We start from the raw sequence: 144179 nt of genomic DNA on the forward strand, positions 1-144179 counted from the left end.
CTTCTCTGAACCGTACCACTAATTCAGAGAGAAGCTTAAGAAGAAATTCTGGGGAACTAGTGGCAAGTTGCCAGGGCCTCACCAGAAGCTGAGCAGGTGCTGGTGCCATGGTTGTACAGCCTTGAGAATAGTGAGCCAAATAAGTCTCTTTTTGAATTACCCAGTCTCAGGTATTTTTTATGGTAATGAAAAACAGACTAATATAGACACCTTGAAAATTAGAGATCATGAAAGGTCAAAGTAAGAGAATATGAGCATTATCTCCCAAATCTGAAGTATACAAAAATATGTAAAGCCTATAATTTAAATTGCATACTTAGCCAAGAGAAAAATTGATAAAAATGATAAATATTTCATCCTATTTTGCAGTTATAAATAGAAATTTGACACAATATGAATGAAAAGTGGATCATCTACATAAGACAATTTTTATTGTAATTTTAAATTAGAAATTATTATGCTTACTTCATCTAACAATTTTACTGAAATGTTAATCAGATAAGAAGGACAAATTATAATTACCTAATATTGCCATAGTAACTTACATACAAATACTGTTATTCACCAAAAGCCAAAAAAGTAACCAGTCTTGCAAGTTTCGATGGATCCTACAACTGAAACCAGTACCGTGTTATATCATTGTATTGTTTACATTTAAAATAAAATGTTAAGACAACAACAAAAATTAAGTAGGGACTATAACTGCTGTGCAGAGGAGATTTCATACAGCAGGCATGAGACTGCCATCTTTAGAAAGCCTGCTTGCCTGGCTGGCCTCTGGTTGGCATTTGGGAACTTGGAATTGGGAGAGTCCCCAATATTCCCTAACTGAGATGAGTGGTTCACTGTGTCCTAAATTGTTTGCATAAACAATGCAGTTGTCTCCGAACAGCTGCTTTCCTTCTGGGAGTCTGGAAGTTGAGTACATTTGCGAGAGAGATTGCCTATGTGACTAGCCTCCATTAAAAACTTGAGCCCTGAGCCTCTAACAAGACTCTGGTAGTGACAGACAACACTGCACATGTGTTGTCAAATCTTGAGGCTGAAGGAATGAAGTACATTCTGGTAACCCCACAGGAGAAGATCCCTGGAAACCTGTGCCTGATTTCCTCCAGATTTTACCACATACACCTTTTCCCTTTGCTAATTTTGCTTTGTATCCTTTCATTGTAATAAAGAGCTGATATGTAATAAATCTATATATAATAAAAACATATGCATATAATAAAATGTATAAATAATAAAATCTCTAAGCACAAATCAAAAGATTCCCTTTACTTCTGAAGAGACTAAAATTTCACAGAAAATACCAATTCACAAAAATAAAAATAATAGAAATTGAGAAATATTAATTTTCTTCTGAAGAAAACACAGTATTTATTAGCCTGTGAGGATTATTAACGTGATTAGAGTTTAGGTTATATAGAACTCCATAAGGACCTAACATCATAGGCCCATGTGGACTGCTCCAGCCCTTTGCCAGTGCAATAAACTGTTTATTAAACAGCCACTACAACCACTAACATCTTCTATCCTCCTCTGTACTCACTACGTTAATTGAAAAGCAGCCTTTGTAATAAATCAAAAACCCGAGTATGACTATTTGGTAAGCCCTGTGAGTGATAAATACGATTACTACTTTCATAATTATATTTTCATAATTATTTTTATATTTCTAGTAATTATGTAATAATTACTGTTTATATCAAGTATAAACTGTCTTCAAATCCTTGAAATCATTATCAAAATATACTATGAAACAGGAGTTGCACACTCAAATACTTACAGAGGCAAAGTAGTTAACCTGAGTAAGTGAAGTAACTAGAGAGTCACAGTAGGAAATTGGATAGCATATGGCCCGTATGAAGGGGCAACCTCTGCACAGCAGGCTAAATAGTGATAAGGGCTCAGCTGGTAGCAGATTTGATTCTTTAAGAAAAGCCTGAAATCTAGATTTCTGCATGTCCCCTAAATTTCACATGTTGACTCACTTTATGGAGGCAAATTTTGCTTTCTTGTGTTGATTTACACTAATTAGGGGGAAAAAAAATCTAAGGTGGGAAAAAAATTTTTTGAAAAAAACAGTTTTACCTTAAACAAATTCACTATTTTCACAAATATTTACCATAAATGCATAAAGGAAAGCTGTATCTTGTAATAATTCTTTTAAAGTATCAATCTTTTTTCTTTTTCTTTATATATATATATATAATATACTATAAAACAGGAGTTACAAACTCAAATACTTACAGAGGCAAAGTAGGTAACCTGAGTAAGTGAAGTACCTTACTCTACTACATTTCTGTTTTAAGCAGACTGAGGAAAACAAATTGCATGTATCTCTAATTATTTCCTAAAGAAATTTTAGTATAATGGAATTGAAGGGTAAAGGGCATATGCATTTTTTAAATGTGGTACTTCACCACCAAATTTTCTATTTGAAAGTCATCAACAACTTAAACTTTCAGCAGCAGTATAAGTATGCTGCTCCTCATTCTCACAAACTCTGTGTATAGAAAACAGTATTTCAATTCCTCGTTTCTCTTAAATTCCTTGTCTTACCAGGAACATTAAATGTTTTTGCCTATATGCATAGATCACTTGTAGATCTGGAAAAAAGTTCTTTGCCCAATTGTAAATTAGTGTCCTTTTCTTGTTGATTTGGAAGAATTCTCTGTAAAATCAAGACTTTTTCATCTGATATGTATATGTGGTAAATATTTTGCACATATGTTGTCTTTTATTTTGTTAATCTTTTTCTTATATAGAGGGTGTTTTAATTTTTATTTTGCCAAATCAACCTTCAGAACGCTTGAAATTTGTTAAGAGTGGGTCTTACGTATCTCACTACAGACACACACACACACACTATGTAACGATGTGAGGTGACGAATATGTTCGTTAGCTCGATAGTGGTAATTATTTCACAATGTATGTGTATATCAAAGCTCATTACTTATATCCAATTGTATATGTCAGTTATAACTGTAAAGCTGGTGAGGGGTAATGACTTCCTTTCATTGATCTGCCACATTACCTGCTGCAGGTCAGAGGTTTGAAGCAGGGCAGTGCCCCACCATGTGTCCTGCAGAGCCAAAATGGAAGCAATGTTTAAACAATACATAATCGTGTTTGGGGGGTCAGAGGGGTAGCAGGTTCTCTAAGGAAAAGCCTGGCCTCTGGAACATTCTAGGAGGACAGCACACAGGATCCACATGCACATGCCTCTCTCCCTGGGTGATCTCATCCCCTCAATGGCATCTAGTCCATCCATATGCCAACAATGTCTAAAGCCACACCTCCAGCCCGGACTCCTCTTCTGTGCAGCATTGGCCCACCTAAGAGCTACACTCCAAGGCATCCCCAGTGAAGGTGTCCCGAATGCCTCCTTCTCTCACCAGCCTGTTCTCATTTATGTCTTTGTTGTCTCAGTAAATGGCACCATTACCATTATCCAACATTTGCTTGAGTCCATAAACATAGGACTTACCATTTATACTTCTGTTTGTATTTTTCACCCGGTTTAAACACATCTCCAAGTCTTGTTCATTTCACTTTCTTTGTTTTCATTTTTATTTTTTTGGAGACAGAGTCTTGCTCCATTGCCCGAGCTGCCAGGCTGGAGTGCAGTGGCACAATCCTGAATCACTGCAACTTCCGCCTCCCAGGTTCAAGCGATTCTCCTGCCTTAGCCTCCTGAGTAGCTGTGATTACAAGTACATGCCACCACACCAGGTTAATTTTTGTATTTTTAGTAAAGAAGGGATTTCACCATGTTGGTCAGGCTAGTCTTGAACTCCTGACCTCAGGTGATCTACCTGCCTCGGCCTCCCAAAGTGCTGGGATTATAGGTATGAGCCACTGTGCCCTGCCCATTTCAGTTTCAAAATATAACTTGAATCTCTCATTTCTTCACCTTTATGGCTAATCATGGAAGTGAGGTTTTTTTATGACTTGTTGATGAGAGTTGAGCAATAAGACTTTTATCACTGGGCAGTGGCCCCTTGGCAAAGATTCAAGGGCCTGTGGATAGGAAGAAACTGATGTGGTAAAAAGGAAAAGACTGAGTTTGTCATGGCAGAAATTACGCAAATAAATGAACCTGATGAAGAAGAAATGTGAATCAATATCAAACCAAGAATGGTTATTTAAGCTTTCTGCTTTCAACAGGAGTTTTTTTGTTTCATTATCACTGCATTATTTTCAACTCTGTTACCTCCAGAAAACAGAGCCATTCATTTTTGTTAATTTTTTTTCTGTTTGTTTGAAATTATTTTTTCCTACAGTCTGTAGAGATTGTATGCCCTCTTTTTTCGTGGTTTAAGGAAGTCAGGAAAAAAAAAATATGTGCTCCCCTGAACACTCATCTAAGGCAGAGAATCTCACCGAAGTAGAGAAAAGCTCGCGCTCGCTGAAAAACAATGGCTCAGTGAGAGCAGCTGAAGTTGCGTCTGGTCGTTGTCTGCTGGGCTCTCTGTTAGCTGCTGACCAAATCCTGTTTTAGTGTAGAGATTGTTTTTCTAGCTACGATCCTTTCTTAAGTGTGCTTAATCTGCTGTAAAAAGGTGTTCATCTCTGCTGCAAGTGTTACTGTAACTGTTTTAAAAGTGCACTGCCTTTACCTTGGCAAACTTTGCGCCAATCAGTATCTATTCCAATGCCATTTCTGCACACATACATTAATGCTCCGACATTTAGAGGGGTTGGAATTGGGAATGACTTTGTTGGTGACTTATTATTAACTATTGTATGGTACTTATATATTTTTGTATTCCACTGTCCCCACCTCTCACCCTCCAAAAACTGATTAGATCTGTCTTACAATAACAAAAACATTTACAATAAGGCCAATACAATAAGAGATAAAATCAATACTCACAAAAAGAGGACAAAGTATTAATTACCACTACAGTTGGATTTGACATTATTTGTATGATTGAGCTTCAAATACGTCTGTAAGCTGCATAAATATGAACCAAGCTCACACAGTTTCACCCATGGTGCTGATCTGGGAGAACACATTCCTACATGGACATCTGCTCCCTTTTCCCAACTGCCCAATCCATCAAGAAATGGCCAAAGTTTGGTTTAAGTCGATTGTAATACAGTATTTACCCCTTACTTGAGATTTTACATTCTGCAACTTCAGTTACACATGGTCAATCAAGGTTCAAAAATATGAAATGGAAAATTTTAGAAATAAATAAGGTATGTGTTTTAAATTGCATGCCTTTCTGGTAGCATGATGAAATATACTGTCCTGCTCTGTCCCACCTGGGATATGAATCATTCCTTTGTTCAACATATTTATTCTGTATACTCTATCTGCCCATGAGTCACTGAGCAGCCATCTCAGCTTTCAGATCAACAGATCCCAAAAAGGAGGGTGAATACAGTATAATGATATGTTTTGGGAGAAAGACCACATTCACGTAACTTTTATTTTAGAACAGTGTTATGATTGTTCTACTTTATTCTTAATTATTATAATTAATCTGTTAACCATAATTTTAATTTATAACAATTTACCTAATTTATAAATTAAAATTTATCATAGGTAAGTATGTTTAAGAAAAAAACATAGTATATATAGGATTTGGTACTAGCCACGATTTCAGGAATCCACTGCAGTCTTAGAATACATCCCTCATGGATAAATCGGGAGTCGTATGTAGCAAAATACAATCAAATAATACAAAAATGTCTAACTGCATGACTAAAGAAAATATACACATGACATTAGAAAAGATAAAAGGATCAGTAGTCATCATAGCAGCTTCAAATTTATAATATAGGGTAAACACACAATATCCATGTAAAGTCGACATGTTACATCAGAACTTGGGTTTCTGTGGCTCTCAGTAGCAAATTGTATGTTCATGCTGGAACTGCTCTATGATTCGAAGTGAAATCAATTTTTATGAATTCAGATGACACCTATAGACTTTACTGAAGGCAGCCTGATGAAAAGCAGTGGTGGAGGGCCCTAGTTGCATACTGCAGCTCCCAAACCAGACAACCACAAGATGCCCACAGCTTGTAAGAAGTACAGGAACGACCATAACCACCAAGACAGCACCGTCGGCTACTGGCATGAGGAGAGAGCGGCAACGGTCAGCAACCACTTGTAATAGTTGTAACTGCTAGTCTGACTATTCCTTTGCAATGGCTTATAAATTTTTGCATTTGTAATTTATTTAATGAGTATTCTACTAGCTACCTACTATGTACAAGGTAGTATGGTAAGTAATAGGATACATTGGTGATTAAGCCAGGTACTCATTATCCTTATGAGCTTACAGTGTGAAGGAGAAAGACTTTAAGTCAGAATTATACAAATACTTATCCTATTGTATTAAATTACTATTATACTATGAAGGATGCCATGCAGTGAATTATAATGTGATCAAACCAAGACTGGAGGGGTGGAAGAGAATCAGAAAAATGCGTCTTTTTCTGTCTGCCACTAGACTCACAGCTCTGCTACCTGCACCCGGGACACCTCTATCCTCCACTCCTATAGTGTATCTCTTTGAATCTGTCTTGGGGACAGAGCTAAGTGGATTCTAGAAGAACGTCTAGGACCTGTTAGGCCAACTCCAAGATACTTTGTTATACCCAGAACCAAAGAAGTAAAAACAAAGACTCTTACAGCCAAAATCAAATCAGTCAAATTTTAGACTCTTTCTTCCCTTCTCTCAAGTAGCACTCAAGTCCCTCAGAAAAGGATAAAGGGGAAAGTGTGTGAATAACAATGATGAGTCATCTGTTCCAGCAATGTCCAGTCCTCTGGGCCATTGGTCTAGCCATGACAGATCCTCTAGGAGTTGTAAGCATAGAAACAAGATTCAGGAGAACAAAGGAGATACAGGTGTCTGGGTGTGTCTTTCAAATGTTTTGGGGGAAAATCTGGAGGAATGAATTTTTGGCCGAAGAACAGTAAAGATTATCTGCTCCTTGCCAAAGTCTCTAATTAATAAATTCTTTTCATAAGGCAAAGAATAAAAGTTTCAGACATCCAAGAGACAGAGGGATTTTCAACAGTTTGAATTTATATCCAAAACAACATTACATACCAATCACGTTTCTTGCAATCAATATTTTTTTCCCCAACAATCTGCTAGTGAGTTGGCTTTCTTTAATTTACAGGTCCAGCAGAATAGAGGCCACCCCACTATCTTCTACCCTGTCCCCACAACCACATGGAGGGACAGATAAATAGATATACCCACAGAGGCAGACCCTCTCAACATGACTTGGCCTCTGCTTCTCTCCCTTGGGATGCCTGCCTCCCTTTTATACCTAAGATGATTGACAGGGATATCATCCAATCAGCATTTTTCCTTTCTGATTTGGACCACTGAGGAAGATTGTTTTCTTTCTCTAATAGAGATATTACAAAGTTGCAAGCAAGAAAAATTATGTTGGCAGAGAAATTTCTATCCTGGCAGTTTTAAAAAATGATAGAAGAACTTCTGGAAATATATTATACTGGTATTCTTTTTTCTTGGACTAGAGCAGCCTAAGGCTTGAGTGCCATGTCTTTCAGATAAAGATTTAGCAAGTCCACAGGTTCAGATGGGAAGACTGAAGGAGACCCCACCTTTGCAAGGGTATTGGGGTTGGTTTATGCTCTTCTGTAGCACTCGCTAATGGAGCACCTGGAGTCTTCTCTCATGTTGTCCAAGATTCCAGTCTCCCCAGCATCAGTTAAGCAGTCTTTGCTTTTTACTGAATAAACAACTATGTCTGGAGATATTTTGATTTCCTCAAACACTCAATTTTTATTTATTTTATTATTTTTTTTTTGAGACAGAGTCTTGCTTTGTTGCCTAGGCTGGAGTGCAATGCTGTGATCTCAGCTCATTGCAACCTCCGCCTCCCGGGTTCAAGCGATTCTCCTGCCTCAGCCTCTCAAGTAGCTGGGAGTGCAGGTGCCCGCCACCACGCCTAGGTAATTTTTGTATTTTCAGTAGAGATGGGGTTTCGCCATTTTGGCCAGGCTGGTCTCAAACTCCTGATCTCAGGTGATTTACCCACCTTGGCCTCCCAAAGTGCTGGGATTACAGGCGTGAGCCACCGCACCCAGCTAACAACTCAATGTTTAAAAAGCCACAGGGTTGGCTCAACTATTTTGTGAGTTGATTTCAGAAATATAACTTTTATTTCTTAGATTTTGAACAGATATAGAAAAGAGGGAGTAAATGACATTATAATGGTGTTTGATCAAGGAAATACATTCCATTTTGACAGTCTTGGAGGACCTAGAGAAGATCAAGAAATTCTGTTATTCAAAAATGTGAGATATTTTAATGACTTCATAAAATCCAGAGTGATATTTTGCAACTAGCGTGTGCCCTTGATTAGACTGAATTCAAAGAAGTAAATTTTCATGAAAATTCTCCAGATGAGACACTGCATTGTCACATTAGTTGTAAATTATGTATTTTTTTCCTGTTACTACAACCTGTGCCTCTTACGCAAAAGAAAAAAATAAACTATGAGATGGTCCTTCTGTTGTTTGCCTGCCTAGCACCTCATCGTCTTTCTCACGTTTCAGGATGTTGAGTAGCATCGTTGGATTCCATGTGTTGGCAACCTATCACATTGGCTCAACACTGAATTTGGAAGAACCATGTTGCCTAAATTCTATAATATATAGTTATATATATATTGTATATATATTGTATATAACTATATATAATATATAGTTATATATATAGTATATATTGTATATAACTATATATAATATATAGTTATATATAGTATATATTGTATATAACTATATATAATATATAGTTATATATATATAATATGTATAATATTATGTAACACCTAGTTCTTGTTGGTTAGAGTTACATAGTGGGTTAAACAATATAGTGTCTGAAACTCTTTTATAAATACTCCAGAAAAAAGGGGGAAAGGTAGATAGAACAAAATAGGCAAAATTTGGTAATTGTTGGAGCTAGGTAGTGGGATCATGGAAGTTTATTTTGGTGTTCTACATTTAGGTACATTTGCATACTTTTACAAGTTCAAAATATAATGAAGTAGTATTTTTCCAAATTATTGAGGTATGGTTGACAATGTCAAAAGAAAATAGTACCTTTATAACCAGAAATAATGTGTAAAATAGTTTGGAAAAGGAGAGCATGAAGTCAGAAAAATCAGTTAGATGCTGTGGCTGAACCCCTCTTAACCTCAATAGAGAAGGCACCAGGTTCAAGAGGCCAGGGACCCAGAGCCAGAGAACAAGACATGGCATACGGATAGCTTACTAACAGGGAGGTCCAGTAGTGGCAGGCTAGGCAGAACTGCAACTGCTTGCAAAAAGCATGCATTTTATATAGCATCTTCACTCGCTCTCTTCCCCTAACAACTTCCACCTAGCAACCTTCATCTAACCCAAAACAGAGGGCCTCCATCCCCTGTATGGCCTGTGTTCCTATAGGATTAGACAGGAGCTCAGATATTCCTCATAGGTAAGGAATGAATCTCCTGGTTGGCCACGCATGGAACTCTGAACACATTCAGGTGTGTCTGCCACACAGCTGGGCATTGGAACATGAGGTAATAGAGGTGAGAAAACAATTTCAAAGAATGAGCAAAAAGCAATATGAGACATTTTGGAGACCAAGTTGATATGACATTATGAATGGAAAGCTAGGAAAAGGAAAATATCAAAGATGATACCATGTTAAGCCTAAGCGGCTGGGTAAACAAAGCCATTAATAAAAGTAGATAGATGAGTGTTTAGGAATGTAGCAATTGTGGTTTCACATCTTTTCTCAACCCCACAAGCTCACTGAAAGGAATCAATCTAACTGATCCATGAAAGCAAAAGGGGGTGGAGAGGAGTGCTCTATTAGGAAAGCAGAAATGTGGCATCTGACTGCCATTCTGAGCTTTCTGCAGAAGTAGAATGCACAGGGCAAAGACTAGGGACCTGCCTGCACGCACAGCCTTGTGTCAGGGAACAGCCACAGGATGCTGAGTCAGCAGCCATGGGAGGACTTCCGAGAGGGGTCAGGGCCCACGAGCACCAGCGCAGCCCAGCAGTCACATCCTGGCAACTCGTGTTCAGCAACGACATGGAATTGCCAGAAGAGCGTGGTAAACATTGTGACAACCAGGGACTAAGTCACCCCACTTTTTGAGACCCAGAAGCTCGGACTGAACCTATGGAAGAAAGGGAGAGGACCTCCCATAATGGCTGAGATGAGGTTTCCCACCAGACCAGATAGGTGGGGCTCAGAGTATATTTAATCTGATTTAAAGAAATAAGTGTGATGTAGAAAGTCAGTGCTCACCAAATATTTCATGTGGTCCCCCTCCACTTCCCAGACCTTCTTGCAGTTAGATTAGAGCCATGTCAGCAGTTCTGGGGAATGGACTGTGAATGGATGTGACATGTGCTCCTCGACGGCTCTCTTCCCAGGACAACAGCTTTGGGGGTTATATGCTCCAGGTAGAGTTGCTGCAACAGAGGAGGGCCACCTGGCCCAAATCAAACGTCATAAGGCTGAGGAATAAGCCTTTCTTGTTTTAGGTCACTGAGATAATGGGGTTTTACAGTTGCACCAGTTAGCATTAATTATCCTGAGTAGTACAGAAATAAATAAGATATATTGTGTTCCCGAGTTAGTAAAATGCATCCATTCTCCAATCAGGGCAGTGTCACATAAAAGAATAAGCTGTTTTGAAGGAAGATACAGACTCCAGTTATGAAAATTGGGAAACGTATGTCTGGAGTTTAAAAGAAATAAAGAATAATAAATCATATACATAGACGATATCATTGAAATCATGTCCATGTAAAAATAGAAGACAAGAGAAGAAAATAGAAGGAAAGGCAAACACATGACTTCCAAATTAACCTCAGGCACAGAAATCCAACTGGGAAAGAGCACAGAGGTGGGAAATGCTTTTATGTGCTGATGTGTGTCCCTGAAAGACCAAGGAGAGCTACCCTTCTGAGCCCCTCCATGCAGGGCTGTTATGTAAAAATGGAATAAAATTTTTGTATGTTAAGCCCCTGAAATTCATTTGTTACCGCACCTTACCCTCGCCTACCACTAACCTACACAGTTGCTGCTACTGCATCTTTTGGCTGCAGCAATATAATACCCGAGCTTCTATCCAGGAATCAAGAAAAGACCACCAAAATTACCAGATGTAGAGCCACACTGTGCCTGCTAGATCATCGCAAGCAAAATGGATGCGTCACCTGCTTCTGACTCTCCCACTTAATTCAGTTCCAAACTCAGGCCATACATCTGTGCATCTCATTGGGTGAATTTTATAAACGTCTGTAATGGCAGCTGAAAGGGCATCTAGGAAATGTGGTTTTTAGCTTCAGCAACCCAAGGGTTGGGACAGATTAGGGATGTGCTGGGGTTTTCTAGGGAGACTATGCAATTGATTCGGGACTGTTCTACTCTCACATGATTCTCCATGATCATGTAGAAACAATGGGAAACCCAGAGAAGTGGTCTCCCAGCATATTTCCCTTCCAGTAGTGATGGCTATGAAACTCACTGTTTATATTAACCATCCAGTCCCTTTTTAAACATCCCTGTCATGGTACCAATCAGATCGTTTTTGTCTGAATATTCAGTGGCCTGCAATTCCTACTATCATGAGATTATGTGTGATATAGAAGATTTCTGAAAAGTAGCATTATCAGCATCCTTACTAAATTCATCGGTCAATCTTAATATCTCCAGAAGGCACACCTAGCATGAGGCTTCTCATGTACCATTTAATATTACTCACCAGTTTTGAAGAGTTCTACTTCCCTTTCTTATAGAAAAAGCCAAAATTTTCCAATTGACCTTGATAAAGATCACCTCATGCCGCAGTGTTCGGAAAAATACTTATTAAGCACCCACTATAGGTGTTAGGAGCACAGCAGTGAGCAGACAACAACCTGGTTTATATGGCCCTTACCTTCTGGAGCCTTTCTATCATAAAAGGTTTGCTACTTTTGACAACGCAAATGTTTGTGGCTAAGAAAGATATCTGAAAAATCATAATATTTTATTTCATAATCCAAGGTAGCTTTACTGAAAAGTGACACTTGAGAGGAGGTGCACAGCAGGTATGAAGTTGGGTGTGGGAAGGTGGAGGAGGTGGTCTCTTGAGAAGTTTTGCTAAGACTCCATAGCAGACATTGTTGGTTCCCACTCATATCCCCTTGGCATATTCAAAAGATCACTTGCAGATGTTGCTCATAAATACTAAAAGATTCCTGTGTCTCTGCCTGGGGTCTTCTCTGGCTGTACTTCCTGACAGAGAACCAACCCTAAAAGTGTACCCTTGTTAAAGGATAATTTTCTCCCAAAAGGTAAAATGATGACTTTCATACAAAAATAAAATGAATGAGTATTTACAAATTTATTTAACTCATTGCTTGATGAGGGGACTATTAACATGTTACAACTGGCCCAAAGGAGAACTCAAAATGGCACACATATATCTAGAATGAGAGTCCTGACATGAATTTATAAATAAATGCTATCTTGGTCTATTTTCTGTGGCTGTAACAGAATACTTGATACTGGCTAATTTGTAGAGAAAAGGAATTTATTTCTTACAGTTCTGGAAGCTGTGAAATTCAAGATTGGGCAGTTGCATCTGACAAGGGCCACATGCTGTGTCATAACATGGTGGGATCACATGTGAGAGTGTTGAGCAGGTACTTGCAAAAGAGAAAGAAAACACAAGGGGTGATCTCTCTTTGTAATAACCCCACTCTTGCAGTAACTAATTCTGTCTCATGATAGTGAGAACTCACCTCCGAAGCACTGCATTAATCTCTTCTTGACAGTTGATCCCTCATGACCTAAATGCCTCTTAAAGTCCCCCCCCCCAATCCCTCAATGCCATTACATTGGGGACCAAGCCTCAAAATGAGTTTTGGTAGAGACAAACCATAGCAGGTACAAAACTGGTCACTATCCACTGGATAACAGTCAGTCGTATTCACTGCATTCCTATGGGCAAAAATCATTTACATTGCTATCTATTTTCTACAACTTAAAGAGTTGTAAAATAATTCAATGACGATGAAAGGTGGAGCTCACCTGGATAGATGAGCTAGGTGAGACCTCCATTAATCTTTTGGTGCCCATTTCAAACTCATTCACAATTTCTCCTGATGTTCTCAACCAATGAAGAATAGAATTTGGTGGCTATATAGCACAGCTTCCTTGTCCCTTAATGAGATGATTCTGAGATGTGTTCCACACAACTTCTCAGAGCGTCCTCAGTGGGATTGAGCCCCATCAGCTCTAGCAGTAAATTCAACAACAAAATTCTTTGGCTTTCCTCCCTCCCAGCTCACTTGCCCATTCCCTCGGAGTACTTCCTGGCATAACCTTTCACATAAACTTAGACAAAATCCTTGGCTCATGGTCTGATCTGGAAGGAGCCCAAACTAATATAGATTCCCAGTTCATGAACTTAAGACACTGCCCACAGATTGAAAGAGGTTTTTATCTTCAGAACCTACTCTCAGCATATAGGAAATGAGAAGTTCCATGATAGGTTCCACCCATTCCTCCCCTCTCCACGTCCTCCATCACCACCACCACCACCACCTCCCAGAAGGTTGCCCCAGCTGATCAGCATCATTTCCTAATGAAGAACATTTAAAAAACAGTTAACTCAAGGGAATACTAAGCTTGTCTGTGTATGCTGGCATCCTGGGAACTCTGAGGTCAGTGTGCAGACTTGCAGAGCTCACAGGCGTTCCAATAATAACTAGTTAACTAGTTTGTTTGGACATCTGCTGCTTCAGCTGCTACTTTACCCACTTCCACCAACATGTCCAGCCTGGGAGTGGAAGGTCATAATATCCATCCACAGACCCAAGATGAGGAAGCTGTACATTAACATTTAGAAGTGTGTTTCCTAGGCCACAGCTCTGACAAGGAAAAGTGGCAAATTGTATTCTGAAAAAAAAAAGTCTAAACCCCCTTTATTTTTTCAATCGTGTTGACTACAAGGGATGGATTGGCAAGATATGAGCCATGTTGCTGCCACTCTCAGACCCAGTTGGTTTCTCTGCACCCTTTCATCTCTGAATTCTATGTTAGATATTAAATAATGGTCCTTAACGAGAAAAAAAAATCCCATGCAAATAAGCAACAGAGTGCTGAGAAACCCGCAGAGAGAGAGGTCAATTTTGTAAATAGAATCAATATCATCTCTATATCCACCCAACCTAAAGGAAGCAAAAACAGATAGACAGGCCATTTCTGTACCTCATTTGAGGAAAAAAAAATGAATGTGGCTCAAAAGATAATGGCTACTTTGCTTATGTCCCAAGAATGAAAACAATATACTTAAGTATTTTTAGGAATGGAAGATATTCCAAAGTTATTTAAAATTTCTTTTCTGCCTTTCTGAGTACATGATGCTTGAGTTATTTACTTTTTGTGGAATTGGGAGTAAGACATAATTAGGATGTACTGGAAGGTATATAAAGTGCATCTGACATTCAAAAAACAGGATTTTATAGCAAGACAATAACCTTCCAAGCCAGGCAATTATCACTATAAAGGACTATATAAATTGCTTTATTTTCCCCTTTAGAACATTAAGGGCTAGGCTTGAAAGAAGTGAAAGCTTGTCTATTCTAGTGTCAGGGAATCCTGTGAAAGAAGGATTAAGAGAGGGATGGAAGGAGAGAAAGAGCAAAGACTACGTTAGGTAAGTGAAGCTAACTGCAAGAGCCGAGCCAAAGGGGGATCTTGCCCCTCACTCTCTCGTATCCCATTTAGGACCTGGAAAGTGGTCACCTACCAAGGAATCCCTGCTCCAAGTAGGCACAGCCAAATACACTTAGTGAACTGTGTGCATGATGCCAACAACCACTAGAAATTGGATTGACCCAACATTCAATGTGAAGTAGGAAACGTTAGTCTTCCCCGCCACTCAATTGCTTTAGATTTGAGAGCCATACTGATCAAAACTCTGTCATATCTTGATTCTGTGACCTTAGGCAGGCCGCTTCACTTCTTTGGGTCTCTGTTTCCTAGTCTGTTACATGCAATGATTCCAAGAGGTTTTTAAAAGGGACCACTGTGAAAGGGAATTGGGAGTGAGGGGAAGAAAGAGATCAGCAGATGGAGCCCCATGCGCTCCTTCACTACTGCAGCCAGAGGAGCTCCCTTTTTGTCAATTGTATATACATTCATGTATCACTTTATGATCAGGTTACAATCTGAAAAATACATCATTAGGTAATCTGTTCTGCAAACATCACAGAATGTACTTACATAAACCTAGATGGTATTGCCTGTTACACTCCCAAGCTATATGGAATAGCCGATTGCTCCTAGGTACAAACCTGTACAGCATGTTACTATGTGTGACCATAACACAATAGTATTTGTGTATCTAAACATAGAAAAGGTACAGTAAAATTACAGTATTATAATCTTATGGGACTACTATTGTTTCTGTGGTTTTTCATTGACCAAAAGTGTATTATATGACATATAACTATTGGGTTTCACTTTAAATTTTTATTTAAAGAATATTTCGAGGTTTTAAAAATAATGGCTAGAAACCACTGGATTAGATGACCTTCAAAGTCTTCTCCAGGTTTCATTTCCCCCAGTCCAGACTCCTTTGCAGCATCTCCCCCATTCCTCAATCTCTCAGTGTCTTTCCGTTGTCCTCTGGCAGCTCAGAAGCTCTTGGAATGAACATTTACCACAACTAGCATTCCATCTGCAAGCATCTGCTATGGTCTGAATGTCTGTGTCACCCTCAAAATTTATACATTGAAATCCTAACCCCCAATGTGATGATATTAGGAAGTGAGGCCTTTGGAAGGTGATTAGGTCATGAGGGGAGAGCTGTCCTGAGTGAGATTAGTGCCTTTATAACATAGAGGCAGAGAGATCCCTCACCCCTTCCACCAACTGAGGACACAGGGAGAGGGCCCCGTCTATGAAGTGGTCTCTCACCAGACACCAAATCGGCTTGCACCTTTATTCTTGGACTTCCCAGCCCCCAGAACTGTGAGAAATAAATTTCAATTGACAGTTTATAAGCTACCCGATTTATGGTATTTTGTTACTACAGCCTGAACTCACTGAAATAGCACCACCAGTATCACTGGTATTACCTCCAGGCCCAGCAACAAAGGGGCAATGTCTGTGATGACTGGGGACTTCGAACCCTGCTTCAGCACTATGGTCATGCCAATCCTTTCCTGTTGTTAAAACAGGAAAACCACCTGATTGGGATTATCTGCACTGGCTTCAATATCGATGGTGATGACTGTGAGCCCTGGAGCTGCATTACAAAGAGAATGGACACTTCTCTCTACAAGAGAGGTTGTCTTCTCTTTCCCCCTTCTGGCCTCACCCTGCCTTCCAACTTCCCCCGCCCAGAAAACAAACAGACAAAAAAAAAAAAAACACACAAACAAGCAACAAAAAAAAACCACCTTTAGTCTTATTCTAGAGGTGCATATAACTGTGTTTTGAATATCAGCCTTGGCATTCACATTCCGGAAGAACTCTGACCCTTTCTTGATTCTTCTCCAGACCCTTGGCCACAAAATATACTCACCTTCATAGGAGCCTTCTTTCGTCAGCCTTTAGTAACTAAGGCAGTAAGTGATCTATTATAATGCTAAAGAATTAATGAAGCTTTGTACTGAAGGAGGTGGAATAATTTGAATTTCCCAGGAAGTTTTCAAACTGCATTTCCCACAGCCTCAAATATTCTGATACAGCTCTCATACCCCCATTGCCAATCCACAGGGATGCAAGCAGGTTGTGCATTTTAAAAAAGAGGTTCTAAATGAGTGAGACAATGTTTACCTCCAGCAAGAACCACTAGTTTACAGTTTGATGTACATTGCCAGGAAAGATTTGCATTTTTAATGCAAATCACTGAAACCAAAAAAAAGGAATAACTCTAGACTTCTGGAACAAGGCTAAAAAGAGATTTTTGCAGTGGGCCACCAAGATGTCCTTGTATAAGCAGGGCCTCCTTCTCACATGGCTCTCGGTGTCGGAGGTGCCCTGGCCTGGGTTGAACCTGTGTCATTGTTGTGAAGATGTAAGGGCTATCAGTTAAGTGTCTAAATAGCATAACTTCATGGACTCAGATTCTGGCTGATGTGGATGACCTATCTTAGGTTTCTGCCTATGTCCCTAAGTCCTCAATCCCTGTTAAAAGGCAAGTTCTTAGTAAATAACGAAAATGTATGAGCCTTAGTGGGTTAAACATGAGTGCTGGAGTCATCAAGTCAGTAGGATCAAGCACTAGATTCAGAAGCTGTGGATTGTCCAAAAATCATATGGTTTCTTGGGGTTGGGGGAGGGTTATGAAACAAAGATAGAGCGTGACCCCCATTTTGCACTATGTAGCTGATGCCTATGTGTCGAAAGGATGTGTGTGATAAGGACAGGGAGGGGATGGGAGCAGAGGTGGAGGATGTGAGGGTGGGGAGGTTATATGGAGGGTATGTGTGGAGTGTGAAAAGGAGCATGAAGCATGTGGGAATGGTGTGCTCACACATACACATATGTGTGCATGCACATGTAGTCCTGGACACTACAGTAGGTGCCTGGACTTCCAGAACCTAAAAGTTTGGTGTTGACAGCAAAAAGGAACTAGAGTGCTCTCTCTCCTTGGCTCACACTGCCTCAAAATAAAACTTGATGATGTTTAGGAGCAAGGACTTTGGACTGAGACATGGTTTTCAGTCTTAATCCAACACTCACTAGCTGGGGAATCTTGGCCACATTATTTAGCCTCATAATATCACTTCCTTATCTGTAAAATAAAGATATTTTGTGGCATCCCTAAAGGGCTAAGCACAGTGTAACACAAAGATGGTCCATAAATAATAACTTTTAAAAATTCTAGCCCATTTCTCAAAACTGATTCCAAAAAGAAATTGCCCCATGGCAACGAAATAACCTCCCACAAAGTAACTTTTGAAATTCATTTATATTCTATGCCTTCTTCGTTTTTAACAGGTTATTTGGCAGGTGGGGGAGGGGATGTGGATAGAGTTCACAAACATTCTCGATTACCTGGTCCTCCTGGGACTAAGAACAGAGTGAAAACATGAAATCCCCAGGGTGATGCTCCTCAGTGGTTTCAACCAATGCAACCTTTCCAAGCATTCTCCCTTGTAAGCAAATAAATTGACAGGAGCTGGCCACTTTCATGTGCCTTTTCCCACCCTCTGACAATGGTGCTGGAAGGTGGAGAGTTGACCACTCCCTGCAGGACACGCAGCAAGAGACCTGGACGGTGAGCTCATCGCAGTTTGCCTTGTGGCACGGGGGACATGTTTGAGCCTGGAAGTTTCCATACTTCTTTTGTTCTTAACATCAAAATCAATCTCTGTTTTCAGCATTGTGGGGTTTGATTGCAACCATTGGAGATTTAGCAAATAACAACTTCGGAATTATAAAGCGAACATACAGTGTAAATATGAGGTCTATGTTACTCTATAAATTATCTGGAGTGCTTTTTAGAACAATTAAAAAGTAATTCTGAAACATTAGTCATAGTCACCCAATGACTTCTTCTCATACTACCAGAAAGTTCCTGCTATAAAGTCGGAGACCACCACTAATTAATTGTATAAGAATATTACAAAGTTGATTATGGTCCTAAAAATAAAAGTAATATACAGGTCTCATTTTTGCTCTTTTTTTCTTCTCTGTATAGCCTCTAGAGCTTTTTCCTGCCAATGCTCTTCCATCTATGGAGTTACTGTTACATGAACAGTGTTGGAATTCTCACCGTTTCTAACTACTGGCTTCTCCATAGGAATAGACACCACTCTCTATGCAATAACTGACTACCGCAAGAGGACCTCAGGCTTTATTTGGAAGCTTCTTGTGGTTATCATAGCTGACGCCACCAATGCCCTCTAGTATATTCATGGGCAGAGGAAACACAATTGTAGAATTCTTCTCGGTGGCTACCGTGCTCAAGGTCTGCAGGTAGCGCAGCTGGAGAGCTATGGGAGACTCAGCCAGCACCATGCAGGCTGACTTCAGGGATTTGGAAGCATTCATTTCTCCTTCAGCTGCAAGGACCTGAAATGACAGAAATAAAATCGTTCAGAAATAAAAGTTTACACTGTAACTAGTTCTTTCTTTTTCTGGGTCTGTATTGATACCCCTCTCCCCAGCCCCCATGTTGCCACATGTGTTTCATCTACTTCTTTGGCGAGGATAAGTTTCACTTCCTAACATAATTAGAGAAATTCAAGGAGGTTGCAGGAAGCAAGGAGGGATATTGTACAAATCATAGGTCCCTAGATTTTATCATCAAACAAAAATAAAAGTACTCTCTTGAATACAAATGAATACTTGGCATCTACCCTAATAATGCCTGGAAGCACTTTGGAGCCTCACTACTTGCTGCATTCATTTCCAGAGAAGTCTGAAATTTAAGGCCTCTAACTGATGTTTTTATCATTTTTACTTATCTTAGATGTTTTTAAGTTCATTCTGTTGCCACTTTGGTGTCATTCTTACAAACCGAGAATTGTTTCTAGTTCTCTTGGCTCTTGATTACAAGCAGCAATAAGTGCCAGCCTTGTAACACTGGCAATCTCTTAAGTACATCACTCTATAGCTCTCAGACTGTCCAAGAGTGATTCAGCTGCCTCATCTGTGGCCATCTGCCTGTGTGCAAAAGTGATCTCTCTTCTATCATTGCCGAGTCCCTTCCTGGAAGCTGCTGGAGCTTAGCAGATAAACCAGATATGAGTCAAAGAAACACCTTCATCAGCTAATAAGTAAGTTTCCAAAGAGGATAAACAAAGGCTTGGGACCCCAGTAGGTTTCTGATACTTCAGGAAAGTTATCCACACAGGCATGAAAGTCAGAATCTCAACAGATTTCAAGGACATTCAGAGCCAGGGTGCACTTACATTTTGTAATTCTTACCTGGATTGTATTTAATTGCCCCCTTTTATTCCAGCAACATTTAATATACAAGAACAACAATGCGCAAAAGACAGGCTCCATGTTGGCTACATCTAAGTCACCAGCTTTATGAAAATATAGGTTTCTTAGCCCACTCAAGACTGCCTCAAGCCTGGGTTTGAAGTAAGGCTTGGAAATTGGTATTTTGTTTTGTTTTGTTAAATTCTCCCCAGGGAACACTGATATGCGGCTAGAGTTGGGACCTACTTGGCTAAGTTGCTCAGTACGTTACTGAGCATCCTCTTAACCCAAGACCTGCTACCAAACTTACTCAAGGTACAGTAAGCTGCTGGTTACCTTTTAATTCAGGGAAAATTCTCAGTAAAACTGTGAAAAGAAACCCCTTTCTCATGCAAATAATTGACAGACCCAATCTTCTGTTCAAGTCCTATTCTTGTTGGCCCCAACACTAGGCAGTTCTCCCTCCATGTGTGAACTGCACAGCCCTTACCTTGGCTCTGGCTTCCCGGGTGGCCTCAGCCTCGGCTGCCATGGATCTCTGCAACTGCACGGGAATCCGAACATCTTTGATTTCCACTCGGGCCACCCGGATCCCCCACAGTTCGGTGGCATCATCAAGTAAAGTCTGTTTCCAAATTAAAAGGAAAGACTAATAAGAAAGACAGGTGATATGATGTATGTTTCTGATATGTTTTATACTTTCAAGATACATTTTTTTTTCTTTTTCTTTTGCATTTACAGCATTTGGAGTGAGACAATTTAGGAAGAGAATAAGAGTTAATATTCTTATTGATCATTTTTTGGAATTTAAAGTGAATCTCTTTAAGAATTCAGGAATTAAATCTGGCAGACCTTTTAGTGGGTGTCTATCAGCAGGATCTACCCCAAAACCAATCCCAAGGAGGTATATGAGATCCATCTAGATTTGAGCAAATATCCCAAATTTGCTTGTACCTGGTATCAAGCAGGCAGCAATGAACGGGTTTCTCAGACAGACCTGGATTTTGCATTGGCTCTGCCATTTGCAGTTGTGAATCATAGGCACAGTTTCTTAACTTATCTGGCTCTCAGTTTTCTTACCTATAAAAGGTTTTCTTTCAGGACTGTTATTAGATATGGAGACAATACATATAAGATATCTCTCAGTACCCAGCAATGACTCAATGCATATTATTGGGTCCTTTTTGAGATATTATTTATCTCGCTCTGTTTAACTTCTGCTCTATGGCCAGCTTTAAAGAAGCAAGGCATATTTTTCAAGGCAGAAGTAGCCTAAAGTCAAAGATACTCTTGTCTTTCGTAAAAGCTTAAAACCATTGAAGATATCTTGCTGGTCATCCTGGAGAAGATGAGTGTTTTGAGAAATGGTAGGATCAAAAGGATAGCTCCCCTAAAGGGGTGGGGGCAGTGATCCCTCCCTTGCCTTTCTGTGATCCCTGCAGGATATGACACCTGAGATACTGAGACCTCACAAGAAGTCAGTGACCTGGCTGTGGATGGGATACCTTTGAGTTGTTAAATTCGTGGGGCACATATACACAATATGGAGAATTATCATGCAGAACTCCTACTGCCTTATAAAAGCTTGGGACCTTTCCTCTACCTTAGGGACTAGAGGAGAGGCCAAGAAGAACCAAAGCTGAATTTCTTTATATAATTGACTTACAGAAAGGAAGCTCAGAATCCAAATGTAATTCATGTAAGAAAATACAGAAGTATTCTTGTCCATAAACTCGTGTGTGTGAGAGATGAGATCGATAGCTGTTACATCTTTATTGATATCATAATTATCATGATTATTAATGTTATTAGTGATATTGGTGGCATGGTGTAAGAATTTCTAGAGATGATAGGTCTATACTGTCTCAATTGAATTTAACTTTCACACTTTATTTAAATATATAGGCTACCTGAGAAATGGCTGCACTTCTGGAGTAATCTAACCTAAAAATAAATCTGATCTCTAACTTCTTCAAAAAAGACTATACTTGTAAGATGTTAATTCATAAGTTTGAATTCCAAAGAAAATGGATAAGGGGCACATTTTCAGCAACTGCCTTCTTGCACTCAGGTATTTAAATATATTTCTTGCGGTAACAGGTAAGTGAAATCACAACTGAAGCTCACCTCTAGAGCAGTTGTCTGTGTGTGAGTGTGTGCAAGCATGCATGTGGTGGGGGATGCTTTGAACTGCTGATATTTAATAATCACTGATAATTAAAATTAACAAGTTAAAGATACAGGCTATTAGTTCATGGTGTCTTTACCTGGATGCTATGGGCGATCTCTTCTCGTCCAGCTAAGATCTGGGACAAGGTCTGTGTCCCTAAGACATTTCTCAGAGTGGTTTGAGCCAGCAGAAATGTTGCTTGATGGACATCGTTGACATTAGCCACTGCTGAGACAGCACTATAGATTCTGTAATAGACAACTCCATCTACCTGAGTAGTTACGGAGTCTCTGGTGAGGATCTGTGAAGTAAGAACAGGGCAAAATCACTTGTTTATGACTTTCACCACTACTGACAAAGTGACAGCCAGCCCAAGAGCCATCCTCCACAGAAGGAGAGCAGTAACGACAACTCATGCTACAGTCACCTAAAACCTGTCCTGGCTTGGATAGAATATCTTCCCAGCTGATACGCAATTCCTCTAGAGATGTCATCATACCTACCCCTGTGACTTCATCTTTAAGAAGCTTTTACATCCTATAGGCAGAAACCCTTGACTTGACATGCTAAGAACAGGCCCTTCCATTTTAAATGTTAACAGTACAGCCCTTGTGTCATTCTATTATCTTCAGTCTTCTAAGCAGAAGTAGAACACTTGTTTCCCTGATACCTGTACTCTTTTTTTGTTTTCAGTTTTTATCAGACTTGAAGCAGTGATTCTTAGAAAACATAGATGGCACCAGAGACCATGTAAAGAAAAATCGATTTAGCTCTATGGAGAGGCTCAGCATCAATCATTCTGAATAATGTGACAGGATGTTTTGGAGCAAATGAGAGATTTCTGGGTATACTATGGAAGCAGAACCTAGAACTGTCCATTACAGAGCCAGAAAAGTCCCTGCTATAGGTCACTAAGCATCCCAACCTCTCCTGACTGCAGCTGAATTCTTTTTTTTTTGTTTTTTTTGTTTTTTTTGAGACGGAGTTTGGCTCCGTCACCCAGGCTGGACTGCAGTGGCGCAATCTCTGCTCACTGCAACCTCCGTCTCCGAGGTGCAAGTGACTCCGCCTCAGTCTCCTGAGTAGCTGGGATTACAGGTGCATGCCACCATGCCCAGCTAATTTTTGTATTTTTAGTAGAGACGAGGTTTCGCCATGTTGGCCAGGCTGGTCTTGAACTCCTGACCTTAAGTAATCCTCCTGCCTCAGCCTCTCAAAGTGCTAGGATTACAAGCGTGAGCCACCATGTCTGACCTGGGGCTGAATTCAAAAGTAAGTATTCTGCAGTTCCTAAGTGACATGAAGACATCATGTTTGAGTCCTGGTTGAGTTTCCTGAACCAGACAGAAGAAAATTAACATATATTTATAAATGTTGATTTTCGTCTTCTTATCACCATTGCCCTCCCATATCGTAGGTCCTGAATTTCTCTTCCTCTAACCTGAACCACTTTGGTTATGAGAGGGTGATATGATAATTAGTAACTCTGTTCCTCTTCCCTATTGCTGAGTTACTATTTTGGTTATTTACTTGTAGTACTTCAAGAATTAAAAGACTTATGTGGGCTGGGTGTAGTGGCTCAGGCCTTTTATCCCTGCACTTTGGGAGGCCGAAGCAGGCAAATTACCTGAGTTCGAGAGGAGTTTGAGAGACCAGTCTGGCCAACATGGTGAAACGCTGTCTCCACTAAAAATACAAAAATTAGCTGGGCGTCGTGACAGGCACCTGTAATCCCAGCTACTTGGGAGGCTGAGGCAGGAGAATCCCTTGAACCCGGGAGGTAGAGGTTGCAATGAGCCGAGATTGCACCACTGCACTCCAGCCTGGGTGACAAGAGTGAAACTCTGTCTCAAAAAAAAAAAAAAAAAAAAAAGACTTAACACGAAATACAAACACAAGTGGGCCCTGTACAGCCTCTCCTCTGTCCTTATGCCTGCCCCCTCTATTGCATCCAAACACAGAAATAATTTAAAGTCAGAAGCAAATGTGACTCGTGGATATTACGAAAAATTCTGAGAAGGCGATAGAGAGGGTGGTATCAAAACCAGCCACTGCCCTCCATCTGCCCTCTGTCAGATTCAATTCAGCTCCTTCATACAGTGACTGTCTGTCTCTTCCAAGCCTCTGTTCTGTCATTCTCCATCCCAGCTTCCCTGCTAACTAGATCTCTGCTGTCAGGCTTTCTCACACCAGGCCATTCTAAGTCTTCTAGCAATTCAGCCCTTGCTCTTGGCTTCATTCTCATTTGGCAAAACACATTCTTTGTAGTTTTGGGAGCCACCAAGGAAGGGCAATTCAAGCAGGTCTCTGGGGGTACTCAGCTCATCTTCCCTCCTATAGTTTAAAAGTGAACTATAAAATTGTAATTGTCCTTATAATAGAGAAAATACAAGTTTAATTTCGAGTGACATATCCTTAATCAGTACTACCTCTTGTGGAGGAATGTTGCAAGTAACTGTTCGGAGGTCGACTTTGACAAACACATCTATGCATGGCAGAACCAGGATCAAACCTATGAGAGAAAAAATCAGTTTAAAATGTTGCTCTATTGAAAATAACTACAAGTAATCTCATAGCAGCATAGTGCATCATTTACATGGGGCGATACATGTTTCTCAGATGATCCTCAATATGCACACATGAAACTGAGGAAAATGATTTCATCCTCTAAGTCAGTGACTAAAGAAAAGTAATTGCCTGCGAAGTGAAGTCTTTTGGTAAGAAGCTAAAGATCCCTGACATTTAATTTTTGGTTTTTATTTTTAAAACAATCTACTTCTATCCAAGTGTTTAATTGGACATTAATTAAAAATAATATTCTGACCAATTGTGAAAAGCACCTTTGGGACAAGTGCAAAATTTGAACACAGAATGCATATTAAAAGATGTTAAGGCTGGGCGCGGTGGCTCACGCCTGTAATCCCAGCACTTTGGGAGGCCGAGGCAGGCAGATCACCTGAGGTCAGGAGTTCAAGACCAGCCTGGCCAACATGGTGAAGCCCCATCTCTACTAAAAAAAAAAAAAAAAAAAAAAAAAAAAAAAATTATCTGGGCATGGTCACGCATGCCTGTAATCCCAGCTACTCGGGAGGCTGAAGCAGGAGAATTGCTTGAACCCAGGAGGCGAAGGTTGCAGTGAGCCAAGATCGTGCCACTGCACTCCAGCCTGGGCAACAAAAGCAAAACTCTGTCAAAAAAAAAAAAAAATTAAGGTGTTCTTGTTCATTGTACTGGTTGTGATAATGGCATGCGTCTTAGTCTGGTCAGGCTGCTGTAACAAAATACCATAAACTGGGTGGCTTATAAACAACAGAAGTTTATTTCATATAGTTCTGCAGCCTGGGAAGTCCAAGATCAAGATGCTCATAGATGCAGTGTCTTGTGAGGTCCCATTTCCAGATTTATAGATGGTCATGTGGTGTCCTGGGAGGGACATGACAGCTCCCTGAGACTTCCTTTACAAGGCCACTAATTCCACTCGTGAGGATGATTCCCTTATGATCTAATTACCTCCCAGGGTCCTCACCTCCTAATATCATTACATTGCTGATTGGGTTCAACCTATGAATTTTGGGGGGACACAAATACTCAGACCAAAGCAGCACGGTGTTAATAAAGTCCTTATCAGCTAGATATACAGACTAAAGTGTTTAGAGGAAAAATGACATGATCTGGTATTTTGTATTTGCTCTAAAATACTGCACAAAAAAAATAAAATATTTTGGAAAGTAGTTTTCTTATAATAAAGATACTTATGTAACAGATTCAAGTAATAGATTTGGCTTTGAATATCAGTGACTGCCAACATTCTCAGTCAATTTAAATAGTAATGAAGGATTATTGAATTAAAATCTTCCCAGGGTCTCACATTCCTCTAAATCAATGTATTCCAGAGTTAATAGTTTATCCACAGCCACGATCTAATTCATGTACGATAGCATTCCCTGCTGTAAACACATCTACTTCTTTCTGATTTGTGAGGCATTAAGTTGGAGCTGGGTCAGGGAAGGATGGGCATAAGAAAGCTCATTTAAGGACCCTGGGAACTCTTAACATTACCCTGGTGAATGTTGTTCTTTACTGTGAGAGCTACAAAGATTAGAACCACAAGGCATGTCAGCAAGATGGGGACACTAATCTATTTCCATTAATCAAAAAGGCTTTGCATTATTGTTTTTGTTTTCACAGCAGAAACCAGTTCTGGGGCCGAACACCATGTAAAGGGGTGGCAGTATCACCACCCCTTTACACGGTGTTCGGTGAAGTGCTTTCTTTCTTTTGGCCTCTAAACCTTACTTCCATTTTTGGTGCCAGGTCACTGTGGTTAAGATCATGGACCTGAGAACTAGACAGAGTTAAGTCCCAACCTACTACCTAGTAGCCTTGTGACCAGGGAAAACTCACCTAACACTTCGGTTACCTAATATATATAAGCTGGTAGTGAAGATTAAGCATGATTCAACATGATGATGAAATAAAGTACTAAATACAGTGCCAGGTATGTATTAAATGCTCATGAAGTGTCAGCTATTATTCAAGAATAATTTACAATTTATGAAAGTGGAGAGGTTTTCCATTAGCAATTTGGCTTGTTTCCCTCTTGTCCTTATGACATGCTGAGGTAACTCATTAACCCCAGAGACATGTATGACGAGAGTTGTTATCCTGAGACATTTAATAGTGAAATCTTAGGGGAAAATTCATTTAAAAATGATATATTTTTCTCTAGAGGCCTCCAAGTTCTGTCTGTTCTGCTTCTCTTGGATCCAATTTTATTTTAACTTATAATCTTAGCCCCACCAGGTGGAACACAAGCAGGAGGAAGTTAATCCTGGGCTGTTGTACCTCAGTTGAATGACTCTTGCTTTGCCAAACTCACGAGAACATCTATAAGTAGTTTTTACCTTCTTTTTCCTAGGTCCTTTATGAAATTAGACAAGTAAGATTATACTTGAAATGGCTGCTGGGCGTGGTGGCTCATGCTTGTAATCCCAGCACTTTGAGAGGTCGAGACGGGCGGATCACCTGAGGTCAGGAGTTCAAGACCAGTCAGGCCAACATGGTGAAACCCCATCTCTACAAAAATTAGCCACTTATAATAGTGGGTGCCTGTAATCCCAGCTACTCGGGAGGCCAAGGTGAGAAAATCACTTGAACCTGGAAGGCAGAGGTTGCAGTGAGCCGAGATCACACCACTGCACTCCAGCCTGGGCGACAGAGCGAGACTCCGTCTCAGAAAGAAAAAAAAGAAAGAAAGAAAGACCAAGAAGCCTCCTTCACAAGCTTGTCCTCTTGAAGTTTCCCATAATTTTTTTATATATTAACAGATCCATGGCTTATGGCCAAGGGCAAAGCACATAGAGCATCGTGGTGCTTAGGAAAGTTCCCACCCCGAGACCTTCCAGTCGCAGAGAGAACAATTTATTCAAATAAGCCATAATGGGGGCAGAAAGCAAATGTTATCAGAGAAATATAGCTAGTAACAATTGCTTTTCATGTGCCTTCTAAGACAGTGCTTTTGATAGCCCCTCATTTCCAGAGTATTAGAATTAATCCCATGAAATTGCCATATTTGGGAGTCAAAACAAATTTAGCAATTTCCTATGGTTCAACTAGATATATGCTCAGAGAAGTTATGAGTATTAAATCAATATCTTACTTCAGGGAGTTTTAGTACCTTATAGTTTTAGTATCCACCCCAACCCCGGGCAAAAACAAAAAACAAACAAAGAAATAAAACCACCTTCTTTTAAAACATGACTATTTGGAATATTTTCTTTTTCAAGGTGGTAAAGAAAGGATGGAAATAAACACTATACTATACTAGATGTTAGAAGGCCTGAAAACTCATCTTTATTTCTAACTGTAAGAATAATCTTAGATAACTCATCAAACTTATGTTGGCCTCATGTTCTTTGTTTTCAAAACCAAGGGATTTGGCCAAAGGCGCCGTACAATGGCTTCCAGCTCTATCTTTCTATGTGTCTACTTGCCACGAGAGGAAATTACCTTTTGCTTTTCCATTAGCCCTTTTCAAAGAGTGAGCATCAAACACCAGCTCTCAATATACTCTCCTTGAGTAACTTAATAGTCTGCGTTGGCCATTTACTTTCCCTCTTATTCTTCCCACATTCTCCTGGAGGCCCTGGTAATAAGTGACATTCAGCCAATGTAACCAGAGCCACCCTTTGCTCACATTCACTGAATCTCTCAGAGGGAGACTTAGGAGGCCGGGCCAGATTTCCAAACTCTCAAACTGGTGGTCATTCCCACTGACTTGCATTAAAAGCTGGCATTCTTCTGTTGTACCAAAAGGCAAGAGCCCCAGCTTCTAGCAATTTTTCTTTGACTCTCAATAGGCACCACCAGGAAAAATATTGAAGGTGGTAGCAGTGGTATTAGGTGTCCCTGATCTTTCAGGGGCAGCCACAGCGTCATTCATACCTGGCCCCTTGGCTTTGTCAGCTTGGATGCGTCCCAGACGGAATACAACAGCACGTTCATACTCCTTAATGATCTAGGAGATTAAGGGAGAACGTTTAGTCCTAATGGTTTGTCAGTTCATATAGACAGCCCAGTTTATTTCCCAGGGTGTTACCTTCAAGCACATCCATATGGAGATGGGGAAGGTAATGATCACCAACAGGAAAGAGAGGGAAAACAGGATCCAGCCACATACACCAAGCCGTTTATTGTTGACACCTAGGAAATGAGAAGGAAGCAAATCTGTGATCAATGTGGTTCTTAAAAAAGCCACCCAGCTGCATGGGTGTGGAACGTATCCAGACAGCTGGCCAAGCCTGATGTGGCTGAATAGAAAACCTAAATCCATTTACACCATGGATGTAGTCACACACACGTACATACATTCAAATGTTTATTCAGGTTTTTAAAAATTAAAATTGACTTATTCCTTCCAAAAAAAATCTCATAACAATAAACAGAAATAATTATTATTACATTTTATAGGGCTGCTATGGTTTATTATTCTCAAAACACATAAACAGTGGTTCTCAAAATGTAATCTCTGGACCGTCCACACCAGAATCATCAGATGTCTGGGTCCTGTGAATTCTCGAGGTAAAATTCAAAGCACCCTTTAAGGCAGGTAGGTAAGTACTATTATTCCCAGAGGGAGACAATGTGGCACATGGAAAAATATCCTGCAAAGTCCTGAGGTATGAGTTTTTATGTGAGCTCTGTCACTTACCAATTCTAAAGCATTAGGATAGAAGACCACTCAGTCTCTGGGTTTCCGTTTCTTCATCTGTAGAATGGGGCTAGAAGTTACCCGCCTTAGAGAATTTGATGAGGATTAAATAAGATTACTTTTATATGGCTCCTGGGCCATACATTAACATCTACAGTTTTAAACAGGTATTCTACTTTTATTCCCATTTCCAGATGAATATGTATTCCAGGGACTTGTTGTCAGATGTTGATATTTGCCCTTTCTAACTTTTCATAAAAGTTTTGTTATGTTGGCTCATCACATAAGATCTCTTCTTGCTAATCACACATTATGATAGCAGGTGCATTTTGGCTTAATGAATATTGCTTTGCAATAAGATGAGACTGAGTTAAAATCCTACTTCAACCACCTAAAACTCTGTAGCTTTACTTACATCAATTATATAATTTCTGAAGTCTCTGGTGTTTTTTTTTTTTTTTTTCTCACTCTGTCGCCCAGGCTGGAGTACAGTGGCACGCTCTTGGCTCACTACAAGCTCTGCCTCCCAGGGTTCACGCCATTCTCCTGCCTCAGCCTCCCGAGTAGCTGGGACTACAGGCGCCCGCCACCACACCTGGCTAATTTTTTGTCTCTTTTAGTAGAGACGGGGATTCACCATGTTAGCCAGGATGGTCTCAATCTCCTAACCTTGTGATCTGCCCGCCTCAGCCTCTCAAAGTTCTGGGATTACAGGCGTGAGCCACCGCACCCGGCCAGGGATTCTTGTTTGTAAAATAAGCAGGTCTGGCTGACCCTTTTAATTTAGAATTCTTTATAGTCACCATTTTATCTCCTTTAATTATTTTTCCTTTTATTTTTATTTTTTTGAGACAGAGTCTCATTCTGTCACCCAGGCTGGAGTGCAGTGGTGCAATCTCGACTCACTGCAACCTCCACCTCCCAGGTTCAAGCAATTCTCCTGCCTCAGTCTCCTGAGTAGCTGGGATTACAGGCACCTGCCACCACGCCTGGCTAATTTTTGTATTTTTAGTAGAGACGGGGTTTCGCCATGTTGGCCAGGCTGGTGTTGAACTCCTGACCTCAAGTGATTCTCCTGCCTCGGCCTCCCAAAGTGCTGGGATTACAGGCATGAGCCACTGCACCCGGCCCATTTTGCCTCCTTTTAAATCCTTGTTCCTCCTTATTCCCTTCTCCTTGACAACCACCCCCATTCTCATCCCATGATCTCCTCCAGCTGATTTATATTCTCCATACACAAGCACCAGGACTAGATATCCCCAGCCAGCTCACCCTACAAACGCCATATACTATCTATCTCCGTTAATGCCTTCACCATCCACCCCTTTGCCCAGGTTAGGCAGGTCATCATTGCCTCTTCCCTATCCAGTTGCAGAAAGTCACTAAACCTAAATGATACTACCTCAAATCCATCCCCAGTTACCCATTTTACTGCTACTAATTTTTTGAGACCTGAGCCAAATTCATGAATATTTAGGAGAATTCTGGGCTTTTGCTCTTATAAGCGATGTTTTGATGAATGTTTTTAAATGTGTGTTTTTGTGCACTTGTGTAGGATAAATCCCTGGTAGTAGAACTGTAGTTCATACAATTTTGATAGATGATAAATGCCTTTCAAAAAGTTTGTACCAACCTCCATGCTCACCAACAGCATAGATGTGCTTATTCCCACATGTCCTTTTCTCCTTAAATCATTTCAACCTTCTCAGTCGTTACATTCTGATAGGTGAAAATAACTACATTTTAGATACATATTTTGTATTAAAAACTTTTGAGTGCAAATGGCCTTTTATATGCTCCAAATACATATATATTCTGAACAATAAGGGCTTGCCTGAATACTCTGAAATTTAAATTTCTAAAATATCACCTCCCAAAGCTTTGGACCCACATGGAGGTGAATCAGACTATCATTACACAAGATGGAAAGACACTTTATGCATTCTCATAGAATCTTTGTCAAATTTTATTAGTGCTTTTTTAGTATTCATGACAGAGCCTATAGATATACATTCTCATTCAAAAAAAAAATTCAAGTAACACAACTAAAGTTCCCTGAACCATCCTCTCCTCAGTCCCACTTTAGTTATCTAAAGAAGTTCCGTAGGCCGGGCGCGGTGGCTCACGCCTGTAATCCCAGCACTCTGGGAGGCCGAGGCGGGTGGATCACGAGGTCAGGAGATCGAGACCATCCTGGCTAACACGGTGAAACCCCGTCTCTACTAAAAATACAAAAAATTAGCCGGGCGTGGTAGTGGGCGCCTGTAGTCCCAGCTACTCGGGAGGCTGAGGCAGGAGAATGGCGTGAACCCGGGAGGTGGAGCTTGCAGTGAGCCGAGATCGCGCCACTGCACTCCAGCCTGGGCGACAAAGCAAGACTCCGTCTCAAAAAATAAATAAATAAATAAATAAATAAATAAATAAATAAATAAATAAATAAATAAAAAGAAGTTCCGTAGTTACCGGTTTGGTGTGCATTCTCTATAGACCCACTCCTGTGTATTTACATACATATATCTACATTTAGAAAACACTGGCTTTGATTTGTAAATTTTATTTTGTGATAATGGCATTACACTGTACCCACATTTCTACTTTAACTTAATATATGGTGTATAGATTTCCATGGCATTACCTACTCATCTACCTCACTCTTCTTTATTGTTGCATACTATTCCATCTTACACCTGTGTCTCAGTTTACTTACCATTCTCCTATTGATCATTAAGGTTATTTGCAATTTTGCCTATACAGACAAGGCTGTAATAACTGTGCTTATATATGTCTCACTGGGCTAATATGCATCTTTATAAAATCTTGGTAAAAGTACTGTGAAGGCAGCACAGTTCCTGTCATGTCTGGTGTGTTTCCTCCCTCCCGGCACTACAATATTTGGTGTTCAGAAACCTTGGGCTGTTCTGGGGCTATGACTTTGGCAGCACAGCACACGCAGGCAGCTGGGACTCCAACAGGACACCAGCTGTGCTTAATGCCTGGAGCCAAGCCCTGGACATTTCCAAAGTAGACACAGCCTTAACACCAGCTGCATAAGCAAGTGTTTGTCACAGAGAAAATCGCACCGACCTACAAGCTCGCCTCTGGAGTTCATCAAGCCCTTGCATCATTACATGTGCACATGAGGCTCAGCTCCATTAGGTAATAGACATGCTGAGAGAGACAAGAGAAGAAAATGTGACTATTCTTCCAAGATTTACACTGGAGCATTAGAATCACCCAGGCCGTGGCTTCTGGGAGAATTGGTGGAGCCTGGGGGTCTCATTAGCTGCCAGTTAAAGTGGGGCTGTGAGTGCTGCTGTCACCTTCCCTGCAGGCTCCCACCTCAGCCTTGTGAGCATGCACAGCTGGGAACGAGACCACACAGAGCAACTCCTCCTGGCAGCCTTTCTGTCTCCCCACTCGCTCCCACAGTTGAAACTAGGATGCTATACTGAGAACAGTTTTTGAAGATTACAATTCTGACTGAAAGGATATGCTGGGATTGTATTACTAAATACAGAGTTCTTCAGAAATCGCCCTACTTCAAGCTATACAAGGCTCTGAGGGGATGATGGAAGAAAAAGGGGCTGCACAACACCTTTGTTGGTCACTAAGTGATGACCACATTTGATCATCTGTTTGAACCAAATCCACAAATGTGTGTATTCTCTGGACAATTGTCGCATAACCATAAAGCCATGTCATATGCCTACTTCCTAGCAGAAAACTGGATTTTGCTGCCCCAAACAAATTGCCGTTGGTTTCATCATTCATTTAAAAAATATTTTATCAGTTCTATGCCAAACGCTGTGCTGGAGAATAAAATGGGAAACATGCCTCTATTACAATGCCTTGGTCTTTCTTTATGCAGCGGGCAGGAAGAATCCCTCGGGCAGTTACAGAAACAGTAGAAACAGATATGATACTAGGTTAATTACTCTGCTGCACTTACTTCTAGGAAGTCTGCAGCTGGTGAAATATGTGGAGACTTCCCCTGTGTGTGGCTGTGACAACAGCAGCAAAATATTTAATCAATACCTTCCTTTCAATCTGCAAAGAAAAAGGTAGAGCCATCAGCTATGGAAGCTGAGGCCCAGAGCCACTGACAAGAAGAGAGGCACCCATGACTTCAGCTGGAAGGACTTTAGAGGTAACCAAAGCCAACTCTTCATCTTGCAACCAGAAAACTTCCTGGTTTAGTGTTGCCACCGTCATCTTAATCTCTCATTAAGTAAGGTGACACCCACAGATTCCACAAACAGACAGTGGTGCGTGTCTACCTTTACTGACTTAGGGAGTGAGGCAAAGCCAAGGTTCACCGGTAAAGGCACATCCCCAGGGCATTATTCCTGGTGCTTAGATATAGCTGTTTACACCAGAGGAGATTAAATACCCTTTAGGACCAGGGCCCAATACTCAAGGCAAGATTGGCTACTTGTGTGAGCCAGGAAGTAGGAGAGAATGTTCTGTATCACTAGCCCCACTTAAATTATATTAGAAACAGAAATGAATTATAGTAAATAAAACAGCCTAGGTGACTTGCTTGTTTATTTCTCAACTTCAGCTTGGTCAAGAGTATTTAAATATTACATCAATACTACCTACAATATTTTATCACAAATCTGTGTTATCATAAATAGTCTCTTAGTTTCTTAGCAGAAATAACTGTTTAAGTATTATGACATGATTTTAAACAATCAGAATAGGATGATGTACATTACACATCAAAAAAATGAAAGTCAAAACCACCATAAGATTCCAGTACGCAGCTACCAGAATAGCAAACATTAAAGACTGGCAATACCATGTTTAGCAAGGTTGAGGAGCAACTAGAGCACTCAAATGTGCTGTTGGAAGTTAAGTTGGTACAATCACCTCAAAAACTATTTGGAAGTGTCTACTAAAGCTAAACATGTATCTACTTTATGACTCAGTATTCAACTTCCAACTAATACCTGAGAGCAATGACTACTGATGATAAAGAAAAATATGTTCAACAATGTTCATTGCCATTTTATTCACAGAAGCCAAGATATGAAGTTCGCCCAAATCCATCAACAGTAGAATGGATAAATGAAGTTGTGGTATATTCATATTCAAAGGAATATTACTCAGCAAGAAAAAAAGACAAAACTACTGCTGTATGTAAAATATGGATGAATCTCAGAGATATAATAGTGGGCACAAAACCTTAAAGCAAATCTCAGCTTGACTAAATTTTAGACGGGCTTCTTCCTGACCCTAAGCCCCTAATCTCCCTTTTCTTAGGGCATTTTCTTTAAAAAAAAAATAATAATAATAATAATAATAAAACAAAAAACAACAAAAACAAAATTGTCATTATAAATTCTTTTTTCTTTGTTTTTAAAATATGTTTATTTTTTATTGTTTCATTAATGGGATATACTAGCTTATATAAACTCTTTCTCTGCCTCTTTGAGATTTAAATCTTTTGAAAAGCCTCTTGCCAGTTTCACAACCCAGGACTAAATTTCTCAAGGTCTCGGGAGCTAACCTTTGGAATATAAACATCAAAGAAAATAGCACCCCTATCTATCAGTTTCTGTTGGAAGTAAAAGCCTAACTTCAGTGGGCACCTTTCTCCGAGTTGTGAAACTACCTTGTTTCACATAATACTTGTTATTTTCTTGTGAAAAGAAAAGAAATCTTGGGACCCCAAACTCATTAAGCCAAAGGGAAACATCAAACTGGGAACTGGGTCACAAAAACCTGCCTTCTCTTTTTGGTTCCTAAATAAGATGGTTACAAGATGAAAAGCTACACATCTCCCTCATATTTTTGCCCACAAGGAAATTCCTAGTGAGCTCCAAGATGTTTACCCTAAAGCATTTCTGTTAAAATTCACCATAGCAATGTAAATGGATAGCTTATCTTTACAATTGCATCACCCCTCTGTCCACCTGGCACAAATGCACATCTGATTGTTCCCTGTCCCATTTATCTTTGTCACCTTATATAAAATGCAGATTCCCTGAATTTTCCCCTATCTGTCTGTTACCTTATATAAAAATTCAGATTCACTGAGCCAGACACAGGCATGAGTGACTATTTTCCCCTATCCCTCTGTTACATGAAAATTGTGTACTTCTCAATACCCCACTCTTTCCTCTTTAAATTCAGTGCCCTCAAAATCATCTTCAGAGAAAGGCATAAACCTGACTCCTGGTCACTCATCCTTAACTTTGACAAATAAACCTCCTAAAATGACTGAGACCTGTCTCATCATTTTTGTCATGTCATAAAGATATACAAAATACACTAGATGGCTTATGACCTCCCCCTCAGGGATTCCAGTACTTTTCCAGTAGCTCACTCCAGCCTTTAAAAACCCTGCCACCCCTTGCTTCAGTAGAGTTGAGCTCAGACTGAGTTCTGGCCTCTCTCCTCCATTGCAATAGCTTTGAATAAAGTCTTCCTTGGCCATTTAACTTTGTTCAGTACAGTTTTTGCTTTGAAAATGTACACTTTATTTTGTTCCATTTTTTTCTTTTACCAAATCGGATTCTAAATATCAATTGTGGATGTTCTGGTCCATCTAGATAATGGTTTCTCTATATGTGCAAGAACTAAATTTTCAAGATTATGTAATAAAAGCTCTAGACCCTTGAGGGCTTCTACTGGCTAATCTGGCCACTGACATTATAAGCTCCTTCAGATAACCCTTGGAACCTTGAGAAAAATATAGAAATATCAGGTCTTTAGTGAAGAATTAGTAAATTAGAGCTGGATGATGATCTTATTATCTACGCTAGTCCTATGAATACAAAATTCCATAATCCTAAGAGGTTTCCAGACAGGCAGATTTACATTTCAACTCCAGAAGGATGACTTGTGCTCAGTAGTTGCATGAAGTTTACAACACATTATCTACTGTATGTTCCCTTTTACCATTTGCTTTCTCTCTTTTCTTTTCTTAAAAAATACTTAAGGCATTATTTTGAAAGTGAACATTCAAAAAGGTGTAAAAATAATGCATTGAATACCTTAAACCCACCATTTGGCTTAAGAATATACACCTTGCCAACAAAATCAAAGTCCCTTTGAGCGTCCTTCTTCAGACCCTGGAGGCATCCTCCCCCACAGCAGCTTCCTCATGCTGAATACCATCACCATCACCCCAACGCAGCCGCAACCACAAGGCTGCCACTCAGAGCCCAGGCTTCACACACGGGCTCTTCCTACATTCGTCATTTGTTTTTCAAGTAGCAGGACTTTTGATGGTCTTTCGGTATGGGTCTAGGTGATCCAGATGAAGGAGTCAAGCCATGTGCTAACATCACATGAATACCCCCTACAGTAGAGAAAGTAACCTAGGTCCTCACACATCTTGTCCCTTTGCACAGGTCTTTGTGTTCCTCAGCCCCCTTCTGCATCCCATATTTTCCTCAGCAGGCCTCAGCTCAAACTTCCCCTTCTTTTCCAGGAAGATTTTTCTCTGTCACCCTCACCTTTGTGTGCTCCTCTTTTGAGTTTCTAATACAGTCACGCACCACGTAATGATGTTTCAGTCAATGATGGACCACATATACGATGGTGGTCCCATAAGATTATAATAGTGTGTTTTTATTGTACCTTTTCTATGTTTAGATATACAAATACTTACCATAGTGTTACAACTGCTTACAGTATTCAGTACAGTGACATGCTGTACAGGTGTGTAGCCTAGGAGCCAGAGGCTGTACCCTATAGCCCAGGTGTACAGTAGGCTGTACCACTGAAGTTTCTGTAGGTATACTCTATGATGTTCACACAATGGCAAAATCACCTGACAACGTATTTCTCAGAATGTATCCTCATTGTTAAGCACTACATGATTGTACACCCTCTATCATAACTTTTTTTATAGGACCTTGTAATTTGTAGCTAACTTTTGTGTCTTCCCTGTAAATTTTTAGTGCTCTGAACGCAGGTATTTTATTTTTTGTCTGCACCTCCTGCTTCACAGAGGATGCTGAATGGATGCAGTGCATACTTTTAAGTACTTTGAAGTACAGGATGAGGGTGATGTTCAGCAACATAATAGATTTACTGATCTGTTGGAAAGTCCTTGTATAGAAATCATGGTTCATCAGACAAGATTCTATTTTCTCTCAAAAAAATCAATTAACCAAAGAACCATATGTCCTTGCATTTTTCTCCATACATTCCGCCTGACTGTACCCTCACTCACACATCATTTCAAGAAGAAAATAGGGCAGGGCACGGTGGCTCATGCCTGTAATCCCAGCACTTTGGGAGGCCAAGGCAGGTGGATTACCTGAGGTCAGGAGTCCGAGACCAGCCTGGCCAACATGGTGAAACCCATCTCTACTAACAATACAAAAATTAGCTGGGTGTGGTGGCACACTCCTGTAATCCCAGCTGCTCAAAAGGCTGAGGTGGGTCAATCGCTTGAAACTGGGAGGCAGAGTTTGCAATAAGCCGAGATCGCGCTACTGCATTCCAGCCTGGGAAACAGAGCGAGAGAGAGACTTTGTCTCAAAAAAAAATTTAAAAAAAGAAGAAGAAAATAAAGAAAAAATGTTTTCCTTTCATCATCTTATCATTCTTCTTTCTCCCCATTCTCCCATGCTTTCAGTTCTCTCTGTTTGAAATAACAGCACTGCCAACAACAACAAATAAAAATACTTCGTCCTTGAGATTTATGTCCAAAGTCCCATTACAATGTTATTTATAACAGTGGTAAATGAAAACCACCCTGAAAATATAACAATGGAGGGATAATTAAGCAAACTATGATACATCTACATAATGTCATATTATGTATATATTTTTAAGTTTATAAAAGCATGAGAAAATAATTATGGTATGATGTTAAAAGAAACAAACAGTAAGATGCAAAATTATAATAGGGACAGTAGAATCACAAGTATATAGAAGTATATATATAGAATAGAAAAAATTTTGGAAGAATATTAACCAAAACATTAACAGTGGCTATTTCTTTTTTCTTTTCTTTTCTTTCTTTCTTTTTTTTTTTTTTTTTTTTTTTTGAGAGAGAGTCTTGCTCTTTCCCCCAGCAGCTATTTCTAAATAATGGAAGTATAAGTGGTTTTCGTTGTTCTAAGTTTTCTTTGACATATTTACCTGGTTTTTTTTTTTTTTTTTTTTTTTTTGGTTTGTTTGTTTTTTGAAATGGAGTCTCACTCTGTTGCCCCTGGACATGATCTCGAGTCACTGCAACCTCTGCCTCCCAGGTTCAAGTGATTCTCCTCCCTCCCAGTAGCAGGGATAACAGAACGGCACCACCACACCCAGCTAATTTTTTTATTTTTGGTAGAAACAAGGTTTCACCATGTTGGACAGGCTGGTCTCAAACTCCTGACCTCAGGTGATCCACCTGCCTCGGCCTCCCAAAGTGCTGAGATTGCAGGCATGAGCCACTATACCTAGCCTATATTTACCATTTTTAAAAGTAAAATTTAAAATAATCATGTCAAGTTTTACAAAAAGGAAGTGCTTTGTGTTATCAAAGCAGGGAAGACCAGATGCTTCCCAGAGGAAAAATTAGAAGTATGTGGAATGAGAACAATCCCCTTTCCTGAGCTTGGGGATGAGTGTTAACCATTCTATCTCCCTTTCTATGTTCATTTCCAATCCTGTGAAGATACAGTCAGCAAATAGAACTTCAGCAAATTTCTGGTTCTCTCTGTAGAGAATGAAGGACTTTGATCATCAAAGATGAAATCTAAAGGAAAACACGAGGGGTAAACATTATCTTTTCATCCCCTGTAATTCATCTTCCCTCCTTCCTTTTTCTCTATGCACACAGCTTGCATTAAGGAACACTTTTAAGGAAAGTGCAGAATTGCTGAAAAGGAATATAGTCCTACTCAAAATGCTCTCTTAGCCTGGCAACTAAACCAGCTCACAGGAGCTGGTTTGGATGCAAAATCTTAAGCCCAGAACAGACACAGACTAAATACCAGAGCTTCTGGGGGTAGGGGCTAGGAATCTGTATTTTAAGGAGCTCCCCAGGAAGATTCTTTTGCATGTTAATTTTGAGAAGAGCATCTAAGATTTCTGTGATCTAGATTCCAATTCACTTTAACTCTTAGAAAACAAAACAAATCAAAAAAGAATAAAAGGGGGGCAGAAGAGAATGTCAAAGCCATTAAGTAGTGATGTGATAATAAATGTCTAAAAATTGGACCCTTGGGGAAAGGAAGAAAGCCATAATTTATAGCATTTCCACTGTGTAAATATCACGTACCCCTTCAGGTGATTCTAATCCACCCTTGTGAGTCATGAGCTTGGAGTTAGAAACAGAGGCACACAAGTGGCTTTCAAAAGCTGGTCCAGGCCTGGCACAGTGGCTCATGCCTGTAATCCTAGCACTTTGGGAGGCTGAGGCCGGAGGATCGCTTGAGCCCAAAAGTTCGAGACCAGCCTGGGCAATATGACGAAACCTGATTTCTACAAAAAAATACAAAAATTAGCCAGCCATGGTGGTGCATGCCTGTAGTCCCAGCTACTCAGGAGGCTGAGGGTGCAGTGAGCTGAGATTGCACCACTCCACTCTAGCCTGGGCGACAGATCAAGACCCCATCTCTAAAAATAAAAGAAATAAAGTGTGCCAGCAGCACACTCCCACATAATGTTCCTGCTGGAAAGGATAACAAGGGCTTAGTTATTTATATATTAAATAATTTCCTCACCATTTGTGAAGAGAAATGTCTATAATGCTTACAGGACTGAATAACATTGCCTTAATATATATATTAAGATTTTTAATATATATTATGTATACTAATTATATATTATATATTATATATGCTAATTATATATTATATATTATATATAATATATACTAATTAATATAACTGATATATATAAAATATATAGTATATATATTATATAATATATAATATTGTGTATATATTATATATTATATTGTATATATAATATATTATATTTTATATTATATATTATATTGTATATATAATATATTATGTTTTATATAATATATTATATTGTATATATAATATATTATGTTTTATATAATATATTATATTGTATATATAATATATTATGTTTTATATAATATATTACATTGTATATATAATATATTATGTTTTATATAATATATTATATTGTATATATAATATATTTTATATAATATATTATATTTTATATATTATATTGTATATATAATATATTATATTTTATATATATTATATATTGAAATTTTATATATTTGATATCAAACACATCATTAAAAAGGTGAAAAAATAAGTGACAACTGGAAAAATATATTTGCCACTTATGTGCTGTCAGGTATATCAAGTATTCATAAGTACATATTACATATTATATATTATAGTATATAGTATATATAATTATATATACTATATTACATAATATATATTATATATGCTGTATTATATAATATATATTATTATATATTATATACTATACTATATAATACATAATTATATATACTATATTACACAATATATTATATATGCTATATTACACAATATATTGTATATACTATATTACACAATATACTATATATGCTATATTACACAATATATTATATATACTATATTACACAATATATTATATATACTATATTACACAATATATTATATATACTATATTACACAATATATTATATATACTATATTACACAATATATTATATATACTATATTACACAATATATTATATATACTATATTACACAATATATTATATATACTATATTACACAATATATTATATATACTATATTACACAATATATTATATATACTATATTACACAATATATTATATATACTATATTACATAATATATATCATACATTATATACTATATTATATAAGATATATGTTATATTGTATTATATATATATTTTATATATATCTGAGTTGCAAGGGCAAACTTAGTCCACAGATCTCAGAGAATGGTCCACACTGTATCTCTCCTAAAAAACTACAAAAGCACAGGAAATCAGACATTGCAAATATATAAGCCCCATTTTGTTCATTCTGTGATAGTGCCAGTTTTTCATATTCAAATATCGAAACCAAGAAAACTCATGAGTACTTTCAAGAACCTCACTGATGATACAGCTTCAGTCATGCCATCTACCCAGTTGATGTCTTCACCTGTTAAAATGGAAACTAAGTGTCTCATGAAGGATAAATAAGGGGACTCTTGAGATCTCCCGCTTGCATTTCCAGATGATATTTACTGCCTGCAAGCTTTTCATGCCTACTTCAAAAGAAAAGTTTCTTTTCCAATTCAGGTAAATGTCTCTAAATGTATACTTTTTCCTTTTTCTTTCTTTATTCCTTTTTTTTTTCTTTGTTAGGCAGGGTCTCACTCTGTCACCCAGGCTGGAGTACAGTGGTGCAATCTCAGCTCACTGAAGCCTAAACCTCCTGGGCTCAAGCAATCCTCCCACCTCAACCTCCCACTTAGCCACAGGCATGTGCCACCACACCTGGCTAAATTTTGTACTTTTTGTAGAGATGAGTTTTTGCCATGTTGCCCAGGCTGGTCTCGAACTCCTGAGCTCAAGTGATCTGCCTGCCTTGGCCTTCGAAAGTGCTGCGATTACAGGGCATGCACCAGTGCACGCAGCCTAGTTTTTTCTTTTATGTATTAGTAATGCCAAACGTGTTCTCTATTTCTAACATGTACTATGGCTTTTTTGGCAACATAAGGTACAGAGCACAGGTTAGGTCATACACACACGCACACGCACACCATCATCACACACACACACACACACACGCACACCATCATCATAATCACTTTCTGAACAACTGTTTAAACTTTCCAATGCTCAGTTTTCTCATTTGTAAAATGAGATTCTAAGAGGATCTACCTCAGAATTATTGTAAAATTTAAAGAGATAATGTAAGCAAAATGCTTTGTAACACATAATAGTCATTAGTATTAATGATAGTAGTTGGTACTTATAAGCTAAGTTTTTTTTCTCAACTTCTCTCCATTTATCAAACAGGATACAGCTCAAACCAACTTTTCTTTTTAATCTCAGCATCATCAGAAAATGTTTGAAGTTGGAGAAAAGTCAGCCTCTTCAACATATCTTTGTTATTTAATACAAAAAGAAGAAATACAAAGATAAACACCAATTCTATCTAAAATTGAATGAAAAATAAAGCAAGTTATAGACTGCTGTTCAAGAAGCAAATGAAATCAGCATAAGCAATGAATTCAAAATCCTGAGAAGGATTTAATACAGAGGAAGAAATTCAAAGACAAACACCAACTTTATCTAAAATTGAAGGAAAAATAAAGCAAGTTATAGACTGCCGTTGAAGAAGCAAATGAAATCAGCATAAGCAATGAATTCAAAATCCTGGGCTATAAATGAAATTGAGGCCCATTTCTGCAAATATATCTCATACTTACTCTATACCTGTCTATAATGCTACAACTCCTGCTTTGCCATATATGTAAAAAACAAGCCTAAGACAGGAAAAAAGGAACTTACCCACGAAATTCTCTTTATCTTGCTTCTCAGGTGAAGACACCCTAGAATCCATCTCATTCTTGAGAAGCTTTTATACTTGGCAATTTTTCATGGGTTTGGAGCTAAGTGTGAAGAACAGGCAGCAACTCAGATGTGCTTGGGAGAGGGGAGAGGAGAAAGTATGAGAGTGAAAGACATTCCTTCTCTTTAGTGAACTCCCTAAGGGGTAGTTACCCTGGTGAGGGAAGCCTGATAATATAAACAAAAAGATTTCTTTTATAAGTTCAGACTGCCTTTGTTCACAGAAAAAACTTGAAAGAGTATGACCATCTGGTGGTATTGCTTCCTGTAAAATATTGCTGTGTAATTTTCTATATCATTTATATTTCATAAAACACTTCTATGCACCTTGTATAATCTTGTGTGATCACTGATTACACAATGACCTGTTCAATACACAGGGCAAGTGTATCCATCCTTATGTTTCAGATGAGAAAATTTAACCCAACTCATTCTAACACTGCAGTGAGTGAGCTTTTGAAACTCAAATCTGATCATGTCTTCATCCTGCTTAAAATAATCAAAAAATTGCCAACTGTCAATATTGTAAAGACCAAACTCCTAAGTGTCCTACAAGACCCTGCTGGCCTGCCCCTTCCTCCCTTTCCAGCCTCACTCATGTGTCTCTCCGTGAAGCAGCTCCATTGGTCTCCTATCAGTGCCTCCAAAGCTTGATATGTCTTCTCGCCACCGGATCTTTGCACGTGTTATCATATGCATAATTATTTGGCTTGTGTCTGTTTCTTCTTCTAGACCAATAATTGACAAACTGTAGCTTGCCAGCTAAATTTAATTTACCACTTGTTTTTAAAACATAAAGTGTTATTGGAACACAGTATGTCCTTTTGTTGCTTTCTATTTTTTTTTTTTTTTTTGAGATAGGATTTCACTCTGTTGCCCAGGCTGGAGTGCAGTGGCACAGTCACAGCTCACTGCAACCTCGACCTGCCAGGCTCAAGCAATCTTCCCATCTCAGCCTCTTCAACAGCTGGGACTCCAGGTGCACACCACCATACCTGGCTAATTTTTAATTTTTTTTTTTTTTTTAGAGATGGGGCCTCACTATGTTGCCCAGGCTGGTCTCAAACTCTGGGCTCAAATGATCCTTCAGCCTTGGTCTCCCAAACTGCCGAGATTGTAGATATGAGCCACCATGCCCGGCTCTTTCGTTTTTGTATTGTCTGTGCTCACTTTTGCACTGCACCTGTGGATCTGAGTAGTTGTGAAACAGACCATACAAGCTGTAAGGCCTAAAATATTTACTGTTTGTCCCTTCACAAAAAAAAGTTTGCTGACCCCTGCCTTACACTATACATTTCCATGAGGAGAGTGACTTGGTCTAACATTTCCATTGCATCTGCAACAATTAGAACAACGTGGGCACATGGTTGATGTTCAAGAATACTTGCTGAATGAATGAATATATAAATCACAAATGAAAACAGCTCTCAAATGGCAAAGCTCTTTCTCAAATCCAGATCCTTAGGATCCTGTACTAGGATTCCTTCTTTCATCAGACCACATAGAACCACAGACAATTTTGTGGCTATTCCAACACTAAGAACACCAATTTTCTAATTTTCTGATGTTCATTTCTCTCATATCAATATCCCAAATATATCTTGTTTTTCTTTTGTATACCATTGTATTTATTGTATGGCATTTATTATATTATATTGTATTATTTTGTGAAAACAATAGAAAAAAATCTCTAATCTCTCCCTGGCCTTCTTGTCTTTTCTGGTTTTTCTTCTGCCAACCACCTAGTTATTTCCTTCTTAGCAACTTCATCTTAAAACTTTTCTTAGATTCCAGCCTGGGCAACATGGTAAAACCCCATCTCTACTAAAAATACAAAAATTAACCAGGCATGGTGGCACGTGCCTATAGTCCTAGCTACACTGGAGGTTGAAGTGGGAAGATTGATTGAGCTTGGGAAGCAGAGGTTACAGTGAGTCAAGATGGCTCCACTGCACTCCAGCCTGGGTGACACAGCGAGACCCCAACTCAAAAAAGAAAAAAACAAAAGTAAAAAATTTTCCAGGTTATGGGTTATTTATACCAACTACTTGATAATCTTGATTGCCTTCTCCACAAACTCAAATTGCAGGAATAACTACTATAGCTGTCATCCACAGTTTGTAATTACAATAATTAATACAGAGTATTAGAAATTTAGGAAAGGAGACCAGAATACAGATTAAAACAGACATGCATAATGTGTGCACAGAGTCAGCAACTGTCTGCTCTAGGATAGTTTCCTCTGCACCTCCCTTAAACATCCTCGCTTACAGCTCCAAGTAGAAATGTTGCTGGAGGCACAGTGGGCAGGAGAGAAGGCTCTGGGCTCATACTGCCCAGATATAAAGAAAACTTTGCTCTGTCATGAACTAGTGTGTGACATTGGGTAAGCTATTTAACCTCCGTGTTTTATTTTTCTCATCTGTAAAATGGGGATGGTAATATAATATTTACCAAACAGAGTTGCCTGTATGAGAATCTTATGAAAATTACATGTAAAATATTCAGAATAATGACTAACATTAATAAATGGTAACTATTATTACCATGAATGGAAGCTGGGCTGTATTTCTAAGGACTGAGTTAACTTCTCTCTACAATGGCAATATTGGGCTAGTTTTCACAATGTCTCCCTTGTCCCCTAATTTCAAGTGAAAGGAAGACTGATAGAGATTGATTTGGTATGTCCATACATTTATCAACTCTCTTCTCTCTCTGATCTAATGCTACCTTGAAAACTCGAGGCCCATTCCTGGTCTGTATTGTCATATAATTTCCATCCCGTTTCTTCCGGCCTCTACTTTATCACCATGTCATCATCACTTTGTAACTAACCTCTCATGGAAAGAGCAACAGAAAAACTTCCTGTTTCCATCATTCCTCCCGACTTAAGCCAAAGACAATCTTTGCCTGGAATTGAAAGCCCCTTTCCCTTTGAGTCAGATGCTTCTCCATAGTCATGCAGGAAAGTGTTCTGGAGGTGCTAGTTTAGCTTATTTCTAAATACATTTTCTCTTAATATTAGCCAAATACCATTTATGCTAGCATTGCCAGTCACTGAGGTGGAAGGTTCAAAACAACAGAAACAATAATTATTCCCTGGGAGCCGCTACAAAGAGCCTCAAGAGTGCTTGCTATGGTCCATCCCTTTGGAAGATGACTAAGCAACTGTTTTTCTTTTTCCTAAAGAAAGTTTCAAATGTCTCAGCCTAGAAAGCAAGAAGGGTTTCAGCAAGCAATGAGCACCTACGACAAACTGAATCCTCATAGCAGGGCCTCAGGAAATGAAACATGAGCTCATTTTCAAGTTTCCTACTTCTTTTTCTGTAAAATATAAATTAGTAAGCCCAGTGGATGAATTATTATTATCTGTGGATGTTCTTTCACTTATCATGGGAAAGGAGGATACGGGAATTTCTGGAAGATGCTTCGGATGAAGACTTTTCAGTGTTTCTGCATTTTCATTTTATCAATTTCTGCACTAGTGAAAGTACTGAGATGAGGATAGCTTTTTATTTTATTTATTTATTTTGAGATGGAGTCTCTCTGTCACCCAGCCTGGAGTGCAGTGGTGCAATCTCGGCTCACCGCAACCTCCGCTCCCCCTGCGCCAGGGGTCAAGCGATTCTCTGATGCCTCAGCCTCCCAAGTAGCTGGGATTACAGGCATGTGCCAGCACGCCCAGCTAAGTTTTGTGTTTTTAGTAGAGATGGGGTTTTGCCATGTTGCCCAGGCTCGTCTTGAACTCCAGGCCTCAAGCGATCCACCCAACTCAGCCTTCCAAAGTGCTGGGATTACAGGCATGAGCCAATGACCCTGCCTGAAGACAACTATGTTTTTAAAAGGCCTAATTCTATTCCCACTCTGGACATACAGGACATGTGTCCTTAAGTATGTATATTTTTTTTCCCCTGAATGTTCACCTTATAGCACAAACCCTCTCTTGAGACAATCCTTTCTAGACTTCCACCTGTTTCCTTTCCTAAGATTCTGGTTTCAGACATCACCCACCATCCTTTCTTGCTAAGATGTATCCAGGTGTTCCAGGACGGTGGCTGCTCTCTTAAGAAAACATGCCCTTTTCTTTAAATTGAAGTTCTCTGATCTCTTTAACTTTTTTACGAATATACATCATACATTCTAACCTATCCATTCTCATTTATTCAATTCTTGAATTCCCACTTTTTTTTTTCTTTTTTTTTTTTGAGATGGAGTCTCGCTCTGTCACCTAGGCTGGAGTGCAGTGGCCCAATCTCGGCTCACTGCAACCTCTGCCTTCCTGGTTCAAGCAATTCCCCTGCCTCAGCCTCCCCAAGTAGCTGGGATTACAGACGCATGCCACCAAGCCCAGCTAATTTTTATGTATTTTTAGTAGAGACGGGGTTTCACCATGTTGGCCAGACTGGTCTCGAACTCCTGACCTCAGGCAATCCACCCACCTCGGCCTCCCAAAGTGCTGGGATTACAGGCGTGAGCCACACCCTGCCGAATTCTCACATTTTTAAATGAGAAATTCGGTCTCCAAATCTGTAAAGATATTTATAGTGATAACTCCGCAAGCTGCAAATCTGGCTTATACCTCTCTTCAGAATAATAAATATTTTTAACTATCAGCTGACGAAACATCTCTACCTGGACGTCCCCCAATTAAATATTTGATACGTTAGAACGAAATCTATTGAATTAAGGCATTTGTATTATGGAATACTGTTGATATATTTAAAATGTATGTATTTATTGAATAAAGTAAACAACCATCAATATACCACACAACAGCACCACTAGAATATTACCAATACCATTGAAACTACTTGCATATTCCTCCTGGGTCTCCTCCTCACCTCTCTAAAACCGTAATTTATAATTTTGTTGATTATTCTCTTGCTTTTAAAATAGAACCTTTTAAATTATATATTTACATTTCTAAAACACTTATGATTTAGTTTTGCTTTTGCCTTTTTTAAAAATACCCATGTAGGCTGGGGGCGGTGGCTCATGCCTGTAATCCCACCACTCTGGGAGGCCGAGGCGGGCGGATCACGAGGTCAGGAGATCGAGACCATCCTGGCCAACATGGTGAAACCTCGTCTCTACTAAAAATACAGGAATTAGCTGGGCGTGGTGGTGTATGCCTGTAATCCCAGCTACTCAGGAGGCTGAGGCAGGAGAATCACTTGAACCAGGGAGTCAGAGGTTGCAGTAAGCCAAGATTTTGCCACTGCACTCCAGCCTGGCAACAGAGTGAGACTCCATCTCAAAAAAAAAAAAAAAAAAAAAACTCATGAGTGCTCTGCAATTTCCTTTGACATTCCATATTATGTTGCAGGAAGCTATTGCTCTTTAATTTTTAGTGCTATTTAAGACATCGAAGTGTAAACGGGCCACAGTTCACTTATTTATTTGGATACTTTTAGGTTTTCATTATTACAAATGATACTATCATGAATGTTTTGTACATATCTTCTGGTTGTGTATACATGCAAGAGTTTCTCTAAGGCCCTAAAATCCAGATATATACATCTGGAAATGAAACTGTTATATTTTATGTTCAACTTTACAAGATTATTGTAAACAACTTTGTAAAAATATTTTCCAAAGTAGTTTATGTCAATTTAATCTTACTAGTCGTGTACAAGTATTCCTTTTGTTCCAAATCATTGATGGCACTTGTTCATACTTGACTATCTGGTCAGTGTAAAATAGCATTTCATTATAATCTGACTTTAGATTTCCCGGAGTTTTAATAAGGCAGAACAAGTTACACATGGTTATTTACAATTTGTGTTTTCTCCTTTGTGAGTTGCACTTACATGCCCTTTGCTCCTATTTTGGGCTTCTTCTTGCAAATTTAATAAGTAGTCTTTATATATACTTGCTATATACATGTCGAGTACTTCTTATCCAAAATGCTTAGGACTTAGAAGTGTTTCAGATTTTGGATTTTAGAATATTTGCATATACATGAGATATCTTGGGGTTTGGCACCCAAATCTAAGCATTCAATTCATTTATGTTTCATATACGCCTTATACACATAGCCTGAAGGCAACTTTGTACAAGACTTAATAATTTTATATGGAACAAAACTTGTGTACATTGAACTCATGTGGACAGTCTGTGGTTTTTTGGCATGATCATCATTCTTGACTGAATTTCTACGCTACCAATAAGCAATCATTTTCTTATGCTTATTCACACATAAGTACTTAACAATAAAAGCTATGACACCCCGTTAACACAGTGAAAAAATAATGTGTGTAGCAGCACAGCAGCATCACCAGAATACCTGGCTCAGCTGTTAAACAGCAGCAACAACAAGCAAACAACGGCAGGCTTTCAGCCTCTAGCTATGATGCTGGGTTTGTGTTTCGATTAAAAGGCTACAATAGACTGTATTTTATTTTTTTTAGGTGGGAAGAAACATCAGAAGCGTGGGTCCTCTAGGGATGAGGAGTCATCCTGCTGGAAGGCCTTTTAAACAATTTCCTCCAGAGTCATCTGCCTCATTAACAACAGTTTTTGTCTTAGATGTCTCTCTTGGATTTTATAAACTTACATTATTTCCTGTTCTGTTATAAATGCATGCTGCTCTACTCCTTCACTAAGCCCATCACACATTTTCATCATGTTGTCTAGAGGCACTTTTTTGCAGTATTAACAACATCATCTTCATCATCACTAATATCACGATCACCTTGATTCAAAATCATTTTGGCTATTTCACAATCCATCAATGAATAAACAACTGGAGCCTCATTATTGAAGGTACAAACTTCTTTAATATCAATTTCTTCCCGTTTATTGATAGACTCTGAAATAATTTTTTTTGCATATATAAGGAGGTCAGACTTTTTTTTTTCTCATTTGACATGTGGAATCCTTCAAAGTCTCCATCTTGTTCATCACCTTCATTGAATGTAGTCACAGGCCAGAGGCTGTGCCAGGCATGTACCACTGTGGCATTAGTTCTGTGTTTCAAGAGAACACAACAGCATATATGGTATCTGTCATGACAAAACCACGTTGAAAACCTTCCACACGCATAGCCTCCATTCACTGCTGCTAGCATACTGGTCAAGAAAGTGTTTTCATTTTCACTCTTCGTTTATCTAAGAATGCTCTGGTCACATAGCTAATGAGTTAATGAAGTCACATTTTGGGGAAAGTACATGACATAAACATTTTTGATGAGAATTTCATTTGGAGAATGAGCAGAATAGCTATCAAGGAATAAAAAATTCTTGTGGTCATCATCCAGCCTAGCTTCCTTGCAGTGAGCAAGAGCTGCTGATATAAAATGTCTGTGAAGCCAGTCAGAAAAGCAGTCCCTGATTGTCCATGACTTTTTTTTTTTTTGTCAGAATAATGGACAGGTAAGAAATTAATTTCTTGGAAACAGCCAGGGATGCAGGCTTTTGCCTATCACAGCAAGTGTACCCTTATGTGTGTCTGCTGCATTAGCACATCCCAGCACAGATATTCTGTCCTTGGCATCCTTAATGCCTGTAGGGGCTGCCTCATCAGCTGTAGTCAGTGTCTTTCCAGGGCAGTAAGGACAAAACAGTGATGTTCATCAGCAGCATAGGCTTGTTTTGGCATCAGATTTTGATTGGTGATGACCCTGACAAATTCATTAATGAATTTCTTCACTGACCTGTGACCAGTAGATGCCTTATCACCACAAAGGTTTAAAAATGCAATGCCATGTCTTGTGTTAAATTTCTGCAACCAGCCTGTCGCGTATTCATGGTTCCCGTCAATTTTCAGTTTATCATGATCAATCTTTGCTTGTTTCATGATCAGCATACCATTAAGCAACATATGTTTACTGTAACACTGATGAATCAACTCTTCCAATACACAATTGAGATCTTCATTTTTAGCTGTATGTAGTGTTTTTCTATTTTTGATTCACTTCTGTTCATCACCTTTAGCATAGAACTTCAACAGTTTATCCTTCTGTTTCTGCAGGTCATATATGGTGGTCATTCCAATGACATACTCTTCTGAAAGATATACCACACTTATGCCACTGTCCAGTTCCTCCAACAGCTTGGTTTTCTATCAAACTATAGAGAAACATAAGTGCTTCCTTATTTTCTTATTACTTATAAGGTTGTCTACAGGTCTTTTTGACATTTTCGTGGTATCTTTACACCACAGAGCAGAGAATAAGTGAGTCACGTCCACAGGACTTGGCTTCATGTGGGGCATGATGGAGAGCCTGCCTTCAGTGTGTCTGGCCTGCACATGTGCTATTTTTATCACCCTTTGTGGGGGTATGTTTGAGTGGGGACTCAGGATGCACGGAAAAGATAACGTCGTAGCTGAAAAAGGCTGGGAAGGTCTTTTTCCCCTTGCGGATGCTGAATAAACTGCATTGTGTGCCTGGATTCTGACTGTGACCTGTCCATGAGACCAGGTGTGAAAGAGTGCACTTGTGGTGTCATGTTGGTGCTCAAAGTTTTGGATTTTGGAGTGTTTCAGATTTCAGATTTTCTGATTTTTGGATTAGGGATATTCAACATGTATATAAATATATGCACACCTACACAATGTGTGGGCGTATATATACACTTTATACATTATATGTACTTATGAATATTTGATACTTGACAGCACATAAGTGGCAAATATATTTTTCCAGTTGTCACTTATTTTTTTACCTTTTTAATGATGTGTTTGATATCAAATATATAAAATTTCAATATATTTAATGCTTGGTGTGCCTTGTTTAAAAATCCTTCCCTTCCTAAGGTCTTGAAGACTGAAATATCAAGCCTTGATAATTAGTGGAGAAAGTCCTTCATTCTCTTCAGAAGAATTTTGGCTATTTTTCATCCTCTGGTCACCCATACATTTTAGAATAAGTTCATAAAACTTATTTAAAACGTTGGGATTTTGATTGGAATGGTGTGAAATTTGGAGACTGAGAGATTTTATATTCTAAGGCTATGATTCATAAATATGATCACTGTGTATTCTCCATTTAAGTAGTTTTCTTTCTTTTTTTTTTTCTTGAGATGGAGTCTTGCTCTGTTGCCCAGGCTGGAGTGCAATGGTGCAATCTCGGCTCGCTGCAAGCTCCGTCTCCCAGGTTCCCACCATTCTCCTGCCTCAGCCTCCCAAGTAGCTGGGACTACAGGCCCCCGCCACCATGCCCGGCTAATTTTTTTTTGTATTTTTTTAGTAGAGACAGGGTTTCACTGTGTTAGCCAAGATGGTCTCGATCTCCTGACCTTGTGATCCGCCTGCCGCAGCCTCCCAAAGTGCTGGCATTACAGGCGTGAGCCACTGCACCCGGCCTAAGTAGGTTTTCTTTAATGATGCTTATGAAGTTTAAAAACAAATTCACCATAAAATTATTACTCATCTTTTGTAGGATTTGTTACTAGGTGACATGTCACCGTTTTCTTCTTTTGAAAAGAGCATACTAGCCAGGCATGGTGGCTCATGCCTATAATCTCAGCACTTTGGGAGGACAAGGTGGGTGGATTGCCTGAGCCCAGGATTTCAAGACTAGCCTGGGCAACATGGCAAAACCCTTTCTCTACAAAAAATACAAAAATAAATAAATAAATAAAATTAGTCAGCCATGGTGGTGTGCACCTGTAGTGCCAGCTATCAAGAGGCTGAGGTGGGAAGATTACCTGACCCAGGGAGGTCCAGGCTGCAGTGAGCTGTGATCACTTCACTACACTCCAGCCTAGGTGACAGAGGGAGACTCTGCCTCAAAAAAGAAAAACCAAAACTAAAAGAAAAGAGCATGCTATTGATACTGTTGCTCATGTTTGAAAATGCAACTGACCTTTGAATATAATGAATCTGAATCTCACTAAGCTTTATTAATTCAAATAATTTGTCACCTCTGAATATTGTCTGCTTTATATATCTTGCTTTCCAATCCTTATACTTTTTACTTATTTTTTTTTTGTACCTTACTACACTTGCTAGGATGTCTGATACAATGCTGAATTACTTTCCTTGATTGACATCTGCTTTTAAAGGGGTATTTCTAGCATTTCATAGTTAAAAATAAAGTATGCCATAAATACTTTTATAGATTTATTTTACTTGGAAGTTTTTTTTAACCTAGTTTGCAAAGAGTTTTTTTTGTTTGTTTTTTAGCCATTATGGTGGTTGAATTTTATCAAATGTTTAATGTGTTTGATGCATAGACCAAGAATGTTTTTTCTCTACGTGGCAAATTGCACTTTTAGATTTCCTAATGTTATTTTACCCTTGCACTCCTGAAACAAACACAACTTGATCATGGTCTGTCATCTTTTTTTAAAAAAAAATGCTCTACTTGTATTGCTAATAATTTATGGTTTTGTACTATTCTCGAGTAAGCTTGACATGTATTTTTTATTTTTCATACTATTCTTGTCTGAGTTTTGGTATCATGGTTAAGCTGGTCTTTAAGCATGACTTGAGGGGTCATATAGTCATATATAGTCAATAGAGTAAATAGTCATACATAGTCAATAGAAAGAGGAATGTCTTTCTACTGGAAGAGTTTGTATGTCCTTAAAATGGCCCATCCCTGAAAGTTCAGGACTCAGAAAAGCCTTCCAACACTGCTTCCTTTCCATTTACAAGTGTTGAGATTCTAATATAGGAGGTCCTCAAATAACATCCTTTTGTTCCACATTGTTTTATTGTAAGATGAGTGGCTGGGGCCTCTGTCTGCATGGTTTGCATTCTCCCCACATCTGTCTCAACATACTCTGGTTTCTTCCATATCCTAAGGTGCCTGTTAGGTTTACTCTTGTGTCTAGGTTGTCCCAGTCTGAGTAAGCATTGGTGTGTGAGTGTGCCCTGGGATGGGATGGTGTCCTGTCCAGGATGGGTCCCTGCCTTGCATCCTGAGCTGCAGGGATCAGCTCCAGCCACCAGTGACCCTGAACTGGAATAAGTGCGTTGGAAAATCAATGAATACAAATTGTAAAATAAAGGTTTGTAAAGTCCACGATAATCATACAAATGCATGACAATAAATGATGTGGTGCCTAAGCGCTCAGCGAGCCTGCCATGTTTCTGATTGTTTTTGAACTCCGCGGTGGTAGGAGGTGTTCCTGACAATTTTCTTTGTAAAGGATACGTACACACATTCCTTGACTCAGCCCACCACCATGACCACCACTAGTCACTGATGAAAAATTGGGTAATTATCTAGTTTTTATTACTTTCTTAAATGTATGTTTAGGTCACATTTATTTCAATGTTTAATTAGAAGTGTTCTGGGTCTTTATTTAGTGTAGTTTTTGTGGCCAGAAACATTCCACAGGAACTTAATTTTGCTTACGTCAATTAGCCTATGGTAAAATCGGTTTGATTATACTGTTTCTCTTAGTCGCAGTTTCCAAAAACCTATTGATGATCCAGATGAAGACTTACCGTACAGGAAAGCCTAATTAACGTCTTACCCTGTGCTTTTTTCTTACACGTGTCTGTGCCTTTCTTCTTGTCCTTTGGATGTTTTTATTCCAATTACCCTCTCTACAAATTAGGAGTGATAAACACCACTGACTTTTAGCTCTTACCATAAAATTTTGTCAGAGATACTTAAAAACTTACTATCCTAATGCCTCATCTGAATAAAAGGATCTTGGGGATGTTAAAACTAAATATGGCCTGAGAAGGACTCCGTACTTCTGTATTTGAGTCCTTCTGAATGAACTGTAATCTAGCTTGTCAGACAAAATTGAAAACCTAGTTTAGGAGTATGCGCCTGTAACAGGAACTGAATTTTGGCCAATCTCAGCGGCCATACTTCAACCACTGCTAAGTGTTCGAATTGTGTTCAAATAAGGCACCAACCTGCAAGCAATCCAGCTGTTTCTTTATCTCACTGCCGATTTCTGTACATCGTCTCCTTTTTCTTGGTCTATAAATCTTCTTCCACCACGTGGGTGCACTTGAGTCTGTGAATCTGCTGTGATTCTGGGGGCTGCCCAATTTGCGAATCATTCATTGCTCAATTAAACTCCTTTAAATTTAATTTGGCTGGAGTTTTTATCAGGGACAATTTGGATTACCCTTCCCAACTTACTTGCTAATGTTCAATATTTAGCCTTGTAACTGACCAAATTAGATACTGTTTGCCAATATGTTGTGTCACCTCTAAAAACAACAAAAATTTGAGGTCCTCATTAAATTTGGAGTTCTTTTCTACAATTCTGACACCAACTATATTTTATAAATATATAATCTGGCAAATCAAATGGTGAGGCTTAAAGTTCATCAATTATATGAATTAACTAACAGCTTTTGCAAACCTTAAACACACTACTGACCTTCACATAAAGGGGATAGAGAGGAACACAATCTTCATAATCTTCATTTTTGGGTTTCTCCAATAACCTCTAATCCAACCTCCATGCTGCCACCTAAGTGATTTTTCTAAAGCACTCCAATACGTTTCCAAACTAACCACAGAACAAATCCCCAGGTCTTTGGCATGTTTTAAAGGTCTTTCATGATCAGGTACCTCTCTTGCTTTTCATCCTCAAACTACCATACATGCTCCATCCACATATATTATATTGCTATGCTATTGTCATACTTTGTGCCTTTATAAATCATGTAATTCTTACTCATTCTTTAAGACTTTAATGTCACTGATAAATCTTTCTAGACTCTCTCAGGTAGTAAGATACTCCCCTCACTTCTCGTGTTTTCTTAGCACTTGGTAGTAGAAGTATTCATAGTAGATGCTTGATTCAGATTTACCACTTTTTATGTGACTTACATCTTGGATTCTTTAGTGAATTAGGTTACTTATCCCATATAGTTAGGAAACATATACATAAAACTAGCCTCTACGAATTAGTGCAAGGATTCTAAAAACATTCACTTTTATATATACCTCTGAATGGCCAATTATGTGTGAGGCCAGGGATCTATAAGATGAATAGGATATAGCTCCTCTTTTCAAGGGGCTCATAGGATAGCAGAAATACACCTTGTTGTGGCATCACATTGTATCAAGACTACTCATTCAATAATTATTTTCTGAATGAATGGTCAACATATATAAAAAACACAATATAATCTTAAAAGAAGTTTTATGGGTATAGATTTAAGAAAAACAAATGGCAACTTCCAGCAACTGGTATCAGATTAAACTATAGCTTACATTCTGTGTTTAAAGACATAAATCAGTCTGCTCATATGTTGGTTATGACTTTTACATTAAAATATCATTTAAACGAATGAGCAATCAGTAGTATAAACAGAGTTACAACTAAATTTGGATAAAAATGTTCAATATATTAACTCTAGCACGTATACAAAATTAGAAAGCCTATCCAAGCACTTAGTAAGACACAGAATATTTGTCATATCCGTAAAGTTTATTTTAAAAAACTGTTAAAAACTAACCATACAGGTTTATTAATATACTTAAAAAGTTTGTTCCCTATGTTGAAGTAAAATACATTAGCAACATCTTCCGGACACCATCTTTATAAAAGTAAAACTTCTAGATCCTGAAATGTACTACAGTAGAGTCTATAATTTACACTTTTAATCACAGATTGGAATTCATTCTCCTTACTCCCCTACTTCCCACATGTGGCAGTTATTACTTCAAAATTAATGACACTCGCTCATGTTATACTACCACAGATCCTTAAATAGAGTACATACTGCATAATCACTAACAGAGCCAGTCTTCTCTATTTGTTGTCACATATTTCATATAATCATTTGACTTAAAGTACAAATAGAAATACTACATCCCATAATTGTAAACATTCACCAGGAGCTTCCATAGTACAGTAAGTAACAGAGGTGGCCCAAGAGTCAGTCAAGTGTTCTTCACTCACTGGATACTGCTGAGATTAGGAAAACTGTTTTGAAGGCAAATTATCCTAAGTCTTACTTGTATTTCTGTAAGGATGCAGTTCTGGATATATACTTTCAGTTGAAAACACCTGAAAGTCATTCTATAGTCTACATTAAGCACCATTTTCACTTACCTGAAATATTTTGAGTTAAATTCAGCAGTATGTACGGTTGTTAATATCAGAAATTAAGAATAACTGTGGGTCTCAAGTTCCCTTTTGTGGATACATACAGAGTACTGAGTTCCCACTGATGCTAATAGGAACCGCTCATGCATACCAAGGGTAGTAACTCCCCCAGGGCCACATGCAACCCCCAAGTCTGAGGCACAACTATTACTTCTGCCAGTGGATGCTATACAAGCATATTTAAGGCTGTATTCGGCTATAAAGAGTTCAATCTACTCTTTAATATTCTTTCTATGTAGATCACATACACAATTCAAAATTTTATAGGACAGGTGAAAAGTCTCCAAACACTTTTTAAATACCATTCTCCATACAATTTATTGTCAGCATATTTACATAGGGGAGTGTTCACACTTTAAAATGCAACCACAATTTTCAAATTGTTGTCACAATTTCTCCAGGATTACCCTCATTCTCATTTTCCGACTTTTGGCCAGCTTCACATTTGTCAGATTGTTCATTGCAGTTCTTAGGCAATTCTGATGTTGCTCTGAAGGAGAATAAAAGTTAAAAGTATTCACTGCCACCCACTCTGGGACAGGCTTGGTTGCAAAGAAAATGGTGTTCCTGGCGCTGAAGGATAACTAGGAAACCCATCAGGCTGAGCTGGATAGCTTTCCAGAGCCGAAGCTGAATGGACCTGATGGAAAGAAGAGCGTGTGGTTTAGCAGAGTGCCAAGTTCATTCAAGCCTGCGCTTGCTTCTACCCATGCCACACAGAGATATTCAGAATAGGAAAGAAAGACAAGACAAAACTCTGAGGCACAATAAAGTCTGCTCAGTCACTTAAAATTTTTAAGAAAATGTTCACATTTCTTCAGGTGAAGGAGATGCATAGAACTGTCATTAAAATATTTAATATTCTCTCAAAAGTCAATAGGTTTTCTACAGATAATGTGCTTTAACGGTCAATCATTAAGCTTGAATTACAGAAGACAAGTTAACATTTAACTGTCATGAATAGATTCTTAAATTTTATCAAGTAAAATCTATAAGCAGGAAGGAAAAACAATTCATACAGATGACTATATCCTAACACCTCTGTTACTCTCCTGAAAGAAGACAAGCAAAATTTGCAAATTTGGAGAGAACTAATCATCATCAAATCTCTATGCATTCTGCTAAGAGCCATTTTTTGCCAATGTTGGGATATCGCAAATGATACTGCAATGTTATCACTACAGAAGTTAGTTATACATGTTACCATGTAATTTATGCCAGCCATTGCTGCTTACCTGCTGTAACAATGCTGACTGTGCAGCCGCATTATGCTGTAATTCTTGCAAGGATGATTGTGAAGGATTCTGAGGAAACCCAGGGATACCTGGGAGGGACAAAAGGCCTGGAAAAACAGAACTGCCTGCAGCTTGAAGTCCAGATGATAAACTAAAACAATTGACAGAAAAACAAGTTAACTGCAGACAAGACATAAAAGCTACTGTTTCCATATTTGTCAAATACAATCTTAAAATGTTAAAAACAAAACAAAAACCTTAGAATTTATTCCTCTGTTGGAAGGACCATAAAAATCAGCCATTCCCTGATATGAATCTTTCTACTGTGAAGTATATTATTCGAAATTCAGTAAGTCTGTTTTGCATATAATCCTTTCTGCTGTCTTATAAATAAAACTACCAAATACAAATCCAAACACTGTATCAACAGGCATTAATATTTTATATATTTATCTTAACATGGTTCATAAAACATTTTTGAGTGCTAAAGTTTCCGCCCAGAAAAACATCATTTAGATCTTGACATTCATTTGGATGACTTGAAATGAAATGTGAACTACAAGTTAGGTGAAGAATAATTTTATCCTATTTCCAAACTATCCACATACCCGGCTTGTGCAACAAGAGCGGAGTTGAAATTGGAACTGAATGCTGAGGCGAATCCTGGGAGGACTGGAGCTGGGGATGGGGCTGTGGCAGCCACAGGTAGTGGTGTGACAGCTGCGACTGTAGAGGGCGCCTGCAGCCCCGGGAATGAGGGAAGAGCAGGGGTAACGCTTGGGGTATTAGAGACAGAAAAGCCTGGGTAGGAGGGATTTGAAGATGACAGAGGTCCTTGAGTAACAGAGAAAAGTGAGGGTACAGCAGTGGACAGGTTGAGGGGGAAAGGTGCTGCTGAGACTGGTGCTGAAGCAGAAAGCCCTGAGAGAACAGCTGCCGTTGAGCTGGGATGAGGGAGAGATGTGGAGGTGGCAGCAGTAGATGAGGTGGCTATTAATGACCCTGGGAGAGATACTGATGGATTAAGAGATGGGTTGCCAGTTAAAGGAAAACTGTTGGTCAAAGAAGTAAAAGGAGGAAGAGCAGTGAATACTGGTGCAATGGGAGTGGAGGAACCATGTGGTGGAAGGGAAATAGAGGAAAGAGGATTTGAACCATTTAAAGGAGTACTCAAGCTGGAGAGACCTGACAATGCAGGATTAAGGCAAGTAGATAAACTGATGGGCACGGATGTTGAAGTATATGCACGGCCCAATGTCCCTGACAAACCTAAAGTGCCATGAGAGGGATTCCCAGAATGAGATGGACCTTTGAAGGCCGAGGGAGTAGGACTTGTGGGCTCAGTTTTGATCATAACAGGAAGAGTTGTTGCAGCAGGGGTAGATGAAATATGCAGATCTGAGGTACCTGGGTGGGGGCCACGCAAAAGGGAGGCTGAGGAGCCACAGCTAACTGGCGCTGACGTGGAAGCTGATGCAGCAGTGGCTAAAGGAGACTGTACAGGCAATGTCAGGGGAGTGGAAGTTGAGTTAGCCACGGGAGATGGCAGGCCTGGGAACAGGGCCAACCCTGGAGTGGAAGTCCTCTGTGGGGTAGGGATGGCTGATGGGGCATAGCACTTGTTAGGGGCTGAAGCAGAAGAGTCAGAGTTCTGAAGAGTAAGAGAAGATAGTGAAGCCAGCCCACTTGTGACAGCAGAGGATAAAGCAGAGGAGTTGATTAAATTGGTGTCATTGGATGTCAGAAAACCTTTTAACGCAGACAAAAGAGGACTGTTCACACCAAGTGAAACGGCAACGCTGGGAGTAGAGCCACCAGCAATTACAGGAGTCGGGTTGGATAGGCCTTGGGATGTTGGTGGTAAGGGCAAAGGAAGCCCTGCAAAAACTGATGACAATGAAGCAGAATTTGGGTTGCTGGTAGAAGCAGCAGAAGAGCTGGTGGAAAAGGGGAGGCTAGTGAAAGGTGCAGAAGTAGAAGCAAATGCTTCACTGGAACCAAGAGTGGACCGTGGTGTAGGTCCTGGGGTAGGAGTGGCTGCGGTAGGAGTGGCAGAAGGACCTGGCAGTGACACTAGGCCAGAAAAAATGGAAGGAACAGGAGTGGTGGTCGTACTGTGGATGGATGTAACAGGTGCAGTGGGCAATGAAGGGGTTCTGATAACTGTTGGGTTTGGTATTGATGGCTGAGGTGTGTGAACGGTTGAGGAGACCTGCCCTGGGAACACAGGAAGGACAGTATTCAGCAGGTTCATTCCAGAAACGGTGGCAGCTGCTGATGCTGATGGATGATTAATTGCCTTGACTGGGGATGCAGTAGGAACAGGAGTTGCAGCAGGTGTTGAAGGATTAGAACCATGAGGAGAAAAGAGTTGACTTGCTGGGGTGGAAAATGCTATATGGAAGGGGGAAAAAAGGCAAGAATGTATCATCATGCTGAAACGTCAAATTTTGAATTAAAAAGCATAACCATTTTTGTAATATTTAACAAATACCAAATAAAAAATGACAAGTATAACAGGCTCTTGTAATATCTAAATTGCTGGGTTCCATTTCTCAGATCTTTACTCTGGAGCCAGTCAGATCCAGTTGCCGTCTAGACTCTGCTCAAAATAGCCCTCCAAATCACAGGAAGTTTTGAGAAGCTTGCGAAGTGTCCTTTCATATTTTTCCGCTTTTTAAAAATTAAAGCATTTATTTTAATTGTGATTAGTGCTGCTGCACTGACTTTACCTCTAATTCTTTCAATCTACTTATCTAGAGTAAGTCAGTCCCCCTCATAGGAGCTTTCAGAACATGGCTTCCCTTGCAGAGCCATACAAGGCTTTCCAGGATTCATGCCCAGCTCTCCAGTATTGTTTGTTGCCACTCTGTGAGTTGAATTTCATATTCCAGATTATTCATCTGTACAGTTGCCCCACCCCACCCCCATACATTTGCTCATACTGACCACTCTACGCTACATTAACCCCCAACCTTTACCTGGCAACTCCTTTAGGGGCAAAAGCTGTGCCTAATTCATCTTTATAGTCTTAGTACCTAGCACAGAACACAGCACCTGCATAGTTAATGAGTGTCTGCTGGGCTGGATATATCATAATTACCTCAAACTACAGTTCCCAAACCCACTCAAGGACTATTCCCAACACTATTTCTAGAGTTTGCTATTTTTATTCTGATAAACTCTACAAATAATAAGCATTTTGGGGGATGATGTGGGCTCCCCTCTGAATGTATTCAATGGCTATCCCCACCTGTGATAATCTTGGTGTCAAGGGATATCATGACTTAGGTAGCTAATGTTATAAACACAACTATCATCTGATACTGTACTCACATCAAATTCTGTTTCAGTTGTAAACAGAGAATGTTCCTGTTGCAGTGATAACCAACTGAGAAATATTTTCATGGACTAACACATTTTAAAATTTATGTATAATTAAGATTCTTTTGACAAAAGCAAGCTGACATGGTCAACGAATACACTATGCTACTCATAGATGGGAAGGGACAATAGGAAGAAAATGGAGGTAAACAACACATATATAATTCATTTGCACTATGTGAAGGCCAAAGGGTGTCACATTGGGCTAAACAAATTTTGTAGTTGTTTTAGAAAAAAAATATGATTGGAAAATTGACAGTCATATTTAAGTACATAAACTGAAACTCAAAAGTCCTTAAGTCTTGACCGTATTAATGTTGTAAGCAGTGATTTGGTTTCAATAAGACTAGCTATCATTTTAAACTTACAGTACCTATAAAAATGGATTTGTACGTTTTTTGTACCTAATTTCTTTTATAAGAACTAGAAGCATAAGGAATATATACCTAATCTTATGTTTGTAAATAATGTACCAAAAAGGTATTTAAGTCCATAGGTGTTGGGTATCATTTGAGAAATCACTATCTTATTTATTAAACTATATGCTGAAGATCATGTAGCTAATGACAAATCTGAAGGTAAAACCAAACTATCCTAGAGTATTATTTATAGCAGCCTCTGTTGGATCTTTTTATTTAATAAAGCAAAAGCTATGCATTATTAATCATAGCACTTGCAGGTAAAAATGAAACAAACAAAAATAAAAAAAATCCCAACCACATACCATAATAAACAGCACTTTCCAGTCATCTAATTTGGTTATTAACCATAAAACATGATCTGTCAAGCCCTGTGCTAAGTTAGGCCCATCATTTCACTTGTCCTCACAATAACTCTCTGAGATAGAAACTAACACCCTCATTTGACAGATGGGCAATCTGAGGCTTGCTATGACTAAGCAACTGGATAAAAGATCATGCAGCTACTACACGGTGGAGCCAAGACTTGAGCCTGGGTCTTTCAGACTCACGTCTTCAACTGCTATACTAGTTTGTCTTAATTTGTTTCTTAATACAGTTCCAAAAGGAAAAAATAAAATCTTAATCATGCTAAGATCGTACAACATAGGAAAACAATATGCTATTCCTGCCAGTGGTACTTACAACAACTAACCTGATTACTCCCTTCAAAAACATTTGAACCATAAAATAATAAAGTTGAACATAAAAGCTGAAATTTCCTCAATCTCCTTTTCACTGGAGTTAAATTACCTGTTCAAGGTCACAAAACTAGGTGGTGCTAGAGGCAGGATAAGAAACTGGATGTCCTGACATTTCACTTAGTGTTCTTTACACCCCACTATGCTACCTCCTTTAGAAACTACCAGCTGAGAAGCACCTGCTAGGCACTGTTCTCAGGGAATGGAATTCTCCCACTGAGACTCCTAACTATGTACTACAATGGTCAGGCTATTGTGCTACTTTGCTAAACAAGAACTGATGTAGTTTTGTCTCATACAAGAAAGCCTCTCCTTCCTGACCACACAGATCATCACCTAGGGGAAAAATACAACGTCGCAGCACTGCTGCCATCTGGAGGTACTATGTAGGACACACTTCATTTTCATTTTTCAATTCCATTTTCTGCTTTGGTGCCCCTTGTTCTTTTCTACATTAAGATATGCTTAATAATACTTATTGAGATAATGAACTCTAAAAATAGAATCTGACTAGCATTTGTCAAAAAGGATTTTTATCATCCCATGTGTTTATATCAAAAAACAAATGAGGTTTCCAGTATCACAGAATGTAAAGTGAATGTGAATGCAAAGCTACGCAGTACTTACATTACACTGCAAGTTTTGCAAATTGTATAAAAGTCCTAAGATTAATTTTAAATTCAGTTAACACGTGCATTTCATGTTATGTATATAATATGTAACACTAGTAAACCACTTTTAACAAGTATGAATTATATTCTTTAACCAGAAACTTTTCCTAAAACATAACAATTCCAAATATACTCAAATTTATTCTCAGTGAATAACAGAGCAAACCATGACAGACATCCGTTATCTCTGGATCAAATTTGCTACTTACTTTGATTCTGTATAGGTTTTGATGGATTGGAAAGGTCTTCATTCTCTATATAAAAATAAATAAAAGTTCATTTTAAACTTTAATCAAATATTTGCCACCATAATAAACAGATATTTGGATAAAAAGAAAAACACAGGATATAAATATTTATGGACTGTGTTAGGAAAAAAATGTATACATATGGGAAAATAAATAAAAATAGTAGTAACTCTACTATTATTACTACTAATACTTTACTACTCTATCTGAAGAGCAAGAGGATTACCAGAAACTGAGTGAGTGCTCTTTTATCCCCTAGCATCTCCACCTTAGCTTGTCAAGTTTTAAATACACACTGTTAATTTTACATATATACTGTATTCAAGAACACTTTCTGGAAAGATGCTGGCCTGAGGGTGCCATCCAGGAGAAAGTGTACCCTGCAGCTGTAGTGCAGAGAGGACCACTATCACTGGCTGACCTGACAGACAGCTCCTCTGAGTACCAGTGCCTACAGGAGTGGGAAGACTGAGAAGCGAGGTGGCAGCTGGATGAATAAGTGTAGAATTCACTGCCATTCACTGTGGATTGTCCAAGCCAACAGAAAGAAACTGTCCTGCCCATTTGCTGTACTCAGCTTGGGAAAGGCCCTATATTAGGAATTACCATGGAGAACTAGCCTAGTTGAGGCTAACTTGAAGCCTGTGAGACTGACAACGCAAAGCACACTCCTCAAGGGAAAGGATCTATCCAAACAGCCCATCAGCCAAGGATACAAAGGGAGAAAACTTTAACCTCTTATGGCTTGACAATAACTGCCCAAGAAACCAATACTGTGACAGGCATACAGTGTAAAGGAAACCTCCAGGCCCTGGTATAGTGAGCAAAGAAAAACCACAGCTTGTTTAAGGAATTCACGAGCTTGACTGAGGTGACAAAAAATAACCACCAGAACAATAGAGATTTAATTAAAGAAAAAGGACTTTTAAAACCCGACACACACATACACACACACACACACTACTGGGAAACAAGCAGAGAAGACTTTTATATATAAAAATCTGATTCCAAATTAATAAATGGAAAGAATAATAAAGATTAGAAATAAAATGACTAAAAGTTAAACTATGGTTGGAAACAAGAAACAAATATCACTTAGAATGCCAAAAAAAAATTTTTAATGGAAAAGATGTCATAAACGAATGGGTTAATAGGCTTAGAAAGCAAATACAGAAAATGTAAAATAAGAGTAGCAGGAGGAGGGGAAAAAAGCAGAGGAAAATGCAACAATTAAAAGAATAACGAAAACAAAATTTTCCTAAGCTTTAAAGACTTGAGTTTTCACATCAAAAGAACTTACAGAATGCCAGAAAAGATTAATGACAAGATACACACCTAAACATACTGGTAAAATTTCTGAAATCCAAAGATAAAAAAAATTCTTTGTAAGCTTACAGAAAGAGACCAAGTTCCCAATAAAGAAAATTATCTGGAATTAAATTTCCCATCCACAACTCTATACATGTGTCCTTTCTGAAGTAATTTCTTAAAGTCATTTTCTACCAAAAGAAAATTATAACAGGCACATCAAGACAAAGAATAAAACAAACAGAAGAAACAGTAACAAGTCATGATCAAAGGCAATTTTAAAGAAATTAAATATCAGAAGCAAAAATGTCTAGTATCCCAACAAAACATACAAATTGATTTTAAAAAGGAGAGGTCGGGCACAGTGGCTCACACCTATAATCCCAGAACTTTGGGAGGCCGAGGTAGGCAGATCGCCTGAGCTCAGGAGTTCAAGACCAGCCTGACCAACGTGGAGAAACCCTGTCTCTACTAAAAATACAAAAAAAAAAAAATTAGCCAGGCATGGTGGTATGCCTGTAATCCCAGCTATTTGGGAGGCTGAGGCAGGAGAATTGCTTGAACCTGGGAGGCGGAGGTTGTGGTGAGCCGACATTGCGCCACTGCACTTTAGCCTGGGCAACAAGAGCAAAACTCTGTCTCAAAAAAAAAAGGGAGAAAATATGGAAGTAAAATGATATATAGAATAGTTTTAAGTTTTTGTATACTGACAACCATTAAGAATAAGAAGGTAATCATTGGCGATGTTAGAGAAAATTTCTAAGTTTGGGTGGGGTCAAGGAGAGAACAGTTGTTAAAAAAATAAAATGGCAATTTGACCAATACAATTTAGCAAAAGGTAAGAAAAACAAAACTGGAATAGAAGAATAATGAAAATAAAAATAAAATGGAAGGACTAAGAACAAATGTGTAATTTTTATTATTACTAAAAATTCCTATTAAAAGTCTAACAGGTTTAAAAATAAAAATTCAGCTATATATAATTTACAAACCAAGCCAATCTACCAAATAAAATCATAGGGGAAAAAAGTTTAAAATAAAGGTATAGGCAAAATATTTTTTATGAAATAAAAATAAGTCAGGACAATATTATTACTCAATAAGGCCTAGGAAACAAAGAAATATTTTATAGTAAGACTATAACTCAGCTGATATTATTTTATATCTATCTAGAAAACTCAAGAGACTTAAAAAAAAAAAACTAGAGAGGGTAATCAGTAATAAGCACCTAAAAATGAAACATTCTATTTATAATTGTAACCAAAAATATCTCTAAATTCTATACACAGATTTAAGGAACAGAATCTGCATGTAGAAAACTACAGTATCTTCTTGAAAGGAATAAAATAAACCCTGGGGAAGAAAACACTACCAGCTTGACGTGATATAAAGATATATACACATAACTGAATGGTAAGACTTACTATCATAAAAATGTCAGTTCTTCTGAAATTACTATATAGCTCTCTTTCTGTACACACACACACACACACACACACACACACACACACACACACACCCCTGTTGTTTTAAGTTGCAGAAAATGATCTTAAGGTTCAGATGGAAGATTTCTAATGATAATAAAATTACAAAAATATATAAGGGGGAGCCTGCCTTATGAAACACTAGAACACACTACAAATCTGGTAGTAAAATTAGTATATAATAATAAAATAACTACAGTGGAATTTTAATAAAGAACTCATCAAACTCATGAGTAAAACAAACAAGTGATATAAATAAAAATTAATTTTTTGTTAAAAAACACAAACAAAAATGTAAGCTAAATTAGTCTACCAGACTGGCAAAGTTAAAAAAATGAAAATCTTCCATGTTGGAAGGGTGTGAAGAAACTGTAGGCTCATATACTCTTATGGACAGGTTTAAACTGGTATAGGGTTTTTGGAGAATAGTTTGACAACATATGGGGAACCATTTATTGTTCATATCCCATGTTACCAAAAGACCCACTGAAAAAGGTTGGCCTGGCAAGTGTTGAGGTGTTTTAGTCCTTCTCACTGCTTTTTTATGAGCCCTTCCTCTCCATGGTAGGCGTAATTTACTCAAATGGTGGCTTTCATTAAGTCAAGGATACTTCTCCATAGCACGTCAAAGTTTTACCACTCATGAGAAATAGTTCTTTTTCCCATAACTAGCCTGTGTTTACATATGTGACCCAAGGCCACTTGAATGGAGTCTTTATGTCATTAGCAAAGTGAATGGGGAGACAATCATGCCAACTGGCCGTGAAACTTAGGCTACAGTGGGCTGAATTCCAGCTCCTGCCCTACCTCTGCCAGGCATGGGATACCCAATTCACCCCCTCCCCAAGTAACTACTCTTCTAATCCGCATGTGATAAACTGCCTTTGTGCAGAGAATTCTTTGCTACCCGCTGTCAACTCCATACATAGTCATCCATCAATTTCAGTTTCTGACAGTTCCTTTGCTGAGTCAGAAAGGTGCCTACCCTAGTGTCCAAAGAGTCTTAATAAAAGTTTGGAGGCAGAAAGTCCCCCAGCTCTCTTCAATCTGGCACTTAATAAAGATCCTTGAAAAAAAAGTTGATACTTTGATCTCTCTTGGGTTCTCTGTGCACAAATTCTAGCATTTCCCAAACTTGCTTAAAGAACCACCAGTAGGTCATTAAAAAAAATAAAAATACCAGGCACCCCCATCACAATACACTGAATAGAATCTCTACAAGTGGGGAACTAAAGGTATTTTTTTAAAAGTGCTCCAGGTAGTTCCAGGCTACAGAGAAACCACCTCATTGTTGCTTTGTCATTCCTCATATTTGATTATCAGTCTGTTTTCACCTGTTTCTTCCTTAACTTAATTCAATTAAATGGCAGCTTCATTATTGGGTCAACAACCTTTAACAGTATATTATGCAAGCAGCTCACATTTAATTTAGTGGGGCTGATCTGAATGCCTCTCCTATGAGTTTCCATAGCACCCTAACCCTATCACAGCACTGATCACTCCAACGTATCTCTTTGAATCTAAGATGCCACTTGCTATAAATCACATTCTAATTTCAGAGAAATTAAACTATAAAAAATGTGCAATTGAGAACCAATAATGTAGAATATATTGAAATGGCCTTCTCTTTCCTCATCTGTATTTTTTCACTAGACTAAACTCTTTGCAAACATGACTCTTTGTGCACCTCTGTATCCACAGCACACAACACATGATAGGGTCACCTAATATTCATTAAACACGTCACTGAACAAATGCTATTAAAATGTTAGCCTATATTACAAATAGAGAAAGTGAAGTCCATCAAGACTACGAAAACTGTCCCATATTACCAAGGATTCACTTCCAGATCCTTCAGACTCTTGAGCTTGTGTTCCCTCTGTTAGAATACGTCATGCCAAACAACTGTCCATTCCAAGTGTACATTTGTGTATGAATAAGTTACTTAAACACCCCCAAATTACATTTTACCTGTTCCTACAGGATTAGGAGTATATGGAGGTGGAGGTGGAGCTATGACATTCGCTAATGGTACCAGACCTGCATTGTTATAAGCACCTAAAATAAAAACACAATAGAAAAAAATATACGTTAGGACTGTTCTGTGACTGGTATTGTTCTATGACTAGGAGTTCAAACTATATTAATGCAGCTATTCAATTTATTATAAAAACTCCTATTTAATAGAGTTGATTTTATATGGAGGTTTATGTCTAGAGTTAAGTGAAAACTGACACCAAATGAAACAACCAGAGATTCCTATTTCCCACTGCATGCTCATTGCAGGGATAAGTTCAGTGAATGGCATGGCAGGCAGAACCTGCTATACTTACATTATTTGTCTTTTCTGCCAAACGCATATACTTGACTTTTTAAAGTTAAATGCATGAATGATGCCTCTGAACTACCGACTACCAAAAAAAGGAATTCAAGATGATTTACCAAAGTGAAAACCCATAAATAATGAATGACTAAAAATAAACTAATTAATTTATCATAAAGAAAATATCCTAAATAAACTATCTGCTGCAGTGTTGTAGGCCAGGACACTACTAGCTAACTATGGGCATAATTAAGCTCACAGTAGCATTTCATAAGTGCTACAGATTTGCCAACCACATAGACCAGCATTTACTTTCAATTTAATAAATAAACAGCAAAAAAGAAAAACAAGTAAAAAATAAGGGAACTCCTTACTTGGTGCAATAGTTGCATGTGGTCGGCATGGAGGTATTGGATAAGGAACAGGTTTATGTGGATTATATGTTGAAGGAGGCTAAAACATGGGGGAAAATACAGCAGTTAGAAGAAAATCAAGTAAGCTGTCTCCTGGCAACTTGTCTTTCAAAATATTTAGTCCTAATATGCTAAAAATGTCCCCGCATATCATACTACTGGACTACATGGGACGACAAATGAGGGAAATTTCTTTGCTTTAATAAATCTGGTTGCTATTAAATTCCAAATGCAGATCTTGCCAGAGGTGGCCAAAGATTTTTAAAATCATCTCCAATAAGGGGTTAGATCTCATTGTAAACAGCAAACTCCTCCCAGGCCCAGCCTAAGTTAAACCAAGAATTCCTGTTTCCTCCTACATAACAAAGACAAGAAACCTTCTAGGTTTTACAATCTCAAATTACGCAAGAACTCCCAATGGCAACATCCTCCTAAACTGATAGGAATTCATCCTCTCATTCCCACCCTCTTTCCTCCTTTTAGAAGAAAAAAGCACTGTTTGCGTTAGCATTTGGCATTCTGACAACTCCAGTAGAACATAGACTGGAATCAGGAATTCAGTATGTTAGTTGTTCTGCCTTTTGAAATCCATAAATCCACCAATACTTATTTTACAGTTGATGGAGTTTACCTAAGTAACAAAAAGCATTCAAAGCACTGGTCTTTAGAAAACTGGAAGTATCTGAAGCTAAGCCAGATGCTGTACTTTTTACCTAGAGAGAGAGCATGTGCATGCCTGTGAGGCAGGGGAAAGGACCCACTGGTGGTAAGGAAGCCAGATTCTTTCCAGCTCCCATAATTGTGGCCCTATCTGAAGTCTTGTGCAAGAACCATGATCTGTTACTATTCTGCCATAAACAACTCCACTGGAGTTCTTGTCATGTGGACAGGCAGGTTTTGCAAGGTGGTTGTATGCAGGCCTCTAGTACTTCAACTCCACAGATCCTTCAACCCATGGGGTTGTCTTCTCCTGTCCTGTTTACATTGCAATCATTATAATCACTATCTTGTAAATACTTTCAACCTGTGACTTCACTGTGGTTTCACTAACACTAATTCAGCTAAACTACAAACTTAGTTAAAACAAGCTCTCCACACTCCGTATCTCCAACTGAGCAGCTGAATGCGTCTCGAGAAAAAAAATGAAAGCAATTTGACCGATTCTACTTTAAAATAAAAAGCTTAATCTCAAAGGGGCTCTTACTACTGTTAAATATTTATGTTTCCCTCATCCATTCACTCTCTCACTCTCCTACAATTTCTAGAATACTTCAAACTTTGCAACACAAAAATAAAATTTATGCTTTGAGTAAAAAGGAAACTTTATGTAGGAAGGAGTTTGGGCTTGTTTCATCATTTTCTAAACATACTGGTTTGGATGGCCCAAGAATTCGTGCAGCTATTCCTTTGCCTTCGTTAGTACATTCTTCACCATCTTTTTTCAAAGGAGTTCCCTATTAAAAAAAAAAAAAAAAGGTAATTGAAACTTAAAAAAAAAACCCTCAAACCAGTAACAATAACCAACCTCACTGTATTACACTGAAGAAAAGGACTTGGTAAGAGTGCAAAGACTTGCATTCCCATTTCAGTTCTGCACTGGCTGGCGGCATGACCCTGATAAGGTCCTCAATCCTCCTATGCTATGGAACTCTCATATCACATGCAAAGGTACTCAGAAGTGAACATGAAAAACACAGAGGATGACAGGAAAAGATAAGGTATCCACAGGGACTGGTTCTAGGACCTCCCCCATAGATACCAAAATACATGGATGCTCAAGTCTCTTATATAAAACAGCATAGTATTTGCATATAACCGAACATATCCACCCATATACTTTAAATAATCTCTAGATTACTTATAATACCGAATACAACGTGGATGCCGTGTAAATAGTTGTTATGCTGCATTGTTTTACTGTATTATTGCTTTTTTTTCGGAATACAGTATGTTCTGATTTTTCTTCGTCACAAATAGGAGCAATCAGAAATGAACTTCCAATGCCACAGTATGTATAATACTCAAAGAATAAGAGTACCTATGTTACAGTTGAAAGTAGATAAGAAAAAATGGTGTTCTCTATAAAGATTAAGTGTGATTATTTATATTGTCAAGGGTAAATGAGACCTTATTCAAGACTGTTAAAATTAACAGATCAGTATAAGTTGATAGATTATTGCAGTGTGTCATCGCCCTAACAGTGTGTGTGGCTAAATGGTATATACTAGTGTGGAAGCCAACTCCCAAGATGTCCCCCACTGATCCTCATCTCCTACCTGCCCTTGCACCATTCCCTCCCAGAATGAATGGGGCTGACCTGTGTAACACATGGGACATTGCAGAAACGACGGCATCTGACTTCCAGGCAGCTTCCACTTGTCTTCTCTTGCTTGGATTACTTGCTCTGGTAGAAGCCAGCTGCCATGTCATGAGGACACTCAAGCAGCATTACAAAAAAGTCTTTGTGGTAGACAACAAAGGACTCCTGCCAACCACCAACACTACCTTGCCAAGCATGTAAACGAGTCACCTTGAGGCCCTATTCTTGGGCTCCAATCAAACTTTCAGATGAATGTAACCTCATGAAAAGACCTGAACCAGAACTATCCAGCTAAGCCTTCCAATATTCCTGACCCATAAAAACCATGTGAGGTAATAAACGACTATTGCTTTAATCCAGTAAGCTGTGGGGTTGTTACGCAGCTACAGAAATATAACATTCTTTGAGAAAGCTGTTTTACAAAGAGGTTTGAGGAACATTAGATGATATAAAAACAAGTTTCTTTTTTATAGTACTTCTCAGAGCCTTTATATGCGATTCCCCAGGAAGGAAACACTGTATGCAAAGTTTCCCAAACACACTTCACTGAATGAAACTGAGATTGTAAGAATACTGAGAATTTGAGAACTGTTCCTTTACTAAATGTAAATCAGTGCTTCTAAAGTACTTTGAAAAATAAAATCATCCTCTCCTCTATTTGTCTTGTTCTATAGATTTTATATAAATACCCTTAATACTTTAAAGAAGTTTAGACATGAACTTTCAATCAGTGGTGAGCCTGTGAATTAAGTTACCGACATAAAATTCCTTTCCTTTAAATATCATTAACTTATTCTACACTTCATACTTAACCATGAGAAGTTTCATATACAGCTACAGAAGTATGCTTACTGGGAAAATTCCATTTATGCGGCTAGGTCTTCCTTTGGGATATGGATTTCCTGGGATCGTTCCACAAGAAGATATCATAGCATGAGGAGCTTTGCAGCCCCCCTTGAAAGCCTGTAATATAAGAAAGAAGAGGGGTAGGAAAAAAATTCTTAAAAGACAAGTATTCTGAACATTGGGAGCTCAGCTAAAAAAAACATGAATTAAAGAAGAGCACTACATTCAATCTGCTCATACATCATTCAGCACTTACAGTGGTGAATGTGACCAAAAGTAATAAAATCACTTTATTTAAATGGAATAATTAAAATGGTAACATAATAATGCTGCAACAGACTCATACAAAGAATGTCTTCACAGTAGATTTTGTAAATTGTGTAAAAAAGTGTTTATTATCTAATCTGTCCCATTTCTTCAACTAGCAAGAAATAACAGTTCAAATCTACAAATGCCAAGGTCATGTTACATTTGAGGAAAGGAGGACACAGAGATGAAAGAAACATGGTCCCTGCTCTTTACAACCCCGTGGAGGACATCATAAACAAGTAACATGACATTGGGTGGTCCAAAGACCTACATACCGTTCAAAAACCAACTTAGACAATGTTCAACATACTATTACATATTTATGAGAAATAGTGAGGGAAGGGATTTAGGTCTAAGCTGTTTATTACTGCATCCTCAGCTTCTACATGATGCCGCACACACACTGAGTTGGTGCTCAATACATATTAATAAATGAAAAAACACTGTATTAGGCAACATATATTCCAATGTATCTATATTATGTTATAGAAATATCCAGCTATACATATGTGTGTGTGTGTATATATATATTCACATGTACAATGTATTTTATTATATATTGGTTTTATAAATCCCTTCACAACACATATATGTATATTAGCTATATAACCCAGCCCCTCTACTAAATACCCCAACCCTGAAATCATCTGAATTTTTGGCTATAATAAAGAGTACCGGGGTGAATGCCCTTATATATAAATTTGCATATTTCAACATTTCCTTCAAATAAATTCCTAAAAGTAGAAATTTGGGGCCAAAAGGTATAAATATTGTAAAGGCTCTTCAAGTTTACCTTCTAGAAAAGTTATACTAATTTATATTGACCAGAGGGCCTACTCTACAGAACACTCAGGCCCAGAACATTTCTGAGAAGGAAAGTGACATGATCGGAACACTTCATAAGAAAGAAAACTACAGCAGTAATATGCATGTTGCCTTAAAGGTTTTAGTCAAGAAAACTGGTAAGGAAGTTACTGAAGTAAATAAACATGGCTCAGATCTTAACTCTTCTACAACAATGTATGACTAAGGTGAATTTGCCTACCATTCCTGGGCTTAAAGGAGTTTGTGAGTATTAAATACAACTGAACTGCCAGGCTCATAATTAATTAATTAATTCAGCTTCCAGCCATCGCAATCCTACCTTAGAAATAACTACCTTAGATGACAAATCAAGTTTTCTAGGGTTGGACAAGTACTATTTCTCCCATTCTTACAGATTTTTAACTAATAAACTGGAATTTTAACTAATAAACTGGCTTTAATATTGACCTCTTATGAATCCGATTTAAAATAAACTGGATAACAAAGCAAATTTGAAAAGTTAAGTTCCTAAGTACATAAAGTTTAAAGCAAAAACTTGAAGCCATGGCAAAGGTACCAAGGGACCAAGACATAAACATTTCCATGAGGCTCAAGCTGAGTGGCCAACTGACTTCTCACTCTCAAGCCATCTCTTCCCCCTTGAATGTCCCCATCAACCAGCTCTACTTCCACGCCGCAGACCGCAGGGATGTTCATTTTTAACCCATTGTACAACAGCATTCAAGTTATTCACCAAAGTTAGTAAGAAGAAAGGTGCTTTTTCGTCTTCAATATTTGGAAAAACCAGCGTACCAAGTACATGACAATCTTTAGAAAACTACCTGTTCAAGTATTCTCTTGCACCGTTTCTTCTCAGACATATTTACCCTGAATAAATCTTCAATAGGACGAGAATTCTGTGCATCAATAATGTTCCTACCAAGAAAACACAATTTAGCTTTTTGTTTAAAAATCTGAACATACATCGAGGTAAGCAACCTTTGTTTACCACACAAACATATCTGAGTAAGCGTTCTCCATGACATAGGGAGAAAAGTGTGACTATTTACTTTTAACAGCTCAATTTAAATAACATGTTTATATATAAATATAATAACTTAGGTTTATCTGATTACTGAAAAGTAAAACAGTAATACTGCAAATAAAAATCATTATTTTGAGATTTTTCAAAATACACTTTCTTCAGTGATAGTTAGGAGAGCTATGCCAATAGAACCAACCCATGTGCTAAATGCATAAAAATCATTTTATGCTAAATGCATAAAGTTTTATCTTGTGCTTTAATTTTGTGCTTTTATGGACACCTATGCATACAAAAAGGACTTAAAAATGTATGTGTTACAAATAAATAACTTATACATTCTTCAGTTATGCAAAGGAGTAGGTTCTTTCCATGCCTTTTTGAGCTTACATTCATTACGGTCATCTGTCAAATGCTGTGGTAGGTGCTTTCACAGACTTTCTGATATTTAAAGTTCATTACCCTATTAAGTGGGTATGAGTCTTATTTTTACAATTGAGGCAAATAAGGCTCAGAAAAAATAAGCACCTTGCCAAAAAAAAAAAATTATTGTGTCAGTAAGTGAAAGAATCTCTAATTCTTAAATTCCTGTCTTTTCAGAGTAGGAAGGCAAAGCAAATAACTGAAATACAAAAAATCAAATTAAACAATCTTGTTAAGCCCCTTCATTTTATGTTATAGTCATATATGTAATAAGTACACTAGATACTTATTCACATTTAGAAATCAGAATGTACCACTATGCTTTTGACTGTATTTTGTTAGACACATTAACACACACTAATTAGACACTTAAAAGTCTTCTACATTTTTTCCCAATGAAGTAAAAAAAAAAAAAAAAAAAAAAAAAGAAAAGAAATACTTACGAGGCTAACAGTTCAAGAGCAACTAGTTTGTCTTTACTGAAAGTGAAACAGTTGAGTATATTGACCACTTCTGTTGGCTGGACAGCCACCATTTTCTGTTGATAGAAAAAATAATTTTATTTTTAACGTGAAATTTTCATGCCAGAAATTACCTTTTTCTGGAAGTACAGTTAAATGCTCTTAATATAAACATTTTAGATAAAATATATCACATTTTAGGTGAAAACCACTTACTCAAAAGAAAGTTCTAACAATAAATGAATTATGCTCTATCAACGTAACCATTTCAGTTGAAGATCTAAGTTCTCCTACATGCTCCTTTTTTATCCATTTCTCAATGTGTTCAGTTACAGAATTAAAAAAATCAGAAGTATTACTTTCCTCAGAAAGGTTATATAAAAAGGTGATACTCATACACATGGGAGATTAAATTGTTCAAAGGTTAGAAAAACATGACTATACTCCTCAGTTAGAGGCCTAAGTATGCCACAGATCAGTGCTTCCATGATGTTAAACATATTACAAAAAAAGGTTACACTAGCCATATAAGGTAGGGAAAAGCTGGGTTAAACAGGTTTCTCTACTGCAGAACTTTAAGTCTTATTTTAATTTAATGTGCATTGTGATGCACCAAGATTGTGTGGAATGTTACATAATTATTTGACTAGAGTACCTTTATTTCTGAAGAACATTCAGAAGATTTGGCCAATTTGGACATTTATGTTAACAGTGAAGGAAAATTAAAAGCAACATCAACATAAGAAGTAAGACTGGTTAGAATCAATATCCAAGAGCTCCTAAAATTTGGAGGAGTGGTTTTCACATACTTTTATGTACTACCAGAAGAACTAATAAAACTATAAGCCCCTTTGCATGTTTTTAAATTGATACCTAACAATTTTATCAGAAGTTTAAATACTCACAAAAGGTCGATTTTCTTAAATACACTTATATATCTGAAAGAACTTTGAAACTACTAATTTAGCTCATTTATGGAAATATTTATTATGTAACTCAACTGGCGAAATCAGTCTTCAGTGAGAAAACAATCAAATCAGACTGACATTTTTAGAAAAGGTCAGACTTAATTTAATTCAAATAAGTGTATTGAGTTGTCCCTGTGATACCGTTGCCACCTCTGAATTTTAAGTCTAAGGCAGGGAGACAGGCAAGCAGGACTCAGAGCTTTGTCATGAGTTTGTTGTCCTGATAAAATAAAGCAAAGCCCTCATCAATATTCCCCCTGCCTCAGCCTCCTGGGTAGTTAGGAATAAAGGAGCATACCACCACACCCAGCTAATTTAAATTTTTTATATTTTTCTAGAGACAGGGTCTCACTATGTTGCCCAGGCTGGTCTAGAACTGCTGGCCTCAAGCGATCCTCCTACCTCAGCCTCCCAAAGTGCTGGGATTACAGGCTTGGCCACCACCCCAAGCCCCTTATCAATATTTCTTATAGAGCCTCTCTCTTTGCTTTGCTCTCCCTCTCAAGAGCAAAGCACTGTCCTTTTGGAACCTGGAGAAACATTTTCACCCCCAGAGAACAGGTGCGATAACTCTTTCTTTTGCAAAGCAGTAAAAAAGCAAGTATTAAAGAGGAGGTCAGAAAGCAGCACTAACAGACCCAGACAAGTTAGGCTCATCAGTTTAGAAAGTCAAGGATCTGTAAATTGATTCCACTGAAGATATCCAGGCCTGATATTGCTTCAAAAATCTTCCTACACAGCCAGATACTCCTGTGTGATCTAGATGCTCCTGTTGACCTAGGTTCTAGAGCTGTGCTATCCATATAGTAGCCACTAAGCACATGTACCTACTTGAACTAATTACAATTAAATAAAATTAAATATAGTTCCTCAGATGAGGCACATTCAAGTGGCTACCACAATGGACAGTGCTGATATAAAAATTTCCATCATCGCTGAAAATTTATTTGGACAGTACTAACTCTTCTAAGACTAAATAGAAAGATGGTAACAATGGATATTAAAAAACAGAAGTGCAAAAAACCATTAAGAATTCAAATTCTATATTTTGCTTGCTGGTGAAGTTTTCTTCTAACTTGCCAATCAGGACAATGTGGCATACAATTTAAATGTACAGTTTAGAAAATTTTAATTTTTTAACATAGCTATTTTGAATCAAAGTACAATAACACAGAGTTCGCTTTTCTAATGCAAATAAATTACAACTGAAATAAATTATACACAACTGGGAGAATTAAAAATACTTAAATTCTACGTTCCAAAGGAAAAAATAAGTTACTTACATGCTGTAATGCTTTCATTGCCTTCAACTGGGGCTCGGCCCAGGAAAAATATCTCAGCAAATCAACCACCTGAAAACAAAGAACTAACAGCTCTAATGACAGCATGTTTGCAAACATTTCTATAAGATTTATTTCAGTACTTGAAATTATAATTCGACATGTGCAGCCCAGGCCCAGGTGATACAGGTGGCATTAAAGTCTAAAAACTGTGCTAACAGAATCGCGATGTGCGGTTATATACATTTAAATCACTTAAAGTCAAATAAAATGTAAAAATCAGTTCCTTAGTGACACAAGCTACATTTCAAGTGCTCCAGAGCTATGTGAGGCTGATAACTACAATAATGCACACTGCAGATAGAGAACATTTCTACCACCACAAAAAGTTCTACTAGACAGCACTGGTCTAGAAAGAAAGAAAAATATACAATACAGAAAAAAACAAAGTATCCTAATAGGAAAAGGATGGTTGAAAAGTACTAGACGGAGATCAAATGTCAGCTCAGGATTATAAAGATGGACTGTGAATGGAAAACCTTTCAACACGAGGGGAGAACAGCACTCACAAAGGCACGGTGGTATGTTTTAGTGTAGGTCCACTAACTTTAGTCCTAGTAGGTCCTTTAACTTGAATCGGGAGGGCATAAACTCAAATCATAAATCTAGTCCCTTAAAAATGTTAAGAATCAACATGAATTACTCCAGCAGCCCCTAAATGATACATCATTTGAGAGCTCAGAATGTGCAGCTCAGATTAGCTCCCACCACCACCTAAGAACTTCAAACAAATGAGGGAAGCATTATGAGATAGCCAGTAAGAGGGGAGCACAGGGCATAAAGATCAGGACACTGAAGTCTCAGCATGATCACCACCACCCTGTTTCACTGCCTCCAAAGATGCTCCAAAGGGGAAAAAAGTGATACAAGAAGACAGTTCCTGAAAATATGCTAAGGTTTCAACTATTCTATACAGCAAGGTCAATGGTGCAAACTGGAGTGGTATGTAAAGAGAGTAAAAATAATTTTTACTCCATATAAAGAGATATATATATAGCAAATAAGTATTATGTATACTTTCCAGTTAATCTGATAAACGTGTATGTCCTTAACTTTGATGGGAATAATGTTCTTAATATCTAATAAATGCTATATTTTACCAACCATAAAATTTTACAAGCCACCATATCTAAGATACAAAGAAAAATCTTTAATATAATAAGCTCATTTAGAAAGTGGCTTAATAAACTTTGTAATGACTTTAGCAAAGTCATTAAGGAAGCATCATTAAGGGTGGTACATCACATACACCCAAGAAAAAAAATGCTATTAGCTGTAAGAAATTATTTATCTTTTTAAAACATTTAATTTTTTTTTTTTTTTTTTTTTTTTTGAGACAGAGTTTTGCTCTGTTAGCCAGGCTGGAGCGCAATGGCACGATCTTGGCTCACTGCAAGCTCTGCCTCCTGGGTTCAAGCAATTCTCCCGCCTCAGCCTCCTGAGCAGCTGGGATTACAGGCACCCGCCATCATGCCCGGCTCATTTTTGTATTTTTGTAGAGATGGGGTTTTGCCATGTTGGCCAGTCTGGTTTTGAACTCCTGACCTCAAGTGATCCGCCTGCCTTGGCCTCCCAAAGTGCTGGGACTACAGGTGTGAGCCACTGCACCCAGCCAAAACATTTAAATTTTTAAAACAGCATAAAGTAACTTTGTAAAGCAATGGGAAAGCTGAAAAACTGACATAAAGACAACAAATGCAAATCATAAAGTAGCTTTTAAGAATTTAGTGGGCAGAACTTCTATAGGCTTAAAAGTCATTCAAGCTTTCAAGTTTTGAAGTTCTTGAGAAACCAATGAAAAGCTGGACCATTTACTAACTCAATTGGAGCATTTACTAACTCAATATATACATTTATTGTCCATCCTTTCCCCAAGCTGTTCTCCAGACATTTCTATTAATATTTATGCCTGACTTCTCTCTCAAGAATTTTCCAGCTATCCCTCAGAAACATGCCCCCTTGTGTGTGTGACATACGTATATTTTAATTAGCAAACTGCCCCTAAGGTGGAATGAAGTTTTCACTAAACTATCATGCTTAAAATGTTAGTATTCTGGCAGTTACAGAAACTACTTATTAAATAACACTGTGTATTTTTCTTACTGTTGAAATTTTTATTTAGTGGCTTCATATAAAAACATATTTCATTATTTGTTCACATTTTCTTTTATATTACATGATGAATTTTGTAATTGTCTTACATGTAACTATAAAAATTCGGGTAAATTTACCATTACAAGTTTCTAAATCTTTGATATTGTGCCCAGAACCATAAACACTTTGAATTGCTTTAAGACCCTATATTTAAAATCATTTTAAAACATGAATTGGGGTGAAAGTGGAGAGGTGCTTAGTCCCTGAATTATAAATTCTGTAGAGTTTTCTGCCAAAACTGAGAGCTTCTCGAGTTCTTGAATAAATACAGCAAAAAGGTAAAACCAATTCTGAATTCGGCCAGCAGACAGACATTAACCAGAACATTGGTATAAAAAGAAAGCTTTGTTTAAACAAATAATGAGGAATACCTGTTCACTAGAAAAGTATCCATGCACATATTCAATTGCTTTTAATTTGTATTCTGTCAAAACAGCCTAAAAAAAAAAACACACACACACAGAGTAAAATAGCATTAATATACGTAAGCAGCACAGTAATATACATCTATCAAAACTGCCCAAGCAACTCAACAGTGGCAGGTCTACTTCAGCCCTGTCATTCAGAGGAACTAAGGTCACTGTGGTGAGAGGCCCTTCCTTCCACCTTTCCAGGTTCCATACTGTGAAGGACACACTGAGCAAGCAGGAAGATCTGCTGGGCTTCCCTACCAACTTCTACAAAGAAAGGGAATAAAATTGTAATAGATCTGATTCAACATTAGTATACACAACATTTAGAATTCCTAAATATGTAATTAAAGAGTTTCAAAACATTCCAAATCCAAATTGTCATTTTTAAGATTAAACATATCAGATGTTACTCATTCATCAATTATTGAATATCTACTATTTGCTAAGTGACAGAGAAGCAAGAATAAGACAAGGTCTAGTTGAGGCTCTCAGTATTTCTATAGGGACATAAGAATGCAAGAAGCCCTGAATTCAATGTCTGTGCCTGCCACTAACTGGCAGTGTAGACTTTGAGAGGCATTTTAATTCCCTTTGAGCGTCCTCATTCATAGAGGGAACACCATTCACCAACCTCAAAGAATTACTATGAAGACTATAATAGTGGACATTAGATGTGACATATAACAGGTATTCAGTAAGTGATGGTTCCTTTCCTTTTCGGAATCTATCAGTGGGTGAGAGAGAAGTTGGTGGCTTTGATGCAGCACTATCTAGAGCCCACTAAATCACACATGCTCCCCTTGCAGCTATTTGCTCAGCTTAGAGATGGAAACAGCTATCTTAAGTCAGTAGCCACTAATCATTAAAAATGAACTAATCCCTTTGCTTGTACTACAAAATAATTTTAATATTCATATTTTTCACATAATATCATTCTGCTAGGAGAAAGTATTATGACCAGTCAACTGAAATATCCTGGGTGCTCAGTAGTTCAATATTCACTGAAAAGGGAGAAAATGGCATTCTAAATAATGTATTCCTAGGAGTTTTATTATCAATATAATAATCGGACACAGTCAAATACAAGTTTCTGAACAAAGTCTTGGATTGCACTGATGCCAAGTCATATCTCAATTCTTCCATCAATGCCTGAGAGGCCCAGCTGTAACCCCAGGCAGGACAGCATGGTGCTCTGCAAGCATAGTTTGAATACTGCCCCCAGCCCCCAACTTACCACCTGGGGAGCCTTGAGCTAACTAGTTAACCTCACAGAGAATAGGCCGCCAGCTATAAGTAAGAAGTACAGTGCCTACACCTCATGGGTTGTAAGGAGAATCAAAACAAATAATGACTGGAGAAAGTGCTTAAAAACAGGCTCACAAAGTAAGTGCTCACTAATTAATAGCTATCATTCCCTCCTTTTTGAATAATCAGTTAACCATAGCTTTTTCCCCCTTTCTACTCCCTTTCCCAGTTCTTCTGCTAGTGGCTTCTTATATACCTCTGTTTTAAATGACAGTAGTGACAATCAGTATTATCTATCATATAAACTCACTGTGATACTCAAGAGATGACCTGGTTTAAACTGACTTACATTTACAAAGAACAATTTTTAAGAAAATCAGTAGTAATGCTCATATTTAGATATGCCAATATTTTATTCCATTTTAATAGACCATGACAATGTTGATGTATCTAATCACTCGGCAAAGCCAGCAGAAGATATATTTTAACTGCTGACCAGAAATACAGACTTAAGTTGCCATCTCATGTGAACAAGACTTTCATATCTGGAAAATTTCCTATTCCCCTCTTTAGAATTTACTGTGACGTTTTTATGACACCAGGAAGAGAATACGCACACTGAGACCCTGTATCTTCCAAAAGTAAAAATCTGCTGGTCTACTTGGACTCACCAATTATTTTCTCACGAAAAGTAATTAAAAATCAACCCAAGAACAAATTGTGACAAATTTCTAGGCATATAATTAGCAAACCAATATTTTATTTCAAAAATTAATTGGACACTTAGGTTTGCAAAAGCAGAACTTGTTCAAAAAAGAATGTTCAGTATTATCAAATATGAAAACTTAAACACGTCAATTTGAAAAAAGAAAAAAGCTGTACAAAAACAAAGCAAAACAGCAAGACCAGAGACAATTTTAATAACAGCTTTGTAAACTGAAATAAGCACCAGAGCACATGGCAACAATTTCTTCCGTTTCAGTCAAGGGTCGTAAAGGTATGCAGCTGACGAAAGAATAATTGCCCGGAAGGCCGAAGGAAAGCACTGTGTGTTGATGTAATAATGGTACATCAAGTCCTTACATTTTAAAATAAGTAACTTCTCGGTATTTTTGTGCTTGAGATATTGTTAGGCTCAAGACTATCTTCCAGAATTGTTGCTGTCTGGTTCACTCTGGGAAATGCGATCCACACAACAGCCTCAAAAAGCAGCAAAAACTTGGAAAGCAGAAGAAAAAAGTTTTGAAGCTCAAGTTATTGACGGCCAATTCCTAAGAACGTGACTTTAAACTTAATGCCACACTTACCATCAGGACACGAATTTTGCATGGCCAACGCAACAAATATACTCTACCTTATGCTTAGATTTGAAAACCCCATCATAACTACCATAAAAGAAACTTTCTGCGTATTACCTCTCGTTTTCAGTCACTCTTGTGTTACTGAAAGATGAGGCAATAAACTCAAAAATATTAAACCCCTTACCCAAAAGTACAGAGCTATTACGGATTTGTAAAGCCGTCTTCGGAACCGAGGGCTTTACAAATGTAATTCCCACGACACCGTGCTGAGTCTCAAATTTGGCGTTAACGTAACTTAATTTCTATTTGTACTGGAAACGTATCAAGATATAAACTCCTCCATTACACGTGAGAATTCAAACCAATTTGGCAATCCTAGGACCCTTATTCTGCACAATCTCCATACAGTACCTCAAAGAGAGTCTAAAACACGAGAATTCATCTCATAAAATAATTCATGGAACCGAGTGTAATTACCTTTCTAATTTCATCCAGCACCATTTCAAAGGACTTTTTATCCATCTTGACTACTATCCCGACGTGGTTTTAACAGTTATACTTGCAATTAAAAGACGTTCATCCCTGGTCTGCTCCGCCGACAGTAAAAAATATTTATAGCTGAGGAGGAAAAAGACTCCACGAGCAAGAGAGGATGCGAAGAGGTAGAGAGTATTGCAAACTTCGCAAAAAAATTTCTAAAAACTGAGACTTAGAAAAACTTTTTTTATTAAAAAGAAAAAACACTCCAGTCAGGCTTCCCCAGCTTATTCACACAATGGTTCAGGGCACCTCGGGCAAGAGCCAGGTCCTCTGAGTTTTGCAGAAAAACCCGGGCTCGGCGGCAGGTTTGAGTGCGGTTTCCCTGCAGCTGAGGGCCAGGTGCCGCCAGAGGTAGCTCTTGAAGCCGCTTTCCCAGGTGGAGCGGCCGGCAGAGTAGAAACACCTGCGCTCAGAGTCCACGGGCGGCGGAGAGGGAGGCGCCCGTCTCTCGACCCGCACCTGCGCCTCGGCCGCCGGCCGCGACCCTCACCGCCGCGAACCCGGACGCATGGTCCGGCTCGCGCTTATCCCCAGCCGCTCCGCCCAACTCCTGGATACCTCGGCCCCGGCAGCAGGCGGCCCGGCAGGCTCTTTGTTACCAGCTGCTGCAGCTTCCGGGAGCGGGCCGGCGGCTGGGGAGCACCGGGAGCCGGGCGAAGAGGGGCACGGCCTCGCATAGGGGGACTCCGGAAAAACGCAGCCCCAACAGCGCCAGGCGCCCTGCCTGGTTACCCCTACAGCCCCCACCAGCTCATGGGGACCTACAATAAAGCCAGTCGCGCCCAAGTAAACTCAACACTGCGCCGCCAGCTTGGGCCCCTCTTTCCTGAAAGCCAGAGGTGGGGTCCTGGTGTGGGAATATAGGCATCCATAGCGGATGCCTGGATGGTAGGAATAGGATGTGGCAAAAATCCTTCCCGAAGCCTAGCGGTCATTATTTTGAATGTCATCCCCACCATACCTCGTGTCTGAGTGTGCGATGTTTTGATTTTGCCGTCTGGATTAAAAAGAATAAATGGCGAGCGATTAAGGCATATCTACGGGCGCCCATACCTTGGTGGCCACTGGAAGTCAGCGGCGCGGACTGCCCTGAGGGCGGGAAAGGGTGGTCACTGGGTCAGCCCGAAGCACCTGACATGAGGGCGGGGACCCCGAAATGCACACGAAGTCCGGAACTGGTCTTGTGTGATTTTCATTCGCCCTGGTCTCTGTTCCCTTTCGTACTCAAAGCTCGTGCATCCAGGGAGGGGAAACCGGAGATAGGGTCTTCGGGCCCCGGGCAGACCCTCTGTGCCGCTGCAAACCGTTGCAGCCTGAGGCTGTCAGGTCCTCCCCCAGACACCTGCGGACCCTCCCTCGCCTGGCTTCCCGTCTGGTCATGGCGAGATTCTGGGTCTGCGTAGCCGGTGCTGGCTTCTTTCTTGCATTTTTGGTTTTGCATTCGCGTTTTTGTGGCTCTCCAGTGAGTTGGGTAGTGAGGAAATGACTGTCGGGTGTGCGGATGGCCCTGTTGGGAGGCGTCGCCACGGTCGTGGCATGGAGGTGGCAGGCCCTGGTTCCCTCAGTAGCTTGTCTCAAAGCCTGCACCTGGGTCCAAACTGCCTTGACCCTTTGAGTTTAAAAATTTGTGTATGTTACATCGCCATTTTCCTCTTTCCCAACTCTTACTACATCCTCAAATAATTTGCAGACTTGTATTGTGGTCGTGTTGGTCTTTAGGCATCTAAGCTCATTTCTTTGGAATTATTTCAGTCCAGCAAACTTCTAGTTGTCAAGGCATGCTTAAAAATAAGCCCTGTTACCCCCCTCCCCCCCCCCCCGCCCTTTTTTTGTTCTTACCTAGAGGGTAAACTAAATCTGAATTGTCTGATTTTGTTTAAGGTTTTGAGGAACTTTACTTTTGCAGTTTCCTGGAGAACTGAGAAAATTCTTTACCGGCTGGATGTGGGTTGGCCTAAGCACCCAGAATATTTTACCGGAACAACATTTTGTGTTTCAGTTGACTCCCTCAATGGATTGGTTTACATAGGTCAAGTAAGTAAATAGAGATTTAAAAAAATTATGAACACAAAGGAAACAACAGCCTTCCTGTCTTGCTGTAGTAACTGACCATATGCGTTTATATCATGCTAATTGTGCAATTTATTTTTGAGTTGGTCTCAAGTATTTTGGTTTCGAATGTGAAAGATATGTTAGATTTTGAAAGTGGTTTTTGTAGTAAAATTCTCAGTTATTTTTTTTCTTCGCCAAGATACAGATTACCTTTCCTTTAAACTGATCCTAAGAAGTTATTTTTTGTATACCTTCAGAGAGGGGATAACATCCCAAAAATATTAGTGTTCACAGAGGATGGATATTTCCTACGAGCCTGGAATTATACAGTTGACACACCTCATGGTATATTTGCAGCCAGTACTCTATATGAACAATCCGTCTGGATCACGGATGTAGGAAGTGGTATGTATAGTAATATCTATTAAATTATCTTACTGGAAATCACATCTTTGCACATGTCCTTGTTTGTATTGTTTAAAATCAGAGTTGCTGAATCTAATTGTAATTTCTTTAACGATTCATGAAATCACATGTTTTTAACAAACTTTATATTGTACTTCTGTGGAATTAAGAAATTTGACAAGGGCTGGACGCGGTGGCTCACGCCTGTAATCCCAGCACTTTGGGAGGCCAAGGCGGGCGGATCACGAGGTCAGGAGATCGAGACCATCCTGGCTAACACGGTGAAACCCTGTCTCTACTAAAAATACAAAAAAAAAAAAAATTAGCCAGGCGTGGTGGCGGGCGCCTGTAGTCCCAGCTACTCAGGAGGCTGAGGCAGGAGAATGGCGTGAACCCAGGAGGCGGAGCTTGCAGTGAGCCGAGATCGCGCCACTGCACTCCAGCCTGGGTGACACAGCGAGACTCCGTCTCAAAAAAAAAAAAGAAAAAAAAAGAAAGAAATTTGACAAGGAGCCTGTTAATATGATCTTTCCTTGAACCTGTCTAGGGTCTTTTCCTCTTTAAAACATCAGTTGCTCTTCTCACATTAAATAACTCTAAACTGAAGCCAAATAAAGTGGCAGTCTCTGAAAGCAATGCCTGGAATCCTTGACTCTTATTTTCCTTTTCCAGTTCTCTTTCATAAAAGATTGTGAAATCGTAACTGCTTTGTTTCTCAAAGTGCAAAGATTGCAGAAACTGTTGTTAATGTTTTTGAAATTCTACTGACTGAAGCATGTCTGAAATCTTCCTGCCATCAAATATTTTTAGTAGAAAAAGCTGAAAAATGAAGTGAGCACAACTGAATGTGCAGCTATGGAGAAAGTTTTCAGAGAAACAATTCACCTGTGGCTGTAGCTTAAGACAAGGCAATACCTGAGATATCCTGGCATTACCCTAGGAATTCAGGAAGAAATGGGATTATAAAGACATTATTTCTAGTATTCCTTGGCCCAGTTATGTTCTTGAATTGAGGGACATCCTGGTTCTACAGTCCTGGCTGATTCAGATACCATTTTTTAGAGATAATGAGTTCTCAGTTTCTGTAAGTAGTGCCATTATCACAGCTGTTCTCAGAACCCATAAGATTTCTGGGCCTCAGCTGATGGCCCATTTATTTCATGCTGTGTTTTACATAGTACGAATCTGGTTCAACCAAAAAAAGTCTATAGATTATCACTGAGTGAATTGTTAATACTATAATGAGAGTCTATTTTCACTTTTTTCCTGAAGATCCACTGTTAAAGACCATTTCTTTGAGTTCATTTTATTCATGTGATTTTTAAAAATAAGACTTCCTTGATTCCCAGAAATAAAAAGAGCACAGACAATCTCTTCATTTTTTCCATTACAGCTAATTTTCTACCCAGAGATCTGAAGACAGTTTTATATTCCTATTTCCCAAAGGAATAAATTTCCTCTAATGAAAAATATGGCTACAAATTAGCCTTTTTTTTTGAGAAAATTTTTTATTGGTAGTCTTTTTTGCTACTTTTTAGAAACTTGGAGGCTTATGTGTTTTTTATTGCTATAAACTTTAGCTCAACTGTCTAAAAGTGTAATAGTAAATAAATTATTTAACATAGAATTGTAATGCAAGCTGATTCACTTTCTTTCTGGTAAGCTCAATGTATCCAGTTTGTCTTTTGAATACCTATCAATTAATTTGGCATATGTACCTTCAAATTGATTTCTGTTCACTGCTTTATGATATTCCCTTATTAGTAGTCTGCTTTATGCTCTTGCTTGTAAGCTAATTTTAACTTAAAGAAATTTTAACGTGAGAAAATAAGATACTCGTGATTTACAAAGATTATTTTCTTCTTAGCAAAGAAAAGTTGAGGGGTTGAATTTTGAATGTCTCCACAAGGTGAAAATGCAGTTAAAAAAAAAATCTGTACCATAGAGAACGTTTTTGTTGACTTACTGAAATTTAAGGTCTGTATGTGAGTGATTGAAATAACAGTTTCAAATATAAGTTGTTCCCTTTACATTTTCTTCTTGATTTCCTTTCATAAGCAATGCTTATTCAAGGTCATAAGATTAAAAAAGAAAATGGTGCACCAATACTTTGTTAGCATTCTGAGTTTCCTGTATAATGAGTCAATTATGGGGATGTTATTTATTTGAATTTAGAATCTGCTTATTTTGGACTAATGGAGATTTTAATTCGTGATCAAATTTGGTTGTAATTTACGAAGAAGCTATAGTGCTTGTCAATTATATGTAATTTCCTAAGCCTATCACCTATTTGTTATTATTTACTTCTATCAAATTTTTGCTCTTAGCTTACTTGAAAAATCTGAATGTTTGTATAGTGGTTTTATTTGTGAGATGTACATATCTATCTTTATAGGATTCTTTGGTCATACTGTTAAAAAATACAGTTCTTTTGGTGATCTTGTTCAAGTCTTGGGTACTCCAGGCAAAAAAGGCACTAGTTTGAATCCTTTGCAGTTTGATAACCCAGCAGAATTATATGTAGAGGACACAGGAGATATTTACATTGTGGATGGAGATGGAGGATTGAATAACAGATTGATCAAACTGTCCCAAGGTACATTACTTGTTTATGGTATTATAAAAATATTATAAATTGATTTTAATTTGTTCGATACTTGGTATAATGTTTTAAGTGTTGTGTATGAAGCGTTGTGTAAAGAGCTAAGTGTATTACTACGAGAAAACTGAAAAACAGATGGGTATGATTGCCCACAATAAATGATCCTGATAACAGGCCCACTTATTCTTCACCAAAGGCCAGGAGATTCCTCCAAAAGTAACTGGCAACAGTATGAGAATTTCTAGTGGGCTCAGGAGATAAGTGTGTATCCTATTTAATTAAGCATGTAGAAATTAGAAACCTAGAATCCCAGACTCAAGTATCCTACAGGCTGATTAATCAGCAAGCATTTTATTGAGTGCCCTTTCTGTGTCCTCTCTAGTATCAGGAGGTGCAGATCTATTATGTATGAAACAATGAAATGTAGTCTATGGTATTGATTCTTAAAGCAAAATGGACTTAGGAGAAACTAAATTGCCTGGAGAAATAGAACAAGATATCATGAAGGAAGTAGTTATTGAACTAAACTAGTTTTGGTGGGAGGAGAAGGGAGGATGGATGGAACATTCATGGAGGGTTTATCATGCATGGTCTACAGGCATTTATTAGCAGGAAAGAAGGTGAAGATGCACTTTTTCAGCAGCAGAAAATACAATTTGGGATGTTTCTGAAGTCTTATTTGAGGATTATTAAAGCCATGTTTTTGCGTATAACATTTTTGAGGTTTTCTTAGTAGAAAAGTGATGTTACAACAGCAGGTTTTATAAGACATTCTTTTAGGATCTACTTCAAGTGAGCTCTGTCATTTGGAGGCTGTGTAGTCAATTTATCAATTAGTAACTGAATTTGGTTGATAACAGTTGAAAGGGAAATGTAGAGTAAGGATAAAGCAAGAATCCAAAAAATTCAATGAAAGAAACAACGAAATCTAGGAGACAGATTGAATATGAGTGTATTAGTTTCCTGTGGTTGCCATAACAAATTGCCACAAACTGCATGGCTTTAAACAACATAAATTTATTCTCACAGTTTTGGAATCCAGAAGTCAGAAATCTGGTAGACTGTGCTCACTCTAAAGGTCCTGCCTTGCCGCTTCTAGTTTCTGGTGGCTCAAGCATTCCTTGGCTTGTGGCAGCAAAACTCTGATGTCTGTCTCCATATTCACATGGTGGCCCCTTCTTCTCTGTGTGTTTTTGTGCCTCCAGTCTTTCCCTTCTTTCTCTTAATAAGGATTTAGGGCCCACCCTAAATCCATGATGATCTCATGAGATCCCTAATTTAATTTTATCTGCAAAAACTATTTCCAAATAGCATCACATTCCCAGGTATCAGGAGTTAGGACTTGGACATCTTTTTAAAGAACCACAGTTGAACCCACCGTAGTGCGTAATAAAGGAGATAGACGGTAAAATCATAATGTGAATTTTTAAGGTCTGTGGAATACTAATATCAAGTAACAGATAAGTTGGGAAGGGGAACCAGTTTTAGGGAGAGGATGGCATAAACCCTAAACAATGATTTTGAAGCAGTCATGAAAAATTCAAGTGGAGATAATAATTAAAGAAGTAGATTAATTCCCTAAAGCAGAGAAGGAACTTTAAAAAAAAAACTGTAAGAAATGGGCAAATGGGCATATAGACAGGAAAGCTGAGAAAGCACAGTCAAGTGAACCAGCGGTGTAATTAAATAGTTCTTTGTAACCTGTTTCATAAAATATGCAAATGCATGAGACATTCTATATGTTGCTCTGACTATATATTTTTACCGTCTATAGATTTCATGATCCTTTGGCTGCATGGAGAAAATGGAACAGGGCCTGCTGAGTTCAACATACCTCACAGTGTTACACTTGATTCAGCTGGTCGGGTAAAAATACAGTGTCATTGTGTCTGGGACTTTGTGTCTGAATATGTTTGTGCGTGTATGTGTGTGTATGTGTGTGTGTCTGGGCATGTATATATAGATTGTGGTATACATGTGTGGGCATGTGGATACATGTGTGTTAGTGGGTATGTCTGGGTAATTACTCTGGGGCTGGGTGTGCACACATACTTTCTTACAAGTGTTTGAGTCCTATAGTGAGGGGGTTCCCCAAACATTTAGAAAGGAGCAAAATGGATTTCCTGTACCATTTAAAAGGATAGAAGGAACAAATAATGGATCTGAACATAAAGTTACCTGAAAAAAAAAAGTTGTCCTCTTACTGGGAAAACTCCACTAAAAGTGTTTGAATATCTTTTCACTTCTCAAGAAAAAAATGTGCTGATCTAAAGTGGAGTGGGAGAGGTTAACCTTGGAAGTCTGAAAAAGAGTCACCTAGGCAAACTCTTTTTTTTTTTTCTTTTTTTTTTGAGACGGAGTCTCGCTCTGTCGCCCAGGCTGGAGTGCAGTGGCGCGATCTCGGCTCACTGCAAGCTCCGCCTTCTGGGTTCACGCCATTCTCCTGCCTCAGCCTCCCGAGTAGCTGGGACTACAGGCGCCCGCCACCACGCCCGGCTAATTTTTAGTATTTTTAGTAGAAACGGGGTTTCACCGTGTTAGCCAGGATGGTCTCGATCTCCTGACCTCGTGATCCACCCGCCTCGGCCTCCCAAAGTGCTGGGATTACAGGCGTGAGCCACCGCGCCCGGCCGGCAAACTCTTGTTCTCACTAACTCCACATTGTTTAGGGAACAGAAAGCTTTAGCCAACAAATTTCAATCAGTTTCTCTCTTTTCTACCCTACTCACTACTATCTCTTTTGCATTTACTCAATTTCTAAGCATAGATCTCACTTCTTTGAGGTTACCTTTTCACAACAAAACCGCCACCAAAAAATTTGTATATTAGTTTCTCCTCCTCTTTTCCTATAGCAGCCTGTACTTCCTATCATAGTAACTATCATGCTATATTATAATCATTTGTCTCTCTCCCCTAATAGATGTCAGGCTGTTGAAAGTGCTTACTGAATCTCTTTTGCTTTATTTCTTTGTGCCTAGTACATAGTAGTCATATTTATTTATTAAATGACTAAATGTCTTGACACACAATGGGTACATTAGGCTACTTGCCTTCATACCATTAGGCATTTAATCCATTTCTACTTCCGATTCAGTGCTCAGCAAACAAACTTCTAATTATGACTTGGCTTCCTAATCATAATTGATTGACAAAAATGAGAATGTTTTGATCATTAAATCTTCTGATCTGCCATAAGACGTTAATCAACCGTGTGAACTTTGTATATAAATTGGGAACTGGAAACTTTGAATTAAACTTTTGCACATTATCCTCCTGAGCTTGGGTGACTCGTGTGCTAAGAAAAAAAATCAAATTTCAGAACATGTGAGACCTCGACCCAGGTAAATTCATCATGGTGAGGAACGCCCTTCTAAAAGGCCTTGGAAATCATCTGATGGGGGTACTCTGGCATTCCTGAGTGATAAAGAGTGTCAATTATACAAAATTGTGTTTTATAACAATAGCAATTCTGTTCTGAGCATTTTACGTAATTAACTCATTTAATCATCACCACAACCCTATATGAAAGGTTAGTCAGTTCCAGACTTGTTGTTATGTGTTAAACAGGAGTTCCCATAATCAAAATTCATTGAGTGTTGAGCAGGAAAGATGATGCTAACAATCTAAAGTATCATTCCATCCTAGGGTGTAAACTATACTTCTTCCTTGGTCATTTGTCTGGGATACTAGTCTCAAACTCTTTAAGAAAACCTATCCTTACTAAAGGATCATAGATCAGGAAAAGACCTTGAGAAATTGCTTTATTTTGGCATCAACAACCTTTCTTAAATGGTGTAGTGAGTTTTGATTTGTTTCTGATTGGAGATTAATTCAGTGGCTACCAAAATTCACACACATTGATGAAGCTGTAGTCAGGGTTACCTGTGAAGAAATTATCTCTCAATCCACAAACCCAAGAAATCCAAAGGACCAAAAGCAGGGAGGTAGAAGTAAAGAGGACTGACCCACTCCCAGTCCATTCTTTCATACCTCTCTACAACCCTGGCCACAAGTCATCAAAAACCATTTCCTGCCGGGCGCGGTGGCTCACGCTTGTAATCCCAGCACTTTGGGAGGCCAAGGCGGGCAGATCACGAGGTCAGGAGATCGAGACCATGGTGAAACCCCATCTCTACTAAAAATACAAAAAAATTAGCCGGGCGTGGTGGTGGGCGCCTGTAGTCTCAGCTACTCGGAGAGGCTGAGGCAGGAGAATGGCGTGTACCCGGGAGGCGGAGCTTGCAGTGAGCCGAGACTGTGCCACTGCACTCCAGCCTGGGTGACAGAGAGAGACTCCATCTCAAAAAATAAAAATAAAAAAATAAAAAAAAACCATTTCCCTTTATGCTTTAAGCTGCATGCATGTGGCCATGAAATGTCATTTAGAATGCATCTCACTTCTTGTCTTAGAACAAGTTCCTTAATAACCCATTACAGCCTATAACAAACCTAAATTAAACCTATTACTGTTCTTTATTTGTTGCTAAAATATCTCAGGCTTCTTCTTTAGTTGGTTCAGCACTCTGTACATACCTTGGTAATAGCAGGTATGGGTTTAATGATACTGCAATATGAATGAATACCTCACATCCTGCTATATTGAGCTCTTGAGAAGTAAGGCTGCTTTTCTTTGTCATGTTGCCTGGCCCAGGAGCTGACAAGCCAGTAGTACTCATTGAAAAATGAATGCTTGTTAGAGGAATGAATGAATGTTGTCAGTTTTCATTATCTACTGATCCCCTGCATTATGGTAGAGTACTCCAGCTTTTTAGTTATTCACACATTTAGAACAGTAGACAGAGTATTATAAGCTTTGGGTTAAGACAGCTTTGGGTTGTGCCTCTCCCATTTGTAAGCTCACTTCAGAGACGGCAACCTTTCTGAACTTTAGTTTTTCCTCATCTGAAAATGGGACTTAACTACCTTCTTTGGAATCCTCTTAAGTGAGATAATATATGGTGAAACTAATGAAAATAAACATTCCTTTCCCTTTTTTCTTCTCATGGATATTTTTCAATTGACATTTTTGTGTGTTTCTCAGGTGTGGGTTGCTGACCGAGGAAATAAAAGAATCCAAGTATTTGATAAAGACACTGGGGAGTGGTTAGGAGCATGGAATAATTGTTTCACAGAAGAGGGACCTTCTTCAGTCAGGTAATTGTTTCATTTTATTGCAAAATGCTTGTTTTAGTTAGTGTATGTGTCTCACTTCCTCTGAATAGCTAGCTGAAAGTTTAAAATATTTCTTGTTAATTTTGAATTAGGGGAAAATAGAAATATACAGAGAAATTTGATATCCAAGATTTTCAGATGCCAGATAAAGTGAAAACAAGAAATAACATATGCTAGACCTCTCCTCTAGCCTTTATTTGGAAAATGTTTAAACACAGGACAAAAATCAAACCCAGCCTAACATCAATTCTTCATTAATTTCATTTTGTGGACTATGATATTGATACTTTTAACAAATTTAAGCTAATCTGGCTTTGCTTACCATCATGGACATCATATTCCTTCATAAACAGAATTAGATCAAATTAAAATTCTTCTTAAAAGAATCATTCAGCAAGTAGGTGCCTACTGTTGTTTGGTACAGTAGGGGATTAAAATGTTGAAAAAAAATACCCTTATGTTTTTTCACAGACATTTATTATGTTAAATGTCTTTCTCCTTAGGTTTACTCCTGATGGGAAGTACTTGATTGTGGCGCAGCTGAATCTTAGCAGGCTGTCAGTTGTAGCAGCACCCCCAGTGGGAAGCATTGGGGAGTGTTCTGTGATCAGCACAATCCAACTAGCAGATCAAGTTTTGCCACATCTCCTAGAAGTCGACAGAAAGACTGGAGCAGTCTATGTAGCAGAAATTGGAGCAAAACAAGTACAAAAATACATCCCTTTGAATAGCTATGTTCCTTCATTTGGTTCATAATGTTTCTTTCCCGGGAATATTTCAAGTGGCAGTTCAGATTCTCAATTCACTAAGTGCTTAAAAATGATGTTCAAGCACAAGAATTTATTTTTCTAGTATAAAAGATCTAGTGTCAGAAAGATTTGTTTTTGTATCATTAAGAATCTTATATTTTGTTGCCCTCTTGGGACTTAGTTTTATTCGTAAGTGCATAAGGATATTTTAATGAAAGGAAAGTAACTAAAAAATGGGGTTGGGAAGAGGGACTAAGGTCATAACCTCATTATTTGCCCTGGTAGACTGATTCTCCCTGGGTAAAAAAAATGGGAATAAAAATGAGCTTGCATGATAATTTATTAAATTTCATGTGAAGAACTCCAGACCTCCAGATTGTGCAACTAACATAAAATGAGCTGCTTGAGAGATTGTAAATAAGATGAACTATTGATTAATTTGACTACCCACAGAGTGCTGTGTCTTGACGACTTAAAAATGAAAAAGCAGGATTGCCTTTTGAGTAGCTTGCAGTCTAGTGGGGAGACAAGCAGGCAAACAGTCACAACACAGCAAAAGCGACCTTGGAGCGTAGTGGGACTTTTGGAGTAGGAGTGCTGCATTTGACTGAGGGAATCATGGATACTTCGCAGGAGAAGTGAATTTGAGCTCAGACTTGAAAACTGAGGAGGAGCTTACCAAGGGACAAGGAGGAGAAAACAATAATTTCCAAGTAAAGAAGGTATAAAAAGTTAGAAATGTACTGTAAACTTTGATAGGCTTTTAGGCCTTTTTTAAAGCCCAACTTGGTTTCTGTCCATTACCTATAAGATATTTAATGTCAGTCAGCCTTTAAATGTAGGAATAAAATGGCTGGCATCTAAGCACTTTAGTAAAAGAGGTTTTTACAAATAACTAAGGATTGTAGAGCTTCCTTCTCTTTTTTTTTCTTTTTCTTTCTTTTGTTTTACATGAACTCAGCTTATTCCTAACATTTGTCTACCTCAAAGAAATTTCAAGATTATTTAGATAACATGGATATGTGCCAAATCCTTTAAGCTGTTAAGATGATAATTTCCTGCTTTCCTCCTTCTACATCTTCTCCTCCCACTCCCTCCTTTGGTCTGAATATTGGCTTCCCAATTAAGACCTTTTTTTTTTTTTTTTTCCAGTTTGTTTTAGCTTATTATATGTTTTGGAGGAACTTTGCCATTTTGTAGTCTTTCAAATCATTCTTCCCCCTTCCTCACATCAGCTTCCTGCTTTTCCCAGTGTTTTACTGTAAATTGTGTAGCATATGACAAATCTTGAGCTGACTTTGCTCTTCACCTGTTATGGCTGGAGTATTTTCCAGACCTGAAGGGACTCACACTTGTTTTGATACTTGGATCACATCTCCGTGAGGTTAGGAAGGTAAATCTACCAACAGGAAGCCCTGTACTCTGTATTCCAAGGCCATTGATAAATGTGTTTGTGCTACTGATCGGACTGTATGACCTTAAACAAGTCACCTTAGTTTTCAGTGAAATGGGAACATCATTGTCTCCTCTTTCATGAATGCTGTGAGAATCAGATGTGCAACAGGTACAGACTTGCCCTTTGAAATCTATACCTCTGGATACATTAGAGGCATTTTATTAATAAAGGCCCTTCTAAATGTGCTATTTATTTGACAATAACTATCAGATTTGCCTTAATTTTGTGTTTATAGCATTTATCAAAACGTATCCTCATAGACTTTATGCAGATTAATATGGTCAATTGATTTGGATAAAAGAAAGTAATTTCAGGGTTTGTTTTTAAGCCAGGACAAGAAGTGCAAATGCCTCTTTGAAGCAATTTAGGCTAAACTGATTTTGAAATTTCAAAATGTTTTATTTTACTTTGTTTTATTAAGCCAGGACAAGAAGTGCAAATGCCTCTTTGAAGCAATTCAGGCTAGGTAAACCGATTTTGCCATTTCAAAATGTTTTATTTTACTTTGTTTTATATCAGTCTTATAAAACCTGCTGCAAATATTTCTGAATGTCTTTGTAAAAGTGTTTGTTAGTGTACCTGTGATTATAGTACTTCACTTTTTTCCTTTGGATTAATTGGTTAAATGAATGAGAAATGTGTTATGTTTTTTACTAAAAAGTATAAATTAAAATTTTGGAAAGAAAAGGCAATATTATCTGGCTCCCCAATTAAAGTTTGATTTTATTGTCACAAAAGCAGTCTATAACTTTTTATTCCTTTAAAGAATTTCAGCAATTATGAAATCACAAGTTGATGCTGAAAGAATATCCCACTTTTCACACATATAGGGTGTAAGCTGATGTGCATAAATATGACTAGAAGTTGCTTAGAACATTTAAAGAATGTAGCTTGTTTTGAGGTGGTGGGAGGGTACAACTGACTGTAATAACTAGCTAATTGTCTACATTTCTGCATTAAAAGTGGAACATCTTTATACTTCTACTTTTTAGGTCTATTCTTGGAGTGGGGAGGGGAGAAAGTGTTCTAAATTAGAAAACCAAAGGCTATAGATTTAGCTCTATCTTTCCTTACCTGTACCATCAGATTGGGTCTTTCAAGTGGAATATTTATCGATCAGAGAAAACTTGGATGAAATCTGATGGTGAACAAAGATTTACCAAGAATTTTTTTATTTTTTATTTTTGAGACAGAGTCTCGCTTGGTCGCCCAGGCTGGAGCGCAGGAGTCTCGCTCGGTCGACCAGGCTGGAGTGCAGTGGCGCCATCTTGGCTCACTGCAAGCCCCGCCTCCCGGGTTCATGCCGTTCTCCTGCCTCAGCCTCCCGAGTAGCTGGGACTACAGGCGCCCGTCACCACACCAGGCTAATTTTTTTTTTGTATTTTTAGCGGAAATGGGGTTTCACCGTGTTAGCCAGGATGGTGTTGATCTCCTGACCTCGTGATACGCCCGCCTCCGCCTCCCAAAGTGCTAGGACTATGTTCTTAGGTCACTTAACGGATTAAAAGACTGCTTCAAGCAATGTAGTGTAAGGCTAAGGCAGTAAAGTCCTATTTTGTTTTGCCTTTGCTGGTTTTAAGCACTTTTGCATTTGAAAACAGGACACATTGGATAGTCAGCATTAAAATGGAAACTCTCAAATTTTTGCTTTTTAGACTTACCAAAATAAATGAGAGTTTTTAAGTCCTAAATTTATTAATTTGTTGTATTCTCTGCTATATATTTTCAGCAACAATAAAAAATCAAAATAATCAGCTTTATTGATTCAGTAAAATGTTTTGAGACAACAAACATATAAAAGCACTCAGTCAAGTGTCCTCTGCTCTAATAGTTCCCTACCTGGTTGGGAAAACAAGCTACTTAAACCTTGTCTTTTAGTAGTTTTAGGAGGTACCATTTTTGGCACTTGTGTTATGTTACATTCTTGATACACAAGAGGTCAGTAGCGTTCTGCTTATAAGCATTTCTTGAAATCAAACATGGGCTAAACTTCATACTTTGGTTGTTTTTTTTTTAATTGAAGCTACAGTGTTCACCATACTTTCATTGTTTTTCTTTTTTCTGCCACTTGCTTACATCTTGAGGAAATTGCTTTATGGGTGAAACATTTTCCAAGCATTGTTGGAAATTTTTTACTGGTTAATTGGACTTGTCCACAATTAAAAAAAAAGTTTAAACCTTTTCAGTAATTCAGACTAACAGCCAGAAGTGAATTAACTTATTTTAAATGAAGGTGAAACTACAATCTGAATGTGTGAGTTTAGTACGATAGAGAATGAATTTGTATTAGTGGGGAATCATTCTTTTTTCTCCCTAGTTGTTTTTTGTTGTCGTTGTTGCTGTTGTTTAAAAAAAAAAAACAATTTCACCTTGTGGTTGCTACTTTACAAATAAGAAAAATAAGTTTTTTATAAAGACTCTTAGGTCATTTCTTCATCAGCTACTCTGGAATCCATGAGTTTATAAATTAATCGTCTAAACACTAAATGGCATGTAGATGCTCCTTTGGTGTATAAGAATTGAATAGAATTTGAGCAATGAAAAATAACACTACTTAAAACTTATTTTTTCCATTGTAAACAATGAAGTAATACGACTTAATTCTGCTTCTATGTAATTCATAAATAAAAAACTCACTGTAACATTAAAACAAGCATGTCCTACATGAGTTATATTTAAATAAATTAATTTTAATTTAAATTAATTTAATAGATTAATTTGCATGAGTCACAACAAATTGATATTATAAACTTGCTTCTCAATTTTCAGCCGCTTTATCAAAGGAAGAAAATTTTAGTTGCATGGTGCAGATTCTCAGATTTGTTCCTAATGAGAATTAGTTACTGTAATATGTGTTAGAAATTTTTTTTTACAATACGACATTTATATACAAATTGTCACAATCATCAGTTAAATGTTTTTATAACATTTTTCTTCACAGTGTGTATAAAGAAGTATTTAAATATTTTGATGCTTCCTGTATTGAACTGAAATACTAATTTTTACTTAACTAAAGGGATGAAGGAACTAACTATATGTACGTTTGTTTTTAATCAACATTAATTGAGGTAAATGTATTCAGTTTTGCGTGGAGTGTATGGGGGTTACGTTTGTGTAGTCTGTGTGCATATGTGTAAATATAGATGTGCATCTAAAGGGCATTATGCCCAACTAGGTCAGAAGAACTGGATCAAAACAGTTGAAACTTAACATGGCTAAATGTTAAGTCCTCATGGGAGGAAACCTGGTTTGGCAACAAATTATTTGAAAAAGTTTTGGAAAGTTTGTTGGCCAAAAATATTACAAGCCTTGTTAAGAAAAATGTTGCAATCTTAGACAACATTGAAGTGTAGATTTAATGGCAGTTTAATCGACAAGATAGTCTATATATCTAGTAAACAGCTCCGTGGTGTTGTTTCCTTTGGCTACTGCATTTTAAGGGGGCATCCTATAAACTGTTTAACCCAAAAGCAGTGTGATGGTTAATATTGAGTGTCAACTTGGTTGGATTGAAGGATGCAAAGTATTGTTCCTGGGTGTGTCTGTGAGAGGGTTGCCGAAGGAGATTAACATTTGAATCAATGGACTGTGAGAGGCAGCCCCACCCTCAATCTGAGTGGGCACCATCTAATCAGCTGCCAGCGTGGCTAGAATAAAAGCAAGCAGAGGAACGTGGAAGGACGAGACTGGCTGAGTCTTCGGGCCTTCATCTTTCTCCCATGCTGGATGCTTCCTGCCCTTGAACATTGGACTGCAAGTTCTTTAGCTTTTGGACGTTTCGACTTACACCAGTGGTTTGCCAGGGGCTCTCAGACCTTCTGCCACAGACTGAAGGCTGCACTTTCAGCTTCCCTACTTTTGAGGTTTTGGAACTCAGACTGGCTTTCTTGCTCCGCAGCTTGCAGGTGGCCTGTTATGGGACTTTACCTTGTGGATCATGTGAGTCAGTACTCCTTAAACTCCCTTTCATATATCCATCTATCCTATTCATCCTGTCTCTCTAGACAACCCTGACTAATACAAGCAGGTAACCAAAATAACAGTGTTTGGAAATAATTCTGAAGTCTCAGAGGGTGATCATGTAGTAGAGTGAATAGAATTCTGCACTTTCCTCCAGAACTAAGACAATGAGTACAAATAATAGAGTGGTCCTTTGGATCAGCCCAATAAAAGAACCCTCCTCTAGCAGTGGAATGGGCTGTAGCAGTGGATGTGGTAAAGCTTGGTGTTTCACAGCTTGGAATCCAGAGTTAGGTTGACCTACGTTCTAATCCACGCCCTGCAACTAATTTGTATTGTTTTGAGCTATGCCTCATTTTTTTGCTCATTTGTGAAATGGGAATACTAGTATTTTCCTTATGGAATTATTGTGAATACAAATAAGATCATGCATGTAAAGCATTAAGCCCTGTCTCTGACATGCACTAAGCACTCAACAAACCTTAAGAGATTCACTTGTGGTATTTCAGTCAGACAATGGCAGTCATGCCACCACCTTTGGGCAGGGTTTGGGAGAATGGTGAGACCACATGAACTTCCCTATTATATAATTCTGTGTTTAGTCACAGTATTGAAAATTAAAGTTAAGGCTGTAATATACTAAAGCATCTATCATTTAGAAATGCCATTTTAAAAAACATGGCTATTTTTAGTTGACATTAATGCTGTTTATCCAACAAGTAATTTATGAGCAAGGTAAAGACTCCCACCTTCTGCAATTTATATTCTAGTTGGAGAGACAGAGGAAATTGAGAGGAAAAATGGGATTTTGGTTAACATTTATGGTATACATTAACACTTAGTTGGTTAAGCAAATACCCATTTTCAGTGTTCTTCTGCCTTTCCTTCCAGTACTGTAACGACTGGAAGAGCTGGGTGCTCACTTCCTCAGCCTGCTAGCAACTAGAGGTAGCTCTGTGACGTGGCTCTGACCATAATTGGAAGTCTACTGGTAGACTTCTAGAAAAGCATTTGCTTTTTTGATTTTAAAAAATAGCAGCATCACTCCTTTATCCATTTCTTCCCTGCCTTGAACTTGGAAGTGATGCCTGAAGTTGCAGTAGCCGTCTCAGAACCATGAAGCCACAAAACAGCAATCTTAAGGCAGAAAGATAGGAGCCTGGGTTTTTAGCATGTTAGGGAACCACTACATTGTCCTTGTATTTCCTTTCTCCAGACTTATTTTTATGTGAGATAATTAAATGTGACTAAAGCCACTGTTAGTTGAATGTTTTCTTGCAGGTGAAAGCATTCCTAAAAATGTAATACTGAGTTAAACTGTATTAATTTGAGAAAGATGGATATTTTTATTGTTTTAAGATTCTGTATCCAGGAATATGTCATTCCAATGTCTTATGTCCTTTAAGATTTTACAGGTTTTTTTTAAAAAAACAGATGCTGTGCCTTTTTCTCATGACAAATTTAGATTCCTGTGTCAAATTTATTCCATGCATTTATTACCGATACTAGAGTAGGATTTTTCCCCATTTCTATTTAGTTATTGGAGGTATAGAGAAAAGGAATCAATTTGTTTTATATATAATATATATTAACCTTAATTAATTTAATAATTTAATAAGAGTTAATTTAACAATTAACCTTAATTATTTTAATTAGCTATTATAGATATTTGGATTTTGTGGGTGGAGCACTGAAAAAAACTATACATCTTTTAATATTTGTATTGCTTGTTTGATTTTCAAAATTTTATTACATTAGCTACACTATTTAAAACAATGTTGAATGATAGGGGGATATCCTTATCTTATTTCTGATTTTAATGGAAATGTTTGCACTACATCAATTATTAATAATACGATATTTGCTATTAAGTTTTGGTAATTTTCATATTTCAGTTCTTTGTCTCTTAGAGTTTTATTAAGAATACTTAATTTTATCAACTGGCTTTTGACATTGATGTAGACAATATGTTGATGTAATGAATGTTACAGATTATTTTTCTTATGTTATTGGAAAACATTTTAATCATGATGTCTTGCTTGGAACTTTTATTCTTGAAACACAAAGGGCAGTAGAGTTCTATTTATACAATTTACTAATTATGTTTCTTCCATCTCCAAAAGGAAATTGAGTTTCCTTACAATAAAAGAATACATTAAAATAGAAAAAGTAATGTCAAACAAACATTTTATAGGAAAGTACATTTATTGGAAACCTGGATTAGTAATAGTTACAGCAATAAAATATTAAGTTAATTTTGAGTTTTCTTGTAGCTATGGCAAAGAAGGAAATATAAATAATTCTCATTTAATGAAATCTTATCCATTCTTTGGAAAAAACAAGCTCTTTTCTTTTTCTTTTTTTTTTTTTTTTTGGCTCAACTTGAAAAGTTTCCATAGTCTTCCACAAATTATAGATATCAGAAGAAACTGTGGTTATCAACAATAGCAATAAAAGTGATTTTTAATGGACTATATTATTAAATAGATTAGTGCAATTATGTATCAAAATCATGCCTTTTATTTTACTTGTTTATATATATTTTCAACTTTTAGATTCTGGGGGGCTACATGTACAGATTTGTTACAAAGGTATATTGCATGATGCTAATGTTTGTAGTATAATTGAACCTGTCATCCAGGATGTAAGGGTAATACCTAATAGGTACTTTTTCAGCCCTCTCCCTCTCCCAACCCCCTCCCTCTTATATTCTTCAGTGTCTGTTGTTCCCATCTTTATGTCTGTGTGTACCCATTGTTTAGCTCTCACTTGTGAGAACATGTGGTATTTGGTTTTCTCTTTCTGTATTCTCTCACTTAGGATACTGGCCTCAAGCTGCATCCATATTGCTGCAAACAGCATGACTTCACTCTTTTTTATGGCTGCATAGTATTCCTTGGTGTATGTGTACCATGTTTTCTTTGTCCAGTCCAACATTGAAGGGTATCTAGGTTGATTCCATGTCTTTGCTATTGTGAATAGTGCTGCAGTGAACATGGATGCATGTGCCTTTTTGGTAGAATGATTTATTTTTCTTAGGTTATATACCCAGTAATAGGATTGCTGGGTCAAATGCTAGTTCAGCTCTTAGTTCCATAAGAAGTCTTCCATACAAAAAAAAAAAAAAAAAATTAACTAGGCGTGGTGGTGCATTCCTGTAATCCCAGCTACTTGGGAGGCTGAGGCAGGAGAATCACTTGAACTAGGGAGACAGAGGTTGCAGTGAGCCAAGACTGCACCGATGCACTCCAGCCTGGCAACAGAGCGAGACTCTGTCTAAAAATACAAAACAAAACAAAAAAGAAGTCTTCCAACTGCTCTCCACAGTGGATGAACTAATATATTCCCACCAACAGTGTATTAGTGTTCCCTTTTCTCTGCAACCCCACCAGCATTTGTTATTTTTGACGGTTTAACAAAAGCTATTCTGACGTGTGTGAGATTGATTTGCATTTATCTAATGATTAGTGATGATGAGCATTTTTCCATTTGTTTGTTGGCCACTTGTATGTCTTCTTTTGAGAAGTGTCTGTTCATATCCTTTGCCCACTTTTTAACAGGGCTATTTGTTTTTTGCTTATTGATTTAGTTCCTTATAGATTGTGGACATTAGGCTATTTTCAGGTGCATAGTTTGTTTTCTCCCATTCTGTAGGTTGTCTGTTTACTCTGTTGATAGTTTCTTTTGCTTTGCAAAAGCTCTTTAGTTTAATTAGGTCCTACTTGTCAATTTTTGTTTTTGTTGCAATTGTTTATGAAGACAACCATAAATTCTTTGTCAAGGCCAGTATTGAGAAGGGTATTTCCTAGGTTTTCCTCAAGAAATGTTATGGTTTGAGGTCTTATATTTAAGTCCTTAATGCATCTTGAGTTAATTTTTACATATGGTGATAGATAGGGGTCTACTTTCATTCTTCTCTATATGGATAGCCAGTTATACCAGCATCATTTATTGAGTAGAGAGTCCTTTCTTCATTGCTTATTTTGTTGACTTTGTCAAAGATCATATGGTCACAGGTGTGCAGCTTTATTTCTGGGTTTCCTACTCTGTTCCATTGGTCTATGTGTCTATTTTTATAACAGTACCATGCTGTTTTGGTTATTGTAGCCTTATAATATTGTTTGAAGTCAGGTAATGTGATGCCCCCCAACTTTGTACTTTTTGCTTAGGATTGTGTTGGCTATTCAGGCTGTTTTTTGGTTCCATATGAATTTTAGAATAGTTTTTTCCAATTCTGTGAAAAATGATCTTGGTGCTCTAATAGGAATGGTGTTGAATCTATACATTGCTTTGGGCAATATGGCCATTTTAATGATATTGATTCTTCCCATCCTTGAGTATGGAATGTTTTTCCATTTGTTTGTGTCATTACTGATTTATTTCAGTGCATTTGTTGTTGTTCTTCTAGTGGTCTCTCACCTCCTTGGTTAGATGCATTTCTAGGTATTGTATTCTTTTTGAGGCTATTGTAAATAGGATTGTGTTCTTGATTTGGCTCTTAGCTTGAACATTACTGGTGTATAGAAATGCTACTAATTTTTGTACACAGATTTTGTATCATGAAACTTCACTGAAATTGTTTATCAATTCTTAGAGGCTTTGGTGGAGGCTTTGGCATTTTCTCAGTATAGAATCATATGATCAGGGAAGAGAGATAGTTTGGCTTCTCTATAGTTTTTCCTATTTCTGTGACTTTTATTTCTTTCTCTTGCCTGATTTCTCTGGCTAGGACTCCCAGTACTGGGTTGAATAGGAATGGTGAGAGTGGACATTCTTGTCTTATTCCAATTCTTAGGCGTCAGGCGAAATGCTTCCAACATTTGCCCATTAAGTATGATGTTGGCCATGAGTTTGTCATAGCTGGCTCTTATTATTTTGAGGTATGTTCTTTCAGTGCCTAGTTTGTTGAAGGCTTTTATTGTGAAGGGATGTTGGATTTTATTGAAGGTTTTTTTTTTTTTTTTTTTTTTTTGTCTATGGAGATGATCACATAGTTTTTGTTTTTAATCCTGTTTATGTGGTGAATCACATTTATTTACTTGTGTGTGTTGAACTATCCTTGCATCCCATAAATAAAGTCTGGGTGATCATGGTGAATTAACTTTTTGATGTGCTGCTGGATTTTGTTTGTTAGTATTTTGTTGAGGACTGTTGCATCTGTGTTCATCAGGGATATTGGCCTGCAGTTTTCTTTTTTCATTGTGTCTCTGCCAGATTTTTGGCATCAAGATGATGCTGGTTTTGTAAAATGAATTAGGGAAGAGTCCTTCCTCCTTGATTTTTTTTGGAATAGTTTCAGTAGGATTGATACCAGCTCATCCTTGTACGTCCGATATTATTCAGCTGTGAATCCATCTGGTCCAGGACTTTTTTTGGTTGGTAGGATTTTTATTACTAATTCAATTTTAGCAGTCATTATTGGTCTTCTCAGGGTTTCAGTTTATTCGTTCAATCTTGGGAAGTTGTGTGTTTCCAGAAATTTATCCATTGCTTCCAGATTTTGTTTTCTTTTCCTTTCTTCCTTTCCTTTCTCTATTTTTCTTTCTTTCTCTCTCTCTCTCTTTCTCTCTTTCTTTCTCTCTCTCCTTCTTTCCCTCCCTTCCCCCCTACCCTCCTTCCTTTTCCTTCAGTTATTTATTTATTTATTTTGAAACAGCACCTGACTCTGTCACTCAGACTAGAGTGCAGCAGCGCGATCTCGGGTCACCGCAACCTCCGCCGCCTAGGTTCAAGTGATTCTCCTGCCTTGGCCTCCTGAGTAGCTGGGATTATAGGTGCATGCCACCATGCCAGGCTAATTTTCTAATATTTTGTTAAGATGGGTTCTCACTGTGTTGCACAGGCTGTCTTCTAGATTTTCTAGTTTGAGTACATGGAGATGTTTTAGTAGTTAGTCTCTGAGGATCTTTTGTATTTCTGTGGGATCAGTGGTAATGTCATCTTTGTCTTTTCTGGTTCTACTTATTTGTATTGTTACTCTTTTTATTAATCTAGACAGCAGTGTATCAATCTTGTTTATCCTTTCAAAAAACCAACTTTTGGTTTCATTGATCTTTTGTGTGTATTTTTGCATCTCAACTTCATTCAGTTCTGCTCTGATTTTAGTTTTCTTCTGCTAGCATTGAGGTTCCTGTTTTTCTAGTTCTTCTGGGGGCAATGTTTGATTATTAATTTGATATCTTTCTAACTTCTTGATATAGGTATTTTGTACTGTAAACTTTTCTCTTATCACTGCTTTCATTGCATCCCAGAGATTTTGGTATGTTGTGTCTCTGTTTTCATTAATTTTTGAGAAATTTTTTATTTCTGCCTTAATTTTATTATTTACCCAAAAGTCATTCAGGAGTAAGTTGTTTAATTTCCATGTATTATGTGATTTTAAGAGGGCTTCTTGGTATTGATTTCTATTTTTATTGCACGGTCATTGGAGAGTATGGTTGGTATGATTTTAATTTTTTAAAATGTACTGAGACTTGCTTTATAACCAATTAATCTTAAGAGTGTGTTTCCTGTGCAATTGGGAAGAATGTATATTCTGTGGTTGTTGGGTGTAGGATTTCGTACATGTCTATTAGGTACAATTGGTCATGTGTCAAGTTTAAGTCCAGAATGTATTTGTTAGTTTTTCGCCTTGATAGTGTAACACTGTCAGTGGGGTGAGGTCCTCCAATATTGTTGTGTGGCTAAGTCTTTTTTTTTTTTTTTTTTTTGAGACGGAGTTTCACTCTTGTTGCCCAGGTGTCACCACGCCAGGCTAATTTTGTGTTTTTAGCAGAGACAGGGTTTCCCCTTGTTGGTCAGGCTGGTCTCGAACTCCCAACCTCAGGTGATGCGCCTGCCTCTGCCTCCCAAAGTGCTGGAATTACAGGCATGAGCCACCACGCCCAGCCCTGAGTCTTTTTGCCATTCTAGAAGTGCTTGTTTTATCAATATGACTTCTCCAGTGTTGGATGCATATGTATTTAGGATAGTTATGTTTTGCTGAAATGAACTTTTTATCATTATATAATGCCCTTCTTTGTCCTTTTTGACTATGTTGGTTTAAAGCTTGTTTTGTCTTATGTAATAATAGTTACCCTGCTCTTTTTTGCTTTCTGTTTGCATGATAGATTTTTCTCCATTTCTTTATTTTGAGACTATGGGTGTTGTTACACGTGGGATGGGTCTCTTGAAGATAGACGGTTGGGTCTTGACAGTCTGTGCCGTTTAAGTGGGGCGTTTAGACTATTTATGTTCAAGGTTAATGTTGATATGTAAGGATTTGTTCCTGTCATTTTGTTATGAATTGGTTGTTTTGTAGACTCAATTATGTAATTGCTTTGTAGGATCTGTTGTGTATGTACTTAAGTGTGTTTTTGTGGTATCAGATATTCTTTCCTTTCCACATTTAGAACTCTCTCCTTAAGTACCTCTTGTAAGGCAGGTCTGGTGGTAATGAATTCCCTTAGTCTTTGCATGTTTGAAAAGGATTTCATTTCTCCTTTGCATGTGAAGCATAATTTGGCAGGATATAAAATTCTTGGTTGGAATTTCTTTTCTTTAAGGATGCTAAATATACATCCCCAGTCTCTCCTGGCTTGTAAAGTTTCTGCTGAGAACTCTGCTGTTAGCCTGATGGCGTTCCCTTTGTAAGTGACTTGGCCTTTTTCTCTAGCCACCTTTATGATTTTTTCTTTCCTGTTGACTTTGGAGAATCTGATGACTGTGTGTCTTTGGGATGGTTGTCTTGTATAATATCTTGCAGGTGTTCTCTGGATTTCTGGAATTTGCATGTCTACCTCTCTAGTGAGATTGGGGAAATTTCTGTGGACTGTATCCTCAAATATGTTTTCCACGTTGCTTACTCTCTCTTTTTCTCTTTCAGGAATGCCAATGAGTTGTAGAGGAAGTTTGTTTCTTTCTTTAGAAATTACTATATCATCTCTCCTGGACCATTTTACTGGCTTCCTTGGATTGAGTTTAAACTTTCTCCTGAATCTCATTGAGCTTTTTTGCCATTCAGATTCTGAATTCTATGTCTGTCATCTCTCTCAGCCATTTCAATCTGGTAAGGAACCAGACATTGCTGGGGAGCTAGTGCAATCATTTAGAGGTAAGGAGATGCTCCGACTTTTGAATCATCAGAGTTCTTGGGCTGATTCTTTCTCATATGAGAGGGCTGGTGTTGCCTTATCATTTTGAAATGGCTGTTGTTTGGATGGGGCTATTTGTTTTTATATTCTTTATTTCCCTTGAGGGTTTGACTGGAGTATGCTGCCTATAGTCGATTGACTTCATTCCTGGGTGCTTTCAGTGGGTCAAGGCTCTGTGCGGGATCTTTCTTTGTGGCTAGATTCCTGCATTGGGTTTCACTGGTGATGTATGGTGAAAGAATTTATGTTTGGTGGTTTAATTAAGGCTGGGATCTAGTACGTGGCTCTTAAGAGTAAGGGCAAATAAAAAACATTTTTAATTAAAAAAATTGGTTAAAAAAGAAAAAGTATGATGTAAGCTGATAAAAAAGACTATTTTTTGAAAAGAGTAAGGGCTGGTAGATAGGCTCTTAGTCACACGCCTCTTATATTTTGGTGCATTTGCAGCAGTACTCTGGGGTGAGTTAGACGGGGATTGGCAAGAGATAACCTCACCAAATCCATTCCTGGGTCTTGGAGAGCCCCCTCCAGTCACTGGTGCCATGCTCACATTTTCTTAGTCCCAAAGTGGGGTGCTGGTAGGCTGTGTTCTCCCTTCCCTTAGTGTCACCCAAGCCAAAGTTTAGGTCACCAGGAGACCCACAGATCCTTGGGGACCCACTGGTCCTCTGTGCTTGGCAGAGTCAGAGCAGGTTGTGGGATATGTCAACAGGTGCCCCTTTGATGCAGTAGGTCAAGGGTGAGGATCCCTGGGCAGGGCAGTGTTGCTGTGGGTATGCAGCTGGTGTGGTGACTGCAGCCTGGGTTTTTTTTCCTAGCAGATGGCTGTGGGGACCATTCCACTCATGCTCCCACAACGGGATCTCCTTACGGTGTGTATCTTAGTAGCTGGCCTGACCAGCTAGTTTTGTCCCACTCCACCTGCACACAGATTGCTGGGCTGTTGGTTGTTCTGGGCCACCGGGCTCCTTCTGGCAGAGGCTGTGGCTGACAAACAGGCTACACCTTTCCCTGGCTGGTCTTGCAGAGGGAAGCACGTTCTGCTCCTGCTCCAGCCCACGAACCCACACCTTATACTTCTCAGTGTTTGGAGAGTAGGGGCTCTTACCCCAGTCTAGCTCTGGCCATAGATCTCAGTTGGATATTCCTCAGCTGTGTGTCCGAACTCTGGGGGATTGGGACCGGACCTGTGGCTTTGTCCTCTGACCTCTTAGGGTTGAGCACAGGCTGTGCAGGGGGGCCGAAGTGCTCCCAGGCCACCATCAAAGCACTCAGGAGGGGCAGTGGAAGCTGTGCTATGTGTATGCTTTTATGGGAGCAGCCAGCTGGAAGACTTGGGAGGGGCCGGCAGAGAAGGGGGCGTGGCAGATTAGAGTCACCCTGGTCCCATGGGAAAGATAGCCCTGCTCTCTCCTGGCCTTGGCAGTCAGCAGAGGTTAGAGCCACAGGGAGATGGTTGTTGATGGTCGTGTTTTGCTGCAGCTGCCCCCCGCAAAACCTTCTGGGCTCCATGCAGGCTCAAACTCTGCCTCTGTCTACTCTCTGGGCAGCTCCCCTTGCCAATCCAAATATCTGTAAGGGTGGTGGGAGCTCTTGCAGCTAGGATCTTGGAGGTCCACAGCAGGAGAGTGTTGCCTTGCAGTTCTTTCACTCACCCCTTCCTCAAGACCTGTTTAAGGTCTGGAGCTGGTCCCAGTGCTTCGCAACTCCATGTAGGGTTCCCAACTTCCTCCCTCTTCCACCTCAATGTCTGTATCACCCTTCTATCAGCACTCAGTTTTTCCACTCAAGAGATCTGTTTGAAACGTGATGGTTTACCTGATATTTTGGTTTCTCTTGGTGGGAGAGGCACTTCCTAGTTGCATCAAGTCAGACATCTTGTCCCCCTCCCTCCACAAAATATTTTCTATTTTCATTCCGTGGATCCTTGTCAGTGAAACAAAACAACATATCTTAAACAAAAATGTAATATAACAGAAAGAAATGTTCACTTTTTTATGTGATGAAAAGTCAAGAATGACATAAAAAGGTGATGAGGTATTTAAATCAGTAACTCAGTAAGCATTCATATTTGGCACGCACACCATGGACTGGATGCCTAGTTTTCAGCTCTCCAATAGAAGTGATGATGATAATATGTCATATATTTCATATCTTATGCATATATGTCATATGCTATATCTCTGCTGTTCAATAGGGTAGCCTCTAGCTCATATGGTTTTAGACACTTGAAATGTAGCTTGTGTGTCTGAGGAACTGAATTTTCTACCATATTTCTAATTAATTTAAATTGTCTCATGTGGCTATTGGCTACTATATTGGATAGCTTAGTAGGTGACTAGATTTTCATAATGATGATAAATCATTTGTTTTCACTGAATTCCCCTGTTCATTTGTGTAATTTGCCTTCTGCCAACCCTTTAATGTAATGTATTATCCAATGTGACCTTCATGCTTAGAAATTTGGAGTTCTGGGTGTTTGGATTTTACATTTTTTTGTGTGTGTGGATGTGAGTCCAAGGGGAGGGTCAGGAATTTCTAAAAAGTCATTTTGGATCCAAACCAAACTGAGTTTCTGAACTACCATGCCAGACTATAAACAACACACATCTTTACCTACTCAGTCCCTATTGAGGTAATTTTAACCAAGAAAAAATTAAGAGAAGGTGGTGTCTTCTACACACTTTGCTTTTACAAGGTGACCTAATTTTGAGTAACACCAAGAGTGAGTTAGCTACAAAAATGTAGGTAACTGAACAAATCAGACTACGGATGAGTTATTCAGTATTTTTTTTTTCATTTGAACTTTAGAAAAAAGCTCCTCCCTCTTTTTCAGTAGGTTTTGTTTTGGCATGATTAATATTGGACTCCTTATTCTTGAGTAATTATAAAACATTTAGTTGTTTCTGTAGTCGCTTCTTATATCTGATTGTAAAGCCACGTTATCAGGCTTGAGGAGGAGAAAGTTTATTCCTTTTATTTTTTTTTTAACAGATGCCCCACGCCAGGCAGTGAGGTTTTTTGGCTTTATTTTTTAATTTTGGTAAAAACCAAATAATATATAATTTACCATCTTAACCATTTTTAAGTATACAGGTCAGTAGTGTTAACAGTATTCACGTTGTTGAATAGCAGATAGCTAGAACTCTTTCATCTTTACAAACTGAAACTCTATATTCATAGAACAACTCCCTATTCCCCCTCCCTGCATTCCCTGTCAGCCACAATTCTACTATTTCCATGATTTTGACTACTCTAGATATTACATATAAGTGTAATCATACAGTATTTGTCCTTTTGTGACTGGCTTATTTCACTTAGCATACAAGGTTCATCCATGTTGTAGAATATAACAGGATTTTCTTATTTTAAAAAGATGAATAATATTCTACTGTATATATATGCCAATTATTTTTTATCCATTCATCTGTCGACGGACATTTGGGCTGCTTTTGCCTCTTGGCTATTGTGAATAATGCTACAGTGAACATGGGTGTGCAAATATTTCTTCAAGATTCTGCCTTCACTTCTTTTGGATTTATACCCCAGAAGTGGGATTGCTGGATCACATGGTGATTCTATGTTTAAGTTTCTGAAGAACCACCATCCTGTTTTCCACAGCAGCTGCTCCATTATTTTATAATCTCACCAGTAGTGCACAAGGGTCCTCTGCATTCTCATCAACGTTTATTATTTTTTGGGTTTTGACAGTGGCCATCCTAATGGGTATGACCTGATATCTCACTGTGGTTTTGCTTCACATTTTTCTGATAATTTGTAATGTTGAGTATTTTTCATGTGCTTGTTGGCCATTCATATGTCTTCTTAGGAGAAATATCTATTCAGGTCCTTTGTCTACTTATTAATCAGGTTACTTGTTTTTTTGTTATTCAGTTGTGAAAGTTCTTTATATATTCTAGATATTCACCGCTTATTAGATATATGATTTGCCATTAGTTTCTTTAATTCCATAGGTTGCGTATTTTTATTCTGTTAATTGTTTCCTTTGATGTGCACAAGTTTTTATGTTTGATGCCATACCATCTGTCTACTTTTGCTTTCATTGCCTGTGCTTTTGGTGTCATATCCAGAAAATCATTGTCAAACCAATGTCATAAAGCTTTTCTCCTATGTTTTCTTCTGGAGTTTTATGGTTTTAGGCTTTTTTTTGTTTTTTGTTTTGTTTTGTTTTGAGACAGGGTCTGGCTCTGTTGCTGAGGCTGGAGTGTAGTAATATGATCCAGGCTCACTACAAACTCTGCCTCCCAGACATAGGTGATCCTCCCACCTCAGCACCCCTAATCAGTAGCTGGGACTACAGGCACATGCAACCATGCCTGGCTAATTTTTTTTTTCTTTTGTATTTTTTTGTAGAGACCAGGTTTTGCCATGTTGCCCAGGCTAGTCTCAAACTCCTGAGCTCAAGTGATCCGCCCACCTTGGCCTCCCAAAGTGTTGGGATTACAGGTGTGAGCCACTGTGCCTGGCCTGGTTTTAGGTCTTAATGTTTATATCTTTAATCTATTTTGAGTTAATTTTTGTATATGGTGTAAGGCAAAGGTCCAGTTTTATTTTTTTGCATGTGGAGATACAGTTTCTCAGCACCATTTGTCAGTGAAGCTATCTTTTTCCCCACTGTGTATTCATGGCACCCTTGTTGAAGATCATTTGGCTATATACGTGAAGGTTTATTTCTGTACTCAGTGTTCTTTTCTATTGGTCTATCTGTATGTCTTTATGCTAGTACCACATTGTTTTGTTTTGTTGACTTTTTTATGTTTTTTGAGATGGGAGTCTCACTGTATCACCCAGGCTGGAGTGCAGTGGTGCAATCTCAGCTCACTGTAATCTCTGTCTCCCGGGTTCAAACAATTCTCCTGCCTCAGTCCCCTGAGTAGCTGGGACTACAGGTGAGCACCACCACACCTGGCTAATTTTTGTATTTTAGTAGAAATGGAGTTTCACCGTGTTGGCCAGGCTGGTCTGAAACTCCTGACCTCAAGTGATCCACCCACCTTGGCCTCCCAAAGTGTTGGGATTACAGGTGTGAGCCACTGCGCCTGGCCGTACCACATTGTTTTGATTGCTGTAGCTTAGTAATGTTTTGAAATTCAGAAGTATAAAATCTTCAACTTTTTTTAAGCTTGTATAGGCAACACAGGGTTTCTTGAGAGTCCATAAGAATGTTAAAATATTTTGTTTCTATTTCTGCAAAAAGAAAAAATAAAAAAAAAGTGCCATTGGGCTTTTGATAGGAATTGCATTGAATCTGTAGATTGCTTTGGGTAGTACACACATTTTAACAGTATTAAGTCTTCCAATCAATGAACATGGAATGTATTTCCATGTAGCAATGTTTTGTAGTTTGTATAAGTTTTTTGCCTTCTTTATTGAGTTTATTCCTAAGTATTTTATTCTTTTTGATGCTATTATGAATGAGATTGTTTTCTTAATTTCCATCTCAGATTGTTTGTTGTTAGTATATAGAAGCACAACTGAATTTTTTGTGTTGATTTTGTATCCTGCAACTTTGCTGAATTTGTTTATTCTCTCTGTGTGTGTGTGTGTGTGTGTGTGTCTGTGTGTGTAATCTTTAGGGTTTTCTACAGGTAAGATTATGTCATCTGTGAACAGAGATAATTTTACTTCTTTTAACATGGATGCCTTTTATTTTTTTTTCTTGCCTAATTGCTCTGGCTAGGACTTCCAGTACCATATTTAATAGCAGGCACTAATATGGTACCTTCCCTCAGGACCTTTGGTGATTTAAGGGAGGACACATATTTCTGTTTCAGTGTTGAGCAGTGCTTGGGTAGAGGTATGGGCTGAGAATATTAGAACAAAGAAAAGGAAATATGAGAATGTGGAGAAAAATGGAAGACTTCACACATAAGGGGACATCTGAGTTCAATATGGAATGACAAGTGGAATTTGGACTTTTGAAGAAGAGCATGAAGCCAAGCAGAAGTCTTTAAGATACCTCTTATTTTATCTAACCCCCTATATTTTTCAGACAAGCAATGTGAGAGGCAAGAGTTAATGAATAAGCTGAGGGTGGATCCCAGATCTATCCCTTCAGCAGTGTTCTGTCAGCTCAGGTGGTCTATCATCCCTACTACCTTGTTGAGTGATGCTTTTCCTGATTAAAAGATTATGTGGGCCAGGCATAGTGGTTCACACCTATAATCTCAGCACTTTGGGAAGCCAAGGCAGGCAGATCACCTGAGGTCAGCCTGGTCAACATGATGAAACCCCTTTTCTACTAAAAATACAAAAAATTAGCCAGGTGGGTGGTGCACGCCGATAAACCCGGCTACTTGGTAGTCTGAGGTAGGAGAATCATTTTGAACCTGGGAGGCAGAGGTTGCAGTGAGCTGAGATCACACCACTGCACTCCAGCCTGGGCGATAGACTGAGACTCTGTCTCAAAAAAAAAAAAAAAAAAAAAAAAAAAAACGTACTGATTGCGATCCATGAATGATTAATCATATGTATCACATTTCTTCCTGTCTTAGGCAGTCCTTTTTTAGACAGAGTAGATCTAGAACTTAAGTAGATGTTCATTGTCTTTTAGAGAGTTGCACTGTACCCAAGCACTTTGTATATTTTGAAACATACCTAAATCTGAATAAAATTATCATATATGTGTATGAAAGAAGGCTACCTCAAGATGTAGAAAAATGAAAGTTGAGTAAAATGGGTCTTGAATTAAGACAAGCAAAAGATGAAATGACATACTAGCATCAAGTAACTATTTTGGAAGTTCAAATAAAAGGATTAGAAAAATAAGGCACTGGCAGTTAAATGCAATTAAATTCTTTGCATAATAAAGTGCATGCAAAAAAACCCACAAGGAATTATTGTCAAATTATTATTTTTAATGTAATTTTGGTAGTGAATGCTGATTAAGATGTATTGAAATGGTACTCTTACATAATATTGTTAGTATAAATTAATACAATCTTTTAATTATTTAGTTTAGTAATGTATTAAAAGCTATAAACATTTAATAATGTCTGAGCTAATAATTGTACTTGAACAAAGTGATCTGCTTTGAGAAATATTTCAAATAAAATAATAGTTGGCATTTATTGAATAGGTACTTTCTACTTGGCAGGCACTGCTGTAAGCATTTAACATTTATTAGCTAAATCCTCACCATGGCCTCGAGGTAAGTAAGCATTATTAGATGAAGAAACTGCATCACAGCAAGGAAAACAACTTGCCCCAGCTGGTAAACAGGGGAGTTGGGATTCATACCACCTGCAGTATGTTTGTAAAGCCTGTGCTTCAACCATTAGGCTAGTCTGCTCTCAGAGGGATATGCACACATATGTGCACAAATATGTGACTATATTAAGGAATATCTCAAACTGTGATATTTGTTAATTAAGTAGCAAAAATTTAGAAGTTACAGTGTTACAAGACAGCAATGAATAAAGTATGGTCTGTTTATTCTACATTGACCCTTATGTGTGTGGGCCTTAAAAATGATTATGAAGAGTATTAAACCACTTGGAAAATGATTATGACAACATGAAATGAGAAAGACTTGCATTAATCAATGTAAGACTATAAGATATCCATTATGTTTATATGGTTATAACTAAATAACAATGTACATAGGACTTCCTCTGAACTAGACGCTGTTCTAAGCATTGTGTATTATTTAATTCTCATAGAGAAATTCTCCTGTGAGTAGTTGTCATCATTATTCTCATTTTACACATGAAGGAGTTGGGCTACAGAGAGACTAAGGTCAAGGTCTAACAACAGCAAATGAAGAGCAAGGATTTGAAATCAGGCAATCTAGCTTCAGAGTGTACCTGTGGAACTAAAGTTCTATTCATTGCACCAACAAATTCCAGAAGAGATCAAAATGTTAATAATGGTACTGTTTGTGTGCAGAATCACAGGAGAGAGGTATCATCCTATGTACCCTAAAAGGATTTTGACCTCATTTGCAATCACACTCAGTAAAGCAAAAGGGGGAAATTACCCTTCTAGAATGGAACCCTTCCGGGCACATTTGTTTGGGTTATGATATGGTTTGTGTGTCCCCATCCAAATCTCATCTCCAATTTTAATCCCCATGTGTCAAGAGAGAGACATGGTGGGAGTGATTGGATCTTAGGGGTGGTTTTTCCTATGCTGTTCTTGTGATTGTGAGTGAGTTCTCATGAGACCTGATGGTTTTATAAGGGGCTCTTCCCCCTTCGCTCGCTCGCTCGCTCACTGTCTCTCACCTGCCGCCATGTAAGATGTGTCTTTGCTTCTCTCTCACCTTATGCCATGATATTAAGGTTCCTGAGGCCTCCCCAGCCTTGTGGAACTGTGAGTCAATTAAACCTCTTTCCTTTATAGATTGCCCAGTCTTGCGTGTGTCTTTATAACAGTGTAAGAATGGACTAATACTGGCTACTTCCCTCAACCTCTCCTTTTTCCTTTCCCATGCCTTTCTGAAAGCCACTACATCCTAGCACTCCATTATTTTGAATATAATTATTCAAAATAGAATAGAATTATTTTGAATATAATTATTCAAAATAGAATAGAATTATTTTGAATATAAGAGAGTTTCACTGGTAAAAATTACAAAGTTGACTATAAAGTTAGGACACTGGTTTTCCAAATTACATGTCCCTGAAACACATTTTTCACATGGCTTCCAGGGTTTCACATTCTTTGGACTTCTTACCTCATGGAATCTTTCCCAGTGTCTTTGTTTTTGGTTGCTTCTTTCATCCTGACTTTTAAATAGTGGAGTGCCTCAGGACTCAGTGCTTGTTCCTGCCCTCTATCTGTACTCATCCCACCACATCAGTCTGATGAAATAGATTACCATCCAAATGTAAATGACTCCCAAACTAACACTTGTGGTTCAAAGTGCTCTTCAGGGTTATGGACTTGGATAGACAATTACCTCCTTGACATTTCCACTTGCACTTGTAATCATTATTTCAAACATAACATGTGCAAAATAGATATTTGGTCTCTTTTCCTCATCTCAAAATAGTACCACCAATTGTTTACCTAGCTGCTCTTCTATCTACCTGGAACACCTTTGCTCCAAATCTTTGTGACTCAGTCCACATACAGGTGGCCCTCCAAATTCATGGGTTCTGTATCTGCAAATTGAAAATATTTGGGGGAAAAATAATACAATAAAAATGGATACAAATAAAAAAATACAATATAGCAACTATTTACATAGCATTTGCATTGTATTAGGTATAAGTAATCTAGATAAGATTTAAAGTATACAGGAGGATCTGCATAGGTTATATGCAAATACTATGCCATTTTATGTCAGAGACTTGAGCATCAGAGATGTGCATAGGTTACATGCAAATACTATGCCGTTTTATATCAGAGACTTGACATGGATTTTGGTGCCTAAGGGAGTTCCTAAAACCAGTCCCCTGCAGATACTGAGGATGGTTGTATTCTTTCAGGTTCTGCTCAAAATACAACCTCTTCAAAGAGGTGCACCTTGAACATTTGCTCTATTGATAAATAAATTTTGACTCCTGTCATTCTCTCTTTTCTTATTCTGCCTTATTTTTGTTATATCTCATAATTTTCTGACACTGCTCATTTATTTTTTTGTGTATCACCCATTTCCCTCAATGGAATATAAACTTTATGAGGGGAAGATGAGTTTGCTTTGTTTGGTACTGCAGTGCCTGGCACATAGTAGGTGGTCAGTAAATACTTGTCAAGTGTGACTTAGTGAATGAATCTCATTACCTTGTATTATAACTTAACTTAGTTTCTTTGTTGAGTTTCATGCCTTTTAATAGTTCATTATATCATTTAATCAATTCAATTTAAACTTCTCAGGTCAAATGATCTCTAGTAATTTATCAACTTAGATTCTATTTCAGACTTGTGTGTAGGATCCACCCACCAGCCTCCACTAGTCCTAGCCTGCTTTCTTGAGACCTAGTTCCTTTCTTCCTTTTTCCTTTCTTATTGACTTTCTTCATCATCACTATTTTACTGTCTTCTTTCCCGTTTCTAGATTTGTTTCTTTTTGCAGTATCCTAGGCTTCACTGTGATATCCAGATGCACATGGCGACGTTCAGCATTGCCTTCTTTTTTTGTGTGTTGCGTTTTTCTTTGTGAATGTATGATTTTCATGCTACCTCTCACTTTCTCCTCATCTAAATGTATTCAAGAATCCTTTCTCATATTGAAACACTGAATTTTCAAAGCAACTTCAAATATATTCTGTATCCTACATTACGTTTTACACAGCTATCTCCAACTTTCTTTCCTACTGCTTGTCCTCATAAATCACCTTAGGGATGAAGCTGTTTTCTAACTTCTGAGTTTTGTGTGTTCAACTGACATTCTGTGAAGCTGAAAGGACAGGAAATATTTTACTTGAAGAAAAGAAATAGGTTGTGGTAATCTAAATAATAGCTTTACAAGATATTCACTTCCTAAACCAGGACAGCAGGGAAGTCATCTTGACCATACCATGAAAAGCTATGGAATGCCAGCAGCCACCAATAGCTGGAAGAGGCAAGGAATGGAATCTTCCCTGCAAATCATAAGACAGTATAATAGTGTCTGAAATTTGCTGAAAGAAAAATAAATTGGTCAACCTAGAAATTTATATCCAGCAAACATTTTTTAAGTGAAGGAAAATAAAGACATTTCAAACAAACAAAAGCTGAGAATATTCATTCCTACCAAACCTATACTATAAGCAATATTAAAGAAAGATCTTTAGGCTGAAAGAAAATAATATCATTTGAAAACTTGTCTCTACAAAAAGAAAAAGGACCAAAAATGGTAAATTTTGTGGCTAAATGGAAAATACATTTTTTCATTAAAATTTTTTTTCAGTTAGAGGGATCAAGATGGCTGAGTAGACACAGGTAGTGTGTTCCTTCTCCATGGTGATGAACCAGAATAATAAGTATATATATTTTGAGCAGATTATCTAGGAGAGAACACTTGGACTCACTGGAGTAGAAACAGGAAGTGCTAGAAGTAAGGAGGGGGTTTGAGGCAGCTTCCCCAGCTGGGAACTGAGCGCCAAGAGAGGCTTCTCGACACGGGGAGACAGTAAGAGAGAAATCCCCAGAGCTCTGAAATGAGCTTGCATGATCTTTGCTACAGGAGAAACCCTCAACCCACTAAAGCCTCATGCCTGACATACAGAGCTGCCTAAATATTGCAGAGATGTTCCTGCATAAAGAGAATCCGCACAGAATCCCACAGGCATCCGAGCCTGGAGCATCCTCAGCTGGGCAGTATTTTTCAGAACGTAGATACTGGGAATCTGCAGACAGAGCTTCAGCTGCTGCATTGCTCCAGTAAGGAAAAGGGGAGAACAGGCATGCCTGTGCAACCCTAGGAGGATACTTGCTACCCTACAAGGGGCTGCTGCTGAGACTGAGACATGAGTGAACTGCACCCCACATAGATTTTTGCCCATGCTTCTTGCCTGGATGGTGCCACAGCTCTGGCCCCAGGTTAAGGTGCTATTTTGCAAGGCTATTTCTGGACTTCACCCCACCCTTGGCTCAAGTTTGTGCTGATGCAGTTGCAGCTGCCACCCAGCCAAAGAGGGACAGAGAGGCCAGGACATCCTATGCATATCTTGGATGATACCCACTATTCTGCAATGAGCTACTGAGAGACTGAGACCCATCAGGGCTGCATTCCCCACAGCTTCTTGCCCGTGCTTCTTGCCCAGACAGTGCCTCATCCTACCTGGTTGCAGGCCCAAAGTATCATTTTGAGATTGTAATGCTGAGCCCTACCCCACCTTTGGCTTGAATTTTGGCTGATGTGGCTTCAGCTGCCACCCAGCCAAGGAAGGGAAGGGAAGCCAGGTTCTCCTACGCCTGCCTAGGATAATACCCAGCACTCTGTTACAGTCTTTAGTGAGACTGAGACTCAAGTGGACCACACTCCTCACAGATTATTGCCCACGCTGCTTGTCTGAAAGGGTCCCAACCTCTGCAGTTGCAAGCCCACAGCTGGCATCATCATTAGAGACATTGCTTGGTGACTTGGCCATGGTGGTTACAGCTGGCATTTTAGTCTCGGAGCAGAGATTGGAGTGCTGGCTCTGGACAGGGGAAGGGACCCAACAGCCAAAATTGAGTAATGAGTGTGGACAGTGCCCCAACAGGAGGCACTGGAATTAGGCTCTCTCCCATCACAGAACTAGAACAGGAGGAGAGTTGCTGAAGCTGAGGTTTCTCCTGGGCAGTAAGACATGCAGCCAGGAACGGTTTTGTGACCTGGAACTGGTCTCCGTGTGTCATTACTGGGTGTCCCAGCCTGTTCCCTTGGTCAGCTGGGGGACAGTGCTCCACTATCTCTGAAGAGCAGGAGAGAGGCAGACCCCATTCCCCAGGAAATCTAACCCTTGGCACAGACTGCCCGTAAGGGAGGGCAGAATGCAGCCCACCAAAGTCCCCCATGGGTCAAAAGAAACATGAATGCAGTGCCAACCACTGAAGGCAACACCACCAAAGTCCAGGAATGGACATAGGAATGGCACATCTCTTGCCTCCCACCTCCCTTCTCAATGTGCTGTTGCAGCCTCAGCAGGGACGTTCCCCATTTGGGCCTGGGGAACATGGACTGAAAAATTCTGCTTTGCAGGCTTCTCCAGTGGCTCGTCTCCCTCTGAAGGTGAATACATGCCAGAAGAGGGCACTTTTCACAATTCTCTGTTGGCTCCACCCCTTCCCCTACCTGCTGGCTCTTAAGCACCATCTATTGGAATGCAGCATAAAATACACTGCCAAATAAACTTACATCATTATAAAAAGCAATATCTGAAAGAGTCATTGCATAAACATATCTGCTACCAAGGAACCTTTACAGGTCCTTGGCACCCTAAAAGCACCCAGAAGTGAAGCCAATTGATTAGACACAATATACATAACAGCCATAACCCCAAGGGAAAGAAGAATTAAAAAATCAAGAAGCCCCATCCAAACAATAGCAAATTAAAAACAAACAAACAAAACAAAACAAAAAAAACTCTCTCAGATGAGAAGGAAGCAGTGCAAAAACTCTGGCAATACAAAAAGCTACAGTGTTTTGTCACCTCCACAGGATTCCACTAGCTCCTAAGCAATGTATCCTAATCTGAATGAAATGTGTGAGATTATAGATATAGAATTCACAATATGGATGAAAAAGAAATTCAGTGAGATCCAAGAGAAAGTTGAAATTGAACAGAAAGAAGCCAGAAAAATGATCCAAGATTTGAAAGACAAAGTAGCTATATTAAGAAATAACCAAACAGAACTTCTGGAATTGAAAAATTCCCTATAGGAATTTCAAAATACAATTGGAAACCTTAGCAACAGACTAGACCAAGCAGAATAAAGAATTTCAGAGCTTGAAGACCAGTCCTTTGAATCAACCCACTCAAACAAAAATATGAAAAAGAGAATTTAGAAAATCAAGACTTCAAGAAATATGGGATTATATAAAGCCACCAAGTCTACAACTTATTGGCATTCCTGAGAGAGGAGAAGAGAAAGTAAGCAACTTAGAAAACATATTAGAGGATATAATTCAGGAAAATTTCCCCAATGTTGCTAAAGAGGGTAACATGCAAATTTTTTTAAAAATCCAAAGAATTCCTATGAGATACTATACAAGATGACAATCCCAAGGAACATAGTCATCAGATGATCCCAGGTCAATGCAAAAGAAAAAGCCTTAAAGGCAGCTAGAGAAAAGGATCAGGTCACTTACAAAAGGAACCCCATCAGACCAACAACATACTTCTCAGCAGAAACCTTAAAAGCCAAAGATCGAGGGCCCATTTTTAGCATTCTTAAAGAAAAGAAATGCCAGCAAAGAATTTCATATCCTGCCAATTTAAACTTCATGAACAAAAGAGAAACGGTCTTTCCCAAATAGACAATTGTTATAGGAATTTGTCACCACCAGACCAGACCTACAACAGATACTTAAGGGAGTTCTAAATGTGGAAATGAAAGAACAATACTTGCTACTACAAAAGCACGCACAAGCACATAGCCTAAAAAGTGCATAAGGCAACTATGCAATGGAGACTACAAAGAAACTAGCTAATGCTATGACAAGAGTAAAACTTCACATATCAATATTAACCTTGAATGTAAATAACCAAAGAATTCCTCTTAAAAGACATAGAGAAGACATCCTCTTGCTGTCTTCAAGAGACCCATCTCATATGTAATGACGCCCATAGGCTCAAAGTGAAGGGATGGAGAAAGAGCTATTATGCAAATACAAATGGAACACCAGAAAGAGCAAGTGTCGCTATTATGTATCGGATACAATAGACTTTAAACCAAGAATGGTTAAAAAAAAGACAAATGGCATTACATAATGATAAAGGGTTCAATTCAAGAAGAAGACTTAACTATCCTAATATATACACACTCAACATTGAAGCGCCCATATTTATAAACCATTTACTTCAAGACTTAGGAAAAGACTATCAACCCCACAATAATAGTGGGGAACTTCAATACCCCACTGACAGCATTAGACAGATAATAAAGGCAGAAAACTAACAGAAATTTGTAACTTAAATTTGACACTTGACCAATGGGACATAATAGATATCTACAGAACATTCTCCCAACACATTCTTCTCATCTACACAGAGAACATACTCCAAAATTGACCAAACACATGCTCTGTCATAAAGGAAGTCTCAGCAAATTTTAAAAAATGAAATTATACTATGCATATTCTTGGACCACAGTGGAATAAAAATAAAAATCAATACCAAGAGGAACTTTCAAAACCATATAAACATGTGGAAACTGAACAACTTGCTCCTGTATGACTTTTAGGTACACAACAAAATAAAGGCAAAAGTCAAAAAGTTATTTAAAGCAAATTAAAATAGAGGTACAACATACCAAAACCTCTAAGATGTGGCAAAAGCAGTCTTAACGGGAAAACTTATAGCACTAAATGCATCACTATAGCATCAAGAATATAGAAAGATTCCAAATTAACAACACAACCTTGTACCTAAACAAACCAGAAAAACAACAAATTAAACCCAAAGCTAGAGAAAGTAACAAGATAACTCAGAGCAGAATTAAATGAAATTCAGATCCAAAATCCATACAAAGGATAAATGAAATAAAAAGTTGGTTCTTTGAAAAGATAAACAAAATCGATAGACTGATAAATAGATTAACAAGGAAAAAGAGAGAAGATCCAAATAAGCACAATCAGAAATGACCAAGATGACATTACAGCCAATTTCACGGAAATAAAAGATCCTCAGAGACTACTAAGAACATCTCTATGCACACAGACTAGAAAATCTAGAGGAAATTGACACATTCTGGAAACACACAACCCCTCAAGATTGAGCCAGGAAGAAATTGAAACCCTAAGCAGACAAATATCAAGTTCGAAAATTGAATCAACAATCATAAAAAAAAAAACCTACCAACCAAAAAAAGCCCTGGACCAGATGGATTCACAGCTAAATTCTTCCAGATGTACAAAGATGCGCTGGTACCAGTCTTACCGAACCTATTTCAGAAAAATTGAGGAGGAGGGACTCTTCTCTAACTCATTCTATGAAACCAGTGTCATCTTTATGCCAAAAATCTGCAAACGCACAGGAAAACTACAAGCCAATATCCCCGATGAACATAGACACAAAAATTCTCAACAAAATACCAGCAAACTAAATCCAGCAGCACATCAAAGTTAATTTACCATGATCAAGTAGGCTTTTTTCACAGAATGCAAGGGTGGTTCAACATAGGCAAATCAGTAAATGTGATTCATCAAGTAGAATTAAAAATAAAAACCATATGATCATCTCCATAGACACAGAAAAAGCTTTTGATAAAATCCAACATCCCTTCACAATAAAAGCTATCAACAAGCTAAGCATTGAAGGAAGATACCTCAATAAGAGTCATCTGTGACAAACTCGTGGCCAACATCATACTGAAGGGGCAAAAGCTAGAAGCATTCCCCCTAAGAACTGATATAAGACAAGAATGTCCACTCTCAACACTATTATTCAACATAGTACTGGAGGTCCCAGTCAGAGGAATCAGGCAAGAGAGAAAAATAAAAAGCATCCAAGGGAAAGTCAAATTATCTCTCTTCATTGATGATATGATTCTATAGCTAGAAAACCCTAAAGATTCCACCAAATACTCCTCTTCCTGATAAATGACTTCAATAGAACCTCAGGATACAAAATCAATGTACTAAAACTAGTGGAATTTCTACATACAGTAACATTCAAGCTGAGAGTCAAATCAAGAATGCAATCCCATTTACAATAGCCACACACACAAAAATAAAATACCTAAGAATACATCTAACCACAGAGTTGAAAGCTCTCTATGAGGAGAACTGTAAACACTGCTGAAAGAAATCATAGATGACACAAACAAATGGGAAAGCATCCCATGCTTATGGGTTGAAAACATCAATATTGTTAAAATGTCCATACTATACAATGGAATCTCCAGATTCAAAGCTATTTCTATCAAATTACCAAGACAATCCTTCACAGAATTAGAAAACTATTCTAAAATTTATATGAAACTGAAAAAGAGCCTGAATAGCCAAAGCAATTTTAAGCAAAAAAAATAAAACCAGAGGCATCATATTACCCAACTTCAAACAATACTACAAGGCTACCTTAACCAAAACAGCATGGTACTGGTACAAATATAGACACATAGACCAATGGAACAGAAGGGGACTCCTGAAATAAAGCCACACCTTTATAATCAGCTGATTTTTGAACAAAGTTGATAAAAGTAAACAATGGAGAAAGGACACCCTATTTATTAAATGGTGCTGGGAAAACTAGCTAACCACTTGCAGAAGAATGAAACTGGACTCCTACTTCTCACCATTTACAAAAATTACCTCAAGATGGAATAAAGACTTTAATGTAAGACCTCAAACTATAAAAATCCTAGAAGAAAACCTAAGAAATACTCTTCTGGCTTAGGCAAATAATGTATGACTAAGTCCTTGAAAGCAATTGCAAAACAAAAATTGACAAGTAGGACTTAATTAAGCTAAAGAGCTACTGCACAGCAAAATAAACTATCAACTGAGTAAACAGACAATCTACAGAATAGGAGAAAATATTCTCAAATGATGTACCTGACAAAAGACTAATACCCAGAATCTGTAAGGAAGTTAAACAACTAAACAAGTAAAAACCAAATAACCCCATTAAAAAGTAGGCAAAAATATGAATAGACACTTCTCAAAAGAAGACATACAAGTGGCCAAAAAATATATGAAAAAAAGCTCAGCATCACTAATCATCAGAGAAATGGAAATCAGAACCACAATGGAACACCATCTTAGACCAGTCAGAATGGCTATTATTAAAAAGTCAAAGAAATAACAGATGTTGGCAGCATTGCGGAGAAAAGAGAATGCTTATACACTGTTGATGGGAATGAAAATTTGTTCATCTCCTATGGAAAGCACTTTAGATATTTCTCAAAGAACTAGAAATAGAATTACCATTTGACCTAGCAATCTCATTACTGGGTATATGCCCAAAGGAAAAGAAAGTGTTCTACCAAAAAGAAACCTGCATTTGAATGTTTATCACAGCACTGTTTACAATAGCAAAGACCTGGAATCAACTCAGGTGCTCATCAATTGTGGATTAGATAAAGAAAATGTGGAGTATATATATATACCATGGAATACTATGCAGCCATAAAACCTCATGAAGTCATGTCCTTTGCAGCCACATGGATATAGCTGGTGGCCATCACCCTAAGTGAATTAACACAGAAATAGAAAAACAAATGCCACATGTTCTCACTTATGGGTGGGAACCAAACATTGGGTTCACAAAGATGGGAACAATAAACACTGGGGATTCCAAAAGTTGGAGGAAGTGAGGGGGACAAGTGTTGAAGAAGTACCTATCAAGAACTATGTTCACTACGTGGGTGATGGGATGCCCAAACCTTGGCATCATGCAATTTGTCCAGGTAACAAATCTGTACATATTTCCCCTGAATCTAAAATAAAAAATAAAATGAATAAAAATAAAAAACTTCTAAAGTTTTAAGTATTGTTTAAAGCAATACTTAAACAATGTATTGATGTATTTATATAATATGTAGATGTAAAAAATATAACAAAAATATCACAAAAGATGATATGGTGAAATGAAAACATGTTTTAAGTATATGAGAAGAGGTATATTATTTGAAAGTAGATCCTGACAACTTACAGAGTAATATTTTAAATTCTAGTGCAGCCATTTGAAAATGAAATAAAATGTATTTGTAATAAATCAGTAGAAGAAGGTAAAATGCTACACAAATTGTCAATTCCAAAAGAAGACTGGAAAAGAGGGGGAAAAGGAAAAAGAACAGATAGGGCAAACAGAAAACAGCATTATGTTAGACTTAAACCCAGTCATATTAAATATGACATTAAATGTAAGTGGTTTAAATACCCCAATTAAAAATTAGTGACTGTCAGACTGGATAAAAGTGAAAGAGCAAATTAATTATATTCAGTATACAAAAGATGAACTTTATATATAAAGAAAAGATAGTTTGACATAAAATGATGTAAAGATATATGCTATTACAAAAGTAGTTAGAAGAAAGCTGAAGTAATTGTATTATCAAAGTAGACTACAGAACAAGAAATATTATCAGAGATAAATAGAGAAAGCTTATAATGATAAAAGGATGAAGTGTTAGGAGGACCTAAGAATCAAAATGTGTATATAACTAATAATGTTTCAGAAATACATTAAAGGGAAAAATGACAAATAAAAGAAAAATCAAATCCATACTCATAGTTGGAAATTTAAACACCCATCTCTCAGCAATCTATAAAACAACTAGACAAAAAGAAAACTTAATAAATATGTAAGTGATCTGAACAGTATTATAAAGCTTGACCAAAATGATATCTATAGAACATTGTGTCCAAAAAAACTGCAGGATACATATTCTTTCCAAATGCATATGGAATAGTCATTAAGATAGAGTACATGCTGAGACATAATACAAGTCTCAATAAATTTAAAATATTTGGAAGCCTACAGAATATGCTTGTAATCTAATTAGAATTAGATTAGAAGTCAATATCAAAATAACATCTGAAAAATTACCAAATATTTGGAAAGTAAATATTACATTTGTAAATAACTCATGTGTCAGAGAAAAAAAGTCACAAAAGGAATAAGAAAATATCGTGAAGTAAATGAAAATACAGCACTTCAAAATATGTGAATCACAATTAAAACAGTGCTTAGAAAGATACAGCTATAAATGTTTGTGCAAGAAAAGAAGAAAAATTAAAATCAGTGGTTGGCTGCTCTGCCTATGGAGTGGCCATTCCTTTACCTTCTTATTAAGCTTGTTCACTTTGGGAGGCTGAGGTGGGTGGATCATGAGGTCAAGAGATCGAGACCATTCTGGCCAACATGGTGAAACCCTGTCTCTACTAAAAATACAAAAATTAGCTGGGCGTGGTTGCGTGTGCCCATAGTCCCAGCTACTCAAGAGGCTGAGGCAGGAGAATCGCTTGAACCCAGGAGGCAGAGGTTGCAGCGAGCCGAGATCGCACCACTGCACTCCAGGCTGGAGTTTTGTTTTGATCCTCTTCAAAAGGTGGCTTATAATCAGATATAGGACTTAGACAGGTGCTCTTGAATGCAAGTTTCTAATAAGCTTTGAGATTGTGACATCGGAATAGAAGAAAAACTTTCAGGACTCATTGACAGCTGAAATGTTTGTGAATATCAAGCAGGACAGAAGTTAACTGCATGGACTGAACTAACAGAAGACTGAAGTAACCGTTTTGACTTTGCTTAAAATGTTGCTGATCCTGTTTTGTTTTTCAGAATCAAGAAAAACTTTTTTTTAAGCTACTTGTAGCTTTTCACAATTGAGTAAGATATACTCCTGTAAACAAAATTTGGAGCACATTCGTCTCTCTCTACCTGATTTCTCCAGAATTTGGAAACTAGTTGTGAGTATTCTTAACTTATGGCAATTTAGTTATTTGCATAAGTGCAATAAGAATCTGTTTTATTTTGTAACAGGACACAATTGGAGAAACTAGTGATTTTACCAAGGCTTTGACTGGAATGGTATGCTTTCCTTTATGGAATCAAACTTGACTTACAGAGCCAATAAAAGCCTCTTGGAAAAACTAGCCTCATACCTTATTTACACAGTCCCTGTGCAGGGTTTCTGACCTGTGGTAAGTAAAGAATGTCACTTTCTAACAGGCCTAGGGGCCCCAAGTTATCTTGGGACATCAAGGAGAGAGGAATTTACCCAACTCTTAGGAATTTGAGGGTACAAACTGTTGGCTGAGCTTGGCCTTAAAAAAGTCTTATCTGAGATTCCTTTTATGGAACAAAGTTTCATCAAAGCCAATTTAAAAAGCCTATGTGAAAAATAATTATTCTTGCTTCACTTTATACGAATAATCAGGCCAAGTATAATAAAGCAAATAAGTCTCACCATGATTTCTGTTTAGTAAAAATGGGAAACTGGCAAGAGAAAAATTATGTTTCAGGAACTATGGTACACTTGTTACTAGATTCTAGTCTCAGTTGTCTTTAAGTTTTCTTTTTTTCTGCAATTTAAACTTGTTCCTGTGAACCAACCAGTAATCTCTGGCTGCAGCTCAGAAGAAACAAGAGGGATAGGTAATGTAAAAATCTGGATCAGTATTCTAATTCTGGATATGTATTGGAATCAGCCAGCAACCCCATAGCAGCTTGGTTCCAGCAGTTGCCCAGGTCCTGGAGAGCCTTTTTATTTAGTTTACTTATGATAATTTTGCTTATTTTTCTTTAATGTTGTGGAATATTGCTATTGTACTTTTTGTGTAGGAATGCAGGATAAACTTACTGAATGTTTTCTTAAATTGAACACTCATTAATCTTCCAGATATCACATTTTGTCAGAACTCAAGAGTTATTAATGGCCCACAACATACTGACACTTTCTGACTAAGCTTCTTCTCTACCCCAAATACAAGAGGCCCTAATAGTTAGGCAGGAATATTATCACCCCTATTCGGTCTGAAGAAGTTACTGGAGATGGATCTTCATCCATCTACAACCCTTAGGATTAAGGGTTCTTTTATAAAGGGGAGTGGGGGTGGAGGAGTATGTTGGAGATGTTTGAACCAGAGTGACTCCATTTTTAATAGGGGCTGGGTAAAATGAGGCTGGGCTGAGACCTACTGGGCTGTATTCCCAGGAGGTTAGGCATTCTAAGTCACAGGATGAGATAGGAGTTTGGCACAAGATACAGGTCACAAAGACCTTGCTGATAAAACAGCATGTGGTAAAGAAGCCAGCCAAAACCCACCAAAACCAAGATGGCAACGAAAGTGACCTCTAGTTGTCCTCACTGCTCATTATATGCTAATTATAATGCATTAACATGCTAAAAGACACTCCCATTAGTGTCATGACAGTTTACAGATGCCATGGCAACATCAGGAAGTTACCATATATGGTCTAAAAAGGGAAGGAACCCTCAATTCCAAAAATTGCCCACCCCTTTCCCAGAAAACTCATTCATCTACCCCTTGTTTAGCATATAATCAAGAAGTAACGATAAGTATCCTTACCCAAGCAGCTCAAGCCATTGCTCTGCCTACGGAGCAGCCATTCTCTCTTCCTTTACCTTCTTAATAAACTTGCTTTCACTTGAAACAAAAAATCGATGGCCTATGATCCTACTTTAAGAATAAAAAGGAGACCAAATTAAATCAAAGATCAGTGAATAAAATAATAAACAAATGGAAATCAATTAACTAGAAAACATACAAAATTAATGAAACCAAAAGCTAGATATTACAAAAGATCAAAGAAATGGATAATTCTGTAGCTATACTGATCAAGAAAAAAAAAACAAATTCCCAAAACATCAGGAATGGAAATGGTTTCTTATTACCTGAGATTTGACAGATGTATAAACCCATGAAACTACCACCCAAATAAAGATAATTTTTCCATAACATGAAAAAAGTTGATACATACCACTTATGGTTAATCTCTAACACCTGTCATAATTGAGACACTATAGATCCTATAGGCATTAGATCCTATGCTACAGATCCTATAGAAATTAAAAAGAATAATTTAAAAATATAAAAACTTCTATGCAACAAAACCACTGTGATAAGAAGTTGTCAACTTTTTTTAAGGGCAGATAGTAAATATTTTAGGCTTTGTAGATAATATGTTTTCTATCACACCTACTCCACTCTGCTGTTATAGCATGAAAGCAGCCATAGACAATGTGTAAATGAATAGATGTGGTTGTGTTCAAACAAAACTTTATGTATAAAAGTCACTGATATATCCAACATGAATGAGCATGAAACATATTATGCTAAGCACAAGAAGCCAGAAATAAAAGAGCACATGCCATATGATTTTATTCATATGAAATTCTAGAAAGGCAAAACTAATCTCTCGTGATACAGCAGATCAGTGTTTGAATTATCATGGGTGTTAGAGATTAACCATGAGTGAGTGGTATGTGTCAACTTTTTTCATGTTATGGAAAAATTAATTTTATTTTGGTGATTTTTCATGGGTATATACATCTGTTAAAGCTCACTGAATGGTATACTTGAATGAGAATTTTTTATTGAATGTAAATTAAACCTAAAAACATTTTTAATCAAATGATTTAAAGAATGGGAACAAAACTAAAACAGAAGTTTGGAGAATGGAGAATGAAAACAACAAAAAAGAGACTTTTCAGTGGAGGAATGGTAGGTGAGAGAACACTTGCAAAATAACTTTGACCTATAATACATCTGCTAAGTGAGAAAAGTAGTTGGGTGTAAGAGAAAGTAAAGAGGATTTGAACAGCTATTAACACAGAGCATACTAGAAAATACAACACGAGTGAAGTGATTGCCAACTGAAATCAGACAGCAAGAATACTGAATGTGTCAAGAGTTCTTATTTTCCTTGCTTTCTCTCACCATGGTTCGTGGCCCAGAGAACATGAACAGCAGAAGTTACTAAGGATTAGGGATTACAGAAGTGCATATGACTAGCAAGGAATGTATAGTGTTAGGGAAAGCAATGCAGATATGGCTAAAAATTTTGAACAGAAAACTTACTGGGTAGGGAAGAGGTAGAAATGGTAAGGTTGGTTGGCATGAAGAAGAGGTTGAGCATGTATGAAAGATAGGAAAAGATGATAGGTAAGAATGATCTGAACTAGGAAATATTTTCTATGATCAGTTGATACATTATGTGACATGGTCTTACCAAGTTAGTAAACTATCACTACTGGCAAGCTAGCAAGCTACTTACCAAACAGTAAGCTATTACTAGCAATGGCAGGTAGTCAAAGCTGAAAATATAAAACACCTCTGTCAGTCACAGGCTTAGAAAAAGTTCCTGTCCTTTCTGTAGGAAATAACTCAATAAACATCAACCTTATCAACTTTTAGCTCTGACAATGTTTTATATCCTCCTTAACTTATGGCTGTTAATGACAATTTATTTTCAGGACAACTTTGTGCCCTGTCTCCCAGTTTAACATGGAGCTTTCAGTCTGTAATGCAGAGGATCCTCTAGGGTATAACTCCACAAGGCAGAAGACAAGTTTACTGTGGACAAAAAAATGGGCTAGAATGTCTTCAGCTTCTCAGGCCCTTAATAGGGCTGATGATGGATGACTCTACTGGAGAAAAGGAAGACAAAGAGGTTTCAGATCATCAATAAAGCAGCTGACTCTCAAGAAACGGCTGGAAATCATATTTAAAGTTGATCTTAAATGAATTTGAAAAAAATGCACATAAAGATCATTACCTGCCTCATTTGGACATATCAGACCTATGAATATTTATGTAGAAACAAGAGCTTATAATTATCACAAAAAGAAAATGAACACTACTTTTCCCATTTAGAAAAATATGAAAGGCAAATTTTAAATGAAAGCTCTCTTGGGACATTTGATATGTCATGAACTATCAAGACCATGACTATTTTTTAATAGCTTTTGAAATCTTTCTCGAAAATGTCTCTCTTCTTTTCTCCATTCTTATTATTTATTCCTTAGTTTTGACCTTAATATATTTATTATTCTCAGTTGCTTCTGTAAGCCTTAACTTTTATCAGATTTGTAAAATAGCAGAGAATAGAATTTTGATGTCATTCAAATGCCTCACCTAGTACTATGCACATAGTAAACACACAACTAATACAACTGCACTTGGATTCAAAGATCCTTCAATGGTGGAGAATAGAAAAGCTATAGGGCAGGATTTCTAGTCTGCACAGAGCTGAGCACAGAGGAGCAGTGCTGTGTCAAGGGCAAGACTCTCACAAGTGGCTGGAGCAAACAGAGAGGAAAGACTCTTCCCCTAGAACCTAAGTAGCCAGTTGTTCAGGCCCAAGGGACCCCTCTGTTGCTAAATCAGGGATCAAGCCTTAAATAGGTTAATTTTTTCCTTATGTGAGCATACAAGGGTAAGCAGACTTACCATTCTCATCAAAAGGAGATGGAAAAGGGACACAGAGGTCTGACATCTGCATAAGCTACCTAGCTACCTGCAATCTAGCTGGTACAACAGCTATCTTTAATTTTTAGTAAGGGAGCTCAAGTAAGTTGCCCTAGATGAAAAAACCAGTAAGGAGAAAGCTTAAATAACTTGCCCAAGATGACACAGCTAGCACAGGGCAGTGCTTGAGTAACTTCCCGAGGTTACACAGGTAGTGAGAGGTGGAATTGCTAGGTTGTTCAGCACCACACTTTTCTCCTCTCTACCTCAATGGTTCCTGGCTCTGTGTGGGTGTCTCCTAGCAGATAAAATGGCCCTCTTCCATTTACATTTGTCTTATCCTTATATCTTCAAAATGGTTCGTAAGACAAAGACCCTGCCCTTGATAGACTGCCTCCCACTGCAGCAAGTCTAGCACTGAGCAGCCCTAAGACTAGAATGCCAACTTCGTAGAGGGAGAATAGATAGGAAAGGCTCCTGAGACCTGGGGCCTGGGAGAAGGAAGAAGTAGGTTCAAGATTAAGAGGAGGTGAGTGATACGTGTGGCTCAGACATAAAATGTAATGCCCACCAAAAAACTCAGTCATCGATCTAAATAATATTTACTGAAATGATTTTTAAAATCACAGTGTGAGAAACCCGTGAAGAACAAAATATCAAACTTGTAAATACAAGATCTGGCAGGGCCAGTGTGGTGGTGAGGCAAGTGAGGCTAAGTCATGTAAATGAAGGGTTGGACCCTATCTTAATTTTAAACTGCTGAAATTTTATTTATCATGGGCTTTTTTGGCATTTTGATTGTTAAAATAATTCATCATATTATTTATCTTGATTACTGCATTTTGGCATCCCCATAAATTTTGTGCCTGAGCTGACTGCCTCACTTACTTCATTCTAACGTTGGCTTTAGGGTGAAGGCTGGGGAGCCAATCTGAACCTGACAAATAGTCTGGGCCTCACAAAAGAAAGGAGAAAGGTGGGAGCCTCACTAAGAATTTCATGCCGGGCTCCTCTTGGCACATTATTTTGTTTATTCCTGACGGCCACCCTCCAAGGCAGCTATTAGTATTATCATTTATGTAGGAAACTGAGTGCCAGTATTACAAGGGTAGAAAGTGACCGAGCTGGGTTTCAGCCAAGGCCTGTCTGCCTCTAGATCCTGGCAATTCCCACTACTGGCTGATACGTGCCTAATAGTTTATAACCAAAATTCTTGACATTTTCTCCACCTTTCAAGTCACAAGCTCCACCACATGAAGACAGAAATCACAATGGGAAATTTCGTTTTCTTGTCTACTCTTGAAGCTGCGTGAAATTTTAAACCATAGCTCTATTTTCCTGATGTCCTTAAATTACTATTCTTCCCAAGTTATTCATATTTTACGTCTAGTATGAGGCTCAGACAGTAAAAGTGTGAATGCAATGCACCCATTTTACACGTAGCGTTCATTACTATGCTCGATTGGTGTGCCATTTGCCGCACCACAGCATATTTAGAGCAGAACAGATCAGTCAGTTGGGGGGATTCAGTAACACTCTACACTTGTATCCAGTCAATTGTTGATGGTAATCCAATCTTGGATGTGGTGAAAAGAGGGTGGGCTTAGAGTCTAAGTGAAATTGACTGCCAGTGTGTGACTCTGAATCATTTATTTATATCTCTGAGGTTTTCGTTCCCTTTTTTATAAAAATTTTATTAAATAAGTTTTCATTTTTCCGTAAAACTAAGACTGAAGGAAAGTCTGCCTTTCTTAAAGTCAGCAAGGTCTACTGATAAAGAAGATACCTTGTAATCTCTACTTTCATGACAGAAATCCAGGCCTAATGGATACTTTTTTCTATTATCACTGTAATTAAGGCATAAGGCTTTCCCTGTTATACAAATGATTAAACCTCTCAATAAACAACTTCACATAGGTCTGGCTCTGCATTACTTTATCATTGCCTTCTGCAATAGCCACTATTGCCATCTACAGCTTGGGCTCCTCTCCATAAATAGAGTACAATTAACAACTGCATTATTGTCATCTTGTTTGTATAAATGTTGTTGTGAACAATAGCCATTTATTATCTAAGATGTCACCTTTTGGCTTTCACAAACTAACATTTCATGAATTCATAGACCATGCGCAGTCTTTCAGGCAGAATTAATCAAATATCTCTTTGGGACCCTAATAGATTTTGGGGGCATAATTCTGTTATATTTGTGTCATCTTTGCATGTTCAATGCCAAGTATAATGCCTGGCATATAATAGGTTCCACAACAGAAAATAGTTGATCCTTGATGGAAATCACTCAGATAGTTTATTTCGTTTTGTCCCTGAAAAAATAAAGACTGCAAACACTGGTCTTTCCAGAGTCTCACCGGATAAATATCTGTGTCCTTCACCAAATGGCCCATGAATTAGCACATCAGAGTGAAGAGAAAGGATTAGGGACTAGAAGAACTAGTAGATGATACTAATCAAGCTTTAGACTTATTGAATTAATTTAGATCAAAGACTGACTAATCCTTGTCATTTAGCCCATTTTCTAATATTTGAGCATTTAATCTTTTGGGGAGATCTTCTTTGGAGGAATACATTCATTCAATAGATTGAATATTTATGGATCAGGTATTGTTTCAGGTTCTAGAGGCTCAAAAATGTCTAAGATATTATCTCTGTCTTTAAGGCTATCACAGGTTAATGGGTAATGTACACAGAGTTAAAATGCAGTGCAAATGCATAGAAACATGTCCAAGGAATAATATGGGCATAAATGAGAAGTTATTGGCTTTTATTTCCTGAGTCTAGGAATGTGTAGCAAAGAAGCTTCAAAGTGGTCTAAAGAATGAGTAGGAATTTTCCAGCCAGTACAAAATAGCATAATAAGCTTAGGGATTTTTTTTTCTTTTTTTTTTTGAGATGGAGTCTTGCTCTTGTCGCCCAGGATAGAATGCAATGGTGCGATCTTGGCTCACTGCAACCTCCACCTCCCAGGTTCAAGTGATTCTCTTGCTTCAGACTCCTAAGTAGCTGGGATTATAGGCGCCTGCCACCACACCCGACTAATTTTTGTATTTTTATTAGAGACGGGGTTTTGCCATGTTGGCCAGGCTGGTCTTGAGCTCCCTAACCTCGTGCTCTGCCCACCTCGGCCTCCCAAAGTTCTGGGATTACAGGCGTGAGCCACTGCGCCCAGTCAGGAGTTTTAATAGCTTCATATGGTTGGAACACAGGATGCTTGGAGAGGGCAGGGGATTACGCAGCATATTGGGTCAGGGATCAGATGATAGGGAGCCCTCTGTACCTGTTGAGTTTTGACTTGGACCTTTTGGTCAGAAGTTCTCAACAGTCCTGAGAAATACAGGATACTACGTGGCTCACATCCCAATTAGTACGAATGGGTCATCCAGAGTGATTAATCCCCTTTGCATATGTGATTTTGGTTTGGCCTTTTGCCCTGAGAATTTCAACCTTGGCTGTATATTAGAATCCTATAGTGGGAGCTTTTGAAAAATACATATTTGTTCTTCTCCTCTATGTCACCCCTCTAATCAGCTTACTGAACACAGCCCAGCAGTAATCCCTAAACTCATGTTTAGGGACTTCTGAAGTGGGGAGACATTGACAGGTGTTAAACAGGGTTAAAACATCAAAGTAAATGTACCTTTATGTCATTTTATAAATGACACTCTGGAAAGGTCAGATGGATCACTGTGGGGAGGATGTTTGGGAAGGGAGATAAAGGGTACAAATGACCAATGGCAGGGATTCTTCAAATCACTGAAGTAGTTAGAGCCAGGTATAAAAAGAATATGAGCTAAGTCAGTGGGGGTGTAAAGGAGGAGCTAGAAATGGATAGCATTATAACTGTAGAATCCATAAGACAGGTTGCATGAAACTGAATGAGTAAAGCGATGAACACTAAAGAGTTTAGAATGATTCTAGATTCTGGCTGGGGTTTCTGGAAAAGGAAAGAGATAAGTTCCAGGAGGTTTGGAGAAAGAAAAGCAACAAACTCAACTTGGGACATGATTAGAACTTGAGATGATTGTGGTTTATTCAAGATTTTATGTCTTGCAGGCAGCTGTATATCCCAGCCTGGAGCTCAGGAAGAAGGTCTGGGCTGAGGATAGGGATTTGGGACGTATCTGTTGGGAAAAAGCTGAGGGTTGGGAGGGAAACTGAGGCAGGGCTTGCATAATGTCTTCTGGAATGTGTCTAGACTTGCTGGCTCCTTGCTTATGGCCCTCCTAGGCTCCTATTCCCATTATCTCAAGTAGCAGAACATGTTCCATATAAATGCTAAACCGTCACAGCTGTAAATCATGTGCTTAATGCAACATGTCCTTTTGACCTCCACATTCTCACCACCTGTTTCTTTGTTGGATTACCAATAAATACCATGGGCTCCCAGAGTTCTGGGCCTTCACAGACTCCACAATAGTGATGGCCCACCTTTTTCTCTCTCTCTGTCTTTTCCTCAATCCTTTGACTCTGCCAGACTTTGTCACCCCAATGACCTGGTATTGGGTCTGATCACCCCAACAACATCTTTGTTTAGGTAGAAGTCAGAAGTTAAGTCAGTAGGTGAGATTGCTCAGAAAGCAGAGACAGTAACAGAATACTGAGAAGTGTAAGCCTAAAAGCATTAAGTTTTAAGAGGAGGGTTAAAAGAAAGTGTTAGCAAAGAAGACTGAGGGAGCAGCCACAGAGATGGCAGGAAACCCAGGGAAGACAAGCATGATAGAAGTTACCAAAGCCAGAAGAAAAATTTCAAAAAGAAGATGCGGCAAGCATAGAAACATTTCTAAGACAGACCAAAGAATGAAATAAATGTTGAGGAGGTCCTCAGTAATTATGGTAAAGGCAAATTCAATCTAGCAATTAGGAAAATTGAAGTCAATTTTGTGTGTGTTGAGAAATTTATTGTGGTGAAGGAGAGATAAGAAGTATAATAATTTTTCAAGAAGCTTGCCTGAGAAGAGGAGGAGATAAATGGGGTGTCAGCTTGCTAGAAAAGGATGCGTGGTTGAATGCACAGATGTGTCTGCTTTTGAGATTGGAGAGAAATGGCAAAACTTCCTGAGTGGAAGATAGAGTTTAACAATTGGAAAGTATAGTTGACACAAGAAGGGATGAGAGTCTGCAGAATGAGTGGGGCTTTCTCTAGTTTTCGTTATGCTCTAAGCTGCTCCCACTGAGTTGGGAAAGTAAGAAAGTGCATATGAGAGAGGAAATGGAAATACTCATTTGCTTCCCATGCCTTCCTGCCTTAATCATTAGAATAACCCCTTTCCTTTTTTACGACACCAAAACTTTGAAGATAAGTATATTTAGGCACAGGGATTTTTATGGCATAAAAATATCACAAATATTAGTTGTGATTAGTAAAAACCTCTCACTCAAACTGCATAAAATCACATCAACTTGACTTCAAAAACAGGGTAAAAGCAATTATTTAATTATCTTAAAACTCAACTTTAGGTGTTTTGTTGTTGTTGTTGCTTTGCAAAAATTGGCAATTATCAGCTCCTGAACAAAAGAGCTCCTCCCACGATGCCTGAAAATATTAATTTAGGTACATTGAAAGGGGGAAAGTCTGTCCATGTATTATTCAGTTCATTAGTCAAGTAGAGCTAAAGCGGTTAATATTTGGTCCAATTCTCCATCTTTCTCTTATTTTTCAAGTGAGGAGACTGATCATTATTGAGAAAATGTGCTCACACTGTGTGAATGTTTTTTTATGCGTCTTCAGAGTCTGATAAGGGCACTATGCATTTAGGGTTTTATTTTTTTAAAATAGTACCTTTCCTTAGTGTACAGATATTCAGAAACATCTCTGTTGGTTTCATTTTTGAAGTTGTAATGGCATTCACACAAAGCATGGAAAACATAAATAGCATATAATGATGGAAAAGACTCATCACAGGAAACCAAGATTTAACCTCAGTGGAAATTACATAGGGGAAAAAAAAGCAGTATTTTGTCTCAGACAGACCTAAATTGAGATTACAACTGTGATACCAGCTGTCTCAGGGCAAGTTTCTTAGCCCCTACAAACATTACTTGTTAAATGCTGATAGGCCCTTTCTGTTGGGCAGGAATTTCTGTGGAAGCTATCTTAGGTTAGTTTACAGCTACAGTTCCTGAGCCCTCACCAAAGCCACAGAATGAAAGAAAAAGTCTATCTTTCCCAGGTCTCCAAAACTGCCAAAATTATGTTTTTACCCTAGAGATTAGAACAGAGCCAAACTCGAGAAAAAGTAACCTTTAATAGGCTGTGAGAGTAATCGCTGACAGGCCAATGAGGAACAGGGGTAGAAATCGGGGAAAGGAAGGCAGCACACCTGATGACAAGGGCACACCGGGGCTGGGTGAGAGCTCTGATTTTGTTTAGTTTCTATGATTTGAGTACTTCAGTCTCTTTTTCTACAACCCTGTTGACTGGAAAGGTACACAGATTCTACAAGCACAAGGCCCTGTAGACTTAGGCAAGTTTAAACTTAATAAATGAAATGGTCAGCTTTGCAGAGCAAAATATCAAAGGGAGTGAGCCAAATAAGAGCAACCAGTGGGGAGAAATCTGAAGGCCATAGAGATGAGAATAGGAACTTCCCACTCCATCACCAATGTTCATTCTGGTGTTCTTCTTTAGTATGTGCTACACTCTACCCATGGCCTCTTTTTCATTCCCAATATTACTTATTTGTGATTTCCTTTATTTTAAAAAAATCAATACTGCCAGAGGTTATCCATTTGTCTTTCCAAAAAACTAGTTTTGGCCTTTGTTGATTCTTTCTGTAATCTGTTGCTTTCTATTTTATTAATTTTGGCCCTTTTTCCTTCTTTCTAGTCTTTTTGGGTTTATTCTGTTATTTTTCTAACTTCTTAAGTACGTGCTTAGCTCATTTTTTAAAAATTCTTTTTATTTTGTAATTTTATAAATTTTCTCTCTAAGTACCTCTTTAGTTAGGCCATCCAGGTTTTGAGTATCGTATCTTAATCGTAATCGAGCTCCAAATACTTTCTTATTTCCATAATAATTTGTCTTTGAAGTTTGTTACTAAATTTATAAATTATGATGAATTATATTTATCTTTGCATTACTGTTTTCTAACTTAATTGCATAGTGGACAGAGAAGATAGTATGTTTGATACAGACCATCTAGTATGTTGAAACTTGCCTTGTAACTAAGTGCATGGTCAATTTTGAAATGCCTCATTTATGCATGAAAAGAATGAGTCTTCTCTAATTGTTGTAGATAAAACTACCTAGTTCTCTAATTGTTGTAGATAAAACTAACTGTATTATTTGAATTTTCTATATTCTTAAAAAATTTTGCTACCCATGAGTTAATTAGTGGCAGAAATGTGAGTTCATTGATTTTCTTTGGAATGTTATCAATTTCTGTTTTATATATTTTGAGGCTATGTCATCATGTACATAGAAGTTTAGGATTGTTATTTTTATGGTTCGTGAATTATGTTTAGCATTATTATTTTTATGGTTAGTGAATTCTTTTTCTGGCCACATGGTAAGTTTTTTTTATTCTTAATAATGCTTTTTGCTTTAAAGTTTCTGGTTTCTGAAATAAGACTCTCTCTGCCAGCTTTTTTTTTGATAAGTATTCTTTGGTGTATTTTATTCTATCTTTGTATTTTTCAACCTGGGTTCTTGAATGTTAGCTGTTTCTCTCTCTCTCTCTCTCTTTCTGATTTACCAACATACTTCTATTAGTCCATTCTCATGCTGCTAATAAAGACATACATGAGACTGGGTTATTTATAAAGGAAAGAGGTTTAATTGACTCGCAGTTTAGCATGGCTGGGGAGGCCTCAGGAAACTTAAAATCATGGCAGAAGGGGGGAAGCAAACACGTCCTTCACGTGGTGGCAGCAGGGAGAAGTGCCAAGCAAAAGGGGGAAAAGCCCCTTATAAACCATCAGATCTCATGAGAACTCACTATCATGAACAGCAGCATGGGGGTAACTGCCCCCATGATTCAATTACCTCCCAGCGGGTCCCTCCCATGACACATGGGATTAAGGAACTACAATTCAAGAAGAGATTTGGGTTAGGACCCAGCCAAACCATATCAATACTTTACTGTCATTCTATGTTACACCTTATGTATGACTGTTTTGTAGAACATAAAGTCTAGGTATCCTGTCAGAATATCACATCTTACGTATAACTTATTTCAAAGCTTACTGCACCACCAAAAAGCCATGGTTTATTTACATAAACAGTATAAAATTAGGGTAAGAAACTCACATACATTAAAGCATGGACATCAATGCTTCTGCATAGTTAGTATCAAAACACCAAAGGCTATGTAAGGAATCCCCATTTGCCTTCGTCCCAAGATCATATTTCCTTTCATTGTGAGTGCCTCTTGTGTGGTTCTTGGTGAATCAGATCATCTTCTGTGTCTTCTTAGAAGTTAACTTTAAAATCTTCAAAAAGAAATTGAGTTTTTCCCGGTGAACATGATGGGTTTCCTTTGTAATTGAGTATTAACAAAGTGAAGGTACTTACTTGTATTTTGACTTCATTTTACATCTTAAAGCTTGTTTCAGATTTGATGTCCACACATTATGCTCACCTGGCAACTTGTATCTTTGCTTTTAAGAAGTGCAGCATGTGGCAGGACATTTAGGCTGTGACCTGCTAGGCCATTGTGTTGTCTTGAACAAGTCCATTCATCCTTCTGAGCCTCAGTTTTCTCATATCAAAAGTGGGGAGCTGGACCAGATAACCTCCAAAATTCTGTCCAGCTCCAAATGGTATGTTCTATGATTATTTTTCCATATTTAAAAATTCCAGTCCTTGCATCTGTATCCACCACGTTAAACACCATTGCATGAAATTGTGAAGAGCTTATTTATATTTGTAATCAATCAGAGGTCAAATTGTTCCCAAATTCCATCCCTAACCCTCATTTTTTCACCGCTAAATTGCAAGGAAAGTAGTAGTACATTCTAGGACAATCAGATAATGTTATGCACCATATCTCAAACTTCTTTATTTTATTTTAGATACAGGGCCTTGCTCTGTTGTCCAGGCTGGAGGTGCAGTGCCATGATCATAGCTGACTGCAGCCCCAAACTCCTGGGCTTAAGGGTTCAAGCAATCCTCCCACCTCAGCCTCCCAAGGAGCTGAGACTACAGGCACATGCCACTGCAGCAGGCTAATTTAAAAAAATTTTTTTCATGGATGATGTCTTGCTTTGTTTCCCAGGCTGATCTCAAACTCTTGGCTTCAAATGACTTTCACCTCGGCCTCCCAGAGTGCTGGGATTACAGGCATGATCTACCACACCCACCCTCAAACGTCTCTTTAGAATGTAAGAAAAATTCTTAGGGACATGAAAGAACATAAAACCTGGAGTAACTGATTTACAGTGATTGCATGTATCATTAGTTGGATTTGATTCATTCAAATCAAATGTTCCCACACTCTCACTTTTCCGGTCTCTTCAGTCTGAGGCTTGTTGAATGCCTTATTACTTTTATGGTTTCATTAAAGTCACAATGCTCAGCCCACAGTTTAAGAGGTAGGAGCTGCCTCCAGGAAATTTCAAGCCACTTGGGACATTGACACCACCTGCTTCTCTGACAGCTTTTTTTGGGGGGTTTACATTGCCATTAGCAGTGGCTTGTCACTTACTGGGTGACTTCAGCAGGTGGGAAGGAGTGAATGGGCACAGTGCCCACACATCCTGTTACACAGTTTATAATAGTTAAAGAAGAGTCCCTGCCAACTCATTAGAGTTGAATTTAATTTTCTAGCCATTGTTTAATGACCTTTTTTTTTTCTTCTTATTTCATTCTTTCTCTTGATCCCCTTTATAGCCACAATGAGGTCACTGGTACCTGTTTTTTAAACAGTTAATTTTTTTGCCATAAATGTACTCTTAAAGAATTGCAGAAACTATAAAGTTCCCATACATCCTTCCATTATATTAATATCTTCCACAACTGTATACACTGTTGCGTTAACATCTTACCTAGTCACAATGCATTGATCAAAACAAAGAAGTGAATCTTGTTATAACACTATTAGCTTCTTAAAGTTAATAAACTAAGATCACTTAGATTTCACCAGGTTTTCAACTAATGTCATTTTTTTCTGTTCTAGGACCAACCCAAGATCTCACATTAGGTTCAGCTATCATGACTCCTTACTCCTTAGTCTCCTAATTTGGGACAGGTCCTCATTCTTTCCTTGTCTTTCTAACCTTGACACTCACCAAGAGTTCTGCTCAGTTGTTTCGTAGAATGTTCCTCAATTTGGGTTTATCATTTTCTCATGATTATGCTGAAGTTACGCACCAATGGGAAGGATACTAGAAAAGTTACGGGCCCTTCTTAATACATCCTATCAGGGGTGCATGTCAATGTGCATATATTACTCACAATGTTAATCATGATACCTTCACTTAGATGTTGTCTGCCAAGTTGCTCCACTCTGATGTTAACTATTTTTCCATTTGTAATTGCTACATATTTGAAGGGAGATACTTTGAGACTATGCAAAATGCCCTATTTGGACTTGAACTTTTACATCAGGCTACCCAAGGCCTAGTTTTCTTTGAGTATAAAGCTGAAGTTCTTAGGTTACCTAAACTAACAAGCACTCTCCCACTTTACCCAAAATGAATGCCTTCCACAGGGTCAGCTTAGAGTCTTACCAGGAAGATTTCAGTTTCCTTTCCATTTCAGACCCATATTAATTACTTCTTACTGTCTTACAAACTCAGTTAATACACTAAATAGAATGCTTGTTATTTTTATTCTGCATTTCTCTGCATTTTGTAACGGGGATTATTTTTTCAGATTAACTCTGCTAACAACTCGCTGAAAATGACTATTGCTTTACCCACCTGCATACATTGCCACCAACATACACTTATTTTCTCAAGGCCATCATTGTGATATTTATGTTTTCTAAACTTTTCTTGATTTGTGAACTTTTTCATGTGAAAAGACAATTGTGTAAAAATTAAATTCTCATACCTTTAGTCAATCATTATCCCTTTTTTTCTAAGAATAAAGTTACATAAAATTGAGACAATCACAGAAAGTCCTGGGCATATGTTCTCTGCATCTATAGCACATTAATCACGTAGCTCAACTTCTCCCTTTCTGTTCAGGGCACATGATCTCCTTCAACGCAGCTACATCTATGGACATTGAGTTCTATTGTTTTATTTGATGAAGATGATAATGATGATCATGATATTAGGAAATAACTACTATTTCCAAATGACGAATAGAGAACAGATGTACAGGTACACTTAAGAAAACAGTTCTTGTGAACATTTCTCAAAAAATTGTTGTGTCATCCCTTATTGCTATTTTATTACATTGCCCATGTTTGACTTATACACTGGTATCCTGTCAGCATGCTTTTTTCCATAGAGCTATTTTTTTTGACTGGTACCATCTGTCATTATAACTCATCTTCCATGCTGAATAGCTTTGCATGTGATGATTACTTGTTTCCTTGTCACTTGGACCTCACAGTTCTCCATGAAAGAGTAGGATCTCACCATGGCCATAATCTGATATCTGACTCGTCTGAATTGCCTGCTGAGATTAAAGCTTGAAATGGAGAGTCGATCAAGTATTCTGTTTAGGCTGGGGTGGGGGTCGGGGCTATGCGTGTGTGTGTGTGTGTGTGTGTGTGTGTGTGTGTGCTCACACATGTGCTCATTTGGAGAGGGCAGGCTAATTCCCATTGCTCAATAAAGCAAGGAAACAGATGGTGCTGTCAGTTCTAGGCACAGCACAATCACACACCATATGAGCATTCCCAAACAGT

The 144179-nt window shown here is 38.1% G+C and overlaps 3 protein-coding genes across 9 annotated transcripts; 1 reads left to right on the plus strand and 2 right to left on the minus strand.

Annotated features, from left to right (window-relative positions):
• Nucleotides 1–12674: 12674 nt before the first annotated feature.
• Nucleotides 12675–42975, minus strand: STOML3 (stomatin like 3). 3 transcript variants are annotated; one of them, XM_063697276.1, is made up of 7 exons: nucleotides 28715–28741; nucleotides 28561–28633; nucleotides 24546–24628; nucleotides 22214–22417; nucleotides 20437–20571; nucleotides 18911–19088; nucleotides 12675–12700 (listed from the first exon to the last, which is right to left on the minus strand). In XM_063697276.1, exons 1-7 carry the CDS (start codon nucleotides 28724–28726, stop codon nucleotides 12675–12677), a joined length of 711 nt encoding a protein of 236 aa, XP_063553346.1. In that variant the 5' UTR covers nucleotides 28727–28741. The 3 variants fall into 3 exon arrangements, with proteins under 3 accessions (XP_063553346.1, XP_030857222.3, XP_063553345.1); XM_031001362.3 differs by lacking the exon at nucleotides 12675–12700 and adding an exon at nucleotides 42814–42975 and having other exon boundaries at nucleotides 17964–19088; nucleotides 28715–28818; XM_063697275.1 differs by lacking the exon at nucleotides 12675–12700 and adding an exon at nucleotides 32411–32435 and having other exon boundaries at nucleotides 18864–19088; nucleotides 28715–28818.
• A 13237-nt stretch (nucleotides 42976–56212) lies between these two features.
• PROSER1 (proline and serine rich 1) lies at nucleotides 56213–84163 on the minus strand. 2 transcript variants are annotated; one of them, XM_004054411.5, is made up of 13 exons: nucleotides 83241–84163; nucleotides 80176–80241; nucleotides 77594–77662; nucleotides 75325–75419; nucleotides 74259–74352; nucleotides 72310–72420; nucleotides 70508–70591; nucleotides 69099–69177; nucleotides 68373–68459; nucleotides 63571–63615; nucleotides 58756–60541; nucleotides 58148–58298; nucleotides 56213–57552 (listed from the first exon to the last, which is right to left on the minus strand). In XM_004054411.5, the coding sequence occupies exons 1-13, from the start codon at nucleotides 83283–83285 to the stop codon at nucleotides 57430–57432; spliced, it is 2835 nt and encodes a 944-aa protein (XP_004054459.2). In that variant the 5' UTR covers nucleotides 83286–84163; the 3' UTR covers nucleotides 56213–57429. The 2 variants fall into 2 exon arrangements, with proteins under 2 accessions (XP_004054459.2, XP_018895422.2); XM_019039877.4 differs by lacking the exon at nucleotides 80176–80241 and having other exon boundaries at nucleotides 83241–84157.
• Nucleotides 84164–84341: 178 nt separating this feature from the next.
• Nucleotides 84342–96476, plus strand: NHLRC3 (NHL repeat containing 3). Of its 4 annotated transcripts, none has more exons than XM_031001302.3 (7): nucleotides 84342–84765; nucleotides 85185–85337; nucleotides 85613–85760; nucleotides 88156–88356; nucleotides 90137–90228; nucleotides 93404–93516; nucleotides 94038–96476. In XM_031001302.3, the coding sequence occupies exons 1-7, from the start codon at nucleotides 84682–84684 to the stop codon at nucleotides 94288–94290; spliced, it is 1044 nt and encodes a 347-aa protein (XP_030857162.2). In that variant the 5' UTR covers nucleotides 84342–84681; the 3' UTR covers nucleotides 94291–96476. The 4 variants fall into 4 exon arrangements, with proteins under 4 accessions (XP_030857162.2, XP_055216330.2, XP_030857164.2 ...); XM_055360354.2 differs by having other exon boundaries at nucleotides 84364–84932; XM_055360355.2 differs by lacking the exon at nucleotides 88156–88356 and having other exon boundaries at nucleotides 84361–84932.
• Nucleotides 96477–144179: the final 47703 nt, after the last annotated feature.

The sequence above is a fragment of the Gorilla gorilla genome, chromosome 14 (assembly GCF_029281585.2).
Source record: "Gorilla gorilla gorilla isolate KB3781 chromosome 14, NHGRI_mGorGor1-v2.1_pri, whole genome shotgun sequence".
Lineage (NCBI taxonomy): Eukaryota > Metazoa > Chordata > Mammalia > Primates > Hominidae > Gorilla > Gorilla gorilla.

What these genes read in the sequence shown, in the direction of transcription:
- STOML3 (XM_031001362.3), bottom strand. Translation starts at nt 42,865, where the DNA reads ATGGATTCTAGGGTGTCTTCACCTGAGAAGCAAGATAAAGAGAATTTC. An exon ending in CCATATGGATGTGCTTGAAG is followed by an intron (nt 28,634 to 28,714) that starts GTAACACCCTGG and finishes TTAATCTCCTAG; the next exon opens with ATCATTAAGGAGTATGAACG. An exon ending in TGACAAAGCCAAGGGGCCAG is followed by an intron (nt 24,629 to 28,560) that starts GTATGAATGACG and finishes TTTCTCTCATAG; the next exon opens with GTTTGATCCTGGTTCTGCCA.
- NHLRC3 (XM_055360354.2), top strand. Translation starts at nt 84,786, where the DNA reads ATGACTGTCGGGTGTGCGGATGGCCCTGTTGGGAGGCGTCGCCACGGT. An exon ending in GATTGGTTTACATAGGTCAA is followed by an intron (nt 85,338 to 85,612) that starts GTAAGTAAATAG and finishes GTATACCTTCAG; the next exon opens with AGAGGGGATAACATCCCAAA. An exon ending in CACTTGATTCAGCTGGTCGG is followed by an intron (nt 90,229 to 93,403) that starts GTAAAAATACAG and finishes TGTGTTTCTCAG; the next exon opens with GTGTGGGTTGCTGACCGAGG.
- PROSER1 (XM_004054411.5), bottom strand. Translation starts at nt 83,285, where the DNA reads ATGGATAAAAAGTCCTTTGAAATGGTGCTGGATGAAATTAGAAAG. An exon ending in TTCTTGGGCCATCCAAACCA is followed by an intron (nt 69,178 to 70,507) that starts GTATGTTTAGAA and finishes CCCATGTTTTAG; the next exon opens with CCTCCTTCAACATATAATCC. An exon ending in ACATGCAACTATTGCACCAA is followed by an intron (nt 68,460 to 69,098) that starts GTAAGGAGTTCC and finishes TTTTTATTTTAG; the next exon opens with GTGCTTATAACAATGCAGGT.